The following is a 144,179-nucleotide window of genomic DNA, read 5'->3' on the forward strand; positions in this document are numbered from 1 at the left end:
ATGCCAGCCTGGTGTTGATTATTTTCCTATAATAGCAAGCCCTAAGTGTTTTTTCCCCTTCCATAATTCATAGCAGGAAGAACTTGAAGCCATGGCCTAATAGTTAAAGAAGCAGCTTTGGGACCAAAAGCTCACTGGTTTGATTCCCTGGATCAGCAGGAATGGCTGAAGTGCCCTTGAGCAAGGCACCTGCTCCCCAGGCTGCTCTGGGTATGTTGTATGCCACTCTGGATAAGAGCGTCTGCTAAATGACACTAATGTAACTTTTAAGAATTTTATGTTTCCCAGTCTTTCCTTCTTTATCATTAACAAAAATAAAATGGTCAAATAGTGTACACAAGATTATAAAACAGCATAATATTGAAAAAAGCAGAATAATGTCAATTTAAAAGTTATATATCACATCATACATTAATCAGCTATAACATTAAAACCATCTGCCTAATATTGTGTAGGTCCCTCATGTGCCGCCAAAACAGCTCTGACTCGTTGATATCTTTGAAGGTGTGCTGTTGAAGATGTTCTGAAAAAATGCTTGGAAAAATGCTCTGAAGATGTTAGCAGCAGATAAGAAGAAGCCTTTATTTGTCACATGCACACTCAAGCACGGTGAAATTCATCCTCTGCATTTAACCCACCTGAAGCAGTGAACACACATGCACACCCAGAGCACTGGGCAGCCATACTACAACGCCCGGGGAGCAGTTAGGGGTTAGGTACCTTGCTCATGGGCACATCAGCCCAAGGTTGTCCCATGTTAACCTAACTGCATGTCTTTGAACTGTGGGGGAAACCGGAGCACCTGGAGGAAACTCATGCAGACATGGGGAGAACATGCAAACTCCACACAGAAAGGCCCCCCCGTCAGCCAATGGACTCAAACCCAGAACCTTCTTGCTGTGAGGCGACGGTGCTAACTATCCTGTAAGTTGTGAAGTGGGATTTGTTTATCCAGCACATCCTACAGCTGCTCAATCAGATTGAGGTCTGGGGAACTTGGAGGCCAAGTCAACACCTTGAATTCTTTGCCATGTTCCTCAAACTATTCCTGAACATTTTTGCAGTGTGTCAAAGTACATTACCTTGTTGAAAGAGGCCACTGGCATGAGAGAATACTGTTGGTCTGTAATAATATTTAGGTAAGTGGTACGTGTCAAAGTAATATCTACATGAATGCCAGGATCCAAGGTTTTCCAGCAGAATATTGCCCAGAGCATCACACTGCCTCTGCACAGTACAGTACAGTTTATTTTCTCTGTTGTTGACCTAGTCAATGAAGAGCCAGAGTGAGTCGCTGGTGGATCACTCTGTTGAACTCCTTTTTGGACTGTGTCAATCTCTTTGCCTGGTCCACTGATGTTCCCAACAACCGTCCGATCTTTATCCATGGATCCCTGTAATATCTCCTACTCGGCTTCGCAAATAGGACCTTCTTTGTGATTGCAGTGTTGTCCGCTCTACATATATGCGCAATTGTACTTCAGATATTGTGAGTAAATGAAATCTCTGAGGGGTATCGTCTTCATGATATTCTGGATTTCATCATTTGTGTAGACAAAGCTGTAAACTTCTTCTGAATCTTCTGATGCTTTCTTTCTTTTCCACCCTCCGTTTACCATGCTCCGTAGTATCTGGTGCCACACAAACTTCAAGTCTATTTAGTTGTTGTTCGTTAGGAAACCATGCTTGTGTACCATAAATTAACCGCGATCTAACACACGCTTCCAGGATTTTCCGTCTTGTGCACAGGTTGACATTGTTGTCCGTTAAGACAGTGCAAAGCTCATTGAATTTTGCATTTGCCCTGGCCACACTAATTTCAGTGAAACATCCCTTTTCCTCAGTTGTTATCATTTGCCCTAGGTACATGAATTCTCTGACATTTTCCACGACTTGACTGTTAATGCTGAATAGTGTTGGCTGTTTTGCAAGATCGTCATCATTAAATACCTGTGTTTTGGTCTTCTTGAATAAAATTTGAAGCCCAAATTGTTGGCACACATTATCTATTATGGTGAGAAGTTGCTGTGCCTCACTCGTTGTTTTACAGAAAAGAGCAGCATCATCTGCATAAAGTATCCACCTCATTATCTCCACTCCACGCATTCTTCCACCACGCCGCTGCTCCCTGTTGGTGCACATATACGGGATATTGAATTCGAGATTGATACCCCAGCCATCAGGAAAGGCTTTGTCAATTTCATAGGCGGCCACTTTCAGAACGTAGTCAAAGTAGTAGTTGAACAAGCATGGAGATTCTTGTCCACCTTGCCTACATCCTATGAGCACATCAAACTTTTCTTTCATTCCCTGTATCGACGCGGTGGTACCTTCATATAATTTTTGTAGTATGGCTACCAAATGAGTGGCTCCCGTTCGTATCTGCAGTACTCGGAAAAGAAAATTACGTGGTATATGGTCATATGCTGCACTAAGATCAACATACACCTATGCTCAGGGGTTCTCTATATTTCTCAATCACTGTCTTTACAATGAAGATTCCATCTGATGTAGATTGATTGTGACGAAATCCATACTGACACTCGCTGATGTGTGTTTCATATGCACCTTGTAATCTGTTAATAATAATTTTTGCAAGGATACAGCTCATATTTGCTCCAATAGATAATCCACAATAGTTCGCTGCTACCCTCTTCTTGCCTTTTTTATAGAGACAGGTGATGCTGGAGTGTAGCCATGAGTTTGGGACCTGAACACAAGTCCAGATCAATTTTATCAATGTCAGGATCACGCTCACCAAGTTCTTACTTTCATTGTATTTCAGTTTTCAGGTTATCAGTCCCAGCACTTTTGTTGTTCTTAAAACTCTTCAAAACCCTTTTTATTTCCTGTTCATCAGGATGATCTTCGTTGATATATACTACTTCATCCCTCAGATGTGGGTACTCATCTTGGTTTGCAAGCAGACTTGGCTTCTTCCCATAGTGCAACCTGGTGCCATCTCTTCCCCAGGTCAGCGATGCACACACACCCGGCTGTCCATATGACATAAAAGGAAACATGATTAATCAAACAATGCCACCTTCTTCCATTGCTCCACGGTCCAGTTGTGATGCTCACCTCACATTGTAGGCACTTTCAGCAGTAGACAGGAGTCAGCATGGGAATTTTGACCAGTCTGTGGCTATGCAGCCCAAGATGCAGCGTTGCACTGTGTTCTGACACCTTTCTTTCATAGTCAGCATTAACTTTTTCAGCAGTAGCTCTTCTGTGGGATCAGAACAGACTGTTTTTCACCCACCAATAAACCTTGGGCACTGTTGACCCTCTTGCTGGTTCACTGGTTGTCCTTCCTTGGACCACTTTTGGTAGATACTAACCAGTGCATACCAGGAGTACTCCATAAGACCTGCCATTTTGGAGATGTTCTAGCTATATGATCGTCTCACTATCACTGTTGTCAATGTAGCTCAGATTTTTACGCTTACCCAATTTTCCTGCTTCCAGTACATCAACTTTGAGAACTGACTGTTCACTTACTGCCTAATATATCCCACCCCGGGGTGGCACAGTGGTGTAGTGGTTAGCACTGTTGCCTCACAGCAAGAAGGTCCTAGGTTTGAGCCCAGCGGCCGACGAGGGCCTTTCTCTGTGGAGTTTGCATATTCTCCCTGTGTCTGTGTGAGTTTCCTCCACAGTCCAAAGACATGCAGGTTAGGCTAATTGGTGGCTTTAAACTGACCATAGATGTGAGTGTGAATGGTTGTTTGTCTCTATGTGTCAGCCCTGTGATGACCTGGCGACTTGTCCAGGGTGTACCCTGCCTCTCACCCATAGTCAGCTGGGATAGGCTCCAGCTTGCCTGCGACCCTGTACAGGATAAGCACCTACAGATAATGGATGGATGGATGGATCCCACCCCTAGACAGGTGCCACCGTAGCAAAATAATCAAATGTTATTCACGTCACCTGTCAGTGGTTTTAAAGTTATGGCTGATCAGTATAAAACATAAAGCATACTACATTAAATTATGCTGCATTATTGCAGGCATTTAGCAGATGCTCTTATCCAGAGCGATGTACAACAAATGCAAAAGTCAGGTATAAGAATTGCTGAACTTCTAGACAAGAAAGTTCTAGTGCCAGCTGAACAAGTGACAGGATATCACTTGGTGTAATCAGCAAAGAGCCAAGAAAAGCAATTGAACCATACAAATGAGCTGACAAAGTACAGTGAAATAGAGAAAAATAAAACTCTAACGGCTAACACCAAGTCATCATGACCAGGCTAGGCAGTACACACCCTGGGTTGGTCAAGACCATGATGTGATTACACAGTGGGCAGGGAAACATGCGAGAGGTACAGCCTGAAGAGGTGGGTCTTCAGTTCGCGCTTGAAAGTGGTCAGGGAGTCGGCAGTTCTGACCTCGATGGGAAAGTAATTTCTGAATGTGATGCAATTATCCTCTAATAGCTTGTGCTAAAGCTTTGCCCTTATAATTGCCTTCAGCCCAGTTTGTATCCTAAGACCAACATCTGGTTTGTTTAAGTTGCTATATTCAGGCTATTCAGCTGTAGCCCACTTTCTCAAACATTCCATCTAATATAGCTATTTGTCAGATGTCATATACTCCTGGAGACCAACAAGGACATTGCAAAGTATAAAAGTAAAGATGAAAGCACTCTAGTACTTTTAATAAACCGAATCGAATTGTTTTATGGGTGGCACGGTGGTGTAAGTGGTTAGCACGGTCGCCTCACAGCAAGAAGGTTCTGGGTTCGAGCCCAGCAGCCGGCAGGGGCCTTTCTGTGTGGAGTTTGCATGTTCTCCCCGTGTCTGCGTGGGTTTCCTCCGGGTGCTCCGGTTTCCCCCACAGTCCAAAGATATGCGGTGAGGTTAATATGGGACGGCCTTGAGCGAGGTGCCTATGAGGTGCCATTGAGCGAGGCACCTAACTCCCAACTGCTCCCCGGGTGCTGTTAGCATGGCTGCCCACCGCTCTGGGTATGTGTGTGTGCTCATTGCTCGCATGTGTGTGTTCACTGCTTCAGATGGGTTAAATGCAGAGAGGAATTTCACAAGTGCGTGACGAATAAAGTTGTGCTTTCTTTCTTTCTAATATGTACAGCAATCCTAAAAAGCTTTGCATTAGCATCTAATTTTCTGGAAATAATGCGTAAACCTGAAAGATCGTACAGTGGTGCTTGAAAGTTTGTGAACCCTTTAGAATTTTCTATATTTCTGCATAAATATGACCTAAAACATCATCAGATTTTCACACAAGTCCTAAAAGTAGATAAAGAGAACCCAGTTAAACAAATGAGACAAAAATATTATACTTGGTCATTTATTTATTGAGGAAAATGATCCAATATTACATATCTGTGAGCGGCAAAAGTATGTGAACCTCTAGGATTAGCAGTTCATTTGAAGGTGAAATTCGAGTCAGGTGTTTTCGATCAATGGGATGACAATCAGGTGTGAGTGGGCACCCTGTTTTATTTAAAGAACAGGGATCTATCAAAGTCTGATCTTCACAACACATGTTTGTGGAAGTGTATCATGGCACGAACAAAGGAGATTTCTGAGGACCTCAGAAAAAGCGTTGTTGATGCTCATCTGGCTGGAAAAGGTTACAAAACCATCTCTAAAGAGTTTGGACTCCACCAATCCACAGTCAGGCAGATTGTGTACAAATGGAGGAAATTCAAGACCATTGTTATCCTCCCCAGGAGTGGTCGACCAACAAAGATCACTCCAAGAGCAAGGCATGTAATAGTCGGCAAGGTCACAAAGGACCCCAGGGTAACTTCTAAGCAACTGAAGGCCTCTCTCACATTGGCTAATGTCAATGTTCATGAGTCCACCATCAGGAGAACACTGAACAACAATGGTGTGCATGGCAGGGTTGCAAGGAGAAAGCCACTGCTCTTCAAAAGAACATTGCTGCTCCTCTGCAGTTTGCTAAAGATCACATGGACAAGCCAGAAGGCTATTGGAAAAATGTCTTGTGGAGGGATGAGACCAAAATAGAACTTTTTGGTTTAAATGAGAAGTGTTATGTTTGGAGAAAGGAAGACACTGCATTCCAGCATAAGAACCTTATCCCATCTGTGAAACATGGTGGTGGTAGTATCATGGTTTGGGCCTGTTTTGCTGCATCTGGGCCAGGACGGCTTGCCATCATTGATGGAACAATGAATTCTGAATTATACCAGCGAATTCTAAAGGAAAATGTCACAACATCTGTCCATGAACTGAATCTCAAGAGAAGGTGGGTCATGCAGCAAGACAACGACCCTGAGCACACAAGTTGTTCTACCAAAGAATGGTTAAAGAAGAATAAAGTTAATGTTTTGGAATGGCCAAGTCAAAGTCCTGACTTTAATCCAATCAAAATGTTGTGGAAGGACCTGAAGTGAGTAGTTCATGTGAGGAAACCCACCAACATCCCAGAGTCGAAGCTGTTCTGTACGGAGGAACGGGCTAAAATTCCTCCAAGCCGGTGTGCAGGACTGATCAACAGTTACCGGAAACGTTTAGTTGCAGTTATTGCTGCACAAGGGGGTCACACCAGATACTGAAAGCAAAGGTTCACATACTTTTGCCACTCACAGATATGTAATATTGGATCATTTTCCTTAATAAATAAATGACCAAGTATAATATTTCTGTCTCATTTGTTTAACTGGGTTCTCTTTATCGACTTTTAGGACTTGTGTGAAAATCTGATGATGTTTTAGGTCATATTTATGCCGAAATATAGAAAATTCTAAAGGGTTCACAAACTTTCAAGCACCACTGTATATAAAACGAAAGATATTTTCAGAGGCTAATGCATTTTTGTTTGTGTGCTTCACAATTGCCTCACAGGCCAAGCTACAGTGCAAACGCTCTCACAAGTCATTCACTTAGCCTAACAAGAAGTGAACCTGAAAGAGAGTGCCCCCTCCCCCCACTTCTGCTTTTCTGGCCCGACACACAAAAGAGGCTGCTTTATTTGTGTGGATCTGCCTGTGAGGTTGCCGTTTTACGGCTGCATAAAAGACAGACATACAAGGTCTCAGAAAGTCACAAATGTAAACTTTAGAGCAATGGTAAGAGTCACGTAATGTCCTGCTCTTTTTGTAGCAGATGAATGTACCACAGTTCTCTACTCACTGATTTGTAAGTTTAAACCTCAAAATTTGAACATATCATCATTTCCATGTGTATTCCTATAATAAATCTGAGAAAAACAATAAAAAGCAGAAGTTGAATGTATCTTGTAAAAGATACACAAATCCACATCCATGTCTGTAAAAGGACATGACATTCAGGCTGAAAAAGAAGCAAACGCGTTCTGAGTCTTTATTTAGCTGTTCATTCAAACGGAGAAGTGAAAGTTCTCTCGATTCTTTCTCTTTGTTTTTGTTTTTTTCACGTACACATTGAAGCTTATTCTCTGTGTAAACCTTTTCTAAGCCTGTGTGGCCTTGATGTTTACCTGAAATCACTATAATGAAGTAACTGAAACAGTGACTTCCCTCCGAGTTAACTTCCTATCTTTCCCTTTCATTCCCTGTTACAAAGTTTATGCATCGCCATTATCCATTTCCCCGAACCCTCCATATTCAGCCTACACGCCTAATCTCATGTCTCATCAGCAGAGGCATAAGAAGGAGTTGAATGATTTAAAAAAGTAATTCTCAAACTCAAACTGTTTGTAAGCCCTTTAACTGTGAAACAAATTCCATAGACGCCTTCAGTACAGATTTATTTCATGAACATTATTTAAATATGTTCAACAATTTTTGTCTATTTGTTAAAGCCATTGATTTTTCTAGTCCTGAACTTTCCATGACAGAAAAAAATTAAGTTTATAAATAAATATTACATTAAATTAATGATGCTCTTATCCAGCGTGACACACAATATACCCAGAGCAGCCTGGGGAGCAAGTGCCTTGCTCAAGGGCACTTCAGCCATTTCTGCTGATCCAGGGAATTGAACCAGCAACCTTCTGGCTCCAAAGCTGCTTTTCTAACCATTACGCCATGGCTTCCCATTATAAGAACTTTACACTAAAATCACACACTACCTGAATATCTTTTATGGATCCATGGTGGTCCTCAAACCCAGTGGAGGCTCGTCTATAGGAGAAGGTGGGGCAGCATACTGTATATTGTATATCTGTATATCAGCATTCAACAAATGTTAATCTAATGTAACTTAAGTGTAAGTGCAAACAGTGTATCTGTGATGTACAGAACCATTTATATTGTATGACATATTGCAAACACTGGGAAAGGGAAAGAGGAATTTTGGAATGTATCCGAAATGCATGTGCACTAGAGTGACCTTGTTTTGTACGCAAAGGCTGGAAAAAAAAAAAGCAGAAAAACATCTCTCCAGGTCTTTTGTGTGTTTTTTTCAGATGAAGTTTAGCTAGAAATTTTGATGAGCCCTGACGATCTTGGTTAATGATTTTGGCTCTTTGGCAAACACAGATGAACGCAGTTGAGCAAAGGTACATCTAAAGCCACTCAAACTGAGATACTAGACTGTATAGTGGATGACTGTATATTGTTGACTATTACTGGATTACTCATAATATTAACCTATAGTATAAGTCAAGCATGATAGTCTCTTGAATTAATTTTGTTTGACACCGTGTCAGACATATGTTGATATTTTCTTCCCCAGCAAAATCTATGGCCAAGAGCCACCAAAATACAGCTATGATTCCTGATCATTACTAATTTAACAAAATATAATGATAGTGTTTACTATTCTGATTAGTAATTACCACATACACCCAATCATATGTTTGTTTCAGCATTGTTTAGCTTTGTTGCAAGAATTTACACTAATTCAGAGTTTATCTTTCTACTTATACAATAAATGTTGGACTTGGAATAATTCACACACTTACTTTACCCACAAACGAGTTGGTATGTTAAATTAGCATTCATTCAAATACCCATAATGAGTTTGTTTAATGCTAAAGTCAACATTTCAGGTCTGTAGTGGAATGAAGCTAGTTTTGCTTTTGTTTAAATAAGTTCCCATAAGCACAAGCAATCAGCGAGCATGTAAAGGTCTAACATGCAGTGGTCAGGACTATACACATTTAAGCAAGATGCATGCAGCCTTCCCACGATTGCGCCATTCCTGCATTATTTAACAGAGACCATGAAGCAAGAGCCACAACATGCCTGCAAGCTGGTGCAGAAAGGCTGTGTAGGAAGCTTGGCGCTAAACATAGGCTAATAAAGCCTTGTCCAGTATATGCTAATGAAACCTCTACTTGTCAAGGGGAAGGGAAAAAAAGACCATAGCTCGCAAATGTAATAAGAAGAAATGACCAGAAATGACCACTTATCAGCTTCCTGATGATCACTGGTCTAAAATGCTGCTGGCAAACCAACCATATATATATATATATATATATATATATATATATATATATATATATATATATATATATATATATATATATATATATATTTATTTATTTATTTATTTTTTCCATATATATAAAATGTGTGTGTGTGTGTGTGTGTGTGTGTGTGTGTGTGTGTGTGTGTGTATATAAAAGCTGTAATTTATGCAGTTGTCCTAAAATAATGGTGGGGGGATAGATGCTGAGATAGCTGTTAAATGTACTGTGTATATTAATACACCAGAAAAATAGTAAATGTCATCAGATTCAGTAAAGATATGCAGACAGCTGTGTCTCCTACAGTCTGTAGTTACAGCAGCTGGATATGTGGTGGAAAAAAAGGCAGTACAATATACGGTCAAATAATTAACACTCATTTGAATACATTCTAAGTTAAAAGGAAACACTGATGATTCATCATCTGGTAAATATTTCACTTCCCACAGTGGAAAATCAAGAAAAAAACAACACAAATAATAACATATTGCCTCTATTTGCATATATCTCATAGAAATCATGTTGTTTGGAGGATTTATGTACCACTCTGTGTACACACAACAGACTAGATCTTCTTGTATAGTCCTTTGAATAAGAAGTGCATTTGACTATGAAACACTAAAACTATAATATTTAGTATTTGTTGATTGTTCCATTTTTAATTGTTTCACGTGATGTTTTAAGTGTTATTTTTTGTGCTCCACATTTAAAAAAAGAGATTTATTTTCTCACTGTGTCTCACTTATTTTACACACAGTCTTTAACATATTGAGTGAATTTATCATATAGATGCCCCAGGGTTCAATGAGTGTGTGTGTGTGGTACCATGAGTGTCAACATGCCAAAGCAAAAGTTTGCATACCCCATGCAACAAAATGAAGAAAACTATATTTAACCAGTGAAAATGATAGCAAGACATTTACTCTGCATCACATGACTTTCCCCTTTATCTCAAATAATAAAAAGGTTATAGAAGTGAAGTATTTCATTTCAAAAGTGAAGTTGCTGCCTCCCATCTCCTACACATTCTTTATAACATGTCTGGTTCAGGTCTGAAACTGAGAAGATTATGATAAACCTTATTTTTAGAATATTTTTATGTTAATACTGCATTGTGCATTGAACTGCAGTATACACCCACATCTTGAAATTCTGTGCTTTGTATATAAACAGAGATATATATGATATATTTGACCTCCCAGCCTCCCACTTATAATCCATGGGGTGTGTGTGTGTGGGGGGGGGGTAACTTTTGCACTTGCCTGTATAACTTTTGCAGATACAGGCAACTTTTGCACTTGCCTGTATATTTTTCTAATGATTCCTTCAAGAGCCTGTAGAAATTTCTTGGAATATTTTATTGTGCAAAAGTGCAATATTTTTAAAAATCTAACTTGCTTAAAAATAATCAGCATTGCTGGTATTTGTGGCTCTATGTTGCTTAGTATTCAAAGTTTTTACACCACTCATCATAATTTGCTTGGCTCGTGATGTGATTTTGGCTGCTGAGAAATACTTTTAGTTTGCAAAACTGAAAGATACAACATTCCTCCCCCCCAACACACACACACACACACACACACACACACACACACACACACACACACACACACACACACACAAACTGAAAGATAAAGAAAAAGAGGGAAGGAAAATACATAATACATTTTTCCTCTTCAAGCTTTTCTGCTAGACGAGGTCATCCAGTTAATTTAGTCAGACTCTCTTTAATTGGAAAATGTCTCATATTTCCGGCGGCACGGTGGTGTAGTGGTTAGCGCTGTCACCTCACAGCAAGAAGGTCCGGGTTCGAGCCCCGTGGCCGATGAGGGCCTTTCTGTGCGGAGTTTGCATGTTCTCCCCATGTCCGCGTGGGTTTCCTCTGGGTGCTCCGGTTTCCCCCAAAGACATGCAGGTTAGGTTAACTGGTGACTCTAAATTGACTGTAGATGTGAATGGTTGTCTGTGTCTATGTGTCAGCCCTGTGATGACCTGGCGACTTGTCCAGGGTGTACCCCGCCTTTCGCCCGTAGTCAGCTGGGATAGGCTCCAGCTTGCCTGTGACCCTGTAGAACAGGATAAAGCGGCTAGAGATGATGAGATATCTCATATTTCCTCAAATAGAGTGGAAAGTGGAAAAGTAAGTTTGGGTTTTAAATCTCTTATTTGCCTGTTATCTTCAGTTTCAGAAGATTGCTTTACCTCTTTCAGCGTAATGGTTTCATTATTTACAAATCTGCAGCAAACCTTTATCCATTTGTGAATTTAGAGTTTAGGATGTCATTGCTTTGTCGCATCTCCAGGGTCCCCAAGTTGATCCTAAACTCAGGTTACTGTTTATGTGGAGTTTCTCTGGGTTCTCTGATTTTGTCCCGCTGTCCAAAAAAATTTCCAATAGATGAACTGGCTATGCAAAATTACCCCTAGATGTGAATGAGTGAGTAAATGTGTGTGCATAGTAGCCTGCAATGGGCTGGCATCCCATTCAGAGTGTATCCCTGTCTAACACTCAGTTACTGAAGGTGAATGAATAAACAATAAGAGTTCCTGAATTTATATAATTGTATATTAAAACAATTCAGAATAGTTAGAAAGGCCAATAGAGAGCCAAACTAACAACAGTAATAGTGTATCTTCAATACCTTACTTTAAAATTATCCACACTGCATCACTAAATGGATAGATGTCAGCCTCATATCCTTGAAATTAACATTCCAGAGCAATGGGAATACCCTGATCAGGTCAAAATATTTTCTTTTAAAGAAAAAACTCCATCGCCTCTCAATGACACCACATGAAAAACCAACTCACACTTGCGGATTTGCAACAGTTCACAAGAAGTCATATGAAAAAATACAAAGGTTAGGGTTACGTGCGATGGTGTTTGTACCATTTCTTACAATTCCAACCATTTGAAATTAAACAAAATCAAACCACATCACTCTTTGGAATGAAATGAAAGGATCATGAGATCACATTGCTAAATATTGCATTAATTGATGCAGTTTATATAATGATATATAATATATTGTATTGGTTCACAATCCCCCACATCTTTACAGTAGATTAATTATCAAGTATAGTCAATTATGTTATATAAAGTAGACATGATGGTTTTACTGGGAAATATGCCACTCATATTTTTCATACATGCTACATCCAGGACATCAAGAACCAAAATCGTGACATAAATCTCTGTATATCATTCGTGAGGAAATGGATCGATGGATTGTTTTGATAAATTTGGGTATGTTTTGTTTGTGGGAATGTGTCTATATCATAAAAAGAACATCACACGTTGGCTCGAGGATATGAAGTTTATCTTCTCGTGTTGAAAAACTCACATTTTTCATGCAAAATACATCGCAGATCTGAATGACATATTTTCCGATATTTCCCTCCAATGACATCACTCCCAGTGTTTTCCCGCTGACTTGATGCATGTTGTCAAAATGATGAACCAGTGTGTGTGGATGTGTCCATATAATATAAAGAACATTACATGGTAGCACAAAGATATGAAATTTAAGTTCAAGTTCAAGTACTTTACTGTCATTGTTACGGCACAATGAAATTTCTTTTGTGCTGGTCCCAAAGCTGCAAAAAGTTAAGGTGCAAAATATTAAGATGACAAAAAAAGTAACATATATTTGTATATATTATATACAAAATGAACATGAATACACTTAATAGAAATGATATGGAAATCAAGCAATATGTACAGGTTGTGGATTGAATATAAAAACTGAACTGAACTCATATAAAAACTGAATTGAATATAAAAATTGAATATAAAAAGTCATTACCACTGAATTGGCATAGTATTTGAGATGATTCAGTGAAAACAGTCAAAATAGCTGAAGTTTTTCAAGTGTCAAAACTGTATTTTTGAGAAGTGCCATACATATGCAGGACATTCAGGTTTTTTGGACATGGAAAAAAGCCCCTGCTTTTTATTATTTTACTATTTTTATTAGGATTAAAAAAAAATTCTTCACTTTAATACTGCACTAATGCAGTACTACTGCAGTAATAACACAATACTACTGCAGTAAATATAGCAGTTATACTGCAACACTATACTGCAGTAATACTATAGTTATCCTGCACTACTACTGTAGCTGAAAGGGATGCAGTTTCAGTGTTCAGTACTGAAATACAGTGTAATATTGCTGAAGTACAACTGCAATACCACTAGCTGTCTAGAAACTCATCTCATTATCTGTAGCCGCTTTATCCTGTTTTACAGGGTCGCAGGCAAGCTGGAACCTATCCCAGCTGACTACGGGCGAAAGGCGGGGTACACCCTGGACAAGTCACCAGGTCATCACAGGGCTGACACATAGACACAGACAACCATTCACACTCACATTCACACCTATGGTCAATTTAGAGTCACCAGTTAACCTAACCTGCATGTCTTTGGACTGTGGGGGAAACCGGAGCACCCGGAGGAAACCCACTCGGACACAGGGAGAACATGCAAACTCCACACAGAAAGGCCCTCGTCGGCTACGGGGTTCAAACCCAGACCTTCTTGCTGTGAGGCGACAGCGCTAACCACTACACCACCGTGCCGCCCCAGCAGGAACATGTAATGTATAATATAACTGTAATCCATGACACCGAAATTACACTGTTATAGTAAATATTTTTATTTTAATAGTTGGTGCAATGTTTTTTTTTTTCAGTTGCAAGTTGTCCAACTAGTAACAAAATATTAGTCCTCTATCAGTATCACCATACTGCAGTTCCTGGTGTTGGGTTTTTATCTTAATTATTTGTCTTTGGTCAATTACTCAAGCCTGGACACCAGATTTCACATAATCTTATGCTCTGGGCGTGGCACTGAAACAGTGACAGAAGTTTGAACTGGAATTTCAATATATTTTCATGCGTCATTAACATAATAAGGGAACAATGTGATGCCTCTATTTTTAATTAGATAGATAGATAGAAGACTTTATTTGTCACATGTGCACTCAATAGATAGATAGATAGATAGATAGATAGATAGATAGATAGATAGATAGATAGATAGATAGATACTTTATTGATCCAGAAAAAAATTTAGTATTAATTTTGTATTGTATAAAAAGTTCTAATGTAACACGATTCTAACATAATTCAGTATAGAGTTCAATATTCAATTGTCTTGAGTAGTGTCTGTCTACACATCACAGATAATTTTTAAAAATATATACATAAATGTTAATAAACTTCAGTGCTAGCAGTAGTCAGTCAGCAAATCTGACTGGATTTCTGACAGGATCTTTAAATTATACTCTTTATTAATTATAATCACTGCTAACAGTAGTCAGTTAGCTACCCGGCGTTAACCTGCTGACAGGATTTTAAAATTATACTCATTATTAACAATGCTCACAGCTAATAATAATTGGTTAGCTTGCCTACATTAACCTGACTGGATTTCTAATAGAAATTTTAAAATTATACTCATTATTAACAATCCTCACTGCTAGCAATAGACAGTTAGGTAGCTTGTACTAACCTGATTGGACTTTTGACAGTTTTTTTTTTTAAATTATACACATAAATGTTACTAATCCTCACTGCTAGCAGTAGACAGTTAGCTAGCCTGTGCTAACCTGATCGGATTTCTGACAGGATTTGAAAATTATATTCATTAATAATTATCACTACTAGCAGTAGACAGTTAGCTAGCCTGTGCTAACCTGACTGGATTTCTGACAGGATTTGAAAATTATATTCATTAATAATCATCACTACTAGCAGTAGACAGTTAGCTAGCCTGTGCTAACCTGACTGGATTTCTGACAGGATTTGAAAATTATATTCATTAATAATCATCACTACTAGCAGTAGACAGTTAGCTAGCCTGTGCTAACCTGATCGGATTTCTGACAGGATTTGAAAATTATATTCATTAATAATCATCACTACTAGCAGTAGACAGTTAGCTAGCCTGTGCTAACCTGATCGGATTTCTGACAGGATTTGAAAATTATATTCATTAATAATCATCACTACTAGCAGTAGACAGTTAGCTAGCCTGTGCTAACCTGATCGGATTTCTGACAGGATTTGAAAATTATATTCATTAATAACCGTCACTACTAGCAGTAGACAGTTAGCTAGCCTGTGCTAACCTGATCGGATTTCTGACAGGATTTGAAAATTATATTCATTAATAACCGTCACTACTAGCAGTAGACAGTTAGCTAGCCTGTGCTAACCTGATCGGATTTCTGACAGGATTTGAAAATTATATTCATTAATAATCATCACTACTAGCAGTAGACAGTTAGCTAGCCTGTGCAAACCTGATCGGATTTCTGACAGGATTTGAAAATTATATTCATTAATAATCATCACTACTAGCAGTAGACAGTTAGCTAGCCTGTGCTAACCTGATCGGATTTCTGACAGGATTTGAGAATTATATTCATTAATAATCATTACTAGCAGTAGACAGTTAGCTAGCCTGTGCTAACCTGACTGGATTTCTGACAGGATTTGAAAATTATCAGATATATTTTAACATTCTTCACTTTCTGACAAGATTTTGAATCAGAGTTGCCAACTCAGGATGATCAAATTCATTCATATAAATTTCTGCCATGTTCACAGGTTATTATAATAACTTTTATTTATGTATGTGTAATCTACATAATAATACAAATCTCTGTTAAAATGTCTGTGGGATTTCACTTGTTCGGTCTAAGAGACGAGGCTTATTACTGGAGTTTCCTGATCAATTCAGAAGGGTTGACAAATCTATTTTCATATTAATAAATATTCATAATCTTCACTTAATGTTAGCCAGTTGGCTAACACGAGGTCATCTGACAGGACGTCTGGGAAGATTTTGAAGGCATTGTCATTAAATGTTTATAATCTTCACTTTTAATACATGTAATACATGCTAGCTGGCTAACGTGACTTAACCTGACAGGATTTATTAATTATATTGTATGCATACATTTTTACAATCCTTAATGTGAATGCCGATAGATAGACATGTCTTTGATTCTATATATTGGTTCAGAGACAAATATATTGTGTAATATAAATGAAAACACTGCTTTATATTTTTAATTTAGTGGCATGTTGGTGCAGCGGATAATATTGTTGGCTCACAGCTCCAGGGTCCTGGTTTTCATATTCATGTCCATGTGAGTTTCCTCATGGTTCGATGGCTTCCTCTGACTTCTCAGGTGGATTGACGACACTAATATTATTTCCCAGCAGTATGAATAATTGTGTGAATATATGCTACCATGGTGTCCAGCTATGAACTCACATCCCATCCCCGGTATACCTAGTGTCAGCAGGATAAGCTCCACCACAACCTTGACTAAGATAACACAGTTACTGAAGATGAATGAATAAATGACGTATTTCTAATATATTTTTATTATTCATATTAATATTTTATATTACTGTATTTTGCAGGATAGTAGGATTAACAGGAAAAAAAAATAAGGCCTTACAAAAGAACCTGCGCTAAAGGTCATGTTTGGCACTGTAATAAAACAAAACACAATATCATCGTCCCACATGTGATGTATCATAATCTAACATCTTTTCTGAGTATGATCTCAGTTGCATAATAACTGCCAACATCACTGGTTTTGTTTAAAATGGAGAGTTTTCTTCATGCACTGTTGCAGGATGATGTTATCTATTCTCTCTGCTTGTCTTGGTGGACCTGCAGTAAAAGATTAAAACTGTTGCAAGATAACGTCTCACCCGCCACCCATCTGATATCTGCAAAGAGAAAAGGCTTTGATCAGCCAAATTGAATCTGGTTGTCAAATTGAGTACTTTTATTTCAAAAATATTTCTCATTAATTATGATGTTTCTTTTACTTTCAGTGTATCATCTACAGTCTACATGTCTAAATCACGCATAACAATGCTGAACTGAATTGTGAAGCACAAGCTGATTTGCAGAAGAATGTACAACTCAAGGGGAGGGTTACTTTTGGGAATAGCTTGCAAAATAGAAAATTAGAAGACCCTCTAAATCATCTAAAGTGGCACCAATTATTCCTTCATCCTACGTTAAATTTGTAGAATGGAAGGCCTGGAGGTGGACAACGTCGGCTGAACTGTCTCTGATTGGCTATTGGGGGAGGTGACACAATGTGTCTGTTCTAACTGAGTAGTTATAATCCCCACCTGACATCACTCTAAAATCAGGAACCAACAGGACACACACACAGACACACTCACACATACCAAAAATAAAGAACTAACAAACAGAAAGCTCTGTCATTTTACCACGGTCGCTGTTCAGTTAACACTTGTATTGGGTCTATACTTGGCATCTTTTTAGGGGCCCTGGGAGCTGTGTGGCCCCCAGTGGGTAAGGTGTATGTGTGGAGTCTTTAGTTTCATTTAGTAAGAGGAAATTTAGAGTTGTGCAATGGCTCGGGGGCTGTTTTGAAAGCAATTGAGAAAGCGCATCAAGCTAGAGTGCGTGAAGCGGAGAAGACTCCATGTTGTCTTCATACAGAATGGAGGGGTACATCATCCCACCTGTAAGTATTCCTCATCTTCCATGTGTGTGTGTGTGTGTGTGTGTGTGTGTAATTCCATGTTAGCTTAATGTAAAACTCAGTAAAACCAAGAGTGGGATCCGAAGAGTCAGTGATGAAGCGAGTTCCTGATAATAGCTGATGTGTCAACATATCAGTCATACTACTGTAATAAAATTTCCTTGTTACTTATGAAAAGTTATGATACCAGTAGAAGGTCAAAGATTTCTCGATAATAATATTTCCAGTTTGTGTTTAGTATTTTGTAGTCACTTTTTGTCATTTAAAAAAAAAGTGAGAGTCAATGTAGCTGAATGCGAGTCAAGTGTAGTTCTGTTCAGGAGGTTACACATTATATTTGTCAGTGTCTAATTTATACATATTATATTTAAATATGTATGCATTTATATACAGTATATTAATTATATACATATCTTAATAATTTTTACAATAACATTATTATTATTATTAGTAGTAGTAGTAGTAGTAGTCGTAGTAGTAGTATTCAGATCTACTTGAATCTGCTTATTGTTGTTGGCTTTCCTCCATTTTCTCCAGATGGCCTATTGAATTATATAAATTTTACCTCCACAATGATAAAAATGGCAACTCATCATGAGCAAATTTAATTAACATATCACATAATGCATGATTAGCAATTGTTGAAAAATAACCTCGAAATTAATGACCAAATTCTAACCTAAGGATTAATTTGCTTTTAAATATGAACATTTTCAAATACTAAAATAAAATTTCTATGTGCAATAGAAAAAAACCTGGACTGGCTGGATGTCCCAGGCACCATCTGAATTTAAAGATTACTGGGCACTTGTAAATAAAGATGTGAGGCTTTTCTCATACTGCATTCATTCTTTTGTATAAAACTCTGGGTTTATTCCTGTATTTTACAATCTTTGGTTGATTTCTGCTTATAGCCAACAGAAGATATGATCTATGAACCTGATCTCTATCGACCACAGATGGAATATCAATACATCATAGATGGAGAAGGCCAGAGTGGTGAGATGCTATTTGTATTTACGTCAGTTCATCATTATAGATTGACTACACTATGTTGGGGCAGACTGATAACAAGTGCATGTCTTTGGAAATAGATTAAGAGATTTTTTTTAAAACTGAAACCTTACCAAAATAGTTTGTTCATTTGACATGCTTAGAGGCCCATTTTAACACCAGTGTGGTCAAGGTAACAGTTTAAAATCACACCCAGAGCTACTGGGAATTCATTTGCGGGGGGCGCTTCGGAGAGCTAGTGAGTGGAACCAGGCAAGTGACCTTACATCAAAGCAGGAAACAGATGCATTATTTTGACAGGCAAGAAAACTACAGACGTAGAACGACCAATATCCCCAAGGGTCTGCCACCAAGAAGAATCTAAACTAGCCCCACAAATTTATCGGACTGATAATTTGACAGACAAATTCATCATGTGTTAAAATATGTAAAGAGTACAGAGATGATACCATGATATAGACATGGAGGTGTCTCATTTGGCTTCCTATATTCAGGACTTTGGTCTGAGCTTTGTACTCGGGCAATTAGCATTTCTCTTCTGAGAACCACGCGACTTGGCGTGACGTCAAAAGAAAAGTGAAAATAGAGATGTCAAAGGAATGCTCATTACACAAGAACATAAGCACAATAACAAGAAGTTTATACAACCATTTACAATAAACATTTGGAAAGTTTCTGTTGATTTGCTTATTACTTCATCTTTTTTTGCCCCTTGCTGATCATTTTACTGTGGACTTGGAAATCTGTCTTTGTCTATTCCATACTGTATTGGATCCATGGATTGAAAAAATTAAAAAATGCAAAAGAGATTTATAAGCAGGAATGCAGTCCAGTTTTGGAAAATATCCAACCAAAAAAATGAAACACAGCGTTTTGAAGGCTTTACGATATTAAAAACTGCTGAAGGAAACAGTGGTGTGAACAGGAAACAGCATGACACATATAGTCTTGGTGGTTTTAGCATACAAAAAAAAAAAAAGAAAAAAAAAGAAAAACCCAAAAAACTACAAATTATCTTACAAAATGAATACAGTACAATAAAAATCTAAAATGGACAACCAAATAACCAATTTCTTTTCCTGAGTATCTAACGGTAACAGAATTATTCATGCCTTATACATGTTATCATAGCATTTCTTTACCCTTTAACTGGCCTCTTTTGTCTAGATCATACTTGGGAGTACAATACCCATCATGTTCACCCTGGGGACTTTGAGAATTTGACAGAGAGTCACTTCACGGAGCTCCAGAGTGTGCAGCAGGTTCATCCGTCCAGTGTGCATCGCTTTACTGACGTAGATCCTAACCATTTTCTGGAAACCAATCTGACTGGACACCATCTGGCACTGCCTCCTGCACAGGTGAGGGTCCACAAATCACAGCTAATCTACTGCTAAACTACTGACAACCAAAAGGAAAAGACAGAAAACCAAATCTCACCACAAAAAACAGAACAATATGACTACAAAGATGCTCTGATCAACATGGTAAAGGATCAGATCTTTACATTGTTGGTTAAAGATCCTGAGGTTGTGAGGCTGATGTTTTCCATGAATTCACATAAATGATTGGGGGATTTTTTATCTTTATTTTTGCAAGAATTTCCGAAGACTGTTTGGATTAATGTTCCATAGTGCAATATGATGTCTAAAGAATCCAGTTTGCATTTGGACTTGCTGAAAGTTTAGTGTTACCAAAGTTGTTCATTTGTTCAGTTGTTTTTGCTGTTACAGTGAACGGCCAGTACATCTGCACCAGAGCTGTTTCTCAACTCACCCTTATCCTGGCCTGTCCTCACCACTTTCACCACAGCAACAGTGCTGCATGCGCACCAACCGCCATTACACCCCCCTCCCCACTTACACAAACACCACCGCGCTGAGTTGTGACACACACACACACACACACACACACAGATGTGCTCGGACACCAAAAGCAAGCGTATGAACGTGAACACACACACAACTCACTCCTTCTCTCTCTCTCTCTCACTCTCACACACACACACACATACACACACAATCATAAGCTGAGTGACACAGGTTTACAATCATGATTCCGTTCATCCGTATACACAGTTTATCTGATTTCTATCATTTTTTAAATTGAATTTGGTGTTTGATATTATTTGAATAAATGCTATTCGTAAACTAGTTATAAATTATTAACAGTCTGATAATAGGAAAATCTATGACTGTTGTGTAAAAGCCTTAGGCACATGTAAAAATAAATCTGCAAGCAAAACTACTTTAAAAGTAATGAAAGGATTTTTTTTTTAAATACAATAATATACCATGAGTGGAAGAAAACAGAAACAACTACACCCAATCAGTTTTTGGTGTGACCACTCGTATCTGTTTTCTTAGCTACACTGCAGTCATGCAGTTTTATAAAGAAATTGGATAATAGCTTAAAAATATAAATAATTATTATTATTTATAATAAAACAATTATTATTAAATAAACAAGCAAATGATTAAAATATTATGCATTTATTTTTAACAACAACAATAATAATAATAATACACAGCAATGTAAAATATAAAAACAAGTGTGGTATGTTCTTGCCAAACAGTATACATGAAACACATGGAGTACAAAATGAGCAGTGGACAGAGAAACAAAGGCTGAAAATGATCTATACGTAGCTCAGAATGGGAAGCAGTTTAGAGCGTGACTGTGATTAGATCCCCTGTATCTGGGTGGGCTCTTGTTCTCAGATACAAACCACAGTACAAGCTATAGAAAAGAGACCTTTTCCCCTCTTGTAGAGCAGGAGGAAAAAGAATGGCAGGCCGATTTACTGCCTCTTGTAAAACACATGGCCACCGATACACAAAGCCCCAGCGTGAAAGCAGGCTATTCACGATCTCATCTGAAAATAACATTCTTATGATAGTCTTATCTGATGTGTTGCTGATGTATTTGAAAATAAGGTACATGCGACTGTGAGCTTGCACTGGCCTATATTATTAGTTTTTTTTTTCTTCTAATTCTTTTTTTAAGAATATGACAAACAGTGCTCTGGCCTAAATGCATGATTATCACTGGATTAAACATATAAGTGCGACTTGCAGTTCTAGCCACAGCTTACCTAAAATACACAAGTTATTTAGAGCTAGCTTGGCAGCTGCAGCCCTCCTCTCAAAAGCACAGGGTTTAAACCATTAGATCCCACATGGGTTTGTGTCTTTTCTTTCCTGTTTAGATGTTGAGAACAATCTATAACGCTTTGTGTCAAGGAACTGTGTGAACTGTGCAAAGAATGATTTCTGCAGACAATTATTAGTTAAATAGAGACAATTCAACAAACACACGTGACCTTTTCCCAGTCATGTGGAAGTGTGCCTTCGAATGGGTCGCATGAAACGATGCATGTGACAATGTGACCGTTCCCAAGATCTGGTCAGCTCAGTCGACTTGACACCAAGTGGATTTTGAAATACTTGTGTTATTTAGTGATTTTTTTTTCTCTATTGTTGCACTTTGGCCAGTGGAGTTGCCATTTATAAATGGATGCAGAAACAGAGTCAGGTAGAATAATGTGGTATTGTATTAAAAGAACAGCATGCGTATACCTCATATGGAGCACACAGAGGTACGTTATGTGAGGAACTTCCTCTTTTGATATTTAGCCTTCTTAAAAGATCTCGATATAATATAGCACAGCCACCTGCTGACAAAGGTGTGGGTTTCATTCTTTTTAGCAAATATGGTCACAAAACACCCTGAAGAGGAGTCGAAATTTGAAACAGTGGTATAGTTGTGTCCAAAGACGCTCTGATTATCAAGATATTTATTTTAAAGATTCAGTTTTAAAGATAGCAACTCCTAACCACAACCTCAATAGCCTGGCACATGTGTAAAATAAAAAGGGATTTTCTTATTCTTATAACGAAATCACCAAAATAAAATCCTGTCTTCACCCATCCAGGTGGCTTGTTTGCCCCGACCGTCTGTGTATTACCAACATAGCGTTCAGCCCTCACCTCTCCTACGCAGCTCGGATGATGATGACCCCGGCAGCCGCAGCCCCCCTCTGGAAGTGTCTGACGAGGAGTGTATGAGGGACCATATCAGCTCTACCACTGGGGTAGAACATGGTGAGGAGCCTCTAATCTTTTCCAGACAATCCAGTGCAGTCAAAAGAGAGCACAGTGGCAGTCAGACTGAGGTGTTATATACAGTCCAAAAGGAAGAACCTGTAGGAAGTGTATAGGATGGTTTTGATTCCTTGTGTACAACACAATCTATGGATGCTTAAAGACGTTAAGGAGGTTTCTGAATAATCTGGTCTTAGGGTGGATTCCACAATAATCTCAGCAATGTGTCTCTCAGACACACAGCAGATTCAAGGTAAGACCACACCGGGGTTATTATTTGATTTTTTTTTTAAATTGAGGCTCAATCCTATGGCAAAATAATCAGTCAGATTTAGAAAGCAATTTATCCAAGTTAGGGTAGCGTTGGAACCGGGGCCTATCCCAGGAACACTGGATGTGATGCAGGAATACAACCTGAATTATTGCACAACACCACAGACACACATTCACATTTGGAAAATGGGAAGAAACTGGAGAACGTGAAAGAAACCCACACGGAATATGTGAAACTCCAGACAGCAACCTGAGCTCAGGATCAAACCTGGTACCTGAGAGGTTTGAGTTGGCAATGCTGCCCTCTGAGTCATAAAGCTGCCCAATGTAAAACCTTTCAGCACAAATAACTTGTCAGCCTGCTTGTTGCTTTGTGCTTTTCTCTGTGCATCGTTCAGGGAAAGAGAGAAAGAAATAGATCATATTAACAGACAGGAAAAACAGGGAACAGGTGTGACATGTTAGTCATTAGACCTGTAGCTTCTCCACTAAACACCACCCTCTGGCTAAACCATAACCCGTCCTGCTACAGATACATTAACTAAAAGCATACCAACATATGAATAGACGCAACCCTATCTTGTTCAAAACGTGTACGAATTCTAATAATTTATAATGAATTTCATACAAGTTAAATTAGAATAGTTACAAGGCGTAACACTGAAGTACCTCATCCTGACCATAACTATTTACAAGTGCTGACTTGTATGAATTCTTATGAAATCTGCAATCCTAAGCCCTAAAATATAAACAGCAAACCCAAGTGGTGTTACTTCTGAAAATAAACCTCAAATTGAAAAAAAGACTATTTGTCTTCCTCTACATTTCCTATACATTTGACCAGGTCAACAGAAAACAAGCTATTTTTTGTAAAAGATCACATTCCTTCATCACTAAACATCCCTCACACACACAAAAAACGCAAAGCCAACCATCTTTTCTTGTGTTTATGTTTGTCGTTTTCTTTCCTAGGAAACAAGAAGAAGATTCGTCTGTATCAGTTCCTACTGGACCTTTTGCGAAACGGGGACATGAAGGACAGCATCTGGTGGGTGGACAAAGAAAAGGGAACTTTCCAGTTCTCCTCCAAACACAAAGAGGTTCTGGCACATCGCTGGGGAGTGCAGAAAGGCAATCGCAAGAAGATGACCTACCAGAAAATGGCCAGGGCATTGAGAAACTACGGCAAGACCGGAGAGGTCAAAAAGATCAAGAAGAAGCTCACATACCAGTTCAGCGGTGATGTGCTGGGAAAGAGCCACATGGAAAGGAAGCTGTACATGTAAAGAGGCAGAAAGATGGACAGAGAGACGGAGAAAGAAAAAAAATAGAGATAGATAGGGGAGACTTGGCAGTCTGTTGAAAAGAGAGCTCTACTCATTGGACTTGGGGCATTAAACTCTTCGCTTGCCCTTTACATTCCTTTTAATCTTATTCACCTTTGCATTAATTCAGTGAACTTTCTCAATGAACTTCTAACCCAGAGCACACTCTCGTTTCATTCATTTCGGCTGCATGTCCAATTAAACAAACAAACAAACAAACAAAAATTCTATTCTCTAAACAGAAGAGAAGAAATGTAATATATATCTATCTATATATATATATAAACGGTAAGGTCTGATACATTAAAAAGATCAAATGTGAGCGAGTTTAAAAATTAAACTAAACAGCTCTTGTGTAGAAGCTGTTGTTCACTGATCATTAAGGGGCCTTGGGGGGGTGCGGGGGAGTGGAGATGGTGTATCACAAAAATACAAAAGCAGAAGTGAAAACAAATGACACAGGCTCACGCTGTAGGGAAAATACGGCTGTCTCGTCTGGCCAACACGCATGTGGTGACTCTGTTTTTACCATAAAGGGTGCTTTTTTTTTATAATTTTTTTTGACAAACCCTTCTTTAAGTGCTGCAAGGTTTATATCCATTTTGTATACGAATAAAACTTTTTAAAATAGTAAAAGAAGTAAAATCAGAATGCTCGCAAAAGCTTTACGCTTGTTTGGAGGAACTGGTTTCACAGTATCCATCATTCATCAGCGAGTCCACAGGGGAGTACACAGATTTTTATTTTGTGATCAAGCTTGAAAATTTATTTTAATGTACTAAGGAATTCCTTAATGGTCATTCACTCTAGCACTATGTACTGGCTTTGTGCCTGTAAGATCTTTATAAGAACACTGAGCTTTACGGTCTCTCATCTTGATCATGGGATTATAGATAAAAATCTGATATTTAAAGTATATTTAATTTATCTGTGGACGTCGGCTGTCAAACTAAAAATGTATGTTCACTGGTAGTACAGCACTGTTACTCCTCGTACGTGTTTGACTCATCAGCACCCCCTGTCAATACAGTAAGCCATATTCATAATCTTCATATGTAATGATCTGTGAACTTTAAAATCAGCCAAATTTATATCACTAAAGGACATACATGAAAAATTGAGTGTATAGTATTTATTGGACAATATTAAATATGGCACCTTGCATAACAAATGCAAAAATGTATCTATACAGTATACAGTACTAGTAAAAAGTTTGGACACCCCTACTCATTCATTGTCCCCCCCCATGTATTTTGTATTTTTAACACTGTAGAACAATACTGAAGACATCAAAACTATAAAATAACATCTGGAACAGATATGGAATTATGTGGTAAACAAACAAACAAACAAACAAACAAACAAACTGTTAACCCCCCCAAAAAACATTTCATGTTTTAGATTCTTCAGAGTAGCCAGTGTTTACCTTGATGACGCTTTGACACTATTAGCATTATCTTAACCAGCTTCATGAGGTAGTCACCTGGAATGTTTTTCAATTAACAGGTGCCTCGTCGAAAGTTAATTAGTGGATTAATTTCTTGCCTTCTTAATGTGTTTACAGTAAATAACTATATTCCATCCACAACTGTAGTAATCCATATTATGTCAAGAACCGCTCAACTAAGTAAAGAGAAATGACATCCATCATTACTTTAAGACGTGAAGTTATTTTTATAAATTAAAATACAAGAAAAATTTTGTGGTTGGCCCAGTGGTGTAGTGGTTAGCGCTGTCGCCTCACAGCAAGAAGGTCCGGGTTCGAGCCCCGTGGCCGGCGAGGGCCTTTCTGTGTGGAGTTTGCATGTTCTCCCCGTGTCCACGTGGGTTTCCTCCGGGTGCTCCGGTTTCCCCCACAGTCCAAAGACATGCAGGTTAGGTTAACTGGTGACTCTAAATTGACCGTAGGTGTGAATGTGAGTGTGAATGGTTGTCTGTGTCTATGTGTCAGCCCTGTGATGACCTGGCGACTTGTCCAGGGTGTACACCGCCTTTCGCCCATAGTCAGCTGGGATAGGCTCCAGCTTGCCTGCGACCCTGTAGAACAGGATAAAGCGGCTACAGATAATGAGATGAAAAAACAGATTTTGAATTCTGAGAAACAAAGAAAGGATACTGTTTAACATCTTGAATATTCAGGATAGCACTGTGTAAATAAAATTAAAAGGTCAGATTTTTCTGGAGTCTTATTCCTTCCATTAAAGCATGTGTTCAGACAACACTGATGGTTCTGATCTAACATGGATCATCAGGTTTTATTCTATCTACATTCACTGGATATGAGTAATCACGCACTCTGATTGGCTACTCTACTACGAGGATATCAGCTCATATACCATGATTAGAGAAAAACAAAAATGGCAGTGTTTTGCTGAAGCAACCGAGGACAAAATAAAAACTCTACTCAAAAACAAAACCCCAAAAAATACAAAAGCATCAAAATATGGAATAAAAGTATGACAATGTCCCTATTTTTTATTTTTCAAGAATTATTATTGCATTTTTCACAAATTCCTACTGTTATTTTGCCAGTTTGTTCACATTCTAAGCAGAAATTATTTTGTCGGACGTTTTGTATAAAAGCTTTTATTTGCCGAATTTACAAAAAATAAAAAAAAAAGGTTCCGTTTCTCAAAATCCAATGAATGTGGATAGAATAAAACCGTTATTCCACTCAATCTCGTCGTACATGGCTTATAGGCAACTCCGTGTTATGCACCTCATCGGCCATCAGCTCATGTACAACTCAATTTCGTGGAATAACTGTTAATTAGACAAACTTGTGGAGTCCATGCCATCATTAAAGGAAATAAGGACATACCAAATACTGAGAAATACTGAAACGTATCTGGATATTGATTCAACGCGTCACTTAAATTGTTGCTAATAATCTAACTTGCAATGTAAAAAACTGTGCATGCCAAAAGAATGCAAAATAGAAGCATTTTCACTCATGGTCTTAAACTTTTGGACCCCATAACATATTCCTTTTTATTTGTTCTTGGATGACCAAGAAGTGCATTAGATTTCCTTTCAAGAAATGATTGCGCTATGACAAATGACTAATTAGCACTGCATTAAAATTTCAGATAATAAAACTAATTGTACATAGAAGCAATACTTTTTTCTGTGTAAATAACCATTTCACAGCAGCAAATAGGAGCTAAAAACAGGTAAATCATGCGTTTTCTGTCATGGTGACATCGATACTGGCAGACTGAGTGTATACTGGTGTAAGAGCAGCAGCTGAAACGTTGCAGGAGATCTTCAATCAGCTGGAGGGTTTAACAAGTGGAACATACCACTAAAAAATGGAAAAAATTACAATCAGTACAAATGAGATGAGACACTGGATCAGATATTAAACTTGTGCGACAAATTATAGCAGTTTTACAGATACCTCCTCTGTCATCCCTGCTGTCTTCCTTCCCTCGATGTTGAACGGAGGCTTCAAATACCCTTTGAAATGCAATTTAACCAAGTCGTGGAATGTTGCCAGGCAATCCTGGAGAAAAGACACAGAGATGGCCAAACCTGCTGGACTGAAAAATCTGAAGCGCTTTAAAGAAATATACAAAACATAATGCACATATCAGATCGTTCTACTGTAACTACAAGATTGCAAATTGAGATTTGTTTCCTAGTCACGTACAGTGGGGCAAAAAAGTATTTAGTCAGTCACCAATTGTGCAAGTTCTCCCACTTAAAAAGATGAGAGAGGCCTGTAATTTTCATCATAGGTATACCTCAACTATGAGAGACAAAATGAGAAAAAAAAATCCAGAAAATCACTGTCTGATTTTTAAATAAATTTATTTGCAAATTATGGTAGAAAATAAGCATTTGGTCAATAACAAAAGTTCATCTCAATACTTTGTTGGCAATGACAGAGGTCAAACGTTTTCTGTAAGTCTTCACAAGGTTTTCACACACTGTTGCTGGTATTTTGGCCCATTCCTCCATGCAGATCTCCTCTAGAGCAGTGATGTTTTGGGGCTGTCGCTGGGCAACACGGACTTTCAACTCCCTCCAAAGATTTTCTATGGGGTTGAGATCTGGAGACTGGCTAGGCCACTCCAGAACCTTGAAATGCTTCTTACGAAGCCGCTCCTTCGTTGCCCGGGCAGTGTGTTTGGGATCATTGTCATGCTGAAAGACCCAGCCACGTTTCATCTTCAATGCCCTTGCTGATGGAAGGAGGTTTTCACTCAAAATCTCACGATACATGGTCCCATTCATTCTTTCCTTTACACGGATCAGTCGTCCTGGTCCCTTTGCAGAAAAACAGCCCCAAAGCATGATGTTTCCACCCCCATGCTTCACAGTAGGTATGGTGTTCTTTGGATGCAACTCAGCATTCTTTCTCCTCCAAACACGACAAGTTGAGTTTTTACCAAAAAGTTCTATTTTGGTTTCATCTGACCATATGGCATTCTCCCAATCCTCTTCTGGATCATCCAAATGCTCTCTAGCAAACTTCAGACGGGCCTGGACATGTACTGGCTTAAGCAGGGGGACACGTCGGACACTGCAGGATTTGAGTCCCTGGCGGCGTAGTGTGTTACTGATGGTAGCCTTTGTTACTTTGGTCCCAGCTCTCTGCAGGTCATTCACTAGGTCCCCCCCGTGTGGTTCTGGGATTTTTGCTCACCGTTCTTGTGATCATTTTGACCCCACGGGGTGAGATCTTGCGTGGAGCCCCAGATCGAGGGAGATTATCAGTGGTCTTGTATGTCTTCCATTTTCTAATTATTGCTCCCACAGTTGATTTCTTCACACCAAGCTGCTTACCTATTGCAGATTCAGTCTTCCCAGCCTCGTGCAGGTCTGCAATTTTGTTTCTGGTGTCCTTTGACAGCTCTTTGGTCTTGGCCATAGTGGAGTTTGGAGTGTGACTGTTAGAGGTTGTGGACAGGTGTCTTTTATACTGATAACGAGTTCCATTAATACAGGTAATGAGTGGAGGACAGAGGAGCCTCTTAAAGAAGTTGTTACAGGTCTGTGAGAGCCAGAAATCTTGCTTGTTTGTAGGTGACCAAATACTTATTTTACCGAGGAATTTACCAATTAATTCATTAAAAATCCTACACTGTGATTTCCTGGATTCTTTCCCCCATTCTGTCTCTCATAGTTGAAGTGTACCTATGATGAAAATTACAGGCCTCTCTCATCTTTTTAAGTGGGAGAACTTGCACAATTGGTGGCTGACTAAATACTTTTTTGCCCCACTGTATGTGTATCAGTTTCCTATCATAAAACATTACCTGAGAAAATAGAAGAAGCTCTTTTGTAGTACTGCGTACTGTAGTGTGACTAGTGATGGACACGATAATAAGAATACTGCTCAAAATGCGCAGTAAAATGATCGAGTGTGCCAATATTTTAAACTTGCTGAAAATCTGAGTGCTGTTAAAATAAATCACAAATGCCATTCTCTCGGATACATAGTGCATTAGATACGCAGGTATACCCTGTGTAAGGAACATACAGTGGTGCTTGAAAGTTTGTGAACCCTTTAGAATTTTCTATATTTCTGCATAAATATGACCTAAAACATGATGAGATTTTCACACAAGTCCTAAAAGTAGATAAAGAGAACCCAGTTAAACAAATGAGACAAAAAATATGATACTTGGCCATTTATTTATTGAGGAAAATGATCCAATATTACATATCTATGAGTGGCAAAAGTATGTGAACCTTTGCTTTCAGTATCTGGTGTGACCCCCTTGTGCAGCAATAACTGCAACTAAACGTTTGCGGTAACTGTTGATCAGTCCTGCACACCGGCTTGGAGGAATTTTAGCCCGTTCCTCCGTACAGAACAGCTTCAGCTCTGGGATGTTGGTGGGTTTCCTCACACGAACTGCTCGCTTCAGGTCCTTCCACAACATTTCCATTGGATTAAGGTCAGGACTTTGACTTGGCCATTCCAAAACATTCACTTTATTCTTCTTTAACCATTCTTTGGTAGAACGACTTGTGTGCTTAGGGTTGTTGTCTTGCTGCATGACCCACCTTCTCTTGAGATTCAGTTCATGGACAGATGTCCTGACATTTTTCCTTTAAAATTCACTGGTATAATTCAGAATTCATTGTCCCATCAATGATGGCAAGCTGTCCTGGCCCAGATGCAGCAAAACAGGCCCAAACCATGATACTACCACAATCATGTTTCACAGATGGGATAAGGTTCTTATGCTGGAATGCAGTGTTTTCCTTTCTCCAAACATAACGCTTCTCATTTAAACCAAAGTTCTATTTTGGTCTCATCCGTGCACAAAACATTTTTCCAATAGCCTTCTGGCTTGCCCATGTGATCTTTAACAAACTGCAGACGAGCAGCAATGTTCTTTTTGGAGAGCAGTGGCTTTCTCCTTGCAACCCTGCCATGCACACCATTGTTGTTCAGTGAGTGTTCTCCTGATGGTGGACTCATGAACATTAGCCAATGTGAGAGAGGCCTTCAGTTGCTTAGAAGTTACCCTGGGGTCCTTTGTGACCTCGCCGACTATTACATGCCTTGCTCTTGGAGTGATCTTTGTTGGTCGACAACTCCTGGGGAGGGTAACGATGGTCTTGAATTTCCTCCACCTCTACACAATCTGTCTGACTGTGGAGTCCAAACTCTTTAGAGATGGTTTTGTAACCTTTTCCAGCCTGATGAGCATCAACAACGCTTTTTCTGAGGTCCTCAGTAATCTCCTTTGTTCGTGCCATGATACACTTCCAAAAACATGTGTTGTGAAGATCAGACTTTGATAGATCTCTGTTCTTTAAATGAAACAAATAAAATTTGTGATTTGGCTTAACTTGAAGATATTTTTTCCCAGAAATTCTGAGACAGTTGCATCTGAATATTCAATGATCTCCACTATTTCTAGATTTGCCAATACATCCAAACTTGGCACTGAAACCAACATAATGTGGAATGATGGGAATTTAAATGACCCATGACGATACTGTCTGGTTGAAAAGTGCCATTAATATGAATGTAATAAAAACCTGGACAGAAACAAACATGGGAAAGGTAGCACTTATTTTTGGACTGATTATTCTTACCCGTTCCTCCTTGGAGCAAATGTAAGTGAACCATCGGAGTCCTGCAGCCACATGTGTTATCTCATCAGCATAAATCACCTCCAGGATTTTTACGGAGCTTGCGTCTCCTTGCACTGCAAAGCGGGACAGTGTCTGAGGATGCACGTCTAAGCCCCTAAGAAATCCCACAAAAAAAACAAAACAGTGAGTGTACTGAATTGGAATGGAATTTTTCAGACATGGGTTTAAAGCTAGACAGCCTTGCTATTTCATAAAATCGGTGAAATTTAGCTCCCTCTGAAATGTAGTCATTGTGATACATGCTTATTTCTGTCATATCTCACAAAATATCAGGCCATTCTGTGGCTGGGAAGTTATTTAATTTGAGGGGATTCCCGAGCAAATAATGTGCATGAAATTGCTCGCTTCGCGCAGTCAAGCAGACACAGAAAATCCGTGTGCGCATGCGCAGGTTTACCTTGACCGTGCACTGACAGTTCCATCATTCTGTCGCTAAATGAACAGCTGATCACACCGAGGTGCTCGCTGACCACCGACATTTATTAGTTTGGTCCTGCGTTTCCGTTCCTTCACAACATAACTTTTCTTCTTGCTTTCCGTTACTGTAATTGGTCTTTCTGTTTCATTCGCACACTCGCGTCCTCCATTTTTCTCTCCTGTTTCAAATTTGTATCCCACAATGCCTTGCGCAAACGGGGAAAGCCCACCACATGACGCAGCATCTTGAATTGGGTCATGGTGAAGCAGGAAAAAATAGCAGAGAATTTAGGGCCACAGTGTTCTATTTAAGAAATAAATAAATAAATAAATAAATAAATAAAAGAATAAAATTGTTAGTCTGTGACTTGAATGCAGTAGCTTTTGGTCCATTAAACAAAAATAAAATCAGGGAGAATTCTTTTTATGACCTACACTTGAAAAATCTGAAAGGCAGTCTACCTTTAAAGGTGCAGTCTGTAATTTTTTAAAGTGTTTTTACACCCAAGTGAATGTTCATCGAATTTCAAATATACTGAAAAAACTAAAATTCTGTAAAACAATACTGACACAGAATTGGCTACGTTCTTGATTTTAAGCTTCTGTTTATAATTTTCTGGCCCAGAAATGAGCTCTACAATCAGAAGGGTGCTGCTCAGCTTTGCTTCATTTTTAGGAAACTCATGAGCCATGCATGGCTTCTAGAGACGGCATGGGTTTGGACAGGGCCGCTGACAGCTTTGGCTGGGCCCGGGACAAAATGCTCTGAATGGGCCCCCCCAACAAGCCCCCCACCCCACCCCCCGGGCCAACCCACACACACACACACACACACACCTCTCTTATCCCAGTCTGTACTCACTCCAACCCTTAAATGACAGGTATTCAAAAACCATTCAACCGGTCAACAACCATTTCATTTTAGCATTTCAACATTTTTACAGTTTTAACATTTTAACATTTCCTTAGTCTGCAACTATTCAGGTGCGAAATGCAATGCGCCGGACTTTTGTTGTGCGTGCGTACTGTCCAGTGTGAAAAGCAGAGAAGAACACACCGCTCGAGAAACGGCGGGATATGATTGCGGGCTAATGTGAATATTCTTAGCTTCAATCAGATATATGAAACACAATGTTATTAAGCCGTTGTGGTTATGAAATGATTCAATGCCCTGTGCGTTTGATATGGTGTTCAGTGTGACTTGCTCTCCCCTTGTTTGTAACATGAATTGCGTGCCGCGCGTGCCTTGGTTGGGGTTACTTTACGGGGCTGGAAAAAGTTGGCTGTGTCTTACCCAGTGATGGGAATAACGGCGTTAGAAATAAACGGCGTTACTTTTTTTAGTAACGAGTAATCTAACTAATTACTTTTTACATCGTTATAACGCCGTTCCCGTTACTTACAATAAAATACTATGCGTTACTTTATTAAAGCTGTTCTCATCTGGCACGCTGCTCGTTCAGCCTTTCTTTACTCTGCTTTCGTGTGGGGCGGGGAGACGCGAGACAACAGCACAGTAAGCCAATCAGAGTAGATTTGGACAACATACGTAGGTAGGCCACGCCTACTGCACTACTGTGCACGCTCTTTCAATCGGAAGACACAGCGATGGCGAGCGGTCAGCCCAGCACTGCGCTTTCACATTGGAAATACAGCCATTACTTTTCATTACTTGAAATAAAAGGCAAGAGTGTTTACGTGCAATGCACATTATGTCGAGGAACAAAGCGTTTGTCCTCGTCAGTGGCCAGTAATTAGTAACATAATTTTAATAACTACAAAAATATATTACATTTGATAGATGTCTTATCTCACATTGTCCCACAAAAATATTAATATAGTGTAGATAACGTTACTAATCGGTTCTGTTAAGTGTCCATTTCAGTCATTAAACACATTTAACATTCACTTTTATTATGATTACACTAATTGAATTTGATTTTTTTTGAGGTGGAACAAAATGTAACGGAATAATTACTTTCCCTGGTAATTAGTTACTTTTATGACAAAGTAACTCCCTTACTAACTCAGTTACTTTTTGGGAAAAGTAACTAGTAACTATAACTAATTACTTTTTGAAAGTAACGTGCCCAACACTGGTCTTACCTGGCTCAGCTGCCCCACTGCCTTTGCTAGTACCTGCTGCATCATCCGAATCTTTTTTAAAATATTTATGCAGTGAGCCCCTGAGTCTCTTGGTTTCTTCCTCTCTTTTTCTCTTTTCTTTTCTGTGCTCCTGACTTGTGCATGTTGGCAAATGGCACGCACGCTGATTGTCGAAGCGCTATGATCGAACGATGTCGTTTTTTCCCCCTTAATCAAAGAGTCAGACCAAACCATTTTTGCATTAGGGGTGGTAGGGGGTTCTTGATGCCTTTTTCAAAGACAATAAAGGCAAAAGATCTAGAAATCATTTATTGAATGCAAATATAGCACATTTCTCCCCCAAATCAACACATTTTGAAATTAAATAAAAATAATCGCAACTTCATGAGAGCCCAGTTCTGGGCCCTCCCCATTCCTGGGCCCGGGACAACATACCCGTTTGTCCCCCCCTGTCGGCGGGCCTGGGTTTGGACTAAACTAAGGTTGTTGCAAGCAACAGAGGGCTCGAAATTTATATTGCAAGCAGCAGAGGTCTCTAATCATTACAAATTGCTCCTTTAAAATGCTTAACTTTTAACGAAAGTCTGACAATATCTGTGGAGTACCTAGCCTCATGGACCATGTGTACGATAGCCAGCCTAGCCAGAAGATCATGTGACGTTTCTGCTGCTGACTGCCACAAACCTGTAAAGACAAAACATCTTCATCACTCACAATCCAGCTTCACTGAAACCATGCAGAGATTTAAGACAAACAGCCTTCTCACCGTTATGTACTGGAAGAGCACCAAAAGAGCTGCCGAGCTCCTTGATCCTTTGCTCTAATAATTCATAATGCTGATGAAAATAAAAACAGGTTATACTATAGCCTAATCAGATAACAAACCAAAGTTGATTTGAACTCGTACAGAAATCATGTTAAGAGCCCAACCTTGGCTTCATCGCTGGCTACTTTGACAAAGTCGCTGAAGAACTCTCGTGGCAGAGTCTCTCCGGAGCTCAGCTTGACTGTAGAGAATCGAGCGATGATATCCCACGAGAGGTCAATAGCCCACTGCTCTATGTTAGCCAGAGAATGAAGCAAAGCAATTCTGCTTGCCTACAAAGACAGAAATAAACTGGACATCACCAATCATCTCGATTTTCTGGAATGATCATCACAAGAAGGTGTTAGAATGAGTTGGACCTAAAATGCCAAAGCTATATTTTACCTGCTGGATGAAAAGGTTATAGCATACAAAATATGTTATTGTGTTGTGACATATCGTCCCATATTTCATGGAAAGCTATAAAAGCTTCCTGGTTTGTTTATTAATTCAACACCTCTGACTCCCCTTGGTGATGCTGTGCGTACCTGTGTGCCTCCTTTGCCACGTTTGATTTTGCCCGGCTCCACCACAGTCAGATTATCTATTCTGCTCGGCTGAGCCGGTGGTGCACATTCACCAAGCTCTGTTATTTCCCCAGCGTCCCACCAGCTCTGCACTTGCTTCGTCAAAGCTACCTGGGATACAGAAAGGCATTGCAAGAATAACAAAAGGTTGCCTGGTAAACCTACAGTGAAGCTGAATTGTTGAGCAATGATGCAAATGCACACAAAAATTCTCGACAGGAATGTAGACACGACAATGCATGCTGTTGGAGTGATTATTTTTGTACAACAGCAGATCCTGAACAACACAAAGTGTTGAGTTCTTTTGGTAGCAAACTGCCAAGGACTGCAGTTTTTAAAACCAGGATGCCAAGGACATAGTAGCTCATCTGGCCTGCCATCAAAACAACCATGACGACCAGAACATCAAATAGAACTGAAATGTGACACTGTGCGAGAGGACCAACCTCCACGCTAGGGATGTTAACTGATGACCGTTTGACCGATGGTTGACCGAATCAACGTCAACCGGTTAATTTATTTTTGGTTGTCGGTTAAAAAAAAAAAATCGTTTTGAAGCTGCCGATTTTGGAGCGGAGAACCTGGAATTCTGTGTTGTAAACGCTTGGGGCATGCCATGCGGTATAAGGACGACAGCTGACAAATCAGAAACACCCATTCAGTCATGTCCCGCCCTCCCGCCCCAGTTGAAGACAGCTGCCACTCGGCGAAAGAAAAGTCTCAGTGTTGGATTACATTTTACTACGATGTTAACCAGGTACGTAACATCAAGGAAATTCTTGACTATCAAAGAAACAAGAACACGGCGCATGAATGAAGTCGATGGTTGATTAGTCTGGTGAATATTAATGTCAACGTAATAATAATACACAAGATCTGAACTAAAACCTGGTTACTCACTGATGTTACTTAGCATCAGACAGTTGCTATATTAGCTTAGCGGCTAATCAGCTCAGCTCCAGCTATTCCATTCCCAATGGCTGCGCACAATTAGCAGCCATGTAACCATAATATCAGTAGCTGGAAAACAATTGCAGTATGAGGTCTCTGCGTCTCACTTCGAAGAAAAGTGCCTAGTCCGTAGCAGTATGCAATATCAACACACAGCCTACTGCAGTTAACTGTAAACACCAGGGGCCGTATCCAGCGCTCGAAACTAACGGTGTCCCGATGTCCCGGGGACCATAAAAAATGTCATCGGGACACAAAATTATCATATCTGGGACAATCCTGGGACAATGGAAAAAAAAACAGATCTAGAAAAAAAGTTCTATATTAATATTATTTACAAAGCCGTAACACATACGTAGACATTCACCTAATTTGTCAATTTTAATTTTAAAACGTTAACAGCGAAAAATACATAGTAGCTACACTTTCGATGCACCTGCATCCGTAGGCTACAGAGCAGCGCATTCTGTTCTAGAATCTTCGGCCGGAGTCCGCATTATATGGACTTGGAATGGAATTGCTACCGCACACGCTGCGCCGACTCTTGCCAGAACAAAAATGCTTAAGTGGTTGAAGCGGACCGACCACGGGGAAGAAACTGAAAGCCCAGACATAACGTCTCCGGGACCTTCAGGATCCGAAGTGTCATCGCCTGGTCTGCAGGCAACGCTAGCAACTGAATGAACTTAATGAACACTGTTAGACACGTTATAAAATACAGCAGGAATGATGTGGATGATATTGACGGAAGATACCGTTCAACAGAATAAGTGAGTTTTCTTGGTGTCTTTCTAGTTCAGAAAGTTTAGTCAGTCAGCAGCACAACTAGGCTCGGACCTGGTACTATGTTGATGATGCTAACATTTGCACCCGGCAGCGAAAGTTCATAAAATGGATAACGGAAAGTTCATAAAAATGGATAACGGTAATGGATAATGGAAAGTTCATAAAAATGGATAACGGTAATGGTGAAAATTATAAGTTGGCCTTATAAGTGCCAACAGATATTCAAGGTATAAGTAGATGAAATGAACATAAAAGGGGTCTTATTTTCAACTAAAGTGTACTGCAGATGTAGGGAGTTGAAACATTTTCTGAATGAGCTAGTTGGCCCCTTTAAATAAACGGGTATCTATTCATACAGTGAGATCGCCAAAGTTTAATAAACTGAAAATGCAATAACTGTAATTTTGAAGTAGATGATGTATAGGACATGTGTCGCTTGTGTCTTGTGACTTATTGTAAAAATGATATAAAGGGTTCAAAATCGCATAGTTACAAATATAATAGTAACTTCATATGATGGGCGGCACGGTGGTGTAGTGGTTAGCGCTGTCGCCTCACAGCAAGAAGGTCCTGGGTTCGAGCCCCGGGGCCGGCGAGGGCCTTTCTGTGTGGAGTTTGCATGTTCTCCCCGTGTCCGCATGGGTTTCCTCCGGGTGCTCCGGTTTCCCCCACAGTCCAAAGACATGCAGGTTAGGTTAACTGGTGACTCTAAATTGAGCGTAGGTGTGAATGTGAGTGTGAATGGTTGTCTGTGTCTATGTGTCAGCCCTGTGATGACCTGGCGACTTGTCCAGGGTGTACCCCGCCTTTTGCCCGTGGTCAGCTGGGATGGGCTCCGGCTTGCCTGCGACCCTGTAGGGCAGGATAAAGCGGCTAGAGATAATGAGATGAGATGAGACTTCATATGATAATATTAACCACTGGTTATTTCAGAGAGGAAAAAAATGGGGACACTATTGCTTCCATTCGGGACAATACAACACAGAATTCGGGACCACTGGGGGACACAAAGAAAAAAAGTTAATTTCGAGCCCTGGCCGTATCGCTAAAACGTCCTATCTTCAATGAAAAGTTAAGATGGGACAAGTGTATGATAGGATTGTTTTCAATAGGCTACTCAATGCAAGCACCTGTAATGACTGAGCTAAAGCTTGCCGCTTAGAAAATGACGGCAATTTATTGAGAACATGTTCACACTGATATTTTTAATGCCAAGTTGCAACCTAACAAAAGTGCGTGCCCCTTGCTGACACGGCCATTTGTCCTCTGCTCCAATACAAACCTCTCGACATCAGTGCCGCGTTTGACTAAATGTTTCGCGCTGTAGAAAAGGTAATGTGAGTGGAGGGCAGCGACTGGGACTGAATGTGCGGATGCTCGCGGTTAGATTTAGAATAGATTCTAATAATTCCAATTCTAGAATTTTAAACTCATAGGTTAACCGACTTTAAAGGAACAGTCCACCGTACTTCCATAATGAAATATGTTCTTCTCTGAATTGAGACGAGCTGATCCGTACCTCTCCGAGCTTTGCGCGACCTCCCAGTCAGTCAGACGTGCTGTTACTCCTGTTAGCAATGTAGCTAGGCTCAGTATGGCCAATGGTATTTTTTGGGGCTGTAGTTAGATGCGACCAAACTCTTCCGCGTTTTTCCTGTTTACATAGGTTTATATGACCAGTGACATGAAACAAAGTTCAGTTACACAAATTGAAACGTGGCGATTTTCTATGCTATGGAAAGTCCGCACTATAATGACAGGCGTACTAACACCTTCTGCGCGCTTCGACAGCGCATTGATACCTTCACTCCTCTTCGGGCACAGCCAGGCGGGCGAATGCCCTGGTCCGTCCGCCCTGTCTAAAAAAATGGTACAACTCAAGCCCCATGATAAAACTGGGACTTTGTCATTTTTTCAGCCTAAGGCCCATGGTAAAAATGGGACGTTGTCATTTTTCCGCATGAGGCCCATGGTAAAACCACACTTCCAGGAGGGGCTGCCGTCTGCCTCCCAAGCCGGCCGAGAGCGCTCCTCGTCGGGCACGGCCAGGCGGGCGAATGCCCTGGTCCGTCTGCCCTGTCCAAAAAAAAAAATGGTACAACTCCGAGTGATGGTATCAATGCGCTGCCGAAGCGCGCAGAAGGTGTTAGTACGCCTGTCATTATAGTGCGGACTTTCCATAGCATAGAAAATCGCCACGTTTCAATTTGTGTAACTGAACTTTGTTTCATATCACTGGTCATATAAACCTATGTAAACAGGAAAAACGCGGAAGAGTTTGGTCGCATCTAACTACAGCCCCAAAAAATACCATTGGCCATGCTGAGCCTAGCTACATTGCTAACAGGAGTGACAGCGCGTCTGACTGACTGGGAGGTCGCGCAAAGCTCGGAGAGGTACGGATCAGCTCGTCTCAATTCAGATAAGAACATATTTCATTATGGAAGTACGGTGGACTGTTCCTTTAACCGGCTAATGAGGCTCAGTGGTCGGTCAAGATTTTTTTTTAGTTTTCGCCATCCCTACTCCACACCAAACTGTTTACAACAGGAAAATCAACAAAGGACTAAATTTTGTTCCCTGAGGGAAGATCAACCCAAAACATCGATCAGAACTGAATTCGCATGATAAATGAGAGAGGAGATACAATTCTAGTCAGAAGAAAATGTGTTAAGTTGACCTAATTACTAATTTGTTCGCAAAAAACGCACAATACAATGAGCAAGTGTTGTGCAGAAGGTCTAGTTCTTTCAAAGAAAACAATCAGAACTGAAATCCACTGAGAAGTGAAGGAGGAGACACGATTTAACTGAAAAAGTTGTAAACAATTTGTTTCCAACAAGAAAATCAACAAACAAATGACCGAGTTTTGTTACCCGATGGAAGATCGACCCAAAACATCGATCAGAACTGAAATTGGGTGAGAACCGTGAGAGGAGATACAATTCTAATGAGAAGTCCCAAGATTCGTTACGTTGACCTAATTAGCAGTTCGTTCGCAAAAATTTGACAATACGACGACCAAGCGTTGTGTAGAATGACTAGTTCTTTCAAATAAAACAAACGGAACGGAAATCCATTGAAAATTGATGGAGGGGATACGATTTCACTGAAAATAAACAAAGTGGTAAACAAATTGTTTACAACAGGAAAATAGCCAAGTTTTGTTCCTCACAAGATGATCTACCCAAAACATCGATCAGAACTGGAATCGGATGAGAAACGAGAGAGGAGATACAATTCTAGTGAGAGGCCTGGAAAATTTGCTCATTTTGCCTGATTAGTAACTCATCTCATTCATTCTCATCTCATTATCTCTAGCCGCTTTATCCTTCTACAGGGTCGCAGGCAAGCTGGAGCCTATCCCAGCCGACTACGGGCGAAAGGCGGGGTACATTAGTAACTCGTTAGCAAAAAAAAAAAAAATTGACAAAACAACGACCAGGCGGCACGGTGGTGTAGTGGTTAACGCTGTCGCCTCACAGCAAGAAGGTCCTGGGTTCGAGCCCCATGGCCGGCGAGGGCCTTTCTGTGTGGAGTTTGCATGTTCTCCCCGTGTCCGCGTGGGTTTCCTCCGGGTGCTCCGGTTTCCCCCACAGTCCAAAGACATGCAGGTTAGGTTAACTGGTGACTCTAAATTGACCGTAGGTGTGAATGTGAGTGTGAATGGTTGTCTGTGTCTATGTGTCAGCCCTGTGATGACCTGGCGACTTGTCCAGGGTGTACCCCGCCTTTCGCCCGTAGTCAGCTGGGATAGGCTCCAGCTTGCCTGCGACCCTGTAGAACAGGATAAAGCGGCTAGAGATAATGAGATGAGATGAGATGAGACAACGACCAAGTTTTGTGCGAAGTGATGAGTTCTTTTAAACAAAAACAATCAGAACGGAAATCCGTGCAGAACCGACGGAGCAGATACGATTTAACTGAATTGTGTACGATGGACAGATGACGGAAATTACACTGAATTTTTATCCTTTTATCGTTACATTTAATGCTGTGGAACATCTGTAAAGCAGGTTAGTTCCTGCTCTCACTCCTGTTATAGCAGTGATAGGCTTGTGGCTTGTAAGAGAACAATTGCTTATCTATTTTTCGATTTCTTTAATTAATAAGACAATTTGTCACGTTACAGAGAAACTGCAAAATACACAGCCCTTTATCCTGAAGACTTTCCCATGGCAGAGAAATTAAATAAACAGCTTTACCACTGATTACTACAAATCACGGACACTGGAGACATCTTCCGTAAAAATAACAAACATCTCTGCATTATTAGAAACCTGTGATTTGCCTTGCAGCCGCCACTACTGTCAGAGATATGCCGTTATCGAAAATTAATATCAACACCTCCCGCAGGAAAATAAAACCGCATCGATCATTCGCGGTCATGCAAAAACAATCATTCACCATTTCTGATTTTTTTTTCAAAAGGAGGAAAACTAACCTTTTCTAGTGGGTCTGGAGTGCAGAGGATTTTTGTGGCCCAGAAGCAGAGTGTATTTTCTGATGACTCTAACTTTGTTCCAATGGGTAACAAGGCATCTAGGGAAGGTTTCCAAACAAAAGAGGAGGTCCTTAAAATACACCGAGTTATGTAGCTTATTCTTCGACATATTTATATACCTTTTAATACACCAACCATTTAAGTGAACTTTGTAGATTTATAATGACTGTCAGTTCCACATCGATCAGTGTAAAAGGAACCACCATCAGTGCAAATGGATCAGTATGGAACAGATTTTTATTCGGATGATGCTTCATTCTCAGCACCGTAGCTGTAGTCGGAGTGTATCAGGTACAGCAGCACTGCTGGGATTTTAAAGGAGATACACAGTACCTTTTATTTTTAAATACATTTCTGAGTGGATAGTATCAGCATCCTTGACTCTTGTATGCTGCATAATTGTGAATAAAAAAATATATATATTTTTGAGAGTTAAAATCGATCACAAAGTTGGCAGTCGAACTGCCCCGCTGAGCCAGCCAGCCCTAGGTGGGTGACGTCACAGCGGGAACCGGTGCTACAGACCAAAGTCAAACTCGGCAGGAGAGAGTGGTTGCAATGGCCTCTTCGTTCGGATTTATTGGAGATTCCTCAGATAGTAATACATCTGACTGTGATAATCCTGAAATTGGAGTGTGTGTACATGCTACTGCTATACATGTAGAACCGTATCAGTTCGAACCATCGGAACGTGAATCTGATAGTAACACATCGGCCACGGAGGCCCCCACCTTACGAAATAAAGCCGGAGAACAAAGCCGTCTAGAGAATTGGATGGAATTGAACTGACAGTCTCATGTGACGCTCATTAAAACAGGATAGGCGTTATAACTTATGCAACATACATGTACATGCATGCATTTTCACTGATAAAACGTAAAAGGCTAATTAAATAATCAGATGAACTGAGAATCACATTCTGAAGCAAATTAAATAATCTTATACCGGTAACTTCAATACACAATACAAATTACATGTATTAATCTAAACCAGGGCTTTTCAAAGTGTGGGGCGCCAGAGTTCTTCAGGGGGGGCGCAACGTGAGAGACAAAATGGATCGGTTTTTAGCTGTCTATGGTTTTTAGTACCTAAAGCTACAGTGAGTGAGGAGACAAAGTCTGGGCCAAGCAAAAAAACAGAGCCTCCAGGATGTTGCGATTTGCAACTTCAGCGCAAATTCAACCAATCCCCGCGAATTCAGGGCGGTGTTGCAATTATATCCAATCACCGCAACTTTCCCGCAAATTTGACCAATCGTTGGCGTCGTCTTGAGGTGACGTCGACAAACTACCTTCCGCCTTACTTCCGTGTGTTCAAGAGAAGCAGCATGCACGTCGTGTTGCCAGATTGGATGATTTCAAGTGCATTTTGGCGGGTTTTGAACATATTTTGGACTGGAAAACGTCAGCAGTATCTGGCAACACTGAAAGTGTGTTATGTTTACAGTGAAGGACTGTGTGCACTTTATTTTTTTTTTTACTTAATACAAGAAGTTAATGGATGCCAACATTTTTGCCAAAATGGTATTTTATTTTCCATTGTTTAGGCAGCTTCAGCATCATACTGTGAGATTCTGTTCAAATTGTTTTTTTCTTCTATGAAGCCTGAGCCATTTATTTTATTAGTTTATAATTATTGTTTAATTTAGTCTTCAGGAGAGACTGCCTGCACACAGTACTAGTATTAATAGGTTTTTTTTTTCTTACATGAAAGCTGAGGCATTTATATTATATTTTAAGGTAACTTCATGTTGTGCTGTGAGGTTCTATGCACTTTAACTTTTGAACCAACAGGTGCATTTGGATAAGTAAAGCCTATTTTTCTGCATTTTTGTAGTCCTGGTAATCTTTTATATTGGTAAATTGTTTATAGGGCCATTTCTCTTTGTTTTTTTAATCAATAGTTTTTCAGTAATAACTTAATATTTAACATATCACTCAATTTTAATCACAAAAAGAGAAAATCGCAACAATTTCTCGCAACTTTCACTTCCTCCCGCAATGTAATCGCAACAAAAACCTAAAAAACACCGCAACTTTCATCGCAATTTTTTGGAAAACCCCCCGCAACATCAGACATTTTAGCCCACAACAATCACAAAAAAGGCCCGCGGAATCCTGGGGGACTGGAAAAAGGAGGAAGTATGACCACAATTATTTAAAGTTTGGATTTTCATGGACTGGATCTGAAGATGCTCCACTGCCACAGTGTGTTGTCTGCCAAGAGATGCTAGCTAACGATGCTATGGGATGTTTAAAATGTGTCAAACAAGATGTTTTAAAAAGCACAGATGTTTAAAATGTGAAAAAGAAAAAAATAATGTGTACAACAACCATTTTTTTAAAAATACGAATGGAACATTAACTATAGCAACAACAAAAATTGTAAGGGGGGGCGCTGTTGTTTATTTGCTCTCCGGGGGGGGGGGGGCTGACTCTCCCACACTTTGAAAACCCCTGGTCTAAATGCAGGTAAATGACGAGTGTTGTTGTTTTGTTGTTATGTAACTAAATAAGAGTCGCATCTTACCCGTCTGCGTTCTCGCTTCCTGAAGGCCGAGCTTGTGGCCGATTGTTTCAAAACAATCTGACTTTCAGCTCTTCATTCATTCGTTTCTTCCACGCAAGAGTGAGATATTGCTGCTGAGGTAAGCATATCCAGCGGAGAAATCTGACAACTGGTCCAGCCATTCTCTGTTTTCTCTATACTGAGTACTCCGTCATTACTGCTCAGCTCACACTCCAGGAGAACTAGTGCAACTGAACTTACTTTCCTTTTCTTGTAGTTTTCTTTTCCTTTAATTGTTGGTACTGCACCCTCTCAGTACGGGCTTATAGCCAACGCTCCTCAACAGACCAGAGGTTTCATAAGAGTCCTCAGTAAAATGTGCAGAGCAGAGGAGATACCACTTTGTAGGCGCCCAATCCGTGAATTTCTTGCAAAACGCGTCCAAACCTTTGCAGTTTGAACCATGAATGCAACGTAAATCCACCTTCTGTCGTGTTGCTGCTAGGGCTGGGCGATTCACCCCAAAAAAAAAAACCTTCGATTTTTTAATAAAAAACTCGATTCACGATTCGATTCAATGACCACCTTCAAAATAAAATGACTGCTCACGGTAAATGTATTTCCAAAACACATTTATTTTCATAAGAGGCTTCAATAACTGTATTCAGCAAAAAAAAGTGCTTGTGCACTGTAGTTTTATGGACCCGCACTACAATGAGCTATTAAAGAGCCCAAAGCCTGAGGTAACACATCCAATAAAAAAACTCAACTGTTAATTTTAAAGAAGTGCAAACATTCTTCATAAGGCCAGTTGTTGTCTTTCATGGCTTTAATTACGTTGGAGCCGCTGTCGGTTGTGATGCAGGTCAGTCGCTCCTCGGGAAGGCTCCAGCTGCTGAGTGCATCTTTTAACTCGAGAGCTATGCTTTCGCCTGTATGATCCTGCGGGAAGTATGAGGTTTGTAGACACACACTTCGAATTTTCCAACTTTCGTTGACGTAGTGAACCGTAAGGCTCATGTACGGCTGCATGGTTCGACTAGACCACAAGTCCGTAGTGGCAGCATAAAAATCAATTCCTTGCAACTCGCTTAACACCTTCTGTCGAGTAAGATTGTACAGTTGAGGAAGCGCAACACCCGAAAAGTACTTGCGGCTAGGAACGTTGTACCGAGCATCCAGAACCTTTAGCATATGCTGAAACCCCCTCTTCTCTACTGAATAAATCGGAAGCATGTCGGTGGCTATGAAGTATGTAATTGCATCCGTAATAGCTTTCCATCTTGCCCCACTCTTCTCGTACGGGACACAGCTTGAAAAGCTTTGCGGTAGAGTGGATTGTTTGGCAGATGTTGACTTAGCAGTGGAAGTACGGCTAGGAATGCTTTCTTTCCGTAGAACGCAGCATTTCTCCCATTCGGCGGGATGTTTTCGTTTCAAGTGTTGAAACAGATTTGTCGTGCTGCTGCAGGTAACGACAACTGGTTTCAGACACACTTTGCAAAGCGGTGTTGTTTGCTTTTCATCTGTTTCAGCAAAGCGGTACCAGTTCCAGATTACTGATGTAGTTGTGCCTATTTTGGGCAGGAGCCTCTCTTTCTCATCGTCTTCACTCGCCATGTTTGTTTGAACTAGAGAAACTGCAGGACGTGTACGGAAAGCCTCGAGGGTTCTTTGGCGAATGTAAAAATGCGTGCGCTGCGGGCTTGCGGCCTGGAAATTGATGTCGGGACAGTGGATTGGTGAATATAAAAATGACATGCGTGCACCATGGTCTTGGAAACATGAACGACAAAGGATAGTGCATTGGCGAATGTAAAAAATGATATGCCTGCGCCGTGGGCTATAAAACATGAGCGACACATAGACAGTGGATAAATAAATAAATAAATAAACCGTAAAACTCGAGTTTCTTAAAAAATGAATCGATTTCACGTGCCCACTCGATTTTAAAACCGCATCGATTTTTTGCCCAGGCCTAGTTGCTGCACCCGCCAGCAACACATCTATGTGGCATGGCGATAAATTAGCGCAAAACGGAGGATCGGCGTTGCAGTCAGCTCTGTGTTTTAGTATAGCAAAAATGGCGATGAGACCGATAGCCTTCCTGCTGTGACGTCACAGATGTCAAGGTCATTCACTCGGACCGCTACCTATATAAAATCACTTTAATCGTAAAAATTACTATATTCGATTTATTGTTAACGCTTAAAACTATTCCTATGCCATTCATGAGGTCTCAAGGCATTTATAAACAAAAAGTGAGGCCATGGTTCTGCGTATCTCCTTTAAACATCTTGCTATCATGGCTGATGACACTGTAGTGTGATAGACTGTTGGAGGAATAACGTTAATCAAATAGTGCATGGAAAAATGAGCTATAGCATCTAACTGTACACTGTCAAGGTGGATGTGCCAAAAATATTGATTGGTAAATATACAACATACCAGCACCACCCAAACTGACAAGCGGTACATGAAACTATCAGTAATAAAAGAGATATATAGAGGATACTACATGGTTGTGCAAAGATATGAAGTTCATCTCCGAGCGGTGAACATATTCACGAGCAAGTGAAGCGAACAAGCGAAAATATTTTCAATATGAGAAGATAAAGTTCATATCTTCATGCAACCGTGTAATGTTCTTTATATTATATTATATGGACACATCCACAAAAAAATATACAAATTAATCTAAAGAATTTTCATTTTGAACTGGCTCGCCATTTTGACAACGCGCATCCAGTCAGTGGGAAAACACTGGGAGTGACATCATCGGCGTGAAATATCAAGAATTATTATCCATACAGGACACTTTTTCAATGGAATAAAAATGTGTTCTATTCCCTTCTAGCAGATTTCATTCACTTGGTTTGATAGCATATCGCTTATCCTACATGTATTACGTCACTCTACCCAATGGAGAATGAGCGTTGAATATGGTTTACGATACTGCATGGTTGTCAAGACAACATGACGTCACATGTCCGAGACATAAAACTTCCAGGCTAGCGAGCGACTGGGACAACTTGTAAACGAACACAACTACCAGGTTTGTGTCGTTAAAAATGGAAGATTTTGAGAGAATTTTGGCTGCCGGTTCACTCCGTTGTGTGTAGTTGTCGATGTTGATTTTAAAAGTAACTAAGTAAATTACATAGGTAAATGAATACTTTAGTATGAGTGAAAAATACTGTGGAGCGTGTGCATGGAAGAAGTCTGTAGATGGAAATCTTAGTTTCTCGGTTGTTAGCCTGTGCTAGGAGCGCTCGGTAGTACTGGCTTGACTGTGCTAGCGTTGGCCTTCGCGGACACTATTGATGAACGCTACACCGGCTGGAAGGTAACTGGACTGCCGTGCTAACAGCATCGAGTCGTGGGTAAACTAGCACTGGCCTTCGAGAATGCTGATATGAAGAGAGTGTGCATGTATTATAATAATAATAATAATAATAATAATAATAATAATAATCCATTCACAAAAAAAAAGCCAGCCAATATTATTTAAAATGTGTCACTCAGATCCACGATGCATTTCATATGAAAAATACAAGTTTTTCAACACAAAGATAAACTTCATATATCTTCAAGCCAACGTGTGATTTTCTTTTTACAACCCCAATTCCAAAAAAGTTGGGACAAAGTACAAATTGTAAATAAAAACGGAATGCAATAATTTACAAATCTCAAAAACTGATATTGTATTCACAATAGAACAGAGAAAACATATCAAATGTCAAAAGTGAGACATTTTGAAATTTCATGCCAAATATTGGCTCATTTGAAATTTCATGACAGCAACACATCTCAAAAAAGTTGGGACAGGGGCAATAAGAGGCTGGAACAGTTAAAGGTACAAAAAAGGAACAGCTGGAGGACCAAATTGCAACTCATTAGGTCAATTGGCAATAGGTCATTAACATGACTGGGTATAAAAAGAGCATCTTGGAGTGGCAGTGGCTCTCAGAAGTAAAGATGGGAAGAGGATCACCAATCCACCCAATTCTGCGCCGACAAATAGTGGAGCAATATCAGAAAGGAGTTCAACAGTGTAAAATTGCAAAGAGTTTGAACATATCATCATCTACAGTGCATAATATCATCAAAAGATTCAGAGAATCTGGAAGAATCTCTGTGCGTAAGGGTCAAGGCTGGAAAACCATACCGGGTGCCCGTGATCTTCGGGCCCTTAGACAGCACTGCATCACATACAGGCATGCTTCTGTATTGGAAATCACAAAATGGGCTCAGGAATATTTCCAGAGAACATTATCTGTGAACACAATTCACCGTGCCATCCGCTGTTGCCAGCTAAAACTCTATAGTTCAAAGAAGAAGCTGTATCTAAACATGATCCAGAAGCGCAGACGTCTTCTCTGGGCCAAGGCTCATTTAAAATGGACTGTGGCAAAGTGGAAAACTGTTCTGTGGTCAGACGAATCAAAATTTGAAGTTCTTTATGGAAATCAGGGACGCCGTGTCATTCGGACTAAAGAGGAGAAGGACGACCCAAGTTGTTATCAGCGCTCAGTTCAGAAGCCTGCATCTCTGATGGTATAGGGTTGCATTAGTGCGTGTGGCATGGGCAGCTTACACATCTGGAAAGACACCATCAATGCTGAAAGGTATATCCAGGTTCTAGAGCAACATATGCTCCCATCCAGACGACGTCTCTTTCAGGGAAGACCTTGCATTTTCCAACATGACAATGCCAAACCACATACTGCATCAATTACAGCATTATGGCTGCGTAGAAGAAGGGTCCGGGTACTGAACTGGCCAGCCTGCAGTCCAGATCTTTCACCCATAGAAAACATTTGGCGCATCATAAAACGGAAGATACGACAAAAAAGACCTAAGACAGTTGAGCAACTAGAATCCTACATTAGACAAGAATGGGTTAACATTCCTATCCCTAAACTTGAGCAACTTGTCTCCTCAGTCCCCAGACGTTTACAGACTGTTGTAAAGAGAAAAGGGGATGTCCCACAGTGGTAAACATGGCCTTGTCCCAACTTTTTTGAGATGTGGTGTTGTCATGAAATTTAAAAAAATCACCTAATTTTTCTCTTTAAATGATACATTTTCTCAGTTTAAACATTTGATATGTCATTTATGTTTTATTCTGAATAAAATATGGAATTTTGAAACTTCCACATCATTGCATTCCGTTTTTATTTACAATTTGTACTTTGTCCCAACTTTTTTGGAATCGGGGTTGTATTATATAGACACATTCACAAACTAAAAGTCCCCAAATTTATCAAAACAATTCATCGATTTCCTCACGAGTGACCGACAGAGATTTATATCACGGTTTTGGATCTCCATGTCCCGGATGTAGTTCATATGAAAAATACGAGTGGTGTATTTCCCAGTAAAACACTCGTGTCCATATAATATAACGATATATTAATGCATTGCCAATAGATATCAGTACATGCCACTGGCAACTGAGTGTATAAATCCCTGCCCCCCCCCCCAAAAAAAAAAAACCTGTGCTCACTCACCTTGATTTGCCTTCTTCGTCACAGGGACTGGATAGAGAGACAAGCTACTTTGTGTATTTATATACAGTTTTCCATCCACTACTCTGACATCATAGACTTGATTCTGTGAAAGAATTTGAAATAACGTCAGAAACAATTCGGTCAGTACACTGACCGTTTCGTTACGGAAATCTACCTGCAGTCCTGTGGAGGATGAACCTGTCTCCAGGCTAAAATCAAAATAGTGCCATGGGCATATTAGTGCTAGTTTGCCATCTCCAAGGTCTTCAATGTCTCCTTGGTCAAGTGGACCCCCTGTCAACAAAATGAAAGCCTTTATCAGTAAATAAATAAATCTCCTTCATCAAGACGACCCCTGAAAGCCTGAGCAGCTCTTAGGAATGCACAATTTGCCCTATTCGCTTGTTCTGGCGTACTGTAACTATTTTAAAGTATTTCAGCTGTCTTAACTGTCAAGGACGGTAAGGAAACACCTGGTGTGTACGAATAGTGCAAAATGATCAGTACTTGCAATAAACGCTGTTGTCATGGTCATCTTTCCCTTTCTTTTTGTTGCCTCATACATATTTTGGACTGCATATGCTCTCTGTTCAACAGCTTGAGACAACTGTCAGAGCCCCAGTTGACGTGTTGTACAAAACTGGGGATAGCGACCTCTCCTAATGTTCTGCCTCAGTGACTATGCTTATTTTACATTAGATTTCCTGCTACCATAACTAGCCTGTACAACACTTTGTAGTTGTACTCTCATGGTTTCTCATTCTGTGTTTTCTTCTCTGAACGTTGGAAACTCCTCCCCATCTAGCCAACTAGTACACCTGTGGCTAATACGCCACTAGTGTGGTTGAGTGGGTTTCCCTCAAAATACCACACATTATTCATTACAGTCTTGGGGAAGATCTTCCCATAGATCATGAGTGAATACACGCTTGAGTGAATACACAAAAATAACCATACTGATGTTCAGCTGAGCTCTGAAACTTGTAGAAGCTGAAGGAGGATATCAGCTATGCTTATTGCCTGGTAGTGACCATCTCAAGGACGCTGTTTCTGACTCGGACATCCCCTGCTCTGAGTGTGCAGTGATGCCAGTGATCTCATCTCATCTCATTATCTCTAGCCGCTTTATCCTGTTCTACAGGGTCGCAGGCAAACTGGAGCCTATCCCAGCTGACTACGGGCGAAAGGCAGGGTACACCCTGGACAAGTCGCCAGGTCATCACAGGGCTGACACATAGACACAGACAACCATTCACATTCACACCTACGGTCAATTTAGAGTCACCAGTTAACCTAGCCTGCATGTCTTTGGACTGTGGGGGAAACCGGAGCACCCGGAGGAAACCCACGCGGACACGGGGAGAACATGCAAACTCCACACAGAAAGGCCCTCGCCGGCCACGGGGCTCGAACCCGGACCTTCTTGCTGTGAGGCGACAGCGCTAACCACTACACCACCATGCCGCCCATGCCAGTAATCATTGGTCACATTTAGACCCTAGTTTAGAGCCAAATTTGGCCCAAATCCTGCAGCCTAAACAGCTTTTAGAAGACCAGAAAGCAGTCAGAGATACTTTCTAGATGAATTAATGACTTGGCAGTAGACACAACTTGGTGAAAAATCAATGATTCTGGAGCTGAGACCATACAACTCAAAAGCTTGTACTTTTTACTGTCCCTGGCTTAACCCACTCTGATAACGATCATTTAATAACGGCTATAAAACGCATTTGTTGTTAAGAAAAAGTTTGGAAAGGATATTAATGCTAAGGAAACTGTCAGGACTGATGGAATTACTGCAACTGTGACCTGAATTTTAAAGTTCGAATCCCAAGTACTTCATTTGTTCATACAAGTTTTTATTGCAGGTGGCCACTAGATGGCGACAGAGACATTTTTGCGTCACCTCAACAGCTACCCACCTTGTAAATGGTACAATGATGGACAGTTTAGCAGTCACAGATTAGTATTTACATAATTAAAGCTAAATAATCAACAATTTAGACTTTTTCAAATAAGTTATGTATTGCAGGCTCATTATTTTGTAATGGTGATGGATAATCTTAATGCAAGAAAATGAAACAAGGCTTGCTGTTGTCAGAAAATAATATATAACTATTACAAACCAGTTGTTGTTAATTTTCCTATAACAGCACATCCCATAGGGTTTTATTAGAAGAAGAACAACAAATCTTTATTTATTACATGCACACTCAAGCACAGTGAGATTCATTCTCTGCATTTAACCCATCTGAAACAGTGAGCACACACACACACACACACAACCAGAGCAGTGGGCAGCCATACTATAGTGCCCGGGGAGCAGTTAGGGGTTAGGTACCTTGCTCAAGGGCACTTCAGCCCAAGGTCACCCCACGTTAACCTAACTGCATGTCTTTGGACTGCGGGAGAAACCGAAGCACCTGGAGGAAACCCACGCAGACACTGGGAGAACATACAAACTCCACACAGAAAGGCCCTCGTCGGCTGCTGGGCTCGAACCCAGAACCTTCTTGCTGTGAGGTGATAGTGTAGCTAACCACTACACCACCGTGCCGCCACCCCCCCTTTTAAAAATTCCTTTTATACAAGAGCAATTCACCATCAGTTACAATTTTAGTGTAAAATTTAGTATTGCGGGCCGTCTGAGACAAGTTAGTTTCTGTTTTTACTAACACTACAGCCTTTATTCCCCCCCCTCGAAGTTAATAATGCAACTTTCATATTACCAAGAAACTACAAAGCTCTGTCCTGAAGATTTTTTTCCCTCCCTAATTTAGATATAGCTAATTCCTACCCACTAGACAGGTCTCCCCTATCACACGACACCAGCCATCTGTATCTTTTTGAACTTATGCAACATTACAGGCCGGCCTAACACGCTCGGAGGAAAGTGCTATCTGCTCACTTCCACAAGCATGACACATAATTGACCCTTCCCTGAGAGCGCAGGCCAATGTTCTCTTAGGCTCCTGGCCACGGATGGCTGTGGCATCAACGGGATTCGAACTAGCGATCTCTGGGTGCCACTGGAGAGCCGAAGACTTTTTTTTATGGAGGAAAAGAAAGGACTAACACTGGAGACTCCTTCCACAAATGTCTCCTGATAGAAAACGTCACCATATCAATGATTAATGTTTATCTGTGTTAAATGACATATGTTTTTATACAACAGTTAGTTCAGGTCCACTAATTTGATTGGTTGAGCGATGTTCCATGACTGATAACATTTACTATAACAGCACTGGGACTTTTCACTGTGTGTATCTCTCTCTCTACCTGTCTGTATTTGCCACATAAAATTCCACTTCCTAGTTCAGGTACTACTGTAGTATCAGTGACGTCATTAGCGCATACGGCAATCGATACTTTTCAGGAATACAACCCCTGGCAAAAAGTATGGAATCACCAGTCTTGGATGAGCACTCATTCAGACGTTTTATTCTGTAGAACAAACTGAGATCACAAACATGATACAATAATAAAGTCATTCCAAAGTGCACCTTCTTGGCCTTCAGAAACACTAAAATAAACGAAGAAAATACATTGTGATAGTCAGCAAATGTTACTTTTATAGACCAAGCACAGGGAAAAAAATATGGAATCACTCAATTCTGAGGAAAAAAATATGGAATCACTCAATTTTCAGGTAGAAAATAAGGACTCACCCAGTCACTTTCCTTTCCCTAAATTGACACCTGCCTCAGATTAGATCTGCTCGTTAGTCTGCAGTTAGAAACAGCGCAGTTATCACACCTTGGAGGGCTGCTGGACCAAGTGGATTGGCAAGAATCATGGCTCCAACAAGAGAGATGTCTCTTGAAACAAAAGAGAGGATTGTCAAACTTGTTAAAGAAGGTAAAGGCCCGGTCCCACTGGCCGATGGACACAAAACATATGCAAAAAGGACACAGCGGACGAGCAAAATTTCGGGGGTGGCTCTATCCGTTTTCATCCGCTCCAGAAATGGACAAAATTGGCGAAAACAGAACGGAAAAGAACGGACGTGGGTAGTATATAGCGGGGATGTTAAACGCATATTCATAGGAAGCCTAGCGGATGAAAGCGGATGGAAGTGGATGACCGCTCCGAAGGGGTTACCGGTGATAACTGAGAAGCGGACGCATAGCAGAAAGAGCGGATGCATAGCGGATGAAGGGGATGCATCACGTACGCCTAACGGAAACAAAGGGGATGTTGTGCGGATGTATATCGGATGCAGACCGTTCACTGCGCATGCGGGGGGTATGAATTGCGTCTGCTCCGCGGATATAAAGGGATGCAGCACGCACGCCGTCAGCATAAAGCGGAAAGACGTGCTGGCGGCTACATCGATACATCTCTACTACTAGATGATTTTCTCCCCCTTTTTATACAAAATATCGATTGTCCGCTAGGTGTCCTTCTACATACTCTAGACATACTCCAGACATCCTAAATATACGAGATACATCCCAGATATAAACGCTTTGTCCGTTTTGAATACTTTATATACGAGATGCATACGCTTACATCCTTTCTATTTCCGTGCTACTAACGATGAATAGACGTTTCATGTACCTTATCTTTCCTCCCTCTTTCCGTTTTCAGCTGCAGCGGATGTGAGTTGCGAGGATGCCCAGAGGATGCAGAGAGGATACAGCAGACGTTTAACGGATGATAACGGACATAGAACGTTTGTTGCTCGTATATGTCGCGGATTTACATCGTACACGGCGGAAAGTTCATCCGTTCTAAAAGTTTTGTGCAGCTCAAAACTTTTTGCGCGGATGAAATCACAGTGGACGGATGCTCGATGGATAGAGCGTATGAAGCACGTATGCAATGAGTACACAACGGATGCATAGCGTTTTCCAACGGATGGCAAAGATTTTTTTACGTTTTACATCCTCTTTGCATCCGTAAGTGCAGTGGGACCGGGCCTTAACTCTTCACGCATGGTTGCCAAAGATGTGGGCTGTTCACAGTCAGCTGTATCTAAGATATGGACCAAGTACAAACAGCATGGGAAGGTTTTTAAAGCCAAGCGTACTGGTAGACCAAGGAAGACATCAAAGCGTCAAGACAAAAAACTTAAGGCCATATGTCTTGAAAACCGAAAAAAGTACAACAAAACAAATGAAGCATAAATGGGAGGAAGCCGGAGTCAATGTACAAGTATGTGACCGAACCGTGAGAAATCGCCTAAAGGAAATGGGATTTTCATATAGGAAAGCTAAAAGAAAACCATCATTGACACCTAAACAGAAAAGAACAAGACTACAATGGGCTAAGGAGAAGCAATCATGGACTGTGGATGACTGGATGAAAGTTATCTTCAGTGATGAATCACGAATCTGCATTGAACAAGGTGATGATGATGGAACTTTTATTTGGTGCCGTTCCAGTGAGATTTATGAAGAGGACTGCCTGAAGAAAACATCCAAATTTCCACAATCCCTGATGATATGGGGCTGCATGTCAGGCAAAGGCACTGGGGAGATGGCTGTAGTTACTTCTTCAATAAATGCACAGGTTTACATTGACATTTTGGACAGCTTTCTTATCCCTTCCATTGAAAAGATGTTTGGGGATGATGAAATAATTTTCCAAGATGACAATGCATCGTGCCTTAGAGCAAAAACTGTGAAAGCATTCCTTGGTGAAAGACACATCCAGTCAATGTCATGGCCTGCAAATAGTCCAGATCTCAACCCAATAGAAAACTTGTGGTGGAAATTGAAAAAAATGGTCCACGACAAGGCTCCGGCCTGCAAAGCTGATCTGGCAACTGCAATCAAAGAGAGTTGGCACCAGATTGATGAAGAATACTGTTTGTCACTCAAGTCCATGCCTAAGAGACTGCAAGCTGTTATAAAAGCCAGAGGTGGTGCAATTAAGTACTAGTGATGTGTTTTGAATGTTCTTTTGTCTGTTTTTCATGATTCCATATTTTTTTCCTCAGAATTGAGTGATTCCATATTTTTTTCCCTGTGCTTGGTCTATAAAAGTAACATTTACTGACTTCCACAATGCTTTTTCTTCATTTCTTTTAGTGTTTCTGAAGGCCAAGAAGGTGCACTTTGGAATGACTTTATTATTGTATCATGTTTGTGATCTGAGTTTGTTCTACAGAATAAAACGTGTGAATGAGTGCTCATTCAAGACTGGTGATTCCATACTTTTTGCCAGGGGTTGTATAACTTTTTCTTAACATATGAAAGAAGAAACAGAAGGGACGCTAAATTTTACCAGAGGGAACGGCTTAAATGGGAATGTAGCTCTAATATAAATCAAGACGAGCTAGCTAGCCAGCTAGCTGACGGGCTTTAACGCGAGTGTGGCTTCTTTGAGATCTAGTTCTGCTAACGGAGCAAAAATAAACAGAACATTTGGCCATATTGTGTCTGAAATGTCACTTACTTGACATTAATTTCCTGTTTGTAGAACTGTTGTATAAAAGTAACATCATATTCAAGGTCATGCTGTTGTACTGAATATCAGCACAGCCGTGATTATCTTCAACCGAATCACAGCCTTAATGATGTTCTGTACAACAGCATGACCTTGAGTGTGATATTGATTTTTTTTCACGGTCCGGTTTCCATCAAATCGTGCGCTCTGATTGGCTCGCGAGCGGTCCGGAATCCTACAATCCGGACCCCAGTTACGGACCTTTGGAGACTCGCTCATTCACAACAACAACAAACGTAGCAATTTTTTGTCAACATTTATTTTCGCATTTCTCAGTATAATAGCATTAATTTTACAGCATGGATGGTGATAACGACAGCGTTCACAGCGAAAGCGAGTTTTACTACCCTGATGAAGATGAAATAAATGTATATTATTTACTATGATGAAAGCAAGGGCGGCACGGTAGTGTAGTGGTTAGCGCTGTCGCCTCACAGCAAGAAGGTCCTGGGTTCGAGCCCCGGGGCCGGCGAGGGCCTTTCTGTGCGGAGTTTGCATGTTCTCCCCGTGTCCGCGTGGGTTTCCTCCGGGTGCTCCGGTTTCCCCCACAGTCCAAAGACATGCAGGTTAGGTTAACTGGTGACTCTAAATTGACCGTAGGTGTGAATGTGAGTGTGAATGGTTGTCTGTGTCTATGTGTCAGCCCTGTGATGACCTGGCGACTTGTCCAGGGTGTACCCCGCCTTTCGCCCGTAGTCAGCTGGGATAGGCTCCAGCTTGCCTGCAACCCTGTAGAAGGATAAAGCGGCTAGAGATAATGAGATAAGATGATGAAAGCACCTGGTTTTGTGTCGCTGAGATCAAGTTTTTTATTTTTGAAAAATTCAGAGCTGACAAAGCTTGTCAAACAGGTTTTTGATGAGCTTGTAGCAGGTTTGTTCTAAATATGGTTTTCCCTTTCAGGTGCTCTCATTTTCTGTTAGAATTTGGTAAAGAAAAAAATTAATATATTATTTACCAGCTTAAGGTCGGTCCGTATTGTGAAATACCGTGACCTCGGCCTTGAAAATACTGACCTCGGCCCAGAGGCCTCGGTCAGTATTTTCAAGACCTCGGTCATGGTATTTCACGATACGGACCTGCCAGCTGGTATATATATTACACACACCTCAACTTCATCTCGGTTATTATTCCCCGATATTCACTGAGCCTTTGGGGAATAATTGTTTTAATATAAATACACAGGTGATTATTAAATAATAAATTGTATTTTTAAAAATTAATTTTTTTCAAACTTCAAAAGCAGCATGCAAATATCAAAGCGCAGACTTATCACTTATTTACGCCGACTCACATAAATTACATTGTTTTGAAATCGATAAAATAAATCACAATTCCACCTTACCTTTGAATAGTTTTAGGCCAAACTCCGTAGCATCTTTAGTGCTTTTAGGAACAGCATTTTCTTCGATAATTTGCAATTCTTCCTCACGTATGGTGACAAAGCAATGGGCCACCATTTTGCTGAGTCACTCGAGGTGATTATCAAGAAATAGTCTGAATTTTCGACCAATCAGTGCACGATATTTTCTATATTCACCTGCATCCATCCATCCATTATCTGTAGCTGCTTATCCTGTCCTACAGGGTCACGGGCAAGTTGGAGCCTATCCCAGCTGACTATGGGTGAGAGGCGGGGTACGCCCTGGACAAGTCGCCAGGTCATTTGTGCACGCCATCAAGTGGCTTTAAATCAGTATAAACTCCACAGGGAAAGTCAACAAACTAGCATTGTTGGGTGTTTAAGAACATGTAAGATCTCCAGAATTCATACATTCATCTATTATCCATAGCCGCTTATCCTGTATGGGGTCGTGGGCAAGCTGGAGCCTATCCCAGCTGACTATGGCCGAGAGGCGGGGTACACCCTGGACAAGTCGAAAGGTCATCGCAGGGCTGACACATACAGATAAACAACCATTCACACTCACATTCACACCTACGGTCAATTTAGAGCCACCAATTAACCTAACCTGCATGTCTTTGGACTGTCAGTGAAAGTGGAATACCCAGAGGAAGCCCACGCGGACACGGTGAGAACATGCAAACTCCACACAGAAAGGCCCCCATCGGCTGCTGGGCTCGAACCCAGGACCTTCTTGCTGTGAGGCGACAGCGCTAACCACTACACCACCGTGCCGCCCTATTCACCTGCATATTTCTCATCTCATCTCATTATCTCTAGCCGCTTTATCCTGTTCTACAGGGTCGCAGGCAAGCTGGAGCCTATCCCAGCTGACTACGGGCGAAAGGCGGGGTACACCCTGGACAAGTCGCCAGGTCATCACAGGGCTGACACATAGACACAGACAACCATTCACACTCACATTCACACCTACGGTCAATTTAGAGTCACCAGTTAACCTAACCTGCATGTCTTTGGACTGTGGGGGAAACCGGAGCACCCGGAGGAAACCCACAGGGAGAACATGCAAACTCCACACAGAAAGGCCCTCGCCGGCCACCGGGCTCGAACCCGGACCTTCTTGCTGTGAGGCGACAGCGCTAACCACTACACCACCTGCATATTTATACCAATTTATTTTAATCCATTTATTAGGCTATTAGGACTAGATTGTGTAGCGCATCCTACATACAAGTCCCTGTGAATGAGCTGTTACTATAGAAACGACAACCTATTAGCATGAGCGCATTAATACAAACCTGGCAGCCGGAACTACTGTCAGAGCTTCCTTCTGACCAATCAGAATCAAGACTCGAATAGCGTCTGTCTCAGTAGAGACTGTATGTTGAGTTTGTGAAATGGTGGCTGTTATTATTATAAAAATAAAAAGTCATCTTAAAAGTCTCTCTCTTCTGTTGTTTGTGAAAACACACCTTCATGTGGGCAGGATGAATCCATCGCCCAAAACCGTCCGTCTTCTGTCCGCACAACAACAATATGCTCTCCATCATCAGAGTACAACCTTAAACAGATTATAAGCAAAGTAATATTTATTTATTGACAATTTAAAATGTCCATCCATCCATTCATTCATTCATCCATTAACACGGTTCCTACTTGGTGCATTGTGACTTGAACTTAGCTGCTTCTCCAACACATTGCCAACTTCCGGCTTTCACAACATCTCTCAGAGCCTCAACTAAATCCTGTTCAAACCGCTCCATGGAAAATTCCAGAGTTTTCCCTTAACGTTTAAGATTTTGTGATGCCTTATACCTGCAAAATCCATTTATTTACATACACATGATCTACTTCCGGTTTCTCCGACTTCACAATAAAAGTCAATAAACAAACATATCGGAGACACAAGGCTCTATGAAAATATAATTAAAATTCACACTTAAATAGCGATGCTAATCTGTGCTTGGTTTGTGTAGTAATTTGCCATACTGTTTAATAAAATATTTTGTTTTTCCTGGAGGACCCTTATTAGTGTGTAATATACTCCAGCCACTAGAGGGCGGTGTAACTAATCTGTAAAAAGCGCAAGGTTGCCCTGGTTGTGTTTGCAGATGCTCGTGCATGTTGGTTAAGTGTTATTATTTATATTAGAACTCGCTAAATATCTGCATTTTTATTAAATGTTTTTGAGTTAGATGATTTGTTATTTGCCTCTGAAGCTTTAACACCATGCCGATTGCTTGCTCAGCCCTCGGATGCACAAACCGATTCGTTAAAGGCTCTGAGATACGGTTTTACAGGTAATATTTCTTGCTGTGATCTTGTTTTAGGAAATAAACTCGTGCACAGATGCCTTTAGATGTAATATTTTGCCTGAGTTGTGAAGCTGCTTTTCACCGAGGGCCACATCAGCAGATTTCTGGGTCGTCGAGGGCCAAATGATCACTGAACATCCAGTTCAAAAGGGCAGCCATGAAATCTGCATGAAAATTATCAGGTTATTCAAGAAGTTTTAAACAACGTGCAGGCTAATTTCCCATTCATTTCATTTGGTTCCATTTCCAACTTTTTGTTTGATATTTTTTGACATTGAAACATGAAAATGAGCGCAATTAAGACTTTAAACCGCCAGTCATCAACAGTGTGGCAGTAAAAACGTAATTGGGTCAATCTATGAAACCGGTGCCTTTTGTGTCCGCATAATTTCATGACCTCTAAAAAAAAATGTCAGAAATTGTGAAAATGTATTTCAAATGAACGAAACTGTTTATTTAAGTGTTGTGAATTACACAATGCATGTTTTACTGTCACTGTAAACAAAAATCCTACATTTTTTTCATCTTTTTATCATATACACAACCTATTTTCCCATGTCCGGGAAGTCTCGTATGGAATTTGCACTTAACATATTTACATAAATATATACATTTTTCAAACAATTTTTATTAATTTCATGAATAAAATTACATCCTTCGTAAAATACAATAGTTTTGTTTAGAATAAAAGTATCATTTATTATCTAAAAATCACAATTTATGCTCGTCCCACAATTTTACATACCACCCTGTAACGCTTACACGTTTTGGCTGTTAGAAAGACAGTGTCTTTTTAAGTGACATCACAGGAAGCTGATGACATCACTCAAACCCTTGGCCAAAGTCAGGATCCCAAGCAGGCAAGTTCCCACACAATTTGATATGATTTATTTGCTCTTTTTGGTAGTTAGATAGGGTCCGTTAAGCTTAAACTTACCACCCTGTAACGCATAATAGACAGGGAAACTATAAAAAAATTCTTGTTTTTTTCAGCTTTTAAGGAAAATAGAGAGATTTGTAAACTGGATTGTACACTTGTTAGCTATGCTAGTTATTATCAGAACTAGCTGAGGTCATTCTGAGGTGAAATTTACCACCCTGTAACATACCACCCTTTAACACTTTGTATTGTTACAGGGTGGTAAAGGGAACATATGAGGGCTTGTCAGTGGCATTAAGATTATAATTCATTCAGATGTTATTTTAAGTTCGTTTCTTAGACAAGGATTTTTTTTTTTTAAGCTTGTTACCTCATTAACAGTTTCGGCGAGAATCTCCCGCCTTCTTCAGAAACAGTCACCAGATGTCGATTGGTGACGTGCCTTATCAGCTGATGTTGCGTTACGGATATTTCATTCAAATGTTGTATCTATATTTAGGGATTTACATACTATTATAAGTACAGAAACCTATTTATTTATTTATTTATTTATTTATTTATTAAGATCACTGGGAATACAATCAAAGCTTCAGTGAGTCATTAGCAGTGAGTTCATACCAGCCAGATAGTTTGAATGCTGCGTTTTTATGTAAACAAAATCTAACAACCAGTTATGAGTTGTCCCTCTTTAAACTTATCATTAATCATAATTTTCATAATTTAATGTTAATTTGCAGATGATCATGGCCCCAATGAGCAATGCAGAACGGCAACAATTATTTCGTGCCCGCCGCAATGCTGATCCTGTGAGGAGGCAGCAGTATCTAGAAAAAGAACGGCAGAAATGGAGACGAGATGTAGAAACAGGGAAGAAGTTACTCATCAGAGATCTGAATGAGAGGGACCAGCGACAGCTAAGAAAAAAGTGGAGAGAACAGAATGCAAGAAGAAAGCAGGCAAAGGATAGGATGAAAGCTTTTGACAGCCCTCCTGAGAGCCCTGAGGTTTTCCAACCACAAAATGCCGAGAGGGAGCAGGCAGGACCTTCAAGGTTGAGTTTGAAATTCATTAGAAATGGTTAGGTTCAGATGATGTTCTCAATATTCAAGGTTTCAGGATTCAAGGATGTATACATATAGACACTTTTGTGTCACATGTAATGTAATGAATGGCCAGTGCCAAAAGTGCAAATAAGAAGGTGTGTGTGTGTGAGTAGTCCAATCATTAGGAGGAGTTTAAGAAGTGAATGGTTTGAGGAAAGAAGCTTTGTCTCAGTCTCTCTTTGTCCTATTACAGCACAGTCCCAAAGCAGGACTTACCACTCTGTAACATGATTTACCACCCTGTAACAATGTGTTTTTTGTTTAAATTCATGGAAATGCTGTGAAATATCCCCAAAATAATTGTTTTATCATAATGTGATAAAATAAGCCTATTAACAAATGTAACTTTCATTTCACAGTATGGGGTAAAATGGCCAATATTGTTAAAACACCAATTAAAAAACACTGAGAATTCATGTTATGGAGATAGAAATATCTCATCTCATTATCTCTAGCCGCTTTATCTTGTTCGACAGGGTCACAGGCAAGCTGGAGCCTATCCCAGCTGACTACGGGTGAAAGGCGGGGTACACCCTGGACAAGTCGCCAGGTCATCACAGGGCCGACACATAGACACAGACAACCATTCACACTCACATTCACACCTACGGTCAATTTAGAGTCACCAGTTAACCTAACCTGCATGTCTTTGGACTGTGGGGGAAACCGGAGCACCCGGAGGAAACCCACGCGGACACGGGGAGAACATGCAGACTTCGCACAGAAAGGCCCTCGCCGGCCACGGGGCTCGAACCTTCTTGCTGTGAGGCAACAGCGCTAACCACTACACCACCGTGCCACCGAGATAGAAATATAAATTACATAAATATCTGATTAAAAACCGAACTTGCAGTTTCTAATATCATATTATGGACATTTATGTGAGAGGAAAATATAAGATGATTTGAAATTAATATATGCATTATGCTTCAAATTTAGTTCACCTTGTCCATTACAGTGTGGTAAAACACATGACACCTGGTTCACAATAAAAAGGATAATATTAACGGGAATTTATGCACGAGGTGGGAAAATACATTTTTTTGTGGCTCTGTCGTCACATATTTAATGAGTATCTTAAAAAATAGCTTATCTTAAATTATTTTTTTAAGAATTGCAATGTGGAAAAGGCACCGATTTCATAGAATGACCCAATTAGGTTTCAATAGGAACAGCTTTAAAATTCAACTAACAAACATGTTTCATTTCATTCATTCATTCCCAGTATATTCAAGGTTATTCCGGTGTGTTTTATTAGATGTTTAATATTTTACATACAGTAACATGAATGAAAACAAGTGCAGTAAAGAATTTACATTCAGTAAAAGAACTTGCCTGTCCTCAGCATTCAAAAAGTGTGTGGCAGTAAAAAGTGTGTGTGAGGGAGGGACTTTGTGAGAGAGAAAGAGGGACTTTGTGTGTGTGTGTGTGTGTGTGTGTGTGTGTGTGAGAGAGGGACTTTGAGAGAGAGGGACTTTGAGAGAGAGAGGGGGACTGTGTGTGCGCGAGAGAGGGGGACTGTGTGTGCGCGAGAGAGGGGGACTTTGTGTGCGCGATAGAGGGGGACATTCACTACGTTTACATGCACATAGAGAGAATCGAATTTCTGCTGTTGCTCGACTGAAATCGAAGTTCAAAATGCCATGTATACACCTTAATTCGGCTGAAATTGAACCGAACTTTATTTCTCCGAATCGAGCTACACGACCTAGTTTATGCGATTTCTGCTGAGCTACTTTGTGCATGTATACCCTATCGAGCTAGTTGTCGAGCTACTTCCGGGAGTGACGAGACCACAAGCGGGAAACACAACAGCCTCGGTCGGCATGACAACAGTAGTAGCGAGCAGCAGAAGAGGTCAGGAGGAACAAACGGAGAAGAGAAAATGGCGATGTAGAGCTCTCTGAAGTGTGGGTGGAGCACAGAGGACGGCAGGACAAAGCTTCTGGTACTAATAGGCTTTTTATTGTCAGACTTTTCAGTTTAACAGCCTACTTTTATTCTTGAGAGAAACACACGCGCGCTCGCTGTGTTCTAGTCCCGGGATGAGCTGTCCCCTCTGCCTCCTTAAATAGGGCGCGGTTACTGGGAAGACACACAAACACAGGTTAATTACCGTCAGGTGAAGTGATTCTGACACTCACCTTCCCTGGCTCCGCCCTCCTGTCACAGACCGGCGCTTGACCACGCCCCCACTGCCACAGGCAAGCAGAAACGTGCACTTCTGGAGCAATGAGGAGACAGAGTTCATGCTCATTCAGCTTAAGGAGTTGAATATATTAAAATTCATGGACGGGAGAAAAACGCGCAATAGAGAACACGGAACTGATAACTTTGTTTACACTCTTGAATAGGTCTTCATGATGACAACCGGAAGTGTACCAACATGATGGGGCGTGTTGCGCCACCTGTGGCTCGGGTGCACAATGCACCTCACACAATAGCCCGATTTCAGTTGTGTGCATGTACGATTGAATTTCTCTGGCACCCTGCTGGGACCTTCAGCTCGATTACCGACAGCAGCTCGATTTGGATGTGCATGTAAACGTAGTCTGTGTGCACGCGAGAGAGGGGGACTGTGTGCGCGCGAGAGAGGGGGACTGTGTGCGCGCGAGAGAGGGGGACTGTGTGCGCGCGAGAGAGGGGGACCGTGTGCGCGCGCGAGAGAGGGGGACCGTGTGCGCGCGCGAGAGAGGGGGACCGTGTGCGCGCGCGAGAGAGGGGGACCGTGTGCGCGCGCGAGAGAGGGGGACCGTGTGCGCGCGCGAGAGAGGGGGACCGTGTGCGCGCGCGAGAGAGGGGGACCGTGTGCGCGCGCGAGAGAGGGGGACCGTGTGCGCGCGCGAGAGAGGGGGACCGTGTGCGCGCGCGAGAGAGGGGGACCGTGTGCGCGCGCGAGAGAGGGGGACCGTGTGCGCGCGCGAGAGAGGGGGACCGTGTGCGCGCGCGAGAGAGGGGGACCGTGTGCGCGCGCGAGAGAGGGGGACCGTGTGCGCGCGCGAGAGAGGGGGACCGTGTGCGCGCGCGAGAGAGGGGGACCGTGTGCGCGCGCGAGAGAGGGGGACCGTGTGTGCGCGCGCGAGAGAGGGGGACCGTGTGTGCGCGCGCGAGAGAGGGGGACCGTGTGCGCGCGCGAGAGAGGGGGACCGTGTGCGCGCGCGAGAGAGGGGGACCGTGTGCGCGCGCGAGAGAGGGGGACCGTGTGCGCGCGCGAGAGAGGGGGACCGTGCGCGCGCGAGAGGGGGACCGTGCGCGAGAGAGAGGGGGACCGTGCGCGAGAGAGAGAGGGGGGGGACCGTGCGCGAGAGAGAGAGGGGGACCGTGCGCGCGCGAGAGAGGGGGACCGTGTGCGCGCGCGAGAGAGGGGGACCGTGTGCGCGCGCGAGAGAGGGGGACCGTGTGCGCGCGCGAGAGAGGGGGACCGTGTGCGCGCGCGAGAGAGGGGGACCGTGTGCGCGCGCGAGAGAGGGGGACCGTGTGCGCGCGCGAGAGAGGGGGACCGTGTGCGCGCGCGAGAGAGGGGGACCGTGTGCGCGCGCGAGAGAGAGGGGGACCGTGTGCGCGCGAGAGAGAGGGGGACCGTGTGCGCGCGCGAGAGAGGGGGACCGTGTGCGCGCGCGAGAGAGGGGGACCGTGTGCGCGCGCGAGAGAGGGGGACCGTGTGCGCGCGCGAGAGAGGGGGACCGTGTGCGCGCGCGAGAGAGGGGGACCGTGTGCGCGCGCGAGAGAGGGGGACCGTGCGCGCGCGAGAGAGGGGGACCGTGCGCGCGAGAGAGGGGGACCGTGCGCGCGAGAGAGGGGGACCGTGCGCGAGAGAGAGGGGGACCGTGCGCGAGAGAGAGAGGGGGGGACCGTGCGCGAGAGAGAGAGGGGGACCGTGCGCGCGAGAGAGAGGGGGGGACCGTGCGCGAGAGAGAGAGGGGGGGGACCGTGCGCGAGAGAGAGAGGGGGACCGTGTGCGCGAGAGAGAGGGGGGGACCGTGTGCGAGAGAGAGAGGGGGGGACCGTGTGCGAGAGAGAGAGGGGGGGACCGTGTGCGAGAGAGAGAGGGGGGGACCGTGTGCGAGAGAGAGAGGGGGGGGACCGTGTGCGAGAGAGAGGGGGGGACCGTGTGCGCGCGAGAGAGGGGGACCGTGTGCGCGCGAGAGAGGGGGACCGTGTGCGCGCGAGAGAGGGGGACCGTGTGCGAGAGAGAGAGGGGGGGACCGTGTGCGAGAGAGAGAGGGGGACCGTGTGCGCGCGCGAGAGAGGGGGACCGTGTGCGAGAGAGAGAGGGGGGGACCGTGTGCGAGAGAGAGGGGGACCGTGTGCGAGAGAGAGGGGGACCGTGTGCGAGAGAGAGAGGGGGACCGTGTGCGCGCGCGAGAGAGGGGGACCGTGTGCGCGCGCGAGAGAGGGGGGACCGTGTGCGCGCGCGAGAGAGGGGGACCGTGTGCGCGCGCGAGAGAGGGGGACCGTGTGCGCGCGCGAGAGAGGGGGACCGTGTGCGCGCGCGAGAGAGGGGGACCGTGTGCGCGCGCGAGAGAGGGGGACCGTGTGCGCGCGCGAGAGAGGGGGACCGTGTGCGCGCGCGAGAGAGGGGGACCGTGTGCGCGCGCGAGAGAGGGGGACCGTGTGCGCGCGCGAGAGAGGGGGACCGTGTGCGCGCGCGAGAGAGGGGGACCGTGTGTGCGCGCGCGAGAGAGGGGGACCGTGTGCGCGCGCGAGAGAGGGGGGACCGTGTGCGCGCGCGAGAGAGGGGGACCGTGTGCGCGCGCGAGAGAGGGGGACCGTGTGCGCGCGCGAGAGAGGGGGGACCGTGCGCGCGCGAGAGGGGGGACCGTGCGCGCGAGAGAGGGGGACCGTGCGCGAGAGAGAGAGGGGGGGGGACCGTGCGCGAGAGAGAGAGGGGGACCGTGTGCGCGCGAGAGAGGGGGACCGTGTGCGCGAGAGAGGGGGACCGTGTGCGCGCGCGAGAGAGGGGGACCGTGTGCGCGCGCGAGAGAGGGGGGACCGTGTGCGCGCGCGAGAGAGGGGGACCGTGTGCGCGCGCGAGAGAGGGGGACCGTGTGCGCGCGCGAGAGAGAGGGGGACCGTGTGCGCGCGCGAGAGAGAGGGGGACCGTGTGCGCGCGAGAGAGAGGGGGACCGTGTGCGCGCGCGAGAGAGGGGGACCGTGTGCGCGCGCGAGAGAGGGGGACCGTGTGCGCGCGCGAGAGAGGGGGACCGTGCGCGCGCGAGAGGGGGACCGTGCGCGCGAGAGAGGGGGACCGTGCGCGAGAGAGAGGGGGACCGTGCGCGAGAGAGAGAGGGGGGGACCGTGCGCGAGAGAGAGAGGGGGACCGTGCGCGCGAGAGAGAGGGGGGGACCGTGCGCGAGAGAGAGAGGGGGGGGACCGTGCGCGAGAGAGAGAGGGGGACCGTGTGCGCGAGAGAGAGGGGGGGACCGTGTGCGAGAGAGAGAGGGGGGGACCGTGTGCGAGAGAGAGAGGGGGGGGACCGTGTGCGAGAGAGAGAGGGGGGGACCGTGTGCGAGAGAGAGAGGGGGGGGACCGTGTGCGAGAGAGAGGGGGGGGACCGTGTGCGCGCGAGAGAGGGGGGACCGTGTGCGCGCGAGAGAGGGGGACCGTGTGCGCGCGAGAGAGGGGGACCGTGTGCGAGAGAGAGAGGGGGGGACCGTGTGCGAGAGAGAGAGGGGGACCGTGTGCGCGCGCGAGAGAGGGGGACCGTGTGCGAGAGAGAGAGGGGGGGGACCGTGTGCGAGAGAGAGGGGGACCGTGTGCGAGAGAGAGGGGGACCGTGTGCGAGAGAGAGAGGGGGACCGTGTGCGCGCGCGAGAGAGGGGGACCGTGTGCGCGCGAGAGAGGGGGACCGTGTGCGAGAGAGAGAGGGGGGGGACCGTGTGCGAGAGAGAGAGGGGGGGGACCGTGTGCGAGAGAGAGAGGGGGGGGGACCGTGTGCGAGAGAGAGAGGGGGGGGACCGTGTGCGAGAGAGAGAGGGGGGGGACCGTGTGCGAGAGAGAGAGGGGGGACCGTGTGCGCGCGAGAGAGGGGGACCGTGTGCGCGCGAGAGAGGGGGACCGTGTGCGCGAGAGAGAGAGGGGGGACCGTGGTGCGCGAGAGAGAGAGGGGGACCGTGTGCGCGCGCGAGAGAGAGGGGGCCCGTGTGCGCGAGAGAGAGGGGGGGTGACCGTGTGCGAGAGAGAGAGGGGGGGGGACCGTGTGCGAGAGAGAGAGGGGGGGACCGTGTGCGCGCGAGAGGGGGGGACCGTGTGCGCGCGAGAGGGGGGGACCGTGTGCGAGAGAGGGGGACCGTGTGCGAGAGAGGGGGACCGTGTGCGAGAGAGGGGGACCGTGTGCGCGCGAGAGAGGGGGACCGTGTGCGCGCGAGAGAGGGGGACCGTGTGCGCGCGAGAGAGGGGGACCGTGTGCGCGCGAGAGAGGGGGGGACCGTGTGCGAGAGAGGGGGACCGTGTGCGCGCGAGAGAGGGGGGGACCGTGTGCGAGAGAGGGGGACCGTGTGCGCGCGCGAGAGAGGGGGACCGTGTGCGCGCGAGAGAGGGGGACCGTGCGCGCGAGAGAGGGGGACCGTGCGCGAGAGAGAGAGGGGGGGGACCGTGTGCGAGAGAGAGAGGGGGGGACCGTGTGCGCGCAAGAGAGGGGGACCGTGTGCGCGCGAGAGAGGGGGACCGTGTGCGCGAGAGAGAGGGGGGGACCGTGTGCGAGAGAGAGAGGGGGGGACCGTGTGCGAGAGAGAGAGGGGGGGGACCGTGTGCGAGAGAGAGAGGGGGGGGACCGTGTGCGAGAGAGAGGGGGGGACCGTGTGCGCGCGAGAGAGGGGGACCGTGTGCGCGAGAGAGAGAGGGGGACCGTGTGCGCGAGAGAGAGAGGGGGACCGTGTGCGCGCGCGAGAGAGAGGGGGCCCGTGTGCGCGAGAGAGAGGGGGGGGGACCGTGTGCGAGAGAGAGAGGGGGGGGGACCGTGTGCGAGAGAGAGAGGGGGGGACCGTGTGCGAGAGAGAGAGGGGGGGACCGTGTGCGCGCGAGAGGGGGGGACCGTGTGCGAGAGGGGGGGACCGTGTGCGAGAGAGGGGGACCGTGTGCGAGAGAGAGAGGGGGACCGTGTGCGAGAGAGAGAGGGGGACCGTGTGCGCGCGAGAGAGGGGGACCGTGTGCGCGCGAGAGAGGGGGACCGTGTGCGCGCGAGAGAGGGGGGGACCGTGTGCGAGAGAGAGAGGGGGACCGTTGTGCGCGCGAGAGAGGGGGACCGTGTGCGAGAGAGAGAGGGGGACCGTGTGCGCGCGAGAGAGGGGGACCGTGTGCGAGAGAGAGAGGGGGGGACCGTGTGCGAGAGAGAGGGGGGGACCGTGTGCGAGAGAGGGGGACCGTGTGCGAGAGAGGGGGACCGTGTGCGAGAGAGAGAGGGGGACCGTGTGCGCGCGAGAGAGGGGGACCGTGTGCGCGCGAGAGAGGGGGACCGTGTGCGCGCGAGAGAGGGGGGGACCGTGTGCGCGCGAGAGAGGGGGACCGTGTGCGAGAGAGAGAGGGGGACCGTGTGCGCGCGAGAGAGGGGGACCGTGTGCGAGAGAGAGAGGGGGGGACCGTGTGCGAGAGAGAGGGGGGGACCGTGTGCGAGAGAGGGGGACCGTGTGCGAGAGAGGGGGGACCGTGTGCGAGAGAGAGAGGGGGACCGTGTGCGCGCGAGAGAGGGGGACCGTGTGCGCGCGAGAGAGGGGGACCGTGTGCGCGCGAGAGAGGGGGACCGTGTGCGCGCGAGAGAGGGGGACCGTGTGCGCGCGAGAGAGGGGGACCGTGTGCGCGCGAGAGAGGGGGACCGTGTGCGAGAGGGGGGGACCGTGTGCGAGAGAGGGGGACCGTGTGCGAGAGAGAGAGGGGGACCGTGTGCGCGCGAGAGAGGGGGACCGTGTGCGCGCGAGAGAGGGGGACCGTGTGCGCGCGAGAGAGGGGGGGACCGTGTGCGAGAGAGAGAGGGGGGGACCGTGTGCGAGAGAGAGAGGGGGACCGTGTGCGCGCGAGAGAGGGGGACCGTGTGCGCGCGAGAGAGGGGGACCGTGTGCGAGAGAGAGAGGGGGGGACCGTGTGCGAGAGAGAGGGGGGGGGACCGTGTGCGAGAGGGGGGGACCGTGTGCGAGAGAGAGAGGGGGACCGTGTGCGAGAGAGAGAGGGGGACCGTGTGCGCGCGAGAGAGGGGGACCGTGTGCGCGCGAGAGAGGGGGACCGTGTGCGCGCGAGAGAGGGGGACAGTGTGCGCGAGAGAGAGGGGGGGACCGTGTGCGAGAGAGAGAGGGGGGGACCGTGTGCGAGAGAGAGAGGGGGGGACCGTGTGCGCGCGAGAGAGGGGGACCGTGTGCGAGAGGGGGGGACCGTGTGCGAGAGAGGGGGACCGTGTGCGAGAGAGGGGGACCGTGTGCGAGAGAGAGAGGGGGACCGTGTGCGCGCGAGAGAGGGGGACCGTGTGCGCGCGAGAGAGGGGGACCGTGTGCGCGCGAGAGAGGGGGACCGTGTGCGCGAGAGAGAGGGGGGGACCGTGTGCGAGAGAGAGAGGGGGGGACCGTGTGCGAGAGAGAGAGGGGGACCGTGTGCGCGCGAGAGAGGGGGACCGTGTGCGAGAGAGAGAGGGGGACCGTGTGCGAGAGAGAGAGAGGGGGGGACCGTGTGCGAGAGGGGGGGACCGTGTGCGAGAGAGGGGGACCGTGTGCGAGAGAGAGAGGGGGACCGTGTGCGCGCGAGAGAGGGGGACCGTGTGCGCGAGAGAGAGGGGGGGACCGTGTGCGAGAGAGGGGGACCGTGTGCGAGAGAGAGAGGGGGACCGTGTGCGCGCGAGAGAGGGGGACCGTGTGCGCGCGAGAGAGGGGGGACCGTGTGCGCGCGAGAGAGGGGGACCGTGTGCGCGAGAGAGAGGGGGGACCGTGTGCGCGAGAGAGAGGGGGGGACCGTGTGCGAGAGAGAGAGGGGGGGACCGTGTGCGAGAGAGAGAGGGGGGGACCGTGTGCGAGAGAGAGAGGGGGACCGTGTGCGCGCGAGAGAGGGGGACCGTGTGCGAGAGAGAGAGGGGGACCGTGTGCGCGCGAGAGAGGGGGACCGTGTGCGAGCGAGAGAGTTGGGGACCGTGTGCGAGAGAGAGGGGGGGGGACCGTGTGCGCGCGAGAGAGGGGGACCGTGTGCGCGCGAGAGAGGGGGACCGTGTGCGAGAGAGGGGGACCGTGTGCGCGAGAGAGAGGGGGGGACCGTGTGCGAGAGAGAGAGGGGGGGACCGTGTGTGAGAGGGGGGGACCGTGTGCGAGAGGGGGGGACCGTGTGCGAGAGAGGGGGACCGTGTGCGAGAGAGAGAGGGGGACCGTGTGCGCGCGAGAGAGGGGGGACCGTGTGCGCGCGAGAGAGGGGGACCGTGTGCGCGAGAGAGAGAGGGGGGGACCGTGTGCGCGAGAGAGAGAGGGGGGGACCGTGTGCGAGAGGGGGGGACCGTGTGCGAGAGAGGGGGACCGTGTGCGAGAGAGAGAGGGGGACCGTGCGCGCGCGCGAGAGAGAGAGAGGGGGACCGTGCGCGTGCGCGCGCAAGAGAGAGAGGGGGACCGTGCGCGCGCGCAAGAGAGAGAGGGGGACCGTGCGCGCGCGCGCGAGAGAGAGGGGGACCGTGCGCACGCGCGAGAGAGAGAGGGGGACCGTGCGCGCTGCGCGCGAGAGAGGGGGACCGTGTGCGCGAGAGAGAGGGGGGGGACCGTGTGCGAGAGGGGGGGACCGTGTGTGAGAGGGGGGGACCGTGTGCGAGAGGGGGGGACCGTGTGCGAGAGAGGGGGACCGTGTGCGAGAGAGAGAGGGGGGACCGTGTGCGCGCGAGAGAGGGGGACCGTGTGCGCGCGAGAGAGGGGGACCGTGTGCGCGAGAGAGAGAGGGGGGGACCGTGTGCGCGAGAGAGAGAGGGGGGGACCGTGTGCGAGAGGGGGGGACCGTGTGCGAGAGAGGGGGACCGTGTGCGCGAGAGAGAGGGGGACCGTGCGCGCGCGCGAGAGAGAGAGAGGGGGACCGTGCGCGTGCGCGCGCGAGAGAGAGAGGGGGACCGTGCGCGCGCGCGCGAGAGAGAGGGGGACCGTGCGCGCGCGCGCGAGAGAGAGGGGGACCGTGCGCACGCGCGAGAGAGAGAGGGGGACCGTGCGCGCGCGCGAGAGAGAGGCGGACCGTGCGCGCGCGCGAGAGAGAGGGGGACCGTGCGCGCGCGCGAGAGAGAGGCGGACCGTGCGCGCGCGCGCGAGAGAGGGGGACCGTGCGCGCGCGCGAGAGAGAGAGGGGGACCGTGCGCGCGCGCGAGAGGGGGGGGGGGGACCGTGCGCGCGCGCGAGGGGGGGGGGGGACCGTGCGTGCGCGAGGGGGGGGGGACCGCGCGCGCGCGAGAGAGAGAGAGGGGGACCGTGCGCGTGTGAGAGAGGGGGACTTTGTGTGAGAGAGAGGGATTGTGTGTGTGAGAGAGAGGGACTGTGTGTGTGTGAGAGAGGGGGACTGTGTGTGTGTGAGATTGAGGGACTTTGTGTGTGTGAGATTGAGGGACTTTGTGTGTGTATGAGAGAGAGGGACTTTGTGTTTGTGTGAGAGAGAGGGACTGTGTGAGTGAGGGGGACTTTGTGTGTGTGTGTGTGAGTGAGAGAGAGCGAGCCTGTGTGTGAGTGAGAGACGGAGGGACTCTATGAGCGAGAGACTCTGTTACCCCTTTTCCACCAAATCAGTTCCAGGGCTGATTCGGGGCTGGTGCTGGTTCACAACTTGTTCAACTCGCGAGCCAGCTGAGAACCAGTTTGCTTTTCTATAGCTCGCGGTGCTAAGGGAAGCCACGTCATTACGTTGCTTTATACGTCAGTTACGATGCTGTATACGTCAGTTACGTCACTACGCTTGCATAAACCTTGGCGCGAAAATCGAAGCAAAAACAACACGGAAGCAGCAGCAGCAACAACAACAATAATAATAATGGCTGACTTCGCGTTTGTACAGCTGCTGCTTCTCGTCGCTTAAAAATGGCGATCTTTTGCGGTCTTGTTGTTGGTCTTAACAGCTCCGCCCCCCCCCGCTGACGTAAGCGGTTCTTTCTTCTGGCCCAGCAGAGAGTTGGTGCTAGCCTGGAACCGGTTTTTCTGGCCCCAGAGCCAGTTCTTTGTCAGTGGAAACAGAAAACCCGGTTCCAAACTAAGCACTGGCCCCGAACCAGCCCTGGAACTGCTTTGGTGGAAAAGGGGCATGAGAGAGGCTTTGCGTGGGAGAGAGAAAAAGAGAGGGACTTTGGGAGAGGGGGGAGAGGTAGACTGTGGGGGGTACTCTGGGAGAGAGACTTTGTGGGAGAGGTAGACTGTGTGGGGGAGAGAGAGAGAGGGAGAGATTCAGTGAGCAGAGCTGTGAGCAAACTAAACAAGTTGGCTTAAGTACGATTCGCACGGAATAAGTATTACCTATAGACCTCTGGTAATTCGCAATTACCCCCGCACCTCTGTGTTATTGTGTGGCGCATTCGGACGGGATAAGCAAAAGTCTGTAATTCACTGAATTTACAGACATTGTGACCGGATGTGTCGTAAGTTCACAGCATCCTGTTTCGTCTTGTAGACAGTAGAGATGGGATTTTTGGCTCTTTGATGGGATCCGCATCTTTGTGATCCGTTCTTTGAAAAGAGCCGTTCAAAAGACTGGCTCATTTGGCTCTTTTTAAATATTTATTCAGTTTTAAGAAGACAGCGTCTAAAGAAGCCAGATCCCTCTGCTTAGACAGTGACATCAATATTTCTGGACATACCTTTTATATAAAGCAACCTAGACTTACATTATTGTAACCCCTAAACGCTCATAAATAACAGGGTTCCTACGCAGTATGGAATTTGATTTTAGTATTTTCCAGGTCTGGAAAAGTATGGAAAATGGAAATTAGGGTATGGAGAAATATTTGTGTTTCCAGACCTTTGCCGCTACATAGCAAAATGAAGCTCAACATTCCGACATTCAGTTGAATTTTGCCAAAGAAATGTGTTGAAATGCGGAGGGAGGGAAACGGGTGTTCTGTTGTACTGGCATGCGCTCCGCCACACCTCCTGAACCTGCTTGCTTCTTGCAAGACTTTGGACAAGACGCAGGAAAACCCCCTGCTACAAAACGCCTCTTGAACACGCGTGAACACACATCATAGCTCCAGTCAGTGTAAAAATGCTTATGGCTTATTTGGCAGTGTTGCCAGAATTTGCTAGAAAAATAAGGCACATGGACCCTGAAAACAAGCGACCCAAGACAAAAAAAAACTGCCAACAAAAATATGAAGGCTGTGTACGCAAACATACATATAAACTGAACAATGCTGCTATTACATTATTATTATAATTACATTACATTTAGTTGTCGCTTTTATCCAAAGCCACTTACAGTTATTACAGGGTACAACATGGTTACAACCTGGAGCAATGTGGGGTTAAATGCCTTGCTCAAGGGCACTGCAGCCATTACATACTGGTTAGGGTGGCCACGTCTCGGCCACGTCTGCCATCTCTTGGTATGTGGACAAAATGTGATCTACAGTGGAACTAACACAGGGCCTTCATAAAACACAATAGTAAATACAAAAAATGCCATAATGACGGTTTTCAAATTAGAAGCTTCAGTAAACTTCTGTGTGCGCACAACATACAGGGTGTCCCGAAAAAATGTATACACACTTTGAATCATTGTGAAGTAGGCGTTTATTAAAATTCATTTCATTTTCAAGGTGTAATAGAATTTACAGACATCACTTTATTGTTTTATCACTGCCTCTAACTGATGTTTATAGTCTACGCTATGAGACCTGCAACAGTCACTGAAAGTGAATGTCCAAAAATACCAAGAGAATTGAATGTGATTTGCGTTGTCAGCAGCGACTGGACCAGAATGGATGTCAGTTTGAGAACAGGCGGTGACTAAATAATAAAATGTCTGTAAATTCTATTACTCTTTGAAAATTACATGGATTTTAATAAACACATACAGTACTTTACAGTGATTAAAAGTGTGTATACATTTTCGGGACATCCTGTATGTGCTTGACATCTTCACACACCTGTGTTTTAATGTCTTGAAGTGTGCATCAGATACGTGTGCGTCAGAGTGGCATCCTGTATTTTGTGTAATGTGTATATATATTTATGACAAAAAACAGGGCACTGATGCAAATTTTAGGCCAAGCTAAATATGGTATGCATTTTGGTGGTATGTCATAATGTGAGTACCTGTTTGATTTTCAAGTAATTCTTTTAAATATATGAGTAGTTGTTTGTTCGCTGAAGTCTCCAAACCTGAGAATTTGAGTATGGAAAAAGTCTGGAATTTTAAATTTGAAAATGTGTAGGAACCCTGAAATAACCATTAAAAAAACAATGAGGGCTTCAATGAATGTCCATGCAGAACGGCTTTTCTGTAAAAAAAAAAAGAACCCACTCAAGAACATAGTTACCAAGAACGCAAGAATATTTTATAGAAAAACACTTGTTTTACAAAAATATTTAAGTCTGAGATACAAAATAGATACAACTACAATAAATATAACACGAACTAGTTATCACACAAGAACATTTTAATAGAAAAAAACAAACTTTCTATATTAAAAATATTGAAATTGTAACAAAAATAGATACAACTAAACAGTCAGATAAATAGATAAAATTATAACAAGAACACAAGATTATTTTAATAGGAAAAAACAAACTATTAATGCAAAAAAATATATTATTATTAGAAAAATAGATACAACTAGACAAACAGATAAATAAATAAAATACACAAAAATAGAACAAACAAAATGACGATAGAATAAATTAAATGAACGTCCGTGCAAAGTAGTTTTCCCACAATATTATCATTAATATCACACAACAACATTATAAACTATATACAAAACAATTTGAACTAGTAGGCAAACAGATAAAACTTGAATAAATAAAAGGCAAATGGTGTTTAGCCTACTTCTTGTCCTTGGGCAAAAGCTTTTTCATCTGAAACACAGTACAGAAAAAGAACGACAGAAAGAACGGCTCCCCCAGCTCGAGACTCGGTTCTCATCGTTCATGCCTAGGAGCCGTTCAAAAGAATCGGTTCGTTCGCGAACGTCACAACACTAGTAGGCAGGAGTTCAAAATGCTTATCTGGTTCAAATACGGGATAGGCCTACTACCACTTGCCCCTGAAATGCTGTTTATCAAAATTTCGCCCGTGTCCTCCATTATTCACTCCAGAAAAGTACAAGAGACGCGCGTTTAATAATTACAAACACAGACATGCGCATTCACACGGGACTTGTATTACCACTGGACGTCTGTGTTTTGCTGAAACACAGTAGGTAATTCGCGGCGGAATTATTACTTGGCAAATTACGGACATGGCGCATTCGCATGGGACTAAGAACTCAGACATTCTCTGCAAGTATTCCAAATTACCAGAGGTCCACAGGTAATACTTATCCCGTGCGAATAGGGCTTTACTCGTACCTTCCCAAAACAGTAGGCTTTCGTCTGCTTTTCCTGAAAGCTTCGATTCTTTATCAACTTTCCTTTTCTTTGACAACATCTTGATAATTGACAGTAAGACGCGAGCTCACGATCTTTAGTCATGAATGACTAGCTGTTTAGGTGAAATATGCCGCTTTTCCACTACAAACGCGGCTGAGCCGTGCCGTGCCGAGTCGAGCTGAGTCGGGCTGAGCGGGGCTGTTGGAGTTGCATTTCGACTACAACCGCGCTGAACCGTGCTGGCTGGAAGTGGGTGGACACATTGGGTGGAGTTAGCGAAAGTGGGTGGACGTCACGTGATGTCGTTAAGCAGCGCAAACAGTGACATCAGTGACAGTGGCGGAACAAGTCAGAGCCAGGCCGGGGGCGGGGCAAATGACCGGGCCCTTTATTAAAGCTTATCATAACATCATTTTAGGCTACAAAATGTCCGCAACTGCGGTGTTTACCAATTTCAACACTACCGGGTGCAACTATATGTTATTTAGTACATCAAGTCCTTCAAACGAACATGTAACTCAGAAACAAAAAACATTAGGATACTGTACATGGCTCATAATAAAACATCAATAGCCTATACTGCGCACATTATTTGAAGGGCATACGAATGAGCGCTCAGAGTGGTGACAGGAAGAGTCAGAAATAAAAGGAGGGCGGTGCAAACCTCACTGAATGCACTGTGTTTACCAATTTCAACACTACGGGGTGCAACTATGTTAGTTTGTACATTAAGTCCTTCAAACGAACATGTAACTCAGAAACAAAAAAACATTCGGCGACATACTGTACATGGCTCATAATAAAACATCAATAGCCTACTGCGCGCATTATTTGAAGGGCATACGACGAGCCTTGCGCTCCGCGAACTCGTCCACGATGCTCTGTATGTCACTGATTCAGTGAGCTTTTAAGCGGTAGTCTCACGACCCGAATAGTAAACAATAAACATGGAGGACATGGAGTCGTTAGTGTTGCTGGTCTTGGTGCTGTGGCTTGTTGTCACCGACAACGCCAACAGATACTGGCAAGAGCGTATAGATGAGGCGAGGCGCATAAGGCTTCAGAAATTCTCGTAATTCGTAATTCTTCTCCTTCCGGGTTTGCGGTGTTTACAGATCCCAGCGCGCTCGCGGGGCATGTGAGGACACGCCTCCTCACCAATCAGTGCACAGGGGAGTGTCTGCTCACGCCCCCAACCTCAGTCGGCACGGTTTGGCTCGCTTCAGCCCCACTCCAAAACGGTGCGAGTTTTAGGGGCTAAGCAGGGCTGAAACGAGCTGAGTCGTGCTGGTTTTTGGTAGTCGAAACGCGAGCCGTGTCGGGCTGAAGTGAGCTGAAGCGAGCTGAAGTGAGCTGAAAAAGGGTAGTGGAAAAGGGCCAATAGATTCCCCCCCCAGTAGATGGATGACAAATTGCATTTCGTGGTAATGATTGGCACAAAGAATGGAGAATCTTTGGTTGACGTTTGGGCTGTTTTGAATCTTTATAGGGGCTGGATGTGGCCTGCGGGGTGTTTGTTTAACACCCCTGGTTTCAGGGCAGGTTAAATGTTTACAGATTATTCCTGAAGTTGGTGCAGGTTGAACCCCAAATAGTTCCTTCTTCCGTTGATATAGTGCACCACAAAGGATTCACGCGGAATTCTGACGTACACTCGGAAGTGTGCTTTATATCGGGAACAGGTTATGTTTTGGGATTGAGCCTCTGCTTGTTGTTCGGTGGTTTTGCTAAACTAGATACTAAACAATAACTTTTATAATACAGTCATCAAACTGACACAGTAAAATATAGGCTACTTTCAACAAGAATAAGAAGAATAATAAGAAGCCTTTATTTGTCACATGTACTCTCAAGTACAGTGGAATTCCTCCTCTGCGTTTAACCCATCTGAAGCAGTGAACACACAAATGAGCGTGCGCGCGCACACATACCCAGAGCAGTGGGCAGCTATGCTACAGCACCTGGGGATCAGTTGGGGGTTAGGTGCCTTGCTCAAGGGCACGTCAGCCATGATACAGAAGGAAGGGAAGGTGCTGTTCATTCACTCATCTCCCCTCATGTTTTCCTACCCGTCCCTTGGAATTGAACCGGCAACCTTGTGGGCTTCTCTACCCTTCAGATCATGGCTGCCCCCAGTAAGACAATATATCTCATCTCATTATCTGTAGCCGCTTTATCCTGTTCTACAGGGTCGCAGGCGAGCTGGAGCCTATCCCAGCTGACTACGGGCAAAAGGCGGGGTACACCCTGGACAAGTCGCCAGGTCATCACAGGGCTAACACAATATATAATGCGTTAAAAATCCTAACATTTGTGATGCTGATGTTGACAAATTTGAGATCTAATGCTCCCTCTCTGTGTTAAATCCTCTATTTAAACAGTGCAAGTACAGCAGCAGTTTGAAGGCTAATTGAAATATTTAGACATAAAATGTATTTTCGGTAATGGTATGCTTTTGGTAATGTGTTTGAAATGTAGCATTTCTCATAAAATATACACTCAGTAGCCACTTTATTAGGAACAGGTACATTGTAACTATACGCATTGACCATTTAATTTCACCATGCAGTATGGGTGGATTTAGTAGGTACAGAATAAAAAAAGGTTTCCTCTGGGTTGTCCAGTTTCCTCAAGACATTATGCTCTTTTTAAACGTGTAGCAAAGATGATGTATCCATTGGGCTGAACTAATATTCTTCTCTCCAGATTCCCCATCAGCAAGCCTCAGTTAGCAGAGCAGTGGGTGCGAAGCCTCGGGCGAAAAAACTTCGTCCCGACCACTAACTCATGTCTGTGCTCGGAGCACTTCCTGTCCGATTGCTTCCGCGATTACAACGGAAAACAGTTCCTGAGGGAAGATGCTGTCCCGACGATTTTCTCACACACTGCCAGGGAGGGGGCAGACGGAATAAAGGTACGTGTGTGGGGGGCTGTATGGACTAAAATCAAACATGGGTAGTCACATAATGTTGTCTAGGGAATGGTCTACAGCACGTCGGTAAGTGGAAAATGTTTTTCAGTCAGTTGTGTAACAAACTCTGCTCGAGTTGTCACCAAATTAACGTCATTGGTTCATGAAAACACATTCATAAATATCGTCAAATGCTTAGATTTGTTCGTGCTTTTAGTGAGGTGAAAAGAAGTGGATAGAGAGAGAAATAGAAGCCTGCAGGCCAGAGTCTTTCAGTCCAAACACCACAGAAGCAGTATAACCAAAACGCGCTCCAACCGATGCACTTCAGTCCGTTAAATATTACGAAAAGGAAACAAAAAAACTCCGATCGTTATCAAAGTCCCCCTCCAAAAAATAGTAATCCACAGCACAGGTCCAAGAACACGGCAAGACAGTCTTTCAGAAAACTCCTGCAAGCAAAAAAAGGAAAAAAAAAAACCTTGATCTCACCTCTTTGGAACGCTTGTTGAGTTTGCGAAATCCAGCAATATTCCAACATCGGGCGTAATGAGTAAAGTGTAATCCACAGTTCTTTTGGCGATCAGCAAAACAATAAATTAATCCGGAATTTCAAGAGATCAGGAGGATATCAGACAAGTTTGCGCTACCGGCACCATCTACCCCCATCCATCCATTCATTCATTCTTTTCTATGTCCCATTTAAAAAATAAACGTTATTCTAAAGGGGCACAGCCATAGGACAGAGAAGGTGAGTGCGTGTGACGGTGAGGAACCCTATCGTCTCCCTAGGCCCATACTAGCCCTGAATCAGTGATCTACGCCCATGATAATTAAGATAGATAGAGAATTAGAGAACTCAGTAACAATACCTGGCCAGACTTTTCATAATAAATTACGTATTAAGTTAGATATACGGGTTGTTTTACAATCAGGGTATGCAAGCTAAAAATCACATTTAATACATTATCTTCAATATCAAAAGGCTTGACTAAATAAACTTGGTTGTTTATTGTAGCCCTGTGATAGCTCTATTTACCATGCAAAAAAAAATTTGGTGATAACGTTATTTTTGGTGAATGTATGGCAATATGTCATATTTAGCAAAATTACTCGTGTCATTTAGAAAAAGTGCTTTTTTTGACCACAGGTAGCTCCAAAAGGGATGCACTTAAATCATTCTTTATACCATAAAACAAATATTTGGTTCCATATCATTGGAAACATAGTGAAGTTTTAATGTTGAATGCCAGTAAGTTTTCAGACTATTTTGATCAAATTAGTATGTAATTGTGTCAAAAAAAAATGTCCTCTCCGAGACAGACGGCTAACTTTTCAATATAAAATAACTAGTGCTGTCAAGCGATTAAAATATTTAATCGCGATTAATGTCGCGACTGTCATAGTTAACTCGCGATTAATCGCAATTTAATCGCACATTTTTGTCACATGAAAAACCATTTGTAATTCTCTTATCAGCATAAAAAAGTGAATGGGCTTGCTCACCGTTCGAACTACGGGGGTACTCGGGGGATCCGAGATCCCCTGAAACAGACATGAGATCCCTTGAAAACATGATTTGGGAAATGTTGGGGGGGTCTCTAAAATATTGGCAAAATGATGTTTATTGACATAGCAATCGTGTGTAACGGGAAGCATTTGCATATCCGAAGTGAGCGCGCGATGGAGATCCGCGCTCTGAGACAAGCGCAAGCACCCCCCCAAGGGAAAAAAGGGACACCCCCCCCAAATATCGGCATAGTTTGAACACTGGTTGTACCAATGTTTGTTTGTTTTTTTATTGCAGAGCATAACACGTCTTGTCACAGCCACTGCAAAGTGGGGCTGGAGCCGCCGATGGGAAAACGAAACCTAAGCCGAGCACTGTGGCTCTTCGGGGGAGGGCAGAGGACTCTGGCTGTGCGGGGCGTGGCATCATGTCACAGAGCGTTAATCTCGCGATAAAAAAATTATCGCCGTTAAAATTGAGTCAAGTTAACGCGTTAATAACGCGACATTTTTGACAGCACTAAAAATAACATATCTAAAATGATTATTTTCATCCTAAAATGTGGTCAAGATATTGGGACATAAATATTAGAGACAACTAACACAAAGCTTACAGCCTTATATTTAAAAGCACTATGGAAGTAGTGGATTCCGAATTGTCAAAAAAAATGTCCTCTCCGAGAATCACTTCATTTGTTTCTCCCATCTTATAGCAGATTACACAAAACTACCATACACGTGTCAAAAAATTACCTGAAATCTGTTCTTTAACTTGTCCTTCACTTAAAAACTGGTACAAGAACCAGTTTGAATCAATTTGAATTTTGGACCCCTGTGATACAAACTTTGTACCCTGATTGTAAAACAACCCATAACTTCTTAAATAACATTATCTTCAATAATCTTGCATGTTCTGCTATAAATAATAATGTTTATTTCAAACTAGCAGGAGCATTATTATTATGTGGCTGATGCTACAGTTTGGGCTTAATTTCATGAATAATTCTATATCACTATTAGGTTCGGATGAATGAGGAATTTATTAAAAGGTTTCATTCATTTGGTTTGATAGCATGTGATATTGTTAGCATATCACTTATTCTACGTGTATTACATCACTCTACCTAGTGGAGAATGAGCATTGAATATGATTTATGATGTCATGTTGTCTTGACAACCATGCAATGTGTCACACGTCGGAGCTGATGCAAATATTCAATGAGAGTTTTCTGCTGCGCATGCGCAGAAGCATTTCTTTGTTCACCGTAAAGAGAAAGACGTGTTGAACACTGGAAAGGCTCCCAAAACTTTATCAGATATTCTTCATGCGTATTTGCAAGAGAAAAACATACCAACGGACATTGAAAAACTGGAAAAGTGTGTGTATGTATAATAATAATAATGATGTCTGGCTTTTCATGGTCTGTCAGATATACAGTCGGAGGAAAATGTTTGTACACCCTTTGGAATTTTTTACATTTCTGCCTAAATTGGTCATAAAACATCATCTGAACTCTCCAGCAATCTTAAGAATGAACAAACAGTGTCTGCTTGAACTAAAACCACCCAAACATTTGCGTTTTATCATATTTTTATTGACCATAAGATGGAATTATTCACAGGATAGGGAGGCATAAGTAAGTACACCTTTTGATTTAGTAGCTGGTTGACCCTCCTCTGGCTGCAATAACTTCAACCAGACGTTTCCTGTAGTTGCAGACTAGACGGGCACAACGATCAGGAGAAATCTTGCACCATTCCTCTTTGCAAAACTGTTGCAATTCAGCAAGATTCCTGGGATGCCTGGAATGAATGGCTTTCTTGAGGTCATGCCACAACATCTCGACTGGATTGAGGTCGGGGCTTTGACTGGGCCATTCCAGAACGTGAATTTTGTTCTTCTGAAACCATTCTAATGTCGACCTGCTTCTGTGTTTAGGGTCATTGTTCTGTTGCAGGACCCATCCTCTCTTGAGTTTCAACTTTTTGACAGATTGCCTCAGGTTTTTCTGCAAAATATCTTGATATACTTGAAAATTCATTTTCCCATTGATTATAGCCAGTTGTCCAGGCCCAGAGGCAGCAAAGCACCCCCACACCATGATGCTACCGCCGCCATACTTGACGGTGGGGATGAGGTTTTGCTGATGGTGTGCTGTACCGACTTTCCTCCACACATGATGTGGTGTGTTCCCCCCCCAAACAATTCAACTTTGGTTTCATCAGACCACAATATGTTTTTCCAGTGGCGCTGAGGAGCATCCAAATGCTTTTTCGCGAACTCCAAACGAGCAGAAATGTTCTTTCTGGACAGCAATGGCTTCCTCCGTGGCCTTCTCCCATGAATCCCATTCTTGTTCAGTGTCTTTCTTATAGTAGATGTGTCCACAGAGATGTCTGCATGTTTCAGTGATTTCCTCAAGTCTTCAGCGGACACTCTTGGATTCTTTTTTACCTCATTGATGATGACTCGCAGTGCCTTTGGAGTGATCTTCGCAGGGCAGCCACTCCTTGGCAGAGTAACAACCGTTCCAAATTGTCTCCATTTATACACAATTTTTCTAATTGTAGACACATGAACACCAAGGGTCTTAGAGATGGTTTTGTAACCCTTTTTAGCTTTATACAAATCAATTATTTTGTGTCTTAAGTCTTCAGACAGCTCCTTTGAGCGAGGCATGATGCACAGAACATGCCTCTCATCAAAACACACCTTTTAACTGGTTTTCCAGTGGGGTGGGTGGCTTACGACACACCTCAGTGATTGGACATCAGGTTGGCTCACACCTGAGTCAAATTGTTTAATCATCTAATTAGTCTAATTTAGCTCTTGGATGAGCCTTAGCTAAGGGTGTACTTACTTATGCCTCCCTATCCTGTCAATATTTCCATCTTATGGCCAATAAAAATATGATAACGTAATTGTTTGAGTGGTTTTAAGGCCCGGTCACACAGCACTCCGCGTCTATATCACGTACAAAAAGATACAAAAATCTGGTGGACGTGGTCGTAAGTGGTAATTTTTGGTCAATTTTGGCTTTGCCGTGCTTTGTACGGGGTATGGCCGTCGGCGGCTGTTTCACTGCTGCAGCACTGCCAAATCACGGGTAAGCGTCGTTGGAAGAGCGGCTTGCTGCGCATATAAAAGCGGTAGGATATGTTGAGCCTGTATCAGTTGGTTCTGTTGGTGCTGGAGCATTAAGATGAGGACATCACAGCGTTGAGGGTTCATGTTCACCCCTTGACATTTAGACTGCAAGTGCCGAGGTCTCAGAAAATTACGGTATTTACATGCCGCAAATCAGAAGTGATGCAGAAGTGATTAGACAGTGATCAATCGAATTTAGAACTTGTTTGAGACGTCGTTTAACGGGCTTAGACAGTGCTATGTACGCGGAAAAATCCATTTCTCAGTGATAAGCCGCTAAACACACGCTATATCCCGTGATACCAACGCGTAACACCCGTCCGATGACCGTGCTCTGCCCGTGATAGACCGCCAAACTTTCGCGTCTTACCACGTCTCCCCAAGTTTTAATAACGGCCGGGACACTGATTATCACGTGTTTTTCACGTGTGTTGCACGTCTTTACCACGTGTGCCGGCCGTGGTTGTCCGCGGTCTAAAGTTTTGAGCAGTCCAAAACTTTTTGCTGCGTCCGACGCCGTTCCGATTTTCCCCTGCGTCCTGTCACGTCTGTATATCGACTGTAACACGTCTTAACTTCGACATCAACACGAACAACATCGTCTGCTTCACGGGAGAGCACTTTTTGACGGGTTTTGGCCGTGATAAAGCCGTAAAGCGCTGTGTGACCGGGCCTTTAGTTCAAGCAGACACTGTTTGTTCATTCTTAAGATTGCTGGAGAGTTCAGGCGATGTTTTATGACCAATTTAGGCAGAAATGTAAAAAACTCCAAAGGGTGTACAAACATTTTCCTCCGACTGTATTCCATTCAGCTCGTCTTCGACTTGTTGAATATCATGCTAGCTGAATGGAATATATCTGATGGTGCCAACGCCAGCCAATATTATTTAAATATCTCACTCGGATCCGCGATGTATTTCATATGAAAAAATGCGCAAGTTTTTCTACACAAAGATAAATTTCATATCTTCAAGCCAACAAACATTGTGATTTTTTTTCTTTTTATTATATAGACACATTCACAAATGAAAAGGACTTAAATTTATTAAAACAATTCACTGATTTCCTTACAAGTGGCATATAGAGATTTATATCACAGTTTGGGTTCTCCATATCCCAGATGGAGCTCGTATGGAAAAATACAAGTGGTGTATTTCCCAGTAAAACTCTCGTGTCCATATAATATGTATTAAGTATCATAAAAATGTCTTCAATATCATGTGATATTTTATGTGCCTGTCATAATCCTCACCTCTCCAACTCCATTTCTACTCTGATACGATGTGTACAGATGTGTAGCATACATCTGTCTTGTTTATAGGGGTGGGTATTGGCAAAGAAGTCACGATTCAATTCGAATCACGATTCACATGCTACGATGCGATACTATCACGATGCATCACGATTCTTGAATTATTGCGATGCATTGCGATATATTCAACATACTTCAGTGAAAATGTAAAAAAAAAAAAAAAGAGCATAATTACCAGTGGCTGTGTACGATCTGGATAGTGTCTCCAATTGATGCATAACTCAGAGCAACTCAGTTCATAACTGAATTTATTGAAACGACTTTGGAGGTAGTTGCCATTAAAATGAATATTACTGTTTCCATACTTAACAAGTGGACACACTAATGACAAAAATTGCATAGGATTTATAAAACTAAAAATAATAAAAGAAAACTAATAGCAGCAGTTTTCAATTTCTTTGCAGCACCTGCAGTATGGGAGGACAAGGCAATAATAAATATCAAAATATATATACTATATTACTCAGTGCATTAAATTATCATCATCATTATATTATTTGTTACATTACTTTACATTACATTTAAATGCCTTATGCATTTATAGTTTGTGGAGCATCCTCAAATTAGGAAACAATACACTCACTAAGCATATTTCTTTTAGCATGTTGTAGTACCGCAGCAGTTATGTCAGACTCGGTGAGTGTGCAGATGTCCTTCTCAGATTTACGTATTTCTGCAGACAGGAGTGCAGCGTGGATGGCAGGCTGTTGCTCTAAAAAGCGCTCAAGCATGTCGTGCGCGCTATTCCAGCGAGATTTGTAAACAGAGTCGCAGTCGCATATGATGTCTATGCAGAATGTCTAGGTCGCAGTAGCCCGCCGCTGGAAATGCCACTGGCATGAAGGCAGCGGGCGTCAAAAACTCCACGGCGACATCTACAGGACTGGAAGTTGTATTCTACTTGTTTTTAGCTGATGTTCGCCAACCATTCATACAATTTTATTTATTCATTTTTTAAAATTAATAATCGATATTTGGCGTCAAGAATCGATGCAGTATATCGTGAAAGTTAGTATCGCGATGCATTGTCATGACGATTATTTTGCACACCCCTACTTGTTTACCCATGAAAGTTGGCAAGTGAGAGATCCTCAGAAAGGAAATGTGTGTCAAAAGTTTTTTTTTTTTGGGGGGGGGGGGGATACTGCACTGAAGTTGTTCCACAGTATATGACGTGAAATAAAAGATCAAATTTAATGATTTATGCTATAAGCTGTAAAATAAATAAATAAAATAAAAAATTACTAATGCACTTAAATTCTTTCCAGATCGAATTACGAAAAAACCGTGGCGGATTGTGGTCAAAAGAGGAATCTCGTCCCGGTTCACTTTCTGATGGAGGCAAACAGCAGTTCACAAAGGACAGGAGACAAGTCTCACGAGATTCTGGCCAAAAGGTAACATGCATACAGCTGTTTTACAGCTGAACCTGAAGCATGTTTCTTACATTTTTTGTACTGTTGTTCTCTTTACAGGGTTATTTACACATGGGGGGGAAGTATGCAATTATTACCAAAGAAATGTATTTTCCTTTTCTTTAAAAGATGATGATTATGATGGACAGTTTTTGACCCCACTATTGTGTTGAACTTATCTGCTGATCTTCTATATGAAAAAAATGAGGAATATCCTCGAGCTCCTTGGAGAACAGAAGACGCTTTAGTCACGGTGAAGCTTGTGCAGAGATATTTTGTGATTTATATAGCTTTATTAAACCCAGAATTATTAAAATACCATTTTCCGGAGCACTAAAGCTCAGACTAGTCAGTGTTCGTGTGTAACAGAGCAGTTGGAGCCGTTCTTATTTTCATTTTCTTGACTGACGCTCAGAACTGTTGCTATAAGATGTCAAAAGCGTTTGTCTGTAAATTGATAGTGTAATGACTCCCAGCAGCACCACAGTGTTTATTGTACATTTATCTTCTTGGCGACTAAAAATAACAAAGCGAGACGTTGCTTCTTTTCAACGTTTACTGAATTAAACAAGAGAACAAAATACAGCGTCTGCTTGCATAGTTGTCTAACAAGATGGCCGCACGCCAACCTCAAAAAAAACCTTTACGCAAATCAAGTTACGTTCAACGTGGATCAATGCATCTTGGGTAATGAAGTCTATTTCAATGTATTTCCTAAACAAATGACTAATAAACTGTCAATCTTAATGTTTATATCAATGAAATGTCAATTATGTGTATTACTAACTTACTAATCCTTTTAACTATTCTTTTAATAGTCTCTTCTAAGCAAATATAATTCTAAACAAAATAAATTCTCAACAGTGTTTTCTGGTACAGTAGTACATGAGTTGGGACATAGCCTATGACTCGGGTGGACCTGATAAATGGAAACAGTGTTTGAAATGCATTACTGTGATGGAAAAACAAGTTAAATTCAGATGTGTCTTTTTTTAAACACAGGGAAAAATGGGCAATGACGCATACAGGAGACGTGGAGGGGTGAAGGTCTCATCCAACGACAGGTATCAGATTTAAATTTGGGTTCCTTGTGCAAAAAATTGACATGGACACCAGAGCCTAACCGATAAATTGGCGTACTGATATGAGCTGATGAATGACAAAAATGTTTATAATGGTTGATGAATGATTTAAGAAAAGATGGTTCCTTTAACCATGTTATGAGTGTCGTCGCTTAGAGGGCACACTGCGACTCTACTGTTAGCCCCACACGTGTTTGGAATGGCACAAATCACAACAATCAGCTGACCTAAGCAGAGTAGCAACGGCGTGTCGAACAGATGAAGGCGTTCAGTTATTTTAAAGAAGTCGGTTTCTGGTGCACATGTAAATGAATGGTATTTAGTATAAATACAGAGGTGATTATAGGTAATCGTGCTCGCTGGTTGGTTGAGAAATTCGGACGATTTCTCAATAATCACCTCGAGCGACTTGGCAAAATGGCGGCCAACCACTTTGTCACCGTAGTTGAAGAAGAATTACAAATGATGAAAGAAAATGCTGTTCCTAAAAGCACTAAAGATGCGACAAAGTTTGGTCTAAAACTATTCAAAGGTAAGGTGGAATTGTGATATATATATTTTTTTTATCTATTTCAAAACAAGTCTGCGCCACGCCGTTATTACATTTGCATGCTGCTTTTGAAGATTGAAATTATTATTTTTTTTAAATAATCACCTGTGTATTTGCACTAAGACAGTTATCCACCTCAGGCTCAGTGAATATCAGTGAAGAATAACCTCAGCTTCATTTCAGTTATTATTCACCGATCTTCACCTTGCCGTTGGTGAATAATTGTTAAATATGTACATATTGTATTTTTTTGTTTAAGTTTTAACAGACATTATTTTTATATAGTTCCTATCAGGGCCGGAGTGGGCCCTGTTTTCAGTCCGGGAGTTTAATTCACATTCAGGCCACTTTGAAATGGAGGAGGAATTTGAGTACATTAAAAAAGATAAAACAAATAACTGTTCTTTCACAATGCTTTTTATTTGGTTTAAATTCAGGTAGTGACAATGTATGTTGTTCGTCGTTCTCTGCATTACTTTAGGGTTAATAAAACTTCCATTACGCGGTAGTTTAATGACCACAAACGTAATGCAGAGACCGACGAACGGTTTCATCTAGTTGAGACGGGGCTCCACTTAAAATTGGATGGTGTGTGGCCGCGTGTCTAATCCGCATATACATTTATCTGTGTCACCAACATGTCCCAAAGTTCCTTAGTGAAAATATTTGAAAACACATCCAAAGGACATGCATCTTCAGAAATCGGCATCTTCGGCCCGGGTGTGGGAATAAACTTTTACGTCGGGGGCGAAATCCAGCTGACTGCCACTCCAAATAGCAAAGCAGCGAGTATGGCTGATTGTTTCGCGTTATTTAAGACGAATTACACAACACATTTTTAGTCACATAGTCTTAAAATAACGAAAGCACCCATCTCGCGTGCATTTGAACCAATGCTTGTGCATTACATGCCGCATACGCCTCGAAAATAATGGCAAATCAGTACTCAGCAACCGGCAGATAAAGCGTGAGGGCGCATTAGGCAACTCAAAAATGGTTAAATGAAATGTAGGCTAAAGCAAGTGTTCGATTCTGCTTAGAATATTGGCATACGCATACACCTCTTCTAAGTTATATATTTAACAACAATTATTTAACATCAGATATGACTTCTAGGCCTATGTGTTCATAACCACAATGTGCGCACGCCTGTGGAAACGCACGGTGCGACAGCGAGATGAAATGGGCTGGATGAGGAAATAACGCGCAACAGCACATTTGGGACCTGTTCATCTAAAATTGTTAATAACTGGGATGTAAAGCAATGTCCGGTTCTTCTTAGAATTAAGACATACACCACATCTATACGGTGTAAATTGCGAGATTTCACATGACATCAAAAAGCTGAATTGACATCGCAAACTATCGACACATTATAGGCCTAGCATAGACTGATAAAATCGACAAACAGGGTTATCATACACCATATCTTTCGTAACCTACCAGCTGGTCTTGAGAACATATATGTCAATTTGGCACATTTTGCTGCCACCTCCTTCCTTTTTTTAAGCTTCGCCCTTTCGGTTCCACCTGGCCTCTTTCTGCCCTCCATCACTGACGCGCGCTGTTTCGCGCCAATGTTGTTTAAGTTCCCCGCAATACAGAGGAGGAGTCTTGGACCAAACCAACTGCAATAGAGGGGAGGGAAGAATTTCCTTATTTGGTAGCGCCTATTTAATCTGCTGCGATGCTGTCGGCGTCTGGGCTGCCATGTGAAAATGCAGAGTGCAGTTGAATGTGATGATTAATGCAAGAATAAGATCAGTGACCAAAATTAGTGAAAATTATTTTCCCCATGCTCCAAGCAGGCCACCATTGATGGTTTGGGCCGGGGATGGTCCCGGCTAAATATAGGGCCACCCCGGCATTGGTTCCTATACAAATAAATGAAAGTAAAATGTCATAAATTATTATACATACAGGACACTTTATCGATGGAATAAAAACACGTTCTATTCCCTTCTAGCAGGTTTCATTCATTTCATGCAATATTGTTAGCATATCTTGCGTCACTCTACCCAATGGAGAATGAGCGTTGAATATGGTTTACGATATTGCATGGATGGTTGTCAAGACAACATGACGTCGAAGACGTAAAACTTCCACGCTAGTGAGTGACGGACAATTTGTAAACACGAACGGCCACCAGGTTTGCTTCGTTATATACGGAAGATTTTGAGAGAATTTTGAAACAGAAAGATGCGATGAACACCTGAAAGGAATGTGTATGTATGATGATGATCGCTGGCTTTTTTTTTGTGATAGATGTATTCAGTTCAGCTGCTCTTCTTCAACTCATTCAGTATCATGCTAGCTGAATGGGATATATCTGATATACCACGAAAAAAAGCCAGCCAATATTATTTAAGTATTTCATAATTATATTAACATTGCATATATGCAATCATGAAGATGGATTAATTTTTTTTTTTCTAATTAAGTAGGCTGTACTGTGAAAAAACATAACTAATAAATATGCATGTTTCCAAATGAATAGTTATGTATATAAGCCAAATTAAAGTAATTCTGCTGTGTACATAGTTAAACCCCCCCGGAACATTTAGGCCTGTTTGACTATTTTGTACTATTCACAATATTTTAAGACATTTCTATTTTAAATTAAGACTTTTTTTTTTTTTTAATATCAGCTGATAATATTGGTTATCAGAAATCACAGACCTTTTTTGATTATTTGTATTGCTACCAAAAATCCTTTATCGGTCAGACCCTGATGTAGATGTTGAGGAACTGTTGTTCTGTACTGGAAAATCTTTTAACAATTTTATAAAGATTCAATTGAAGCCGTGTAATAATATCGGCATGACAAGACTCGCTCACTAAAAGCCACATTTCTGGATTCTCCAAATCAGGCAGGTCATGACGGCTAAGAGCAAAGTGTACGACAGCCGAGGTCTGCTGATCTCCTGTGGCAGAGACCTGTGCGACTGCTTGGATGTGGACTGCATGGGCTGCTTCTACCCCTGTCCCGAATGCGGCTCTCGTAAGTGCGGCGTCGAGTGCCGCTGTGACAGGAAGTGGCTGTATGAGCAGGTGGAAGTGGAAGGAGGCGAGATCATCCGGAACAAGTTCGCAAGCTAACTAGCGAGGAAAGAAAATTGAGATGGTGTTGGGGATTCAACGCTTGGTGTAAATGTTAAGGTCTCGATTTTGTACTAACTTTCATCTAGTTCACGTAAAGGTGTAAAAGGACTCAAAAGGCCAAATGGTCATCCAGAGACGTTGCTAGCTTTTGGGTTTGTAGTTTGGATATAAGGAGAGTTTCCGACTAATGTTATCAAGAAATGAAAGAACTGTAATACTGTGTAGATACGAACTGAACACGATGGCATTCGAAGTTTTTCTTTTTAACTGCAGAACTATGTTACTGTCTGGAAAACTGAGGATACTTCACCAGGCTCACTTTCTGCTTTACCTGCTCTTCATAACGAAGCGATTGGTCCTTTTAAAATCCACTCAAAAACAAGTTCTTCCCTTATGTTGTAAATTCTGCTGGAAGTCTGATATGAATGATGTGGAAGCCCAGGCTGCATCACTCGCTTCAAAGCAGTCATGATGTTTACTTTACAGTTCTGCTGTGTGGTATCGCGTTCCATTGCAGTTCCAATAATTAGCCCGGTTTTCTACATTTTCTATATAATTAACGATGACAGTCATAGTTTGTTAATAAACCATCCATAAGTTACCGCAATATCTTAGTCGAATGAATTAAATACAACGTGTCATTAAATGTTGATCATTTGCTGAACTCTGGTCTCACTGATAGACTGGTACCAAAATCCAGAATTGTGACACCCAAAGGCATTTTTGAGACAAAGTCGGCAACCAGTCTTATTTTGTCAATTTGGGTGTGCCGAATTCAAATCTGCAATATGCTGAGCTCTATCTGACCTCTGTTGACCTCTAGAGGTCATTGAACTTTGGGCCTGTAAACATCTCAGCTGAACCCAGTTTCTCAGCTTTCTAAGGAATGAAATGTACTAAAATGATTAATGAAGTTAGCAAATGGCCTTGTTTGTTAAATGTTTGGGTGCTGAATTCATTTTTCATTTGTAAAACGACATATGACCTCTGATAACCTCAAAGTCATTAAACTTGGCCTATAGGCCTATGCATTTAATGGCATTTTTAAACTGACTTTACTCCCCCAAAAAGAATATGAACAGACAAAAAACAAATAGAAAGGAACAAATACAACATTAAATGCCAGTCCATGCACATGTGACTTACTTTTCACAATGAGAATGCCTAGGCGATCACCTTACATAACATTGCATTACATTTAGCGGTTATTGTTTATACAAAGCTACTGAAAAAAGGACAGATTCAGCAGCATACAAAATGTGGGGGCATACAGGGTATACAGGTTAATCAGGGTTAGTATATATGAGAGTTTTTTTCTTTGTTTTGTTTTTTTTTGTTTTAAACGGGGTAAAGCCTTTACAAAAAACAAACAACAAAGAAAAAAACTCTCATATATACTAACCCTGATTAACCTGTATACCCTGTATGCCCCCACATTTTGTATGCTGCTGAATCTGACCTTTTTTCAGTAGCTTTGTATAAACAATAACCGCTAAATGTAATGCAATGTTATGTAAGGTGATCGCCTAGGCATTCTCATTGTGAAAAGTAAGTCACATGTACATGGACTGGCATTTAATGTTGTATTTGTTCCTTTCTATTTGTTTTTTGTCTGTTCATATTCTTTTTGGGGGAGTAAAGTCAGTTTAAAAATGCCGTTAAATGCATAGGCCTATATAAAGGCCAAGTTTAATGACCTTGAGGGTATCAGAGGTCATATGTCGTTTTACAAATGAAAAATGAATTCAGCACCCAAACATTTAACAAACAAGGCCATTTGCTAACTTCATTAATCATTTTAGTACATTTCATTCCTTGGAAAGCTGAGAAACTGGGTTCAGCTGAGACGTTTACAGGCCCAAAGTTCAATGACCTCTAGAGGTCAACAGAGGTCAGATAGAGCTCGGCATATTGCAGATTTGAATTCGGCACACCCAAATTGACAAAATAAGACTGTTTGCCGACTTTGTCTCAAAAATGCCTTTAACTCCTTAAATAAGCACTTTTTTGAATTTTGGTATCAGTCTATGATGGTCTGAACATTTTGTTGATTTGATTATTTGGCTTATATTTAAAAAAAAAACAGTTAATACAAACTTTAATTACGTTTCTCATGTAATCCAATGTCTTGGTAATGGTGAGTGTCATTGTCTGTCGGTTCGTGTTAAATCATTGTTTAACCCAGTGTCTGTTTAGGGAACCTTGAGGTTTTATCTGCAGTGCTATTCTACTACTACGAAGGTGTCAAAATGCAAAACCTGTATTTGTGTAGTGCTCAAAATCTGTATAATTTTTCCTTTCAAGAGTCAGGATTGCGCTTTTAGAAGGATGAAATTTCTCAGCGTAATCAAGACCAAATCTTCAGGAATGTGCAAGGAACTACTCATTACTGTTTTTCACCAGATTTCAGTTGGATGACTTTAAGAACAGCTTTAGTAAGACTTCCTCTCATGTCTGTCTTATGCCAAGACGTTCATTCTTTTTTTTTTTTTTTTAATTTCAGGATTAAAGAAAACGTGTTAATTGTTATCTGTGGAAATCATATCTACGGTAGATGACTTTTTTTTTTCTTCTTCTTTGCATTTGGAGTATTCTTTTAACAGCATATATTATCTCTGTTCTCTGACTTTTTTTTTCTAAACTATTTGTTGATTAAAGGTTTGCTTTTCAATTTTTGTTACCGCTTCATGTCTCTAATTGGTTGATATTGATGCTGTTCATACGTCATGCATAGTCACAGACACAGTTTGAGTTTCACATTGATTCATCATCTAGTTGATTAGGTGTGAATTGGAGCAAAACAAGCCCGGCTCATGGGTTGTGCTCTTTGGAGTAAATGCAAAGTAGAGAGAGGAATTTCGTAATTGGTCTCCGAAGAATAATTATAAGCTGTGGTAAGCACTCGTGCATGCATCTCTTATCCAGCACAAAATAGTGTGTGTGTGGAGTCTGGAAGCTGCTGCAGTGTTACAGAAACAAAGATGCTAATGCTGCATGTGAGCTGTTTTAATGAAGCAGTGTTTACATGCTCAGGTGATGCTGAGCAACAGCACATCATGTCCTTCATGATGTTCAGGGTCACAGACAAACAGAACAGACCTGTGTCAGATTTGTAGTAGAAGATATCGGTGTGTGTGTGTGTTTAATTTGTTTCATATAAATAATTTTTGTAAAGTTGTGTATGAGTAATAATGGTGAGAAAGGATAATTAACATGATGGATGAAATACAATATTTCAAAATAATATTAAGACACCAAAAGTGGTCCAGGTTGTTGCGAGGGATTTGGGCTGTTGGCCGAGCTGATGCGACTTGGTTCAGTAGTAGGCGTGTGGGTGGCAGCTACTCGGCTGCATGCTGAAAGCGCTGCAGTCTGTGATCTCGGTGTTACACTGGCTGCACTCACAGCTCAGAGCCACAGGGTAGGTGAAGGACGAGTCAACCCCAGGAGCACAGCCTGGCAGCTGGATAGTTTCATACATCCAGTCCCTGTAGTTACAGCTGTTCTGGAAATACGGTGCAATTGGGCTGCGGTATGCTCTTTCCTGAAAATATAACACAATTTTCATAATGATGTCATTTTACAGAAGAAAAATGTCATGTTATCTTTATAACATTTAGCTGTTATGTAATGTCTTCTATAAAATAAAATCATTTCAGAATTAGTGTTTGAAACATAATGGCAAGATAAATACAATCCCTCAATTATTGCTTCGTTTTGGTTACTTAAAACAGCATTTTTAATTAAAATACATATATATTTTATACAGTTAGGTACAACAGTGTGTACCTCTGCTTTATAGTCTATGTGCAAAACAGAATTTCATATCCATTTAATATTCTTTTGAATCTAACTCTTTTTATTCTATCCACCTTTACCGGATATGTGCAATCACATGCTCTGATTGGCTACTTGACTACTAGGATATCAGCTCATATACCGTGAGTAGAGAAAAACAAAATGGAGCGTGTTGCTGAACCAACCGAGGATGAAACAAAAACTACTCGAAAACAAAACCTCAAAAAAAAAAAGCAACACAATATGGAATGAAAATATTTGACGTTAAGAACGTATTTTTTTTTAAATTTTCAAGTATTATAGCATTTTTCACAAATTGCTACTGCTATTTCACTGTTTACATTCTAAACAGAAATGATTTTGTTTGACATTTTGTATAAAGTTTTTATTTATCGAATTTGCAAAAAATAAAAACGCTGTTTCTTAAAATCCAGTGAATGTGAATATGATAAAAGTTATTCCACTCAATCTCGTTGTACATGGCTTATAGCCAACTCGGCTCTACACGCTTCATCGGTTATCAGCTCATGTACCACTTGATTTCGTGGAATAACTGTTAATGAATCTTAGTCTTTTGACTGTACCTGGGTCTGGCAGAGGCCAGCGCAGGCCGTGGTGTTGATGGTGATGCAGCTGCCACACTCGTCGCTCTCCACAGTGATGGAGATGTTGGTAAGACGACAGCGAGCCTTGCATTCTGACCCCGCCCACACCAGCATTGGAAACAGCAACATCATGGTGACTCCGCGCATCATCACCTTGAAGTCAGCACTCAAAAAAAAAATTATGTGGATACCATAATGGCAATATATTTAGCTAGAGCAGGAGGTTAAAATCAGGTCAATAATTATACGTTTTTGGTCAAAAAATCCAGATCGTGTGTACTCGATAATGGGAATTTGTTTCAATGGTGTGGGTGTCTCAAAGATGATGATGTGTGCGTTTCTAACAAGTATACGTGAGGAAAGAATTTCACTGAACTTGTAGACATGACATTTAAAGGTTCTTCAAATGTTAACCTGTATACATCTAAGAGGATAAAATACAAGCAAGCTGAAAATCGGGTGAAACGATAATGCAAGACCTGAGGTTCTCCTTACCTGCTGGAGATTCTTTCTGTCTTATGTTGTCCGTCAACATTAGCCATCTTACTTATACCCTCCTGTCAGCCCAAACACCCACCTCAGGTCCAAAGAGGCTCCAGTCTTATCTTTGGGTCATATTTCCAGTTTTGTTTTTGTTTTTTTTCTGATGCCATTTGTAGAGGTAGACTCTAATCCCCAAAGCTCCATAGCCTTGGCATTAAGTGGTTAGTCTGAAAGAGGTTTAGTCTGAATTGTATCCTGCTGAAGCGTCTAGAGCTTCAAGGTCAAACCTCCCACAAACCTCACAACGGAAAACACCACTGGATCCATCAGTGTATTCTGCAAATTGGAGAATAAAGACAACAAGATAAGATGCAAGGGACTTCCTAATGTCTTCTATTTTTAATCTACTAAGCAGTTCATTGTAGGATGTTCCCTGCTTGGCTGGTACTGTCTGAAAATGTGATTAAGTCTTGCATAGATGTGTGGAATAGTTTTATAATTTTTATAACAGGGTTTCAGTTAGAACATTCTTAGTATAGATTCCCAGGGAGAGTCCCCCCCCCCCCCCCCCGATTTGCTAGACCATTGAATGGGTGAATCAATATTGACCTTCTGTCAATCAAGTCTTTTACCCAATTCCCACGGCGAAGGTCATTAATCATTCTTCACTCCAAGTCCACACTTTAATCACACCATGTGCATGCATCTGCTCCGAACTCAATTTGTCTGCAACCTTCAGTCAACACAAAAGAAATCTGGGATACATACAGTATACAAACCACATCTTCTAGTGCATTAAAAAAAAACTTAGATGAAGGTAATGCAGTCATTTCAAACAATGTTAAATACCATCAATTTACAGTCAGCTCAGGAATTATTGGCACCCTTCAAGCGAATGTGCAATAAAAGTTTTGCATATGGAGAAGCCATGGCCTAATGGTTAGAGAAGCAGCTTTGGGACCAAAAGGTTACCAGTTTGATTCCCTGGACCAGCAGGAATAGCTGAAGTGCCCATGAGCATGGCCAACCCCCAACTGTTCCCCAGGCTGCTCTGGGTATGTTGTATGTCACTCTGGATGTAATGTAATGTAATGCATATAATGATGAAAATATTTGCTCAGTTGGAGAGCCAACTTACCATTACTCAAACAAAATGCCATTCTTTTAGGGTCATATATAATAGCAACAGTGCTTTTTCTCGAAAACTGGTGTCCTGGGGTGGGTTTCCCAAAAGCATCGTAGCACAAAGGTCATCATTAAATGGTAGAGCGAGCATCACAATGAACATTCTCTCTCTCCTAGTTAAGATGCTCTTAGCGTTAAGAAGCTTTTGGGAAACCCACCCCATCCATATAAACTGATTTTGACCAAACATGAGGACGAGTGCATTTAAAATCCCTTTTTTATCCATCATCCCATAGAAAAAACTGAATCGATTTCAACACAATAGACTGATAGTTGATGGGGGTTGATTTGCACAATTCAGGTAATGGATATAAAAACACAGTTAAACAACCTATTGATCACAATCAAGGCCAAAAATCAAGAAAGATTAAAGATTTGTCAGGGATAGTATGAAGGACAGTAAGAAGCTTTTGAATTTCATTTATTTCTGCATTCATGTTCAGTAACTGTTCTATCCTGGTAAAAGTCACAATGGAGCTGGAACATGTTCCAGTGTGAGTCAGGAATACACTTAGGATGGGATGCCAATCCATCTAAGAGCATCATTCACACATTCATTCACACCTAGAAGCAAATTAGAGTCAGTGGCATGTTTTGGGGGAGGGGAAGAAACCAGAGAACCCAAAAGAAACCCATTTGGACATGGAGAGAAAATGTGAAACAACTCCACACAGACAATAACCTGAGCTCATGATTAAACTGAGGACCTTGGAGCTGTGAGGTGGTAATGCTACCTGTTGTGCCACCATGTTGAACCACCATCAAAATAAGGACGGAATATAAGGAAAAGCCACAATATGGCTTTACAATGTAGAATATGGTGGTGGTTCATTGATGCCTTGGACTGTTTTGCACTTCTAAAGTTTGGAGGTTTGGAAGAATATAGTGTTCAAATAAACCCACAGAGCAGAGCATTTTTTAAGGATTTTCCACTAGGAGACCAACTGGTCTGGGCAATACAATCACAGGCCCCAGAGTCCATGCGGCTGCACCGCTGCGGCATATTCTGTGATGCAAATTGCCGCATTACGAAGCCTCGTTTCAGGCAGCATAATATCAACATAGTTAATGCAGTGCCAAGTTTTCCTTGTTAAATGTATACTTACATGGTACTTGGTTAATTAATTGCAACTGATTGAACCAAATGATAAGACATAACTTGGTTTACAATTTGGTCTCCCAGTGAAGCTGGTTTGGCATTGACTAGGAGACCAAATCTGGCCACTGGGAGACCATTTGGTCTCCCAGGAACTATGTTAAAAAATGCTCTGCCAAGGAGTGATATGATTATACAACAAAAGCTGTTTTTATCCTAATAATTTTTTTTGCACATTTTAATGAATTGTGCTAATAATTCTGGAGATCTTACATGTTCTTAAACACCCAACAGCAGTAGTTTGTTGACTTTCCTGTGGAATTTATACTGATCTAAAGCCACTTGATGGCGTGCACAAATTACCATAACTATACAGGGGGGAAGAAAACTAAGTCATCCAATGCATTAGCAGTGGAGAAATCAATCTTTGTTCCTTGCCTCTGCAATGCAAAGCCTTGACCTGTGTCAGTGATGTCTGTCCTTCATCCTAATATCCAAATTAGCTCACATTGGCATGCCTAAGACAGCAAGAGATAAGACTAGGATGGAGCAGCATTGTTTCTTTTGGCAGTTAAAAGGCTGATAAGAAAAATCCTGGAGCAAAAATACGAGGATCAGATGAGATTATTTAAGGTAAACTGAAGAATGGGGGGGGCAGCACGGTGGTGTAGTGGTTAGCGCTGTCGCCTCACAGCAAGAAGGTCCGGGTTCGATCCCCGTGGCCGGTGAGGGCCTTTCTGTGCGGAGTTTGCATGTTCTCCCCGTGTCCGCGTGGGTTTCCTCCGGGTGCTCCGGTTTCCCCCACAGTCCAAAGACATGCAGGTTAGGTTAACTGGTGACTCTAAATTGACCGTAGGTGTGAATGTGAGTGTGAATGGTTGTCTGTGTCTATGTGTCAGCCCTGTGATGACCTGGCAACTTGTCCAGGGTGTACCCTGCCTTTCGCCCGTAGTCAGCTGGGATAGGCTCCAGCTTGCCTGCGACCCTGTAGAAGGATAAAGCGGCTAGAGATAATGAGATGAGATGAGAATGAAGAATAGGGCTATAATCTGCCATATATGAACCAGAATGGCTTAGAAATGACTGAGCACCAATCTAGTATAAGATTGAAATAACCAGAACATACTTTGCCTTTTAAGTGATTTATTAATGTAGTACCTGGTCTGCTAGCTGTTGTTATTATTATTAAGGTGGCACGGGGCGGCACGGTAGTGTAGTGGTTAGCACTGTCGCCTCACAGCAAGAAGGTCCTGGGTTCGAGCCCAGCAGCTGACGAGGGCCTTTCTGTGTGGAGTTTGCATGCTCTCCCCATATCTGCATGGGTTTCTTCTGGGTTCTCTGGTTTTCTCCACAGTCTAAAGACATGCAGGTTAGGCTAATTGGTGGCTCTAAATTGACCGTAGGTGTGAATGTGAGTGTGAATGGTTGCTTGTCTCTATGTATCAGCCCTGCGATGATCTTGCGACTTGTCCAGGGTGTACCCCGCCTCTCGCTCATAGTCAGCTGGGATAGGCTCCAGCTTGCCCACGACACTACACAGGATAAGCGGTTATGCATGGATGGATGGATGGATGGATTATTATCATCTCATCTCATTATCTCTAGCCGCTTTATCCTGTTCTACAGGGTCACAGGCAAGCTGGAGCCTATCCCAGCCGACTACGGGCGAAAGGCGGAGTACACCCTGGACAAGTCGCAAGATCATCGCAGGGCTGATACATAGAGACAAGCAACCATTCACACTCACATTCACACCTACAGTCAATTTAGAGTCACCAGTTAACCTAACCTGCATGTCTTTGGACTGTGGGGGAAACCGAAGCACCCGGAGGAAACCCACACGGACATGGGGAGAACATGCAAGCTCCGCACAGAAAGGCCCTCGCCGGCCACGGGGCTCGAACCCGGACCTTCTTGCTGTGAGGCGACAGCGCTAACCACTACACCACCGTGCCGCCATTATTATCATTATTAGTTCATATCGGTTAATACAACCACACAGAATTCATATTGCATGGGCAAAAATTCTTTCAGAGGTGGACAAACACTCATTTTTAGATTTTGGGAACATCCCAGTGAACTCCCAAACCCTCTGTCTAAATGGTAATGTGACCATCTGGCACTGGCTAATGCCTCGACCATTATGCTGTAATATCAGCTAGTGAAATACTGCCCTCTGTGTGCAAGCACACTGCTTACATCCCTCTGCAGGCATAATATGGCCAAAATCTCTGGACAAAAACCCTCGAACCAACACCACAAAAACAAGGTACTGCATTTCTATAACACTACTTTGGAAAGAGTAATATTGTAGGCATGTAAAGTCACTCTCAGTTCACAAGCATGGAAAAGTACAAAGTGCTAAAAGCAATGTAATATTTCACACGAGATGAATGGCTGTTAAAATGACCAAATTCCCCCCTGAGCCGTAGAACGGTCACAATGCTTGCAACATTACACCTTGATTTGTGGCTTAAATGGTGCAATGGTGTTGGCGTGAGTTTCCTCAGCTTCATACAGAGGGTATAGTGGATAAGCTGTTTGAATTTCTCGGCTCGCTTTGATCCGGAGTTCACATAAAGCCAAAGTAGCCCTTAATAACCTGAGATACAATTCCTACAAATTATCAAATTTGAACATTATCGCATAGCAGTGCTTTATCGTTTGTGAAGTCGTCTTAATTTTATGATTTTACAGTATATGTAATATACTGTATATGCAGATTTTTTGGCTCCACAAATTGCAAAACAGGCTTTTTGCATTATTTATATAATTAAAGTTGCATCATGGCAGTTTTCCTGGAACGGACATCGTAATTAACAAGATATAGCCAGCAATATATAAATCAGCTTCAATTATGCATTATGGTTTAAATCTATTTTGTGCATCTACACCAGCTGCCTTATTGTGCTTCATAGAATTATTGCTCTCCTTTATTCATTAAAAGTAGGGACAATTATTTTTAAGTGAAAGCACCTTTTTAAAATTGTGTGTTCTCCTCACATTCTGGCAATAGAGATCTTGCATGTGACGTCACAGCCGATCCAGATTGTAACAGACGCCATCTTGTCGGTCAAACGCCATATTTCCGCCTTCTACTTCTGGTTCTACTTCTACCTTTTCTTCTGGAAAACCCTACTATATACAATTCTACTACAACGGCTGTGGCTACAAGCTCTCCCTACCTGTGCACGTTTGAACATCCAACCAATCATGACAACTGGTATCATGTTTCACAGTGCACTCTCAGAAAAAAAAAAAAAAAGGGGGACTAAACTGTGTCATTCCTTGTCACTGGGGTCACTGTGTTAATCTTTCATCTAGGAAGATGCATACAGTGGGTAGGCACAGTGCCACAGTGGTTAGCCCTGTTGCCTCACAGAAAGAAGGTTCTGGGTTCGAACCTATCGGTTAACTGTGACCTTTCTATGTGGAGTTTGCATGATCTCTTATGGCCCTTTTCCACTACCCTTTTTCAGCTCACTTCAGCTCGCTTCAGCTCACTTCAGCCCGACACGGCTCGCGTTTCGACTACCAAAAACCAGCACGACTCGGCTCGTTTCAGCCCTGCTTAGCCCCTAAAACTCGCACCGTTTTGGAGTGGGGCTGAAGCGAGCCAAGCCGTGCCGAGTGAGGCTGGGGGCGTGAGGAGACACTCCCCTGTGCACTGATTGGTGAGGAGGAGTGTCCTTACATGCCCACACACGCCCCGCGAGCGCGCTGGGATCTGTAAACACCGTAAACCCGGAAGAAGAAGAATTACGAATTACGAGAATTTCTGAAGCCTTATGCGCTTCGCCTCATCTATACGCTCTTGCCAGTATCTGTCCACGTTGTCGGTGACAACAAGCCACAGAACCAAGACCAGCAACACTAACGACTCCATGTTTATTGTTTACTATTCGGGTCGTGAGACTACCGCTTAAAAGGTCACTGATGTCACTGTTTGCGCTGCTTAACGACATCACCTGACGTCCACCCACTTTCGCTAACTCCACCCAATATGTCCACCCACTTCCAGCCAGCACGGTTCAGCGCGGTTGTAGTCGAAATGCAACTCCAACAGCCCCGCTCAGCCCGACTCAGCACGGCACGGCTCAGCCCGACTCAGCCGCGTTTGTAGTGGAAAAGTGGCATTAGTGCCTGCATGAGTTTCCTCCAGGCACTCTGGTTTCCTCCTACAGTCCAAAAGCGTGCAGATTAGGTCAACTGGGTTCTCTCAATTGCCCATGAGTATGAACGGCTGTCTGTGTCTCTGTGTGAGCCTCATGATGGATTGGTGACCTGTCCAGGGTGTATCCTGCCTCTCACCTAATGGTAGCTGGGATTGGCTGAAGCTCACCCTCAATCCTGAGAAGAATAAGTGGTACAGAAAATAGATGGATGGATGGATGGATGGATGGATGGATGGATGGATGGATGGATGGATGGATGGATGGATGGACGAGGGTGCATAGTGCACTTTTTTCTTAATGGTCCAATTATGAGTTGCAATTCTTTTTAAGGTACATTATATCCAAATGACTTCAATTAATGGTATTAAAGGTACAATCGATAAGGCTACCACCCCCGTGACAATAAAAGGTATAGTTTATTTGTTTGTTTGTTTGCTTTTAGTGGGCGGCACGGTGGTGTAGTGGTTAGCGCTGTCGCCTCACAGCAAGAAGGTCCTGGGTTCGAGCCCCGGGGCCGGCGAGGGCCTTTCTGTGCGGAGTTTGCATGTTCTCCCCGTGTCCGCGTGGGTTTCCTCCGGGTGCTCCGGTTTCCCCCACAGTCCAAAGACATGCAGGTTAGGTTAACTGGTGACTCTAAATTGACCGTAGGTGTGAATGGTTGTCTGTGTCTATGTGTCAGCCCTGTGATGACCTGGCGACTTGTCCAGGGTGTACCCCGCCTTTCGCCCGTAGTCAGCTGGGATAGGCTCCAGCTTGCCTGCGACCCTGTAGAAGGATAAAGCGGCTAGAGATAATGTGATGTGTGATGTGATGTTTGCTTTTACTGAAAGTGTGCATGTGATTTGAAGGCATGATGTTTGAGACAACACCGAGGCTGAGGGGGAGGCTGGTTAGATTTTGGGCTTTCTGGTATGACTGCATCAGGTTTATTTATTTATTTTTTTAAATTATATTTTTGCATTTTCTATAATTCAGTATAGTGGTGTAGTGGTTAGCACTGTCGCCTCACAGCAAGAAGGTTCTAGGTTCGAGCCCATTGACTGATGGAGGCCTTTATGTGTGGAGTTTGCATGTTCTCTCCATGTCTGCGTGGGTTTCCTCTGGGTGCTCCGGTTTCCCCCACAGTCCAAAGATATGTGGTTAAGTTAACTGGCTACAGTGAATTGCCCATAGGTATGAATGTGTGTGTGTGTGAATGGTTGAGAGGAGAAAGCCTCTATAATTCAGTAGAAGGCAACAGGAAACCAATACTGTAATTCTTCCCTAGAAAGAGACCTGCCATCAGGCAGAACACTAAAGTATATATCTGTGCAGCATTCTGCCATGTGTGAACAGATACTCAAGGAATTGAATCATCCATTATCTGTACCTGCTTATTCTGTACAGGGTCACAGGCAAGCTGGAGCCTATCCCAGCTGACTATGGGCGAGAGCCAGGTTACACCCTGGACACGTCGCCAGGTCATTGCAGGGCTGACACATAGACACACACAACCATTCACACTCACATTCACACCTACGGCCAATTTAGAGCCACCAGTTAACCTAACCTGCATGTCTTTGAACTGTGGAGGAAACCAGAGCACCTGGAGGAAACCCACGCAGACACGGTAAGAACATGCAAACTCCACACAGAAAGGCCCTCGCCGGCTGCTGGAACCTCGAACCCAGGATGTTCTTGCTGTGAGGCGACAGTGTCACCACCACTACACCACCGTGCCGCTGGAATTGAATCAGTCCTTATCCATCCATCCATTATCTGTCGCCGCTTATCCTGTTCTACAGGGTCGCAGGCAAGCTGGAGCCTATCCCAGCTGACTATGGGTGAGAGGCGGGGTACACCCTGGACAAGTCGCCAAATCATCGCAGGACTGACACATACAGATAAGCAACCATTCAAACCTACGGTCAATTTAGAGCCACCAATTAGCCTAACCTGCATGTCTTTGAACTGTAGAGGAAACCCACGCAGACATGGTGAGAACATGCAAACGCCACACTGAAAGGCCCTCGTCGGCCACTGGGCTTGAACGCAGGACCTTCTTGCTGTGAGGCACGACAGTGTCACCACTACTACACCACCGTGCCACCGGAATTTATTCAGTCCTTATCCATAGCACGAGTGGAGCTTGTAGACACGATGCTAAAGTAGCTCTATGGATGGCTATAGGCATCAATTAGTATCATGCACACATCTCATCTCATCTCATTATCTCTAGCCGCTTTATCCTGTTCTACAGGGTCGCAGGCAAGCTGGAGCCTATCCCAGCTGACTACAGGCGAGAGGCGGGATACACCCTGGACAAGTCGTCAGGTCATCACAGGGCTGACACATAGACACAGACAACCATTCACACTCACATTCACACCTACGGTCAATTTAGAGTCACCAGTTAACCTAACCTGCATGTCTTTGGACTGTGGGGGAAACCAGAGCACCCGGAGGAAACCCACGCGGACACGGTACGAACATGCAAACTCCACACAGAAAGGCCCTCGCCGGCCGCTGGGCTCGAACCCGGACCTTCTTGCTGTGAACACCACCACGCCGCCCATCATGCACACTTATCTCATCTCATTATCTCTAGCCGCTTTATCCTTCTACAGGGTCGCAGGCAAGCTGGAGCCTATCCCAGGTGACTACGGGCGAAAGGCGGGGTACACCCTGGACAAGTCGCCAGGTCATCACAGGGCTGACACATAGACACAGACAACCATTCACACTCACATTCACACCTACAGTCAATTTAGAGTCACCAGTTAACCTAACCTGCATGTCTTTGGACTGTGGGGGAAACCGGAGCACCCGGAGGAAACCCACGCGGACACGGTACGAACATGCAAACTCCGCACAGAAAGGCCCTCGCCGGCCGCTGGGCTCGAACCCGGACCTTCTTGCTGTGAACACCACCGTGCCGCCCATCATGCACACTTATTTATTAAAAAAAAAAACAAGTTTGGGACTGCAGCACGAGTGTGAGGGCGCAGTGAGCCGCAGTGGCCGCTGGGGGATGATCGAGCTCTGTCGGCACTGGTCGTGGCCACGCGAGGCTCCTTGGTAATAACAGGCGCGCGCTACGGTAAACGGGCGAGAGCGAGCGGCGACACACGCGGCGCGTCCACTTACCCAAAGCTATTTCACATGGCATTATTCAACTTTTCATTCATCGCGCTGCTTTGTTCATGTATCCGTGCGCTCCGAGTGGCACACGCTTGCTTGACTGGTTAAGTGCATCTTTGCTTCATGTCGTGCATTTTTGTTTGTTTGTTTCTTCTGGATGGAAGATGTGATGTGCAGGTGATGCGAGATCCTGTTGAATTAAGACACGATCAGACGCAGCCTCAAAGTGGCAAGATCCTGTCGGATGCGAATAAAACTCGACTCCTGAGGATGACATGTTCTCTTGCTGCGTGCGTCGTGTGGGTTTTGGATGCCCAGAGCAGGCGGGGATTTTGGGGCAAACCTGGGATTTACATCCTCACCTAGCTCCGGCGTATTGCGTTGGAGGTGGAAGCTAAGCAAAATATTCTCCGGTCTTTGCTCATGTAAGTGCTCTGAACAGAGGGAAGGTGTGGTGGTCGCTGCGTGCGGCCAGTGTTTATGATTAATCACCTATAGGGATTTTTCTCTCTGTAATAATCACGCATTGTCTCCTGTTGCCGTACAGGCCTGTAATTGCTGTTATCATAACGAAATATTTCTAAGAGTGTTCCTAATTCCAGTATTGAGCTGTCCCTGTCGCACATGTTATTATAGTGTGGGTTTCTTCTTCTTTTTTTTCTTTTGAAGGGTGGGGGGAGACGCGTGCAGTCCATAACGTTTGTTTTTGTGCCCTTTGCAGCTGTCGCTGGCGTCAAAATAATTCCGTGATTCATTCGTAGCCAGTGGAGGGGCAGAGGACAGAACAGCACCCCACCATCATCACCACCACCACCACCTCCACCATACACCCTCCTCCTCCTCCCTCATCCCAAAGATTGCAACCACAGATCTCTAACAGAACTCAAAGTCGCTTCTTGCTCCAAGTCAAGCACCTCAGGTGGCAGGTGAAAGGTGAAGATAATAATCTTATGGAGGACTCTAGGGACAGCCTGTGGTTTTGGACACCAAGGCAACGCCACAGACAAACAGGTTCCTTCACCTTTACGCACCTGGATTTGATGATGTCACTGAACACCTAATGGACTTAATGATTTCAGTGAGTTTTGCATGACCATAAAATGAAACTGTAATTATTGTGTATGTTGTGAGGTTTGTTTTTTCCCCCCCTTTCTTTTGCCTCAGTGGACTTACATCTTCCACAAGCCTCATTGTGGCGTTCCAAGTGCATTTACGGACATTGCTGTACTCAGTTGAAGTCTTGACAAATAACTAACTCACTATACGGTTAGAAATTACGCACCAAAATGGAGTTTGCTATGGTCGGAGCAGACAGCAGCGGGTGCAACCCCCACTTGCCGTATGGATATGCCCAAGCTCGTGCCAGGGAGAGAGAGCGCGAGAGAGAAAGACAGTCTCGTGCGGCGGCGGCGGCGGCAGCTGCGGCGTCTGAGGCCGGGCCAGCCGGAGACGGAGGTGCCGGTGGCGGTGGTGGTGGTGGAGGTGGCTCGTGTACCCACATCTTCGGTCAGCCATATCAAACTCGCACCGCCTCCTCTACTAATGCCAACCAGGGGAGCGGAGCGACTGCCTCGCGCCCCACCTCCTCCTCCTCCACCACTCAGCAGGCGCAACAGCAGTACGAGCCACAACAGCAACTTCTAAGAGAGCGCAAAAAGCAGAGAGGAGTCGCGCGCTGGAGACGGCACCGCGCGGCTCTCGGAGGGGACCTGCGCCACTCTGAGTTGGCGCTTCTCGGATCCGAAGAGGACGTTATGATAGAAGAGGACGAGGAGGCCGAGGGCGACGAAGACGACGAAGACGACGGGGGAAGCAAGAGATCGAGTTTTATCTATAACATGGATGACGAAGAGACTGCGTCTCTCACGGACAGACGTCCCCAATCCGGATACGAGAACGTTTACAGCGAGTACGGCTGCTGTGAGAGAGTGGTGATCAACGTGTCCGGGCTGAAGTTTGAAACCCAGCTCAAGACTCTCGCCCAGTTTCCCGACACGCTCTTAGGGGACCCAGCCAAGCGGATCAGGTACTTCGATCCACTGCGCAACGAGTACTTTTTTGACAGGAATCGGCCGAGTTTTGACGCCATTCTGTACTTCTATCAGTCAGGGGGACGGTTAAAGAGACCTGTCAATGTACCTTTCGACATCTTTTCCGAAGAGGTCAAGTTCTATGAACTTGGCGAAGAGGCCATGATGAAGTTCCGCGAGGACGAGGGCTTTGTCAAAGAAGAAGAAAAACCGCTGCCAGAGGATGAATTCAAGCGGCAGATCTGGCTCCTGTTTGAGTATCCTGAAAGCTCGAGTCCTGCCAGAGGCATCGCCGTGGTGTCTGTTTTGGTTATCGTCATATCTATAGTTATTTTCTGTTTGGAAACGTTACCAGAATTCAGGGACGACAAAGATTTCCTTAGCCCAGGTAAAAACGTGACGCGCACAGATAACGGATTTACGCCCTTCAATGACCCGTTTTTCATCGTGGAGACCGTGTGCATCATTTGGTTCTCCTTTGAGATCATTGTGCGCTTTTTTGCCAGTCCGAGCAAAGCCTCTTTCTTCAAGAACATCATGAACTCTATAGACATTGTCTCCATTTTGCCTTATTTCATAACTCTGGGCACGGACCTCGCGCAACAGCAAGGCAACGGGCAGCAGGCCATGAGCTTTGCCATCCTGCGAATAATCCGACTGGTCAGGGTTTTCCGGATCTTCAAGCTCTCCCGACACTCCAAAGGACTCCAAATTCTCGGGCACACGTTGCGCGCGAGCATGCGTGAGCTGGCACTGCTCATCTTCTTTCTTGTTATTGGAGTGGTGCTGTTTTCCAGCGCCGTGTACTTTGCTGAAGCGGACGAGCCCAAATCACAGTTCACGAGTATCCCGGACGCGTTCTGGTGGGCCGTTGTTACCATGACGACCGTAGGCTATGGAGATATGAAGCCCATAACAGTCGGAGGCAAGATAGTGGGCTCGCTGTGCGCCATCGCCGGCGTCCTCACCATTGCGCTCCCGGTGCCAGTCATCGTCTCCAACTTTAATTACTTCTACCACCGGGAGACTGACAATGAAGACCAGGCTCCTGCGGTTGAGTACCCGCCTCCGGGATGCCCATACTTCCCGGATTTCCTGAAAAAGTTCAAAGGATCTCCATCCGGGTCCTCACTAGGCGACAAAGCCGCCGAGTACATGGAGATGGAAGAAGGCGTCACGGAGTCTCTTTGCGGCATCGATAAGCAGAGTCCGAGTAGAGGGAATGGCACGGACATCGGCAGGAGAAACAGTACACATTCAAGAAGCATACAGACAGATGTATGATTATAAATATCACACTGATGACTTTCTGTGGAGGGTTTCGTGAAGATGATTGCACAATTCACTTATCAGCACACACATGCACGCCCAAGTGCGCAAGACGCACGCTTGGACGCACACCTCCACACAAACGCGCGTTTTAATAGACATGCACAAACAACAACAACAACAAAAAACAAAAGCAAGCACGCACCCACGCACGCACCCACACACGTTTCATTTCTTATGGACCTAGGCTGAAACATTCTTTGCAATGTGGCTCCTTTTTTAGAGATACACACCCTGTAATCAAATAACAGGCGACGCAAAAATCACCAGCTTTACGTAACACGGGGAGGTTGTGAGTTCTGGCCCATCTACACTGTAGGCAGAATTTCCCGGTTTAAAAGAACGGAACAAACAAACAAACAAACAAACAAACAAGTATTTTGCATAGGCACTTTATAAGTTACATTTGTCAGAAGACGTCAATGTTAGAACAAAGGAGCGAGCTGTTGACGTAAGGTTGTTATGCAATAAAGTTTAAATCATTTGCACTATCATTAAATATCATTCAACTATTCTCAAAAGCAGATTAAACCAGAGATCACCAGACACACGTCTTAGAGAGAGAGAGAGAGAGAGAGAGAGCATTCAATAACTATTTAGTAACATCTGTTATGATGTACATGCACAGTTAAACAATGTCTCATATTTTATGGAAGCTCAGAAAATTAGTTTGACAGTAGCACGATGCCACAGTTAACTGCCCTCTGGTACAACTTCACTGAGCTACACACTGCATTAAAGTCAGAGGCACTGAATTATTTTTAAGAGCGTCAAACAAATCAGTCATCTTGCCATTTTAAACATTTACCACAATTCTGGGATCAACACCTAAGTGTAGATGTCACCCATTAGATAGAACTAGGCCAAAATACCGGTATTGCATCTCAAAAATAATGATCATGCACAAAATGTCTCTGACGCCATGGCTGAGAAGGGACAGTCCTGTCATTTGGGTCATAGTGCTGCCACGGGAATACATTTCTATGTTAGAAGGGATTGCTTCATGCAACTGTTTACTTTGCGTCCCTTTAACCAAGATGACAATGCATCCCTTTACAAGGACGCCAATGAAAAAAAGAGAAAAAAAACCCCCCAGCTCTCGTGGAAACATGAACTGGCGCTCTACACTTGTGCTTTGGTGGACTTTATGCACAAAAATCACCTCTGGATGGAAATCCGGTCTTCCTGGCACGCGCAGGGACCCACATGGTCTCACCTGAGTGCCTCATTGTGCAAGGTAAGCAGTCTGAATATATCATTAATAACTGTACAGTGATATAGGGCGGCATGGTAGTATAGTGGTTAACAAGCACTGTCGCCTCACAGCAAGAAGGTTCTGGGTTCGAGCCCAGGGGCCGACAGGGGCCTTTTACTGTGGAGTTTGCATGTTATCCTCATGTTTGCGTGGGTTTCCTATGGGTGCTCTGGTTTCCCCCACAGTCTAAAGACATGCAGCTAGGCTAACTGGCTACTTTAAATTGCCTGTGTATGTGAATGGTTGTTTTCCAAGCGTAGAAGTGGGAGAGTTGTGGCAGGAAGGGCATCCAGTGTAAAACTATGCTCCATGTAATACGACATGTGGATCAATAAGGTCCACATGGACCTCGACCTGGCAACAGTACTGGACGAGGAGGAGGAAGAACTGTACAGTAATATATTGGCTAGAATTCTTAAAGGGGAACTGAAGGCAAATTTTTTTATTATCAAAATTCTATTTATTTCATTTTATTAAATATAGGAATGCATTTTTGATAGCTATTTTGTCACTGCTATAGCAGGTTATAAGTGTTTGAAATATGCTCTGTAATATATCAGTCCATATGTCAAAGCAATGGCCGTAAACGAGAGTCGTTGAGACCTGTGCAAGACATCATAGGACAGAAGTAAAACGTACAGCGGAAATCAAAGTGACCAACATCTGCCAACGTTGTCAAAAGACGCGCGCGCCCTCTTTCGAATGCTGATGTAATCAAGCCGGAAGTTTTGTTTGTTTTGATAGCAATCAGGAAAGTTTGAAAAAAGTAGGCAGTAATCGTCATTTAAACTCATTTTTGTGCAATATTTCGTTTGGAAAACAGATTTCAAAATAGCAGCACTGACACCTGGCTGACATGTCACGTTTCGAAGTCTCACACAAGTCTCGTGAAGATCGCGCGGATAAGCGACGCCTGCCGTGGACCAAACGAACTAAATTCAACACGGCTAAAAACCGAATCGGCCTATAAGTATAATATTTAATTGCAGTTAGTTGCCAATACGAGTCACGATAAACTGAAAACTAATTAAAGAACATGTTAATGAAGAAATAAAGCAAATTTAAAAATGACTTTAGTTCTCCTTTAAAAGAATCACAGCACAAATGTCGTCTTAATTTCTTGATGCTCACACATTCTCATGTCGAGCTGTAGGCATGTGCCCACACGTGCTTGTTGGTTCCTAGAGCTGCGTGACGCTGCACGCTCGCAGTGAAACAGGTGTTATGGAGCAGCGCTGGATGACTCTAGTGTTCAGATGTGTTCATGACACATTGTGTCGCTGGTATCTTATCGAATACAAATCAACAGATAGAATGAAGGCAGAATAAGATGAGATGTAATGTTGTACACATTTCACCGTAAGAAATGAATAACTTTTTTTGGAGAGAAAACAGATTCCCAGACCTGATTCTGAAGGATGTACTGGTTTCCCTGCTTCCAAGTCCAAACACACCTAATTTAAATAATTAGCTAATTAATAATCCTTCCATGTGTGTGTCAGAGAAAGGAAAGGGCTAAAAATGTACAGGACAGAGAGTACTCTTGGAAAGGTTGTATCTGCGCTCTAGATGAAGTTTTTTTTCCTTCTATACAACGCATTCTTACTTGGTTGCCTTGGTAACACAGAGTTGCCCTTCCCACCTCATTAACTGTCTTGAGTTTCTTGTTTAAATGGTGCAGTCTATCAGTTGCCACACAGGATAATTGCTGTCAAAGTCGATTAATTGCTTATAAATGACATAACTCGTGATTTAAAAAAAAGTATAGCCTGTTAACCCTTCACATGAAGGAAAAATCCATAGATGAGTTAATCACATGGAGTGGCTTTAAACTGGAGAAGTTGACTAGTGTTAGCGTCAGATTACAAAAGCGATACGTTTCCACTCGTGCTTGAACCACTGATGATAGGAATCATTTAAGTAATCAGATCACAGAGCCAGTGCGCTATTCCTGTTAATGAAGAGGCTACTGCTTTGTGAAAAGAAATTGTATCCTTTATAACCCGTGCTTAACCACAGCTGACCAAGAACACATTACCAGAAATCTATCACGTGCACAGGATTTCTAAAAATAAACTGAAGCATGCATTAGGTTCAAGGATCCCGTTATTATATTCATACATTGTCTGAATTCGTACAGCACCCCGCTATATGTTCTCCAATACTGTATAATTAACAGTTATTCCACGAAATCAAGTCGTACATGAGCTGATAGCCGATGAGGCACGTAGCGCTGAGTCGGCTATAAGCCATGTACGACAAGATTGAGTGGAGTAACTGTTTTATTTGATCCGCATTCACTGGATTTTGAGAAACAGAGCATTTCTATTTATTTATTTATTGCAAATTCGATAAATATAAACTTTATACAAAATGTCGGACAAAATAATTTCCGCTTAGGGGGACTTCTTAAAAACCTATCGATGGCTGCATGAATTGACTTTAGTGTTGTTTTTGTAGAAAGTGCCGGCTTGCTGTCGTGCCGAGGTCTAGAATAGCTTAGATATTTATTTAATTCTTCCTTGGACATTTCAGTGATGTAATTTTCAAACTTCTTTGAGCTTTTGAACCAGTCTGAAAAAAAAATCAACAATTTTTAATGCTTGAAGATGAAACAAACCGGCAAAATGACAGAAGCAATTTGTGAAAAATGCTATAATAATAATAATAAGAATAATAATAATAATTCTTGAAAAATAATATTAAAAAAAGATATTCTCTTACCATCAAATACTTTCATTCCATATTTTGTTGCTTTTTTGTATTTTTTGGGGTTTTGTTTTTGAGTAGAGTTTTTAATTCGTCGTTGGTTGGTTCAGCAACACGCTCCGCCATTTTCTTTTTCTCTACTCACGGTGTATGAGCTGATAGCCTAGTAGTCGAGTAGCCAATCAGAGCATGCGATTGCTCATATCCAGTGAATGTGGATATAGTAATAACAGTTATCAAAAAAGTTTGCGCTTTATGAGTTTTATTGGAGTATTTCATCATTACTGAGTGAAGAGGGTAAAATAATGTAAATGTGAGGCTTTAGTTGGCAGTCTGCATTACAGTCTGTGCTGATGTTCATTCAGTCATGCATTTTTATCCCAGTCTGGGTCATGGGGACTCTGGAGCCTATCCCAGGAACACTGGGAGTGAGGCGGGAATACATCCTGGAAGGGATGCTCGACATCCAGAGCAGCACACACGCACGCACGCACACACACACACACACACCCCTAGGGGCAATTTATCATAGCCAGTCCACTTACTAGAATGTTTTTAGGATGTGGAAAGACATGGGAAAACTTGGAGAAATCCCATGTGGATACAGGGAAAACATGCAAAACTTATTTTTGTGAGAAAGTGGGATTCGGGGTTGAGGTGAGCTTCAGAATGGATCTCTGGCAGAAGTCATATAGTGTGAGCAAATACATCGATTCTGAGATTTTGAATGTTGGATCCTGTTCACTTGGCTCTGGTTTGAGCTTAAGATTGAATTTCATTCTGATATGAAGCATATTCTATAACATTGCATTTTAATTTACTGTATATCACGGCGTACACCCAGTGCTGTCAGTAACTTGGCTCCACTACACATTTAAAAACCATGTAAACAAGATGTATTGATGCTCTGTTTGGCATCCACCATATGCAATACTGCATCACAAGTGCCTTTTAGAAAACAGTTTTCTAGCCGAGTGGCCCTTATTTCCTGAGATTTTGTTCCTGTGCTGTCGTAATGACAAATGTTGTTTACATCAATTTGTGTTTATGAGGGGTGAAATGACAGTGTAATGACATAGTGGGTTAAGTGCTTGCATCACTCTCGCCAAGGTTATGATGGTGCTATGTGTCAGCGTAAAACCTGTCTGAATCGCGCTTAGACGACACAGGACCAGGGCTCGCTGTCTGTGCTAATCATTGGTTCATCAGGTTTTAATATTGATCAGACATATCGTGTAAACTCAGACACTGCTGACTAGCACGAGAGCAAAAAATGCACTGCTTAAGCATGTGGAGGATTGGTAAAATGGATGCTAGAATGACAGAACAGCGAGGTTTCTGGTGGTCTTGCTGTTCAGTTTGGCTCCTTTAATGTGCAGTGAGTAAGGCCAGTCCTTCAGGCTTTGGGTGCATCCATCCATCTGTGAACAGAATGGTCATGACTCACACATCAGCTCTGTGGAGTAAAAAAAAAAAGAAAAAAGGTCACCATATATTAAACAAACAAACAAACAAACAAACAAACAAAGACCAGAGGATACAAACATGTTTGTTGAGTTCAAATAAGAGTAAATAAATGGGCGGCACGGTGGTGTAGTGGTTAGCACGGTCGCCTCACAGCAAGAAGGTTCTGGGTTCGAACCCAGCGGCCGGCGAGGGCCTTTCTGTGTGGAGTTTGCATGTTCTCCCTGTGTCTGCGTGGGTTTCCTCCGGGTGCTCCGGTTTCCCCCACAATCCAAAGACATGCAGTTAGGTTGATGTGAGGTGGCCTTGGGCTGAGGTGCCCTTGAGCAAGGTACCTAACCCCTGACTGCTCCCTGGGTGCTCTGGTGTGGCTGCCCACTACTCTGAGTGTGTGTGTGTTCACTGCTTCAGACGGGTTAAATGCAGAGGATGAATTTCACTGTGCTTGAAGTGTGTATGTGACGAATAAAGGTTTCTTCTATAACGGCTCCATTTTGATCAGGATTCACACCTAGTTGCAAGTCAATGTAGTCTACGTCCTGGCATGTTTTTGGGTGGTGGGAGGAAACTGGAGAACCCAGAGGAAATCCACACAAATTTCATCTCATTATCTCTCGACGCTTTATCCTGTACAGGGTCGCAGGCAAGCTGGCGCCTATCCCAGCTGACTACGGCCGAAAGGCAGGGTACACCCTGGACAAGTCACCAGGTCATCACAGGGCTGACACATAGACACAGACAACCATTCACACTCACATTCACACCTACGGTCAGTTTAGAGTCACCAGTTAACCTAACCTGCATGACTTTGGACTGTGGGGGAAACCGGAGCACCCGGAGGAAACCCACGCGGACAACATGCAAACTCCGCACAGAAAGGCCCTCGCTGGCCACGGGGCTCGAACCCGGACCTTCTTGCTGTGAGGCGACAGCGCTAACCACTACACCACTGTGCCGCCCACCCACACAAATACGGAGAGAAAATGTGAAACTCAACACAGACACTAACCAGACTCAGATGGAACGAGGGCCCCAGGAGCTGTGAGGTGGCCATGCTATCCGCTGCACCACGGTTCCACCCATAAATAAAATATACAAATTACACTCACCGGGTACTTTATTAGGAACACCCATCCACCTGCTGTTTTATGCAGTTATCTAATCAGCCAATCCTTTGACAGCAGCACAATGCATCACGCAGATACAAATCAAGAGCTTCGGTTAACGTTCACTTCAAACATCAGAATGGGAAAAATTGCGATCTCAAAGTGTGACTTTCAGTGTGGCACGGGTGTTGGTTTGAGTCAGGTGGACTGGTTTGAGTATTTCAGAAACTGCTGATCTCCTGGGGTTTTTACACACAACAGTCTCTAGAGTTTACACAGAATGGTGTGAAAAACAAAAAAACATCGAGTGAGTGACAGTTCCGTGGGTGGAAATGTCTTGTTGAGAAACAGAGGTCAGAGGAAAATGGCCAGATTGGTTCGAGCTAGCTTTCAGGATGGATATAGGAACTCATAGTAACTCTTTACAACCGTAGTGAGCAGAAAAGCATCTCAGCATGCAACAGCAGAAGACCACATTAGGTTCCACTCCTGCAACCAAGAACAGGAATCTTAGAGTCAAGAACAAGTTCCTATTAAAGTAGCCGGTGAGTGCATATTACAATGCTTATCAAAGAGTTATTACATTATGAAGCAAAATGTGAAATCATTTTCATCACCAGCATCGTCCACCTTGGTCCATGGCATTTAATTGGTCATTAATTGTTTGCGTTGACATCGGTACTGAAATAATTGCTGATAAATTCAGTTCTGTCCTGTTGGCTAAATTTCTTATATCTTCATTAGTCTATCTAAACATTTTAAAACTCTGTCCCTTGTTATCTGAATGGAGTGTGTAAGTGAAGTTCGATGTTTTAATGATGTGATGGCACAGGAAAACACAGACGTTTTGACAGCCGATGATCATAAGCTAAATTAAACTAATCATGACACTGACTGCATGAGGAAAGACTTAGCTAGCAAGGCTTTAGACATCTTTGGGGCAGACTGACTATTTTTACAACTATGTTTGTTAAACTGGCTCTTTACCCAATGTAATCTATGTAGAATTTTTTTTTTTTGGCAGATTTTTGCATTTTTTGGCTGTTTTCCAGAATTCAGCCACAGTGGGATCCAAATGGGTTCCCAGACTGCCAAACAAATATAAAGTGATTTATTTAATTTGAGGTCAAAGTGTCCAAGGTTCGACTGAACCTTAAAAATGTGAGAATTTTACTCCAAGGAAAGGGTTTTAAGTTGTCTTTGCCTTCTTAAAGTGGTCTGTTGAGCTTAGAGACCATTTCTTTCTCACTTTCTTTCTCGTTCTCTATCTGACAGGACAGGTTCCTCATTAAATAGATCCAATATCTTATTTCTGTTTCACACACCAATTAACTGAAACTCCAAATTTAAATTTGAGACACAAAGGCACTAAATTAGTACTTATCATGTCAGTGAATCCCAAGGTTCTTCATTGGGACCTTGTTGTATTAAACTCATGTTACGTGTTCTCTGGCAGAATACGTTAACGTTCTTTAGTATTGCTATCAACCATAATGTTTTTGCTAGGATTCTTCTTCTTCTTCCCAGTATGTAATTGTCCCTCTCACCAGCTAGTAACCACTTAGCAAACATTTCACAGCATCAGCGCTGGCCTTCAGTCACGAAACTTGTGCAGCATGTTCACCTCTTTAGTGTTCTAAGTAACTTGGCAAGAACTGGCCATAGTTGGTGCTAACTGTGAAGGGTGCTTGGACCCCACAGACTGTCACAGACTGTCATAGACTGGGGGTGGCATGGTGGTGTAGTGGTTAGCACTGTTGTCTCACAGCAAGAAGGTTCTGGGTTTGAGCCCAGCAGCCGACGGGGGCCTTTCTATGTGGAGTTTGCATGTTCTCCCTGTGTCTGTGTGGGTTTCCTCCAAAGACCTGATATCAGTATCAGTACTTTTATTGAAATAACTTGCAAAACAAGTTAACATGGGGCAGCCATGGCCTGAGGTTGGGCTGAAGTGCCCCTGAGCAAGGCACCTAACCCCCAACTGTTCCCTGGGCACTGTAGCATAGCTGCCCACTGTTCTGGGTATGTGGGTGCGCTAAATGCTCACTTGTGTGTGCATGTGTGTGTTCACTGCTTCAGATGGGTTAAATGCAGAGGAGGAATTTCACTGTGTGCTTAAGTCTGTGCTTGAGTGTCCGCGTGACCAGTGGCGGAACTAGACTTTTTTCCTTGGGGGGGCAAGGGGGTGGCCAGGACTATTTCAGGGGGGTCAATGGTTCCTACTACTACACACACAAATATACATGAGCACTCACGATTAATGTTAGTGACTGTGTGCTGTATATCTGTTTTTTATCTTATGTGTTTAAATTATGCATTATTGTTATTATTAGGGCCCGAGCCCTATAGGGCGAAGGCCCTATTGTTCTTGTAAGAGTTCACTATTATTAGGGCCCGAGCCCTATGGGCGAAGGCCCTATTGTTCTTGTAAGAGTTCACTATTATTATTCTTCCGTCTTCTTCTTCTTCTTTATTTTTCTCCGCTGTTGGGCCATTTTCGGGGCGCTTGCCATGGGCGAAAACGCACGAAATTTGGCACCACTTCCGAGAATTGCCACCGCTACTCAGAACCAAGAGCCCAACCTTGGCCGGGGCTCAGGGCCTCTATAGCGCCCCCTAAGTCGTTGTGATTTTGGCCTCCCGCATTAAGGTGCCTGGTTGCCATATAGTTTGTAGTAGTGGCATGCCATTTGGTATGCATATGTATCTCACTGAGCCGGACAAAAATGTAATGCCAATGCATTAGCCACGCCCAACAGGAAGTGAGGTAATTTCACTTTTGTGCGAAATGCATGGCCACGAAGACGGCGCAACTCCTCCTAGACCGTTCATGGGAATGTCACCAAAATTGATACACATCATCTACAGACATGGCTGACAAAAGTTACTAAATACGTTTCACGTAGCATAAACCGTTCAGAAGTTATACGTCAATCAATTTTCACTTCAAAATTTTACATGCTAAAAAATTCATAACAAATCTTCTAATTGCTCAACACTGCTCATACTTCACACGCTAATCAATCATTGGGCTTCTGACATGTTACCCAATTTCTGTGATATTTCGCCACTGGGGGCGCTATTTTTGGGCAAAAAATCCAATCTTTCCTCAAATTTGGTCAAACTTCACGGCCTCCCTCTTACTACCTCCCATGTCATGTATACCACATTTTGGGAATTTTCGTCCATGGGAGGCGCTGTTTTTGGCCGATGCAATGTCTCCAAAACGGGTTTTTGGTAAATAATTCCATAATGCTTTTCCTTCACACCACTACCTTGTGATAGTACGTTGCTGTTGTGGACACTTATTTTTCCGTCTCATAATCGCTCATGTACAGCATAGCGCCACCTACTGACATGGGAAAAACCAGAAAATTTATTCTTCAAAAATCTATATCTCATCTTCTATTTAGTCAATTGTCATCAAACTTCATCCGCAGACTCTTCATAGCTCACCTGACATATATGCCAAATTTTGTGCACTTTCGCCACTGGGGGTGCTGGTTATGGCAAATATGATATTGCAGCTTCTGATTTGTCAAACTTGGCAAGCAAACTCTTTACAAGACCCTTATTGGGGCGCTTGCCATGGTCGACAACGCTCGAAATTTTGCCCCTTTCTCTTGGAATGCCTCCGCTACTGAGAACCAGAAGCCCAGATCCAGGCGGGCCTCGGGGCCTCTATAGCGCCCCCTAACGTGTTGTGATTTTTGCCTCTCGCATTAAGGTGCCTGGTTGCCATGTAGTTTGTATTAGTGGCATGCCCTTTGGTACGCCTATGTATCTCACTAAGCCGGACAAAAATGTTATGCCAATGCATTAGCCACGCCCCACAGGAAGTGAGGTAATTTCACTTTTGTGCGAAATGCATGGCCACGAAGACGGCACAACTCCTCCTAGGCCGTTCATAGGAATGTCACCAAAATTGATGGACATCATCTACAGACATGGCTGACAAAAGGTACTGAATTCGTTTCACGTAGGATAAACCGTTCAGAAGTTATACGTCAATCAATTTTCAGTGCAAAATTTTACATTCTTAAAAATTCATAACAAATCTTATAATTGCTCAAAACTGCTCATACTTCACAGCGAAATCACTCATTGGGCTTCTGACATGTTACCCAATTTCTGTGATATTTCGCCACTGGGGGCGCTTTTTTTGGGCAAAAAATCCAATCTTTCCTCAAATTTGGTCAAACGTCACGGCCACCCTCTTACTACCTCCCATGTCATGTATACCACATTTTGGGAATTTTCGTCCATGGGGGGCGCTGTTTTTGGCCAACGCAATTTCTCCAAAACGGGTTTTTGGTAAATAATTCCATAATGCTTTTCCTTCACACCACTACCTTGTGACAGTACGTTGCTGTTGTAGACACTTATTTTTCCAACTCATAATCGCTCATGTACAGCATAGCGCCACCTACTGACATGGGAAAAACCAAGAAATTTATTCTTCAAAAATCTATATCTCATCTTCTATTTACTCAATCTTGATCAAACTTGATACGCACACTCTTAACAGTTCACCTGACATATGTGCCAAATTTTGTGAACTTTTGCCACTGGGGGCGCTGTTTTCAGGCAACAATTTATATCTCGGCTTCTGATTGGTCAAACTTGATCAAACTTGAAACAACAACTTTTCATAGGTCCCTTGACATGTATACCAAATTTGGTGAACTTTCACCACTGGGGGCGCTCATTGCGCTGTAGCAGTTGCAGGACAGGTGTTTACAATCATGAGGCACCAGGAGTATGTTGTTTTGGTTGCCTTAAACACACATGACTTGTGGGGAATGGGTAGGCAGTCGGGAGCAAGTGTTGTAGCATAGCTTGGTGACTGATGAGGTAAATACATTAATTTGGTTGGGAAGCCATGGCATAAAATGTTCTGTCCATGACAACATCTCAGCGCACCGTGTACTCTGTGTCCATTTCTGTGCTTTGTCGCCATTGTGGGAGTAATGTCTCTTGCCGAAGAAGCTGTGGAAGGTCTTTCGCGGGGACGCATGCCCCCGCCCCCCTTGGCCGCTGGCGCGAGGGCCCGTCGAGGCCGCTTGCGGCTTTAATTAGGGCCCGAGCCCTACTGGGCGAAGGCCCTATTGTTCTTGTAAGAGTTCACTATTATTATTCTTCTTCCGTCTTCTTCTTTATTTTTCTCCGCTGTTGGGCCATTTTCGGGGCGCTTGCCATGGGCGAAAACGCACGAAATTTGGCACCAGTTCCGAGAATTGCCACCGCTACTCAGAACCAAAAGCCCAAACTTGGCCGGAGCTCAGGGCCTCTATAGCGCCCCCTAAGTCGTTGTGATTTTGGCCTCCCGCATTACGGTGCCTGGTTGCCATATAGTTTGTAGTACTGGCATGCCATTTGGTACACATATGTATCTCACTAAGCCGGACAAAAATGTAATGCCAATGCATTAGCCACGCCCAACAGGAAGTGAGGTAATTTCACTTTTGTGCGAAATGCATGGCCACGAAGACGGCGCAACTCCTCCTAGACCGTTCAGAGGAATGTCACCAAAATTGATACACATCATCTACAGACATGGCTGACAAAAGTTACTAAATACGTTTCACGTAGGATCAACCGTTCAGAAGTTATACGTCAATCAATTTTCACTTCAAAATTTTACATGCTTAAAAATTCATAACAAATCTTCTAATTGCTCAAAACTGCTCATACTTCACACGCAGATCACTCATGGGGCTTCTGACATGTTACCCAATGTCTGTCACATTTCGCCACTGGGGGCGCTATTTTTGGGCAAAAAATCCAATCTTTCCTCAAATTTGGTCAAACTTCACGGCCACCCTCTTCCTACCTCCCATGTCATGTATACCACATTTTGGGAATTTTCGACCATGGGGGGCGCTGTTTTTGGCCGACGCAATTGCTCCAAAACAGGTTGTTGGTAAATAATTCCATAATGCTTTTCCTTCACACCACTTCCTTGTGATAGTGCGTTGCTGTTGTAGACGCTTATTTTTCCAACTCATAATCGCTCATGTACAGCATAGCGCCACCTACTGACATGGGAAAAACCAAAAAATTTATTCTTCAAAAATCTATATCTCATCTTCTATTTACTCAATTGTCATCAAACTTCATACGCAGACTCTTCATAGCTCACCTGACATGTACGCCAAATTTTGTGCACTTTCGCCCCTGGGGGTGCTGGTTATGGCAGAAATGATATTGCAGCTTCTGATTTGTCAAACTTGGCAAGGTAACTCTTTACAAGACCCTTATTGGGGCGCTTGCCATGGTCGACAACGCACGAAATTTGGCTCCTTTTTCTTAGACTCCCACCGCTACTGAGAAGCTGAAGCCCAGATCCAGGCGGGCCTCAGGGCCTCTATAGCGCCCCCTAACTCGTTGTGATTTTGGCCTCCCGCGTTAAGGTGCCTGGTTGCCATGTAGTTTGTAGTAATGGCATGCGCTTTGGTACCCATATGTATCTCTCTAAGCTGGACAAAAATGTAATGCCAATGCATTAGCCACGCCCAACAGGAAGTGAGGTAATTTCACTTTTGTGCGAAATGCATGGCCACAAAGACGGCGCAACTCCTCCTAGACCGTTCATAGGAATGTCACCAAAATTGATACACATCATCTACAGACATGGCTGACAAAAGATACTAAATAGGTTTCACGTAGCATAAACCGTTCAGAAGTTATACGTCAATCAATTTTCAATGCAAAATTTTACATGCTTAAAAATTCATAACAAATCTTCTAATTGCTCAAAACTGCTCATTCTTCACACGCAAGTCACTCATTGGGCTTCTGACATGTTACCCAATTTCTGTGATATTTCGCCACTGGGGGCGCTATTTTTGGGCAAAAAATCCAATCTTTCCTCAAATTTGGTCAAACTTCACGGCCACCCTCTTACTACCTCCCATGTCATGTATACCACATTTTGGGAATTTTCGTCCATGGGGGGCGCTGTTTTTGGCCGACGCGATTTCTCCAAAACGGGTTTTTGGTAAATAATTCCATAGTGCTTTTCCTTCACACCACTACCTTGTGATAGTGCGTTGCTGTTGTAGACACTTATTTCTCCAACTCATAATCGCTCATGTACAGTATAGCGCCACCTACTGACATGGGAAAAACCAAAAAATTTATTCTTCAAAAATCTATATCTCATCTTGTATTTACTCAATTGTCATCAAACTTCATAGGCAAACTCGTCATAGCTCACCTGACATGTACGCCAAATTTATTATTATTATTATTAGGCCCCGAGCACCGTACAGTGCGAGACCCTATTGTGGCCATGTGTCCAATTCTGTGCTTTGTCGCCATTGCGGGAGTAATGTCTCTTGCCGAAGAAGCTGTGGAAGGTTTTTCGCGGGGACGCATGCCCCCGCCCCCCTTGGCCGCTGGCGCGAGGGCCCGTCGAGGCCGCTTGCGGCTTTAATTATTCTTCCGTCTTCTTCTTCTTCTTCTTCTTCTTCTTTATTTTTCTCCGCTGTTGGGCCATTTTCGGGGCACTTGCCATGGGCGAAAACGCACGAAATTTGGCGCCAGTTCCGAGAATTGCCACCGCTACTCAGAACAAAAAGCCCAAACTTGGCCGGGGCTCAGGGCCTCTATAGCGCCCCCTAAGTCGTTGTGATTTTGGTCTCCCGCATTAAGGTGCCTGGTTGCCATGTAGTTTGTAGTAGTGGCATGCCATTTGGTACGCATATGTATCTCACTAAGCCGGACAAAAATGTAATGCCAATGCATTAGCCACGCCCAACAGGAAGTGAGGTAATTTCACTTTTGTGCGAAATGCATGGCCACGAAGACGGCGCAACTCCTCCTAGACCGTTCATAGGAATGTCACCAAAATTGATACACATCATCTACAGACATGGCTGACAAAAGTTACTAAATACGTTTCACGTAGCATAAACCGTTCAGAAGTTATACGTCAATCAATTTTCGATGCAAAATTTTACATGCTTAAAAATTCATAACACATCTTCTAGTTGCTCAAAACTGCTCATTCTTCACACGCACATCACTCATTGGGCTTCTGACATGTTACCCAATTTCTGTGATATTTCGCCACTGGGGGCGCTATTTTTGGGCAAAAAATCCAATCTTTCCTCAAATTTGGTCAAACTTCACGGCCACCCTCTTACTACCTCCCATGTCATGTATACCACATTTTGGGAATTTTCGTCCATGGGGGGCGCTGTTTTTGGCCGACGCAATTGCTCCAAAACGGGTTTTTGGTAAATTATTCCATAATGCTTTCCCTTCACACCACTACCTTGTGATAGTACGTTGCTGTTGTAGACACTTATTTTTCCAACTCATAATCGCTCATGTACAGCATAGCGCCACCTACTGACATGGGAAAAACCAAAAAATTTATTCTTCAAAAATCTATATCTCATCTTCTATTTACTCAATTGTCATCAAACTTCATACGCAAACTCTTCATAGCTCGCCTGACATATACGCCAAATTTTGTGCGCTTTCGCCCCTGGGGGTGCTGGTTATGGCAAAAATGATATTGCAGCTTCTGATTTGTCAATCTCGGCAAGCAAACTCTTTACAAGACCCTTTTTGGGGCGCTTGCCATGGTCGACAACGCACGAAATTTGGCTCCTTTTTCTTAGACTGCCACCGCTACTGAGAACCAGAAGCCCAGCTCCAGGCGGGCCTCAGGGCCTCTTTAGCGCCCCCTAAGTCGTTGTGATTTTGGCCTCCCGCATAAAGGTGCCTGGTTGCCATGTAGTTTGTAGTAGTGGCATGCCATTTGGTACGCATATGTATCTCACTAAGCCGGACAAAAATGTTATGCCAATGCATTAGCCACGCCCAACAGGAAGTGAGGTAATTTCACTTTTGTGCGAAATGCATGGCCACGAAGACGGCGCAACTCCTCCTAGGCCGTTCATAGGAATGTCACCAAAATTGATGGACATCATCTTCAGCCATGGCTGACAAAAGTTCCTAAATACGTTTCACGTAGGATAAGCCGTTCAGAAGTTATACGTCAATCAATTTTCAATGCAAAATTTTACATGCTTAAAAATTCATAACAAATCTTCTAATTGCTCAAAACTGCTCATACTTCACACGCAAATCACTCATTGGGCTTCTGACATGCTACCCAAATTCTGTGATATTTCGCCACTGGGGGCGCTATTTTTGGGCAAAAGATCCAATCTTTCCTCAAATTTGGTCAAACTTCACGGCCACCCTCTTACTACCTCGCATGTCATTTATACCCCATTTTGGGAATTTCCGTCCATGGGGGGCGCTGTTTTTGGCCGACGCAATTGCTCCAAAACGGGTTTTTGGTAAATAATTCCTTAATGCTTTTCCTTCACACCACTACCTTGTGATCGTATGTTGCTGTTGTAGACACTTATTTTTCCAACTCATAATCGCTCATGTACAGCATAGCGCCACCTACTGACATGGGAAAAAACAAAACATTTTTTCTTCAAAAATCAATATCTCATCTTCTATTTACTCAATCTTGATCAAACTTGATACGCACACTCTTAACAGGTCACCTGACATATCTCCCAAATTTTGTAAACTTTTGCCACTGGGGCCGCTGTTTTCAGGCAACATTTTATATCTCTTCTTCTGATTGGTCAAACTGGATCAAACTTGACACAACAACTCTTCATAGGTCACTTGACATGTATACCAAATTTGGTGAACTTTCACCACTGGGGGCGCTCATTGCACTGTATCAGTTGCAGGAGAGGTGTTTACAATCATGAGGCACCAGGTGTATGTTGTTTTGGTTGCCTTAAACACACATGACTTGTGGGGAATGGGTAGGCAGTCGGGAGCAAGTGTTGTAGCGTTACATACAGACTAATAGATGTCTAACAGAAGACAATCCTATGTAGCTATAGCTTGGTGACTGATGAGGTAAATACATTAATTTGGTTGGGAAACCATGGCATAAAATTTTCTGTCCATGACAACATCTCAGCGCACCGTGTACTCTGTGTCCGATTCTGTGCTTTGTCGCCATTGTGGGAGTAATGTCTCTTGCCGAAGAAGCTGTGGAAGGTATTTCGCGGGGACGCATGCCCCCGCCCCACTTGGCCGCTGGCGCGAGGGCCCGTCGAGGCCGCTTGCGGCTTTAATTATTATTTATTCTTACATGGTGTTGCACCTGTTCTTGTCTTGTGTTCTTGGCCATGTCATGACTTCTAATTATTTTTGTCTTTTTGTTATATATACATACACACCTTTCTTTCTTTCAACATTAAAATTCCAGGGACTACAGATGAAAGAAAACTAGTGAGTGATTATTTCTAGTGCATTTACATGTTAATTAATACACATTGATCCTTCTTAAATAAATAAACTTATAAACAATACTTTCAATTTACAATCATGTTTAAGTAGCTACGTATTAAGCACACAGAAGATGCCATTTTGAGTGTAATTTGTAGTTTATTAATGTACAAAATGAATACGGTGCATTTACCAACACCCTGACACCATTGACTGGAACTAAAATGCACATAGTAACTCAAGTCACACAGTTACTCAGTTACTGACACACTGAGTCAGTTACACAGTCACACAGTTACTCACACACACAGGTACATATAGTCAGTTGTTCACACAGCCAGTAGTCCATCAAACCATCAACTTTCCACAAAAAAAATAAATAAATTGCCTTAAATAAATAAATTGCCATCTTTTCTGTCCGCCAACTCCACACCCCCTTAATGCGTGACCATAAGCTACCATACCAGCAACGCCGAGTAGGTCCAACTTAAAGTCAATAAACTAAGAACCCAAATCATCACACAGATATCTACCGTCTCTCTGTACAGTAATCCGCGGCTAGCCTCTACAAATGACGCAAAAGATGCCACTGTTTATTAAGAACGTGCAGAAGGCATCTAGCTTCTAGCAGTAGCACAGTGCTCTGTACACTCTTTCCCTAGCAGAATGGGCATTTTTTGCACTTACAACAAGAAGGTTGAGTGCCACGGTAATAAACACACTTCCTGTACTTCCTTCAAAAGAGGGTCTAGTCTTCAAAATACGCCATGATTTACTTAATTCTGAACATTGTTCATACTGCTAAAGGTCACTTCACATTACACACCTAATTTTGACTACATCTGCGTTTTCACCTTTTCTATTGCCAAATAGAAGAATTGCCAAATCATTCTGATTTATGAAACGAAAATCGATTGGCCAGAAGATCCACTGACTGATCTTATTGAACTCGTGAACTTATTTTGGGATAAACTGCGGTCGTGTACTCACCGATATAGGTCAGTCTTAAAATCCATCTGGCTGAGGAGCAGCTGCCTTTTCTGTTCAATGGTTCCTTCTTCTTCTTTTTCTTCTTTCCCATGTCTTCTATTGTAAATTGGATTGCAACACCTTGTGGTAGCTTGCATTGCGCCATCTACTGTACAGGAGGAACCTAGCAGTTACAGACTTCAATGCAACTGGCTTTTCTCGTGCGGTGCCGTAACATGTCAATCATCTGGGGGGGCACCTGGGGTAGCCAATCAGATTCCAGGGGAGGCTAGTGCCCCCCCCCAGCCACCCCTGTAGCTCCGCCCCTACGCGTGACAAACACTTCTTATTATTCAATTGCCACTATATGTGGTGTAGTGGTTAGCACTGTTGCCTCACAGCAAGAAGGTCCTAGGTTCGAGTCCAGCGGCTGACGAGGGCCTTTCTGTGTGGAGTTTGCATGTTCTCCCCGTGTCTGTGTGGGTTTCCTCTGGGTGCTCTGGTTTCCCCCAAAGATATGCAGGTTAGGCTAATTGGTGGCTCTAAATTGACCGTAAGTGTGAATGGTTGTTTATCTCTATGTGTCAGCCCTGTGATGACCTGGCGACTTGTCCAGGGTGTACCCTGCCTCTCGTCCATAGTCAGCTGGGATAGGTTCCAGCTTGCCTGTGACCCTGTACAGGATAAGTGGCTACAAATAATGGATGGATATATATATATATAAAATTGTACTGAATTGATACTGATGCTCTCAATTATATCTTAATAATATACCCAAAAAAACATAAAAACTGTCACTGGGTGGAAGAAGTGCCATCGATATTCACCAAACAGGGTTTTTATTTCCTGAAAGGAAAGTTTGGAAGCTGTATGAAAGATTAAACAGCTAATGGGGCTTTTGGCTGGTGTACTGCCACTGCTAATGCTAACACAAGTTAAACGTGTTGCATGACTACACTTACCCAGGCTCAGTTTCCCCAAAGCTGTGTTTAAAAATGCCACAACTTCAGCTGCATCTGCTCTTCCATCTTAAAATGGTAATAGTGCATCTGTTGTTCTTATAAACCCAACATCATTCTGTGCATTTGGGTTCTTTGTAACATCAAAACACTATTTTATCCAACAAAAACGAGAAGAGCTGCCTAGCCGATGACTTTTACAAAAGAAACACCATCAATTTACAGAGCCACAATGACACATGCAGCTAAACTGTGTGGAATTAACGATTCCTAGACTTTGTTCTTTTCCATCCATCCATTACTGTATCTGTAGCCGCTTATCCTGTTCTACTAGCCTGGGAAATCCCATGCTGCTTTGCACAATCGTTCCGATCTGAAAAGACAGCATGGAAACTATGGTCTAAAGGCTCGCCTGAGTTAGGGAGCCAATCAGAGAGTGGGGAGGGGTGGAAAGACGGTGACGCGTACTACTCGACAAACGGAAGCTTGTAGTTTATTTGGGACTGTTTACGGATCACATTTAACATGGCGGCGAGCGATACGAACCAAACTTTCGATCAAGCTTTGTCTTGCACAAACGGCAGTAATCGTTCGGTGCCATTGTTTTCCTATTTTTGTTTTGCCTTCTCTTTCTCTTTCCTTCTCTTCTTCACCTCCTTCGTCGCTCTAACTACATCACCGGGTACAACTGCCATGATTGGCCATGGGCTACGTATACGCCAAATGATAGACATTCGCAACGTCCAATAAACGGCCGTTGACAATCGTAAACCACACCTCCCCTACGAGAAATTCAATAGGCGGATTCCAGACCATATTTCACTTGTGATATGGTCTGGTGTTAACCAGACTACTGTTCTACAGGGTTGCAGGCAAGCTGGAGCCTATCCCAGCTGACTACGGGCGAAAGGCGGGGTACACCCTGGACAAGTCACCAGGTCATCACAGGGCTGACACATAGACACAGACAACCATTCACACTCACATTCACACCTACGGTCAATTTAGAGTCACCAGTTAACCTAACCTGCATGTCTTTGGACTGTGGGGGAAACTGGAGCACCCGGAGGAAACCCACGCGGACACGGGGAGAAACTCCACAAACTCCACACAGAAAGGCCCTCGCCGGCCGCCGGGCTCGAACACAGGACCTTCTTGCTGTGAGGCAACAGTGCTAACCACTACACCACCGTGCCGCCCTGTTCTTTTCCTAAAAAAAACAAACAAAAAAAACACTTTTTAAAAAGAATGCAAATGAAAAATCTCCTTTAAGTGCTTTAGGCACGCTTTACCCTTTATACAGCTCCTCCAGACCTGTGACCTGATATCAGTATCAGTATTTTTATTGAAATAACTCGCAAAACAAGTTCCACTACAGACTACACAGCAGATTAACTGCATGCCGTCATAACACAACCTTGGCTCAATATTAAAGATGTGTATCAACAATAATAGGTCCAAGAGTTATTATAAAACGTGCCTTTTTGAGCAGGGTTCTCGCGACTTTGACGAGTGTGAGTATCTGGGTTAACGTTTGTATGGAGAAGGGGTGGGAGCCAGACATAATTTGGCACTCATCCAACAGAAAGCAATCATCATTGCTCTTTTCAGAGCATTAATTAGTTGATATGCGTGCCGTCTACTGGGGAAATATGATACATCTGCACAGCCGTCATGTTCAAAGCACTGTTAAATGATCATTTTCCTTGCATAGATATTTAACTCATCCGATGATAGGCAAATAAACAAGCATAGGAGAGTTTAAGCAATGTTACACATCTGGCTCTCTTGCAAGGGTTTCATGAGTGACTGCTTGATTGCTTGGGATTTAATTAAAGAGCACTTTGTCGTTGTTTGTTGACTCTGCCCCAATCTAAAGCTATATCTGAAATCCCATACTTTGTGCACTTTAAGTGCAGATACTACTCACTATACAGGTTGAATTTTACTGTTTCCTGATGTTTAAAAGAAAGAAAATATATTAGTTTACCTAAATATTGAAGTCAGATATCTCCTAACAGATTAAGTTAAGGGCTGTTTTGTTTTTAGCTCATCCAGCCGACAGGCGATGAGCTTATACCATCATGTGTTGTCCGTCGTTCGTTGTCTGTCAGCTGTCGTCTGTCATCCGTCGTCCGTCCTGCGTCGTCCACATCTCATGAAAATTGCCTCCTTTGTCTCTCAATTCTTCACTGATTTTGATTCTTTTTGGCAGGAAGGTAGGTCTGTCTGGGGTGCATATAGCTTCTACTCAAATTTGTATAACTGCAGTTAATAATGAAGATATGGAGTAATTAAGCCCTAATAATCACTTTTCGCACAAATCGCTTCCTCTCCTTCAATTCTTCACTGATTTTTATTCTTTCTGGCATGAAGGTAGGGTGCATATAACTTCTACCCAGATTTGGGCTGGAGTGAGCTACATTGTCATTGACGGTCTGGTTTATTTAATTTCATTATTCTTAAGTGTTAGTTTAACTGTTCTATTTGACTCATCTGTTGAGTCAAATAGAACAGTAACATATTAATAGGCGTATTAGACGCTTGCTGGCTGTGCTGAGAAAATTGTGCATGCAGACGCTCATCTAAGTTTTCAAATCTGTCATTGCTTAACTCTTGAATATTTTCTATCGTGAATACTATCATTAAAAAGGTTATAATTTCTGCTTCCCAAAGAAATTAATCTCGTTAAGATCTGTTTAGTACTTTGGGAGTAATGGCAGGTTGAAGTTGGTACAACAGAGTATACTCTCGACTTACGTGACGTCAGGAAACTGCCGGTGCTTTTTGAGTCACAGGAAAGCGGTCAGGCTCTCTCTCTCTTCTGATCGGTTTTTGACTGGGTTACTCATGAATATCAAATCAGTTAACTTTTATAGAGATGTTCTCTCGCTCTCACTGTTTCTGATGAAGTATTCAGCAAAATTTTCCATCAGCTTGTTTTGATGTTATAATTCACGGGAGACTTTGATATGAGTTTTCATAGCTTTACCTACTTATTTTTTATTCATATAAATAAATATTTTAGAATATAACTGCCGTTGTTTTGATGAAAAATATAGAGATCTTAATGGTCCAAATGATATTTAAAAAAATCTGGAAGTCAGAAATGTGTCAATTTTAGTTAAATTAAATGGAATTGTTTATTGAATGTGACTCACACAGTTTTTTCGAGGTTAGCCTTGACAGCTGTGAATATTATCATTTATATTCTTTAATATAAACACTAGTCGGCCCTACTTTTGAGAAATACAAAGCCCTACAGAGCACAAAGAAGGTATTAGAAATAATATTTAATTATTTTTTATTGAGTTTACCAATTTAACAGTTGTATCTAATTAGCATAATCAATACTAGTTAAATACTAATTTGAATAATTTGTTTTTACTAATTTTTCAAATTTTGTATTCAGTATACAACCATCTACAGTGGTGCTTGAAAGTTTGTGAACCCTTGAGAACTTTCTATATTTCTGCATAAATATGACCTAAAACATCATCAGATTTTCACACAAGTCCTAAAAGTAGATAAAGAGAACCCAGTTAAACAAATGAGACAAAAATATTATACTTGGTCATTTATTTATTGAGGAAAATGATCCAATATTACATATCTGTGACTGGCAAAAGTATGTGAACCTTTGCTTTCAGTATCTGGTGTGATCCCCTTGTGCAGCAATAACTGTAACTAAACGTTTCTGGTAACTGTTGATCAGTCCTGCACACCGGCTTGGAGGAATTTTAGCCCGTTCCTCTGTACAGAACAGCTTCAACTCTGGGATGTTGGTGGGTTTCCTCACATGAACTGCTCGCTTCAGGTCCTTCCACAACATTTCCATTGGATTAAGGTCAGGACTTTGACTTGGCCATTCCAAAACATTAACTTTATTCTTCTTTAACCATTCTTTGGTAGAACGACTTGTGTGCTTAGGGTTGTTGTCTTGCTGCATGACCCACCTTCTCTTGAGATTCAGTCCATGGACAGATGTCCTGACATTTTCCTTTAGAATTCGCTGGTATAATTCAGAATTCATTGTTCCATCAATGATGGCAAGTCATCCTGGCCCAGATGCAGCAAAACAGGCCCAAACCATGATACTACCACCACCACGTTTCACAGATGGGATAAAGTTCTTATGCTGGAATACACTGTTTTCCTTTCTCCAAACATAATGCTTCTCATTTAAACCAAAAAGTTCGATTTTGGTCTCATCCATCCACAAAACATTTTTCCAATAGCCTTCTGGCTTGTCCACGTGATCTTTAGCAAACTGCAGATGAGCAGCAATGTTCTTTTTGGAGAGCAGTGGCTTTCTCCTTGCAACCCTGCCATGCACACCATTGTTGTTCAGTGTTCTCCTGATGGTGGACTCATGAACATTAACATTAGCCAATGTGAGAGAGGTCTTCGGTTGCTTAGAAGTTACCCTGGGGTCCTTTGTGACCTTGCCGACTATTACACGTCTTGTTCTTGGAGTGATCTTTGTTGGTCGACCACTCCTGGGGTGGGTAACAATGGTCTTGAATTTCCTCCATTTGTACACAATCTGTCTGACTGTGGACTGGTGGAGTCCAAACTCTTTAGAGATGGTTTTGTAACCTTTTCCAGCCTGACAACAACACTTTTTCTGAGGTCCTCAGAAATCTCCTTTGTTCGTGCCATGATACACTTCCACAAACATGTGTTGTGAAGATCAGACTTTGATAGATCCCTGTTCTTTAAATAAAACAGGGTGCCCACTCACACCTGATTGTCATCCCATTGATTGAAAACACCTGACTCTAATTTCACCTTCAAATTAATTGTTAATCCTAGAGGTTCACATATTTTTGCCACTCACAGATATGTAATATTGGATCATTTTCCTCAATAAATAAATGACCAAGTACAATATTCTTGTCTCATTTGTTTAACTGGGTTCTCTTTATCTACTTGTAGGACTTGTGTGAAAATCTGATTATGTTTTAGATCATGTTCATGCAGAAATATAAAAAAATTCTAAAGGGTTCACAAACTTTCAAGCACCACTGTATGTGCCTGCCAATCTCCATGTAAGTATCTTGAAAAATACAAAAGTTATTAAGAAAAAACATTTGATCTCCTTCGTTAATGAGGCCCATTTTGGACCATGTGATCCTAATACAGAATATTACAGCAGTTTTCTAAAAATTAAGCCGTTTTTTCAATCTTTGGCTTTTAATATCTCAAGAATGGATAAACATATTTTAATTCTGTAAAAAGTATGTTGTTCTGGGGCAGCATGGTGGTGTAGTGGTTAGCACTGTCACCTCACAGCAAGAAGGTCCGGGTTTGAGCCCAGTGGCCGACGAGGGCCTTTCTGTGTGGAGTTTGCATGTTCTCCCTGTGTCCGTGTGGGTTTCCTCCGGGTGCTCCGGTTTCCCCCACAGTCCAAAGACATGCAGGTTAGGTTAACTGGTGACTCTAAATTGACTGTAGGTGTGAATGTGAGTGTGAATGGTTGTCTGTGGCTATGTGTCAGCCCTGTGGTGACCTGGCGACTTGTCCAGGGTGTACCCTGCCTCTCGCCCATAGTCAGCTGGGATAGGCTCCAGCTTGCCTGCGACCCTGTTGGACAGGATAAAGCGGCTAGAGATAATGGATGGATGGATGGATGGTATGTTGTTCTGCATTCAACTCTAAATTCAATGAGACCAGTTTCAAGCAATTTGAATTGAATTTTCACCTGATATGCCTCATGTTAACATATGTTGGATGAAAATGCTTACTGTATTTTTAATACATTCAATTTCAGTCAAGCACCTTTACCATGCAGTGAAATGAGTGTTTTGCCAAAACATGAAAAAAAAAACACTCAGAACTTATTCATACTCAAGAGTTGGCAAGACTTCACAATGAAGCTATGTTTTTATTAGCCTTATCTACCCTGTATCCAAAATTGTTCACTCGTTCACCACTCCCTACTCCCTATATAGGGAATTACTATATACGTAGAGGACTATATTGGGGCGGCACGGTGGTGTACTGGTTAGCGCTGTCGCCTCACAGCAAGAAGGTCCGGGTTCGAGCCCCGTGGCTGGCGAGGGCCTTTCTGTGTGGAGTTTGCATGTTCTCCCCGTGTCTGCGTGGGTTTCCTCTGGGTGCTCCGGTTTCCCCCACAGTCCAAAGACATGCAGGTTAGGTTAACTGGTGACTCTAAATTGACTGTAGGTGTGAATGTGAGTGTGAATGGTTGTCTGTGTCTATGTGTCAGCCCTGTGATGACCTGGAGACTTGTCCAGGGTGTACCCCGCCTTTCGCCCGTAGTCAGCTGGGATAGGCTCCAGCTTGCCTGCGACCCTGTAGAACAGGATAAAGCAGCTAGAGATAATGAGATGAGGACTATATAGTGAGCTCATTGGTAAAATGAAAAAACGCTTTCGGACACTAGTCTGTAGCGCTGGTATTTACATCATTACTGTTGCACAATTAAAATGTGCCAGATCAGTTGGCTGGTTGGCTTTCAAAATAATAAATACATGCATGTGTTTTTGTGATAAATCCATATTATACTGAGCGTATTTCCCCCATTCATCAGTACAAGGCTGAATACTTTCTTCTTTGCCGCTGCCTTTTGTTAAATCAAATTTGAGACTTTTAATTTGATTTCTTTCAGCACGACCGCAATGCATGATGGGATATATTGCTTTGGTTCATGACCATTGGTTGTACTTTTCGTGATGCATACCATCCATCCATCCATTATCTGTAGCCACTTATCCTGTCCAACAGGGTCGCAGGCAAGCTGGAGCCTATCCCAGCTGACTACGGGTGAAAGGCGGGGTACACCCTGGACAAGTCGCCAGATCATCACAGGGCTGACACATAGACATAGACAACCATTCACACTCACATTCCCACCTACGGTCAATTTAGAGTCACCAGTTAACCTAACCTGCATGTCTTTGGACTGTGGAGGAAACCGGAGCACCCGGAGGAAACCCACACAGACACGGGGAGAACATGCAAACTCCACACAGAAAGGCCCTCGTTGGCCGCTGGGCTCGAACCCAGGACCTTCTTGCTGTGAGGCGACAGCGCTAACCACTACACCACCATGCTGCCCCAGAACAACATTCTTTTTACTTACTTTTCGTGATGCATTGTGGGATACTTTGAGTGCACTATTTAGGGTGTAATAATCCTCATTAAGGTTTCAGACAGCACTACAAAATGGCGTCCTCACTATATAGTGCCCTATATAGTGAGTAGGGAGCGATTTTGGACACAGGGATAGTCTACAAAGAGGATGTAGCTGAGAAATGCTAAATTAGAATTCAGGAGAGGGAGACCTCTGTTGACAGGGAGGTTTATTGTCCTGACCAGATGTGACAGTCTGTTTACACCTAAAAGTGAAAAATGGAGAAAACTGCATTTAAATATTCTATTCTGACTGTGACGCAGGAGCATCCAGGGCACTTTGACAGCCGTATCTGATTACAATAAAATTGATTACACCTCTGTCTGAATAAAGCCTGAATAAAACTTCGACTGTGTGAGGAAAACACACATAGCTTGGCAATGTTTTAAACATTTCTAGGAATGTTTTTAATCACTGCATTTGTTAAACTGGCTCCAGTATGATCTTTGCACTAAGAAACCATAGACAAGATTACTAAGTCAATAAAAACAGTAGTTTGGGAGATGGATATTTATGGTTTCTGACAGTCTGTACACACCAAGTGCTACACTGCAGATGCAGATGGTGTAAACACAAATTGGGAGCAAGATGTTTGGAGTGAACAAATTTGATTTTAAAATTATAAAGTTCTTCGAGCTAAGTTTAATGATGTTGTGAACATGTAATAATCTGTCATTTCTGTTCAGTGCAAAATGCAAACAATGTAAATAGTAAAAATGTGTCAAAAAAGCTTATTAATCAACAGTCAGTATATAATTTATATACATTATAAGTCCACAAACAGTAACATTAAAAATAACAGAAAATGTGTAAATGCAAACGGTTTAAAAAAAAGAATGATGTTTTTTGTTTTAAGGAGCAAAAATAAAGCTGTGTTACTATCTCAAAGCAGCTTATCCACCACCGGAAAAAAAAGAAGAAGAAAAAATAGAATGACATTGCAGAATGATGAAGTGTATGCAACTACCGCACCGGAACAGGCCATGACGTCTACAACAAATGGCAGGACTTTTATAGATTGGCAAAGTGGACTGCAGAGTTATGAAGCAACAGGGGAAAACTTGGGGAGGACAGTCATGTACTCAGCCTTTCAGGACAAGACCATAGCACAAGCACTAGAAATACTGAGTCGGACAGTGTTTCTTGGAATAAAACAATGAATTAATGTCTGTGGAGAAGAGTTAAGACTGATCTCCATCCCTTCTGCCTGCCTCTCGCCACAACCTGAACCATTTAGACATTCATCTAGTCCTGGTCTAACTGCTGAACCCACTGTTGCCACAATATTATAAGCACACTTCCAACATTGTGGCAACAGTAGACTCAGTATTGTATAGAATGTCTTTGTATGCTGTAGCATTAAAATTTCACAATTACTGGAACTAGGGATCGAACCTGTTCCAGCATGACAATGCTCCTGTGCACAAAGGGAGGACTATGAAAACATGGTTTGTTAAGGGTGGCATGGGAGAACTCAAGTGGCCTGAGCAGAGCCCTGACCTCAGCCCCACTGAACACCTTTGGGATGAACTGGGATACTGACTGCACCCTCAGTGCCTGACCTCACTAACGCTCTTGTGGCTGAATGAGCACAAATATCCTTAGCCACACTCCAAAATCTAGAGGAAAGCCTTCTCAGAAGAGTGGAGGTTATTATAATTGCAAATTATTATTATATTTTTTATTATGGCCAGGTTCTTACCTGAACTGATGATCACATCAGCGGTTTTTCTTTGGCTAATCAGACACAAGGTACGCCACCACATTTGCCAGAACAGTTGGGGGTTAGGTGCCTTGCTCAAGGGCACTTGAGTCAACCCTGCTGGTTCAGGGAATTGAACCAGTGACTTTTTAGTCCCAAAGCTGTTTCCTCAAACCATTTGGCCATGGCTTCCCTGAAATTGCAAATGGGGCACTGAATCTGGAATGGGATGTTAAAGGAGAACTGAAGGCAATTTTCTTATTATCAAAATTCTATTTATCTCATTTTATTAAATATCGGAATGCATTTTTGATCACTATTTTGTCACTACTATAGCAAGTTATGAGTGTTTGAAATATGCTCTGTAATATATCAGTCCATATGTCAAAGCAGTGGCCGTAAATCAGATTCATTGAGACCTGTGCGAGACATCGTAGGACGGGAATAAAACGTACAGCAGAAATCAAAGTGACCAACATCTGCCAACATTGTCAAAAGACGCGCGCGCCCTCTTTCGAACACTGACGTAATCAAGCCGGAAGTTTTGTTTGTTTTGACAGCAATCAGGAAAGTTTGAAAAAACTAGGCAGTAATCGTCATTTAAACTCGTTTTTGTGCAATATTTCGTTTGGAAAACAGTTTTTAAAATGGCGGCACTGACACCTGGCTGACACTTCACGTTTCGAAGTCTCGCACAAGTCTCGTGAAGATCACGCGGATAAGCGACGCCTGCCGTGGACCAAACGAACTAAATTCAATATGGCTAAAAACCGAATAGGCCGATAAGTATAATATTTAATTGCGATTAGTTGCCAATACAAGTCACGATATAAGGTTACTAAAACCGAAAACATAATTGAATCACACGTTAATGAAGAAATAAAACAAGTTTAAAAATGACTTCAGTTCTCCTTTAAACAAGCACGTGTGACGGTCAGGTGTCCGCAAACTTATATGAAACATCTTCCAGATCAGAACCAATCATTTTTCCTATTGAACCAAAAGAGTGACCTGGCATTCACTAAGAGAACACTACTTTGCCTATTTTCATCAATTAGCCATAATTAAGTATAATTTCTCATTGTAGCTGACAGCCTGTCAGGAAATACTTTGTATCCACATTTCTTTCTTTTTTAAATGATGACTTATTTTCTTAAATTTGTGCTCCTTTCTTGATGGTTTCTTGCTTTACCTTCTTCAAATATTTATTTGGCATCATTTAATGAGATTATTTATTGTGAGCCGGCCTACTGGTTAGCGTGTCCGCCTCTTGACCGGGAGATCATGAGTTCTACTCGCAGTCAGGTCATACCAAAGACCATCATAAAAATGGTACCTACTGCTGTCTGGTAAGGGATGCTTCAATACAGATGTGAGTAGGGAGTCAAACTCACGTGATTACCAGAGGACCAGTCCCCCACTGTAACCCTAGCTGTATAATACGCGAGAGGCTGAGGGCTAGAGAAGCAGAGATTGGTGCCACCCAATGTGCCTTAAGGGCTTGGTTAGTACTGGAGACTGTCTGGGAAGATCAGGACTTGAGGGACTTTGACTTGAATGAGATCATTTCCAGAGTGTATAATAATAGAAAATATGAAAAAAATTTACATTTCCCAACATACCCAGGAAAAAATGTACTTAAGCATAGGCAACAACTGAAACAACAACAAAAAAATCTTAGTTGTGTCAACACACTAGCCTGGCAGTTCGCTTCTGTCTTCAGGTCAGGAAGAGTAATGTTCTCTGCTCTTTTTTGTTCTGCATCTCATATTCCTCTTGGACTTCCCCGATAATTGAATTCTATTTTATTTGTATGGCACTAAAACAAACATTGTTGCAAAGCAGACCTCTAATGAGCAAGCCAAAGGCAACACTGAAAAAAAAAAGAAATAAATAAAGAGAGAAAGCAAGGCATAAGAAGCTGTGTGAGGAAGCACATTCTCCTTTGGGTGAAAATGGATAGTGTGATTTTGTGATTATTTACAGTGCATATTAAGAGTGTGTCAGATTTTATCGCAATGTTGTCCAGCATTGCGCACACAAATGTTCTTGCACAAATTATCTCTGGTGTTGCTCTCGATTTCATTTTCCTCCATTTTCTGTGACCTTTGGTGGACAGTGTCGAAACAATGCTCAGTTTTGGCTCATGGGTGAGCCATGGGTGTTAGCAAATACATTCAGTGAGGATATCCCCTGTCACCCAGTAGCCAACCATTTCCAAGTCTTTATTTCTTGCTCTCTGACACAGTTGGCCCAGATGAGTGCTTTGTGACTCCAACTGACCACAATGTCATTCTGTGATTTTATAATAATAACTCAATCTTTAAGTGCAACTTGGATACAAGAAGTTGGGCGCAGTTAGAGCAGTATGAATAGTCTTATATACAACAGTTTTACGAGGTCCATGGCCGTCACTGATAGTTTGAGGCATAGTGCTGTTAGAAGCTCCTGCTGGAGTCAGCACAAAGTTTCGGTGGACATCTAGCGCCAAATGGGCTTCTGTTCCATTTAAATGAAAGAAGAATTCAACCCCTGGCAGTTAGATGCAATTATAGAGACAATATAAATTGTTGTGAAAATTCCCAGGTGCCCATGAAACAGGTTTTGTCATCTGACCAAAGCTTATTATCATTATGCATCCAGAAGTCTTATTTATTTCTTCTTCTTTCGGCTGCTCTCATTAAGGGTTGCCACAGCAGATCGTCATTTATGATCTGCATATTCGATTTGGCATAGGTTTTTACACCGGATACCCTTCCTGATCCACCCCTCCCCAATCTACCCAGGCTTGGGAACGGCACTAAGCATATACTGGCTTATGCAACCCCTGAGTATTTGATGCAGTGTCCATGATTTCCAAAAAGAATTTAAAATTTTGATTTATCAGACCTCAAAACAGTTTTCCACTTCGCCTCAGTCCATCATACACTACCGTTCAAAAGTTTGGGGTCACTTTGAAATTTCCTTATTTTTGAAAGAAAAGCACTGTTCTTTTCAATGAAGATCACTTTAAACTAATCAGAAATACACTCTATACATTGCTAATGTGGTAAATGACTATTCTAGCTGCAAATGTCTGGTTTTTGGTGCAATATCTCCATAGGTGTATAGAGGCCCATTTCCAGCAACTCTCACTCCAGTGTTCTAATGGTACAATGTGTTTGCTCATTGCCTCAGAAGGCTAATGGATGATTAGAAAACCCTTGTACAATCATGTTAGCGCAGCTGAAAACAGTTGAGCTCTTTAGAGAAGCTATAAAACTGACCTTCCTTTGAGCAGATTGAGTTTCTGGAGCATCACATTTGTGGGGTCGATTAAATGCTCAAAATGGCCAGAAAAATGTCTTGACCATATTTTCTATTCATTTTACAACTTATGGTGGGAAATAAAAGTGTGACTTTTCATGGAAAACTCAAAATTGTCTGGGTGACCCCAAACTTTTGAACGGTAGTGTATATGAGCTCGGGTCCAGAAAAGGCAGTAGTGTTTCTGGATATTGTTTATATCTGGTTTAAACTTGCATTTGTGGATGCAGTAGTGACATGTTTTCACAGATGATGGTTTTCTGAAGTGTTCCTGAGCCCATACAGTGATTTCCACTACAGACACGTGTCTGCTTTTAATGCAGTGCCGCCTGAGGGCCTGAAGCTCACAGGCATCCAATGTCAGTTTTCAGCCTTGTCTCTTGCATACAGAGATTTCTCCAGATTCTCTGAATCGTTTCATCATATTATGTACCATAGATGATGTGATCCACAAATTCTTTGCAGTTTTACATTATGGAAAGTTATTCTTAAATTGTTGCACTGTTTGCCCACGCAGTCTTTCACAGAGCAGTGAACCCCTCCCCATCTTTACTTCTGAGAGACTCCGCCTCTCTGGGATGCTCTTTTTATATCCAATCATGTCACTGACCTGTTGCCAATAAACCAAATTAGTTGATTTTTAAATTTTTTTTAACATTACATGATTTTTCCAGTGTTTTGTTGTCCCTGTCCCTACCCAACTTTTTTGAAACATGTTGCTAGCACTAAATTCAATAGACCCCTTCGCAGTAAACGTCATTCATACATAAGAGGAAATTGCACGTGCAGCCTGGACCCAAAAAAGACTCAGCGACGGTAGAGACGAGAAAAAATATTTGGAAGAAATGCCTAGTTGTTGTGTTGTTGGGTGTCAGAATCGTAGCAGTGATGGGGTTAAAATGTACAGAATTCCAGCAGGATCTCACCCATTCCAAAAAAATCGCCGACATCTATGGCTACAAGCCATCAAACGTGTAGACTGGGATGAAAGCACCATCAAAAATGCGCGGGTTTGCAGCGCCCACTTCATCACAGGTAAGATCAGGCTATTTATTAAATCTTTCTTTTTTATTCTTTCTAGTCTTCGTTTATTGATGTAGCAAAATACTTCGGTAACGTTTGTCTGATTAGCTGGGTCATAGTTACACAATGTAATGAATATTGTTAGCATGCTAACTTAGCTTTGCATGCAATTTTGTTTGTAGGAGAGGTCTCGCTTGACTCAAGCAGTCCAGATTTTGTGCCATCATTATGTGTGTATGCCGAAAATCACAATTTTAAAGCGAGGATGGAAAGGTAAAATTGTGTGCCCTCACTCTAAATGCCAACTTACGTTGACTGCTCTAACCTAGCTCCCGCCCCGTTCAGTTTCATTTCTGGTCTCTGCCTCTCGCTTTTTACGCAGCTCTGATTTCTCTTAGCTGCACTCTTTACACTATCATTCCTTTCATGCCATCACCTCCTGCAAATTGCTGTTTAGTGTTGGGATTTGCTGTTGTAGCTAAGGCTACGTTCACACTGCAGGCTGAAGTGACTCAAATCCGATCTTTTCGCCCATATGTGACCTGTATCCGATCTTTTATTGACAATATGAACGACACAGATCCGATTTTTTCAAATCCGACCCAGGCCGTTTGGATATGTGGTCCTAATTCCGATTCCTATCCGCTCTTTTCATATGCGACTTCAGTCTGAACCGCCAGGTCGCATTCATCCGACTTACACGTCATCAACAAGCCACAAACGTCACTATTCTGCGCTGAAGTAGGCGGCGGGTCTCTCAAAAAAGTTACAACAACATGGCGCATAATCACGGGCGCAGATAGAGGGGGGGACGAGTCATATTTAAATTCACCTCGTTCGGTCCCCCCCACTTATAGGGAGGAAAAAACGTCTATGCTGTCTTTCTTTGCATAAGGCAAACCTCACGGAAAAATCAAAAGACTAATTACCATTCGGTTTATTGAGGTGCACAGCAGTGTATACATATAGTTGCAACAACTCACATAAAACAAAACAAAGACTGATATTCGGTTGATTGAGCTGCGCAGACTGCACAGGTTGCGAGCTCGAGCTTGGTTGCTATGGTTACTAACAACAAGTTTGACAGGCATATCGGGGTTGGGGTTGGTTTGCTGGCAGCTTTGTCCCCCCCAGTTCAAAAAACGTATCTGCGCCCCGGCGCATGACATCAATGCGAGGGACGCTTCGGGCTGTGAAGGTTCTGAATCTTCTCAATGGAAGGACGCAGAGGTTAGGGAGCTGATTTCCATTTGGGGGGATGCAGCTATTCAAGCTACATTGGATGGGTCATACCGCAACCGGGCGGTTTTACTTCCGTAAACACTGGCCATGCTCACTGCGTGTGACGTCGTCGTATCCTGCAGTGCGCATGCGGAACACTTTTAGGTCGCTTTTCGTTCATACTGAGGATCACATACAAGTCGCATATATTTGTTAATGTGAACGACCTCACAAAAAAATCGGATTTCACAAAAAAATCGGAATTGAGCATTAAGCCTTGCAGTGTGAACGTAGCGTAAAGCCACATTGCCATCACATCACTGGCATAATTTGATTAAAACAAAATGAATATGAATGTCCCATTGTTAATCAAGTTGTAGTCTCGCTGTAACCAGAATGTTGATGGCAGGCTATTTTTGTAAATAGGCTTTTTTTTTTTGAGTTTGACATTTTTTGTAAATAGTATGACTGCCTTCAGGTATCAGAGGAAAATGAGGAGGGAACTACTAACATCGTCCGTCCACTCTTTAATTAAATACGGATCCGGTAGGCGATGTCCACTTGTTAGAGTTAACTTATTTATGTAGCATTCTCGATCTTGTAACGACAATTGTTTGGCATAATCTGACAGCTCATAATGCCGGTCTATGGGCAGCGCCATTGTTTCTGAGTCCAGGCTGCGCGCGCATCCTGGCAACGGTCGGTTTGTTTACAAACATGCGAAGGGGTCTATTTGAACATATACTTAAACAAAATAAACAAACAAACAAAAAAACAATAAAATTTCTCAGTTTCAACATATGATATGTTGTCTTTGTACTATTTTCAATGATATATAGGGTTTCCATGATTTGAAAATCATCACATTCTGTTTTAATTTACATTTTACATAGCGTCCAGACTTTTCTGCAATTGGGGTTGTTTTCAATTAAAAAAAAAAAATTGAGCTTGATGAAACTCAGCCCACATGCATATGAATTTGTTTTTTTTTTCATACAAACTTTGTTATTGATTTCTATTTTATGACTTATACATTATCGAGTCAGTACAAAAACATTTTAGAGTCCAAGCGTTCGTTTTCCAGCACGAAATTAAATGTTATAGAAAAAAAATGTTTGTATCTGAGCAGCATATTCCATAAGAGAGCACTTTTCAGATAAAAAAAAACATAATGAAGGCTACTGGGTTTTGGTGCAAAATGAAGAAGCGAGTGTGACAGTCAAAGTGTCTAGAAGAACTGGGGCTGGTTCTGTAAGACGCTCAGTAAAACCTACAGCTCATTTCCGCATAAAACTGCACTCGTTGTACTTGAGACTACTATTTTTTTTAAAGTAAAAGGTCGTCTCACACCAAATATTGACTTTGCCTCATTTATTATGGCTTACTGATTACTGTTTATAGTATTTTTTAATGTTGAAACATTTCATTTTATTATTTTTTAAGCCATTTTTGGTCTACAGCATTTCTTTACATGTGCCGAAGACTTTATTGTGTCTTATAAAAAGAGGTAAACATGAAGATGTGCTAAAGCAAAAGAGGTGCACACTGTGAGTCAGAATCTACTGTAATAATTCATTGTGATTTATGTGTTATTGCTACAATTCTGTATTA

At 43.1% G+C, this 144,179-nt stretch overlaps 5 protein-coding genes across 7 annotated transcripts; 3 read left to right on the plus strand and 2 right to left on the minus strand.

The window, feature by feature from the left end:
- The first annotated feature begins 17,559 nt into the window (after positions 1 to 17,559).
- spi1b (Spi-1 proto-oncogene b) lies at positions 17,560 to 26,822 on the plus strand. 2 transcript variants are annotated; one of them, XM_060912085.1, is made up of 6 exons: positions 17,560 to 17,911; positions 18,677 to 18,751; positions 18,844 to 18,928; positions 20,111 to 20,304; positions 22,878 to 23,046; positions 24,292 to 26,822. In XM_060912085.1, the coding sequence occupies exons 1-6, from the start codon at positions 17,870 to 17,872 to the stop codon at positions 24,603 to 24,605; spliced, it is 879 nt and encodes a 292-aa protein (XP_060768068.1). In that variant the 5' UTR covers positions 17,560 to 17,869; the 3' UTR covers positions 24,606 to 26,822. The 2 variants fall into 2 exon arrangements, with proteins under 2 accessions (XP_060768068.1, XP_060768069.1); XM_060912086.1 differs by lacking the exon at positions 18,677 to 18,751.
- si:ch73-314g15.3 (uncharacterized protein LOC368688 homolog) lies at positions 25,744 to 59,611 on the minus strand. Its single transcript, XM_060912084.1, has 12 exons — positions 59,419 to 59,611; positions 59,235 to 59,323; positions 50,119 to 50,237; positions 49,944 to 50,046; positions 41,863 to 41,960; positions 35,643 to 35,792; positions 35,220 to 35,387; positions 35,056 to 35,125; positions 34,895 to 34,973; positions 31,707 to 31,860; positions 28,045 to 28,149; positions 25,744 to 27,948 (listed from the first exon to the last, which is right to left on the minus strand). Exons 1-12 carry the CDS (start codon positions 59,523 to 59,525, stop codon positions 27,916 to 27,918), a joined length of 1,275 nt encoding a protein of 424 aa, XP_060768067.1. The 5' UTR covers positions 59,526 to 59,611; the 3' UTR covers positions 25,744 to 27,915.
- Positions 59,612 to 59,845: 234 nt separating this feature from the next.
- arl14ep (ADP-ribosylation factor-like 14 effector protein) lies at positions 59,846 to 92,364 on the plus strand. Of its 2 annotated transcripts, none has more exons than XM_060911225.1 (5): positions 59,846 to 60,062; positions 79,271 to 79,478; positions 86,713 to 86,841; positions 87,862 to 87,923; positions 91,362 to 92,364. In XM_060911225.1, the coding sequence occupies exons 1-5, from the start codon at positions 59,992 to 59,994 to the stop codon at positions 91,588 to 91,590; spliced, it is 699 nt and encodes a 232-aa protein (XP_060767208.1). In that variant the 5' UTR covers positions 59,846 to 59,991; the 3' UTR covers positions 91,591 to 92,364. The 2 variants fall into 2 exon arrangements, with proteins under 2 accessions (XP_060767208.1, XP_060767207.1); XM_060911224.1 differs by lacking the exon at positions 59,846 to 60,062 and adding an exon at positions 61,686 to 62,008.
- A 2,249-nt stretch (positions 92,365 to 94,613) lies between these two features.
- Positions 94,614 to 96,210, minus strand: fshb (follicle stimulating hormone subunit beta). Its single transcript, XM_060911785.1, has 2 exons — positions 95,976 to 96,210; positions 94,614 to 95,137 (listed from the first exon to the last, which is right to left on the minus strand). Exons 1-2 carry the CDS (start codon positions 96,144 to 96,146, stop codon positions 94,910 to 94,912), a joined length of 399 nt encoding a protein of 132 aa, XP_060767768.1. The 5' UTR covers positions 96,147 to 96,210; the 3' UTR covers positions 94,614 to 94,909.
- An 11,054-nt stretch (positions 96,211 to 107,264) lies between these two features.
- kcna4 (potassium voltage-gated channel, shaker-related subfamily, member 4) lies at positions 107,265 to 109,800 on the plus strand. The gene has a single exon (XM_060911728.1). The coding sequence runs from the start codon at positions 107,342 to 107,344 to the stop codon at positions 109,367 to 109,369; it is 2,028 nt and encodes a 675-aa protein (XP_060767711.1). The 5' UTR covers positions 107,265 to 107,341; the 3' UTR covers positions 109,370 to 109,800.
- The last annotated feature ends 34,379 nt before the right edge of the window (positions 109,801 to 144,179 follow it).

This window comes from Neoarius graeffei, chromosome 27, assembly GCF_027579695.1.
Source record: "Neoarius graeffei isolate fNeoGra1 chromosome 27, fNeoGra1.pri, whole genome shotgun sequence".
NCBI classification, from domain to species: domain Eukaryota; kingdom Metazoa; phylum Chordata; class Actinopteri; order Siluriformes; family Ariidae; genus Neoarius; species Neoarius graeffei.

What these genes read in the sequence shown, in the direction of transcription:
- spi1b (XM_060912085.1), top strand. Translation starts at nt 17,870, where the DNA reads ATGTTGTCTTCATACAGAATGGAGGGGTACATCATCCCACCT. An exon ending in GGGCACTTGTAAATAAAGAT is followed by an intron (nt 18,752 to 18,843) that starts GTGAGGCTTTTC and finishes TTCTGCTTATAG; the next exon opens with CCAACAGAAGATATGATCTA. An exon ending in TGGCACTGCCTCCTGCACAG is followed by an intron (nt 20,305 to 22,877) that starts GTGAGGGTCCAC and finishes TCACCCATCCAG; the next exon opens with GTGGCTTGTTTGCCCCGACC.
- si:ch73-314g15.3 (XM_060912084.1), bottom strand. Translation starts at nt 59,525, where the DNA reads ATGGAGCGGTTTGAACAGGATTTAGTTGAGGCTCTGAGAGATGTTGTG. An exon ending in TTCATCCTGCCCACATGAAG is followed by an intron (nt 50,238 to 59,234) that starts GTGTGTTTTCAC and finishes TTTTGTTGACAG; the next exon opens with GGGGTCCACTTGACCAAGGA. An exon ending in GACGAAGAAGGCAAATCAAG is followed by an intron (nt 41,961 to 49,943) that starts GTGAGTGAGCAC and finishes AACCTTCCCTAG; the next exon opens with ATGCCTTGTTACCCATTGGA.
- arl14ep (XM_060911224.1), top strand. Translation starts at nt 61,695, where the DNA reads ATGATCATGGCCCCAATGAGCAATGCAGAACGGCAACAATTATTTCGT. An exon ending in GAGCAGGCAGGACCTTCAAG is followed by an intron (nt 62,009 to 79,270) that starts GTTGAGTTTGAA and finishes TCTTCTCTCCAG; the next exon opens with ATTCCCCATCAGCAAGCCTC. An exon ending in CACGAGATTCTGGCCAAAAG is followed by an intron (nt 86,842 to 87,861) that starts GTAACATGCATA and finishes TTTTAAACACAG; the next exon opens with GGAAAAATGGGCAATGACGC.
- fshb (XM_060911785.1), bottom strand. Translation starts at nt 96,146, where the DNA reads ATGATGCGCGGAGTCACCATGATGTTGCTGTTTCCAATGCTGGTGTGG. An exon ending in CTGGCCTCTGCCAGACCCAG is followed by an intron (nt 95,138 to 95,975) that starts GTACAGTCAAAA and finishes TTATATTTTCAG; the next exon opens with GAAAGAGCATACCGCAGCCC.
- kcna4 (XM_060911728.1), top strand. Translation starts at nt 107,342, where the DNA reads ATGGAGTTTGCTATGGTCGGAGCAGACAGCAGCGGGTGCAACCCCCAC.